At 40.6% G+C, this 144,179-nt stretch overlaps 1 long non-coding RNA gene and 1 pseudogene across 1 annotated transcript; one reads left to right on the top strand and one right to left on the bottom strand.

Moving 5' to 3' along the window:
* The first annotated feature begins 32,182 nt into the window (after nt 1-32,182).
* LOC122685593 lies at nt 32,183-78,329 on the top strand. Its single transcript, XR_006338458.1, has 3 exons — nt 32,183-32,516; nt 59,172-59,261; nt 78,172-78,329. It is a non-coding gene; the product is annotated as an uncharacterized LOC122685593 (long non-coding RNA).
* A 40,370-nt stretch (nt 78,330-118,699) lies between these two features.
* LOC122685617 lies at nt 118,700-119,253 on the bottom strand (annotated as a pseudogene).
* Nucleotides 119,254-144,179: the final 24,926 nt, after the last annotated feature.

Raw genomic sequence — 144,179 nt, forward strand, 5'->3', positions numbered from 1 at the left:
ATGTTACATATAGTTTTATATGTGTGTGTGTGTGTGTATATATATATATATGTAATGTTATATATAGTTGTAGAAATGTTGGCTTAAAACTCAACATTCAAAATACTAAGATCATGGCATCTGGTCCCATCACTTCATGGCAAATAGATGGGGAAACAATAGAAACAGTGACAGAGTTATTTTCTTGGACTCCAAAATCACTGCAGATGGTGACTGCAGCCATGAAATTAAAAGATGCTTGCTCGTGGAAGAAAAACTATGACCAACCTAGACAGCATATTAAAAAGCAGAGATATTACTTTTCAAACAAAGGTCCGTCTAGTCAAAGCTATGGTTTTTCCAGTAGTCATGTATGGATATGAGAGTTAGATTATAAAGAAAGCTGAGCACCAAAGAATTGATGCTTTTGAACTGTGGTGTTGGAGAAGACTCTTGAGAGTCCCTTGGACTGCAAGGAGATCAAACCAGTCAATTCTTAAGGGAAATCAGTCCTGAATATTCACTGGAAGGACTGATGTTGAAGCTGAAACTCCAGCACCAGCTTTGGCCACCTGATGCGACGAGCTGACTCATTTGAAAAGACCCTGATGCTGGGTAGGATTGAAGGGGACGACAGAGGATGAGATGCTTGGATGGCATCATCAACTCGATGGACATGAATTTGAGCAAGCTCGATGAGTTGGTGATGGACAGGGAAGCCTGGCGTGCTGCAGTCCATGGGATAGCAAAGAGTCAGACACAACTGAGCGACTGAACTGAACTGAATGCTATGGAGTAAGTCCTATAATTTAGCGCAACGGAAACTGGACTTGACAACTGGATAATCTGAAAAGGAATTTGAGGTAAGGATAAGAAGTAATTTACAGAATTGAAAGGTAAGCTGCAGAATTGGGCTTTTAAAGGGAGAGATCTAGATGGGTTTCAGTCCCAGAGTTGTTAGAACCAAGCAAGGAGCAGTCTTGTCAGGGCCCAGCCATTGAGCAAATCAGCAGCCAATCATTTCAGCAACTTGGTCAAGACTGAAATTCCAGAGAGTGAGCATCATATTGGTCTGGCTGGGACATGTGCCAATCCCACTAGTAGGGACGACAGGAAAAGAACATGGTGATTGGTGATCCAAACTTGGCTATATCCAAGGGGGAAAGGTTCACACCCCCAGGCAAAAGAAGAAACAATGAATAAGTGGATGCAAAATGACAAGTCTACTATCCTCCCAATCATTAACTTCAGCCCAGACCTCTCATCAGCTCCAAACCTAAATATTCAATGATTGACCGCCTCTACTTAAAGTCCTTAGCACGTTGGTGAGCACTTGCTTCTCTTTAATTGGGTGGAAGTCTGCCTTGCAGATCCCTCTCCTGCTGTGTTTCTCATTCTGGACCAAAAATATGCACCAATCTGTCTCTCCTTCTTGGAGCTATGAACTGCTTCACTACAGTGCATTCCGCTTTATACCCCTCAGCGCTGAGCACAGTGTCATGCATGCAGCTAGTAGTCAATAAATGCTTGCTGCCCAATGAATGAACCAAAACTAGAGTCAAGGGAAACTACAGTATCAGAAATTCACGTAACAGAAGAACTTGACCAAGAGAGTCCTGGATGTTTTAATTGAAAGTGGAAATCGCTCAGTCATGTCTGACTCTTTGCAACCCCATGGACTATACAGTCCATGGAATTCTCCAGGCCAGAATACTGGAAAGGGTAGCCTTTCTTGTCTCCAGGGGATCTTCCCAACCCAGGGATAGAACCCAGGTCTCCTGCATTGCAGGCAGATTCTTTACCAGCTGAGCCACAAGGGAAGCACATTTTAATTGAATGCAGGTAAAATATGAGCCTAATGTGTTTTACAAGCTGACAGAGTGAAGGTGATTTTATCTATGTCAATAAAAGTATGCCAAAAAAAAGTAAGTGAGCCTGACAGTACCTGTCAGTACCTGACACTGATCACACCACCTCTGGAGTAGTGGACTATTTCTGGTCACCATATTATAAAAAGGGTATTGAAAAACTTGAAATGTTTGGAAACTATCGAGTGAAAACAGTGAAACTATCAAGTGAAATAAACATCTAATAGGAAATATTTATAATGGAAAAGAAAAGAATTAGGAGGTTTGATCTCCATAATTATTCAAGAGGTCCATGTAAAACAGAAAATCAGATGTACTCTGAGTAACACAGAATCAAAATGAATAGGTAGAAATATAATCCTCAAATGATTGTTCATAAATGAAATAATTTGTAAGATAATAAGACCTAATGACTAAAAGTACAAAAGTTCTATTTAAAAAAAACTCAAGATATTAAGTGACAACTTCATAGTTTAGTACATAGACTACATTAGACATCAGAAACTCAACTGTTTTTAGGAAGAAGGCAAAAATTCATCTGCCTGAATGAGGTAAGTAGGTTGGTTATTGACAGTAGAAGGTGGTAGGGACTGTGATGTGGACTACAGAATGTGCCTGAAGACATTTAAATTTATACATTTTTATAACATGATGAAGGTCAAATAGAACCTGAGAGCTAAATTCTGTACTTGGACTGCCAATTAGTAATCCATGGTTAAAACCTTTGAGATAGTTTCCAACTTGATTACTCAACCCTAAAGGGATAATATGCTTCTAAAACAGATTATTACTGATGTTGATACTTGCAAAGAGTTGTGAGGAAGATAACACCATTAAGAAACTTAGTATTACAATGGAATACTATTCCACCATAAAAAAGAATAAAATGTTGCCATTTGCAACAACACAGATGGACCTGGAGGGCATTTTGCTAAGTAAAACAAGTCAGGCAGAGAAAGACAAATACTGTATGCTATCACTTAAATGTGGAATCTAAAAATAAAAACCAGTGAATATAACAAAAATGAAACTAGCTTACAGGTGCGGAGAACAAACTAGTGGTTACCAGTAAGGAGAGGGAAAGGAGAGGCAAGACATGGGTGGGGGAATAAAAGATTCAAACTACTATAGAAAATAAATAAACTACAAGGATGCATTGTGCAACACAGGGAATATAGCCAATATTTTATAATAACTATGAATGGAGTATGGGCTTCCCCAGTGCCTCAGTGATAAAGAATCCACCTATAATGCAGGAGCCACAGGAGACATGGGTTCAATCCCTGGGTCAGGAAGAGCCCCTGGAAGAGGGCATGGCAACGCATTGCAGCATTCTTTCCTGAAGAATCCCATGGACAGAGGAGCCCGGTGAGCTATACAGCCCATAGGGTGGCAAAGAGTCAGACATGACTAACGTGACTTAACATAAATGGAGCATATCCTTTACAAACTGTGAATCACTATGTTGTAGACCTAAAACTTATGTATTTATCAGTCAACTATACCTAAATTTGAAAAATTATTTTTTAAAAAAGAGAAGTAGTGAAAAAAAAGTTCTTAGGACCACTACTGATTCTAAGAAAATTGCTAAGAATTTGGTATATGTAATAATGGACTAAGATCATGGCATCTGGTCCCATCACTTCATGGCAAATAGATGGGGAAACAGTGGAAACAGTGTCAGACTTTATTTTTCTGAGCTCCAAAATCACTGCAGATGGTGACTGCAGCCATGAAATTAAAAGACGCTTACTCCTTGGGAGGAAAGTTATGACAGCATTAGGTTTAGACAGCATATTAAAAAGCAGAGACATTACTTTGTGAACAAAGGTCCATCTAGTCAAGACTATGGTTTTTCCAGTGGTCATGTATGGATGTGAGAGTTGGACTGTGAAGAAAGCTGAGCACCGAAGAATTGATGCTTTTGAACTGTGGTGTTGGGGAAGACTCTTGAGAGTCCCTTGGACTGGAAGGAGATCCAACCAGTCCACCCTAAAGGAGATCAATCCTGGGTGTTCAGAGGGGGGATCGGGATGGGGAATACGTGTAAATCTATGGCTGATTCATGTCAATGTATGACAAAACCCACTGAAAAAATAAATAAATTAAAAAGATAAAAAAAAAAAAAAGAAAGGACTGATGCTGAAGCTGAAACTCCAGTACTTTGGCCACCTCATGCGAAGAGTTGACTCATGTAAAAAGACCCTGATGCTGGGGGGGATTGGGGGCAGGAGGAGAAGGGGACGACAGAGGATGAGATGGCTGGATGGCATCACCGACTCGATGCACATGGGTTTGGGTAAACTCCAGGAGTTGGTGATGGACAGGGAGGCCTGGCGTGCTGCGATTCATGGGGTCACAGAGTCGGACACGACTGAGTGACTGAACTGAACTGAGGTGGAAAAATGGTGGAGTTTGTGAATATGTTGCTTTAGCTAGCAAAAAGAACTTTGCATGTGTGAATAATTTGCATCTGAAATAATTTGCATTTAATTAATTTAAGTGGCTGGAACTTGCCATAGATTATCTTGGACTTTCCAAGTCAGCCCAATATAATAACATGAGTCTTTTCCTTAAAATTTTTTTAATTTAATTCTTATCTTATATTGGAGTATAGTTGAGGAATTAAAGAGCCTCTTGATGAAGGTGAAGGAGGAGAGTGAAACAGCCGGCTTAAAACTGAATATTAAAAAAGCTAAGATCATGGCATCTGGTCGCACTACTTCATGGCAAATAGAGGGGGAACAGGTGAAAGTAGTAACAGATTTCCTCTTCTTGGGTTCTAAAATCACTGCCGATGGTGACTGCAGCTGTGAAATCAGAAGATGTTCGCTTCTTGGCAGGAAAGCCATGACAAACCTAGCCAGTGTGCTGAAAAGTACAGAATTACTCTACCAACAAAGGTTCATATAGTCAAGGCTGTGGTCTTCCCAGTGGTCATGTAGGGTTGTGAGAACTGAACTGTAAAGAAGGCAGAACACCAAGAATTGATGCCTTCAAACTGTGATGCTAGAGAAGACTCCTGAGAGTCCCTTGGACAACAAGGAGATCAAATCAATCAATCTCTAGGGAAATCAACCCTGAATATTCATTGGAAGGACTGATGCTGAAGTTGAAACTCCAGTATGTCAGTCATCTGATGCGAACAGCTGACTCATTGGAAAAGTCCCTAATGCTGGGAAAAATTGAGTGCAGAAGGAGAAGAGAGTGTCAGAGGATGAGATGGATGGATGGCATCACCAATGCAAAGGACATGAACTTGGGCAAACTTCTGGAGATGGTGAGGGACAAGAAGGCCTGGCATGCTGCAGTCCATGGGGTCTCAAAGAGTTGGACCAGAAACAACTGGGCAACTGAACAACAATAGTTGATTTACAATGTTGTGTTAGTTTTACATGTGTAGCAAAGTGATTCAGTTATGCATATATACACATCCCTTCTTTCTCAGATACTTTTCCCATATAGGTCATTACAGAATATTGGGTAGAGTTCCCTGTGCCCTGTACTAGGTCCTTGTTCGCTATCCTTTTTATATATAGTTGTGTGTATATGTTAATCCCAAACTCCTGATTTGTCCCTCATCCCCACCTTTCTCTTTGGTTACCATAGTTAGTTTTCTAGGTCCATGAGTCTGTTTCTGTTTTGTGAATAAATTGTCTGTATAATTTTTTTTAGATTCTACATGTAAGTAATATCACATATCTATCATCCTGTCTTGACTTACTTCACTTAGTAATGATCACAAGTTTTCTTAAATGGAAAAACTCACAGCTATGATAAGTAAGAGTTAGATGTGAGAAGAGAATAAGGATCAGAGAGATGCAACATTTCAGACTTTTAGATGGAGGTAGGGCCCACAAGCCGAGGAAGCGGGGGAAACCTAGAAGCTGGAAAAGCAAGTAAGAGGGTTCCCCCCAAGAGCCTCTGGAAATGAATGAACCCCTGTCAAAACCTTGATTTTTAGCTCTGTGAGACCTGTGTGGGACTCTGACCCACAGAACTCTAAGATAATAAATGTATGTTGCTTTCAGCCACTAACTTTGTAGTAATTTGTTATAGAAGCAATAGAAAACTAATAAAGATGCTTAAAGTTGAAAGGGTAACATGTGAGAAGAAGAATCATTTATTGTCCTGGACAAATGCCTGGAAAACAACGGATTTCATGTTATATTTAATATACTGTTTTTATATAATTTATTTGATGGATGAGACATACCCTGTGACTGGCATTATGCACCTAGTTGTCCAGAAAAAAATTAAAGAAGTGAAAAAGAATATAAGGCATGACCTCTGCTCTCCCAGAAAACACTTTTTTTTGACGATAGAAGGTCATAAAACAGAATATAGGCAAGGGCCAAATTATGTATCACAGCAAAAATGGAAGTATATGAGTGCGATTATTTCATATATCAGGCTTTCCAGACATAGCTAAATTTCATATATCCTCATGGGCTATGGCTTATAGCCATAAAAGGATTAGAAATCCCTCCATTTTAGATCTGAAAGTTATCTCATACTCTGGAAATGACAAGACATTTATCAGACAACATGTTCAGCATTTTAGCTTAGAAGCTGTAGTCATCATGATGATAGGAAAGAAAAAGTGAGTGAAGTTTAATAGGATTGGAGATGTAAGAAGAGTGAAGAGTGAGTGTGTGTGTGTGTGTGTGTGTAAAAGAATAGAACTTTGGTGCAATTGAATGTTCTGGAATAGAAAATACACCTCCCCGCCTGCCACAGGAAACAGTTTTAAATTGTGTAAACAGAAGATGAAACTGAAGTAAGAAGGACATGACTGTTACAGTTTAGCACACCAAGAAATAATAACTAAATAATAAATAATGTTTGTGATTTTGCAATAGATTATATTTTTACTTAGGAAATACTAACTTCCCTAGGTTGTGAGTCTATAGAACTGAGGTTTTGAAACAGCTGGTTTGGATTTTTGATAGGAGAATAGTGAGTTTGAACAACATGGAAGCACAAGAGTACATATTTGTAATAGAAGTCAATTGATATTAGACATTGTGGGTTTTTTGAAGAGGAGTTGAACTTCTTGGGTTTAAGTTTCCAATGCAACAGCCAAAAAGGAGGAAAGTAGCCCAAAGCTATGGAGAGGACCCCATAGACAGAGCTGATACTATTCTAAAGAGAGCAGAGAGTATACCTTAGGAGGGCATAATGGCCCAAATTTTGAGATGTGGATGGCATTTTTGGAGTCCTGTAATCTCTAAAAACTAACTTGAGAAGTGAGAAGATCAAGGCTGTTAAGATGAACAGGACAGAAGAGGATATTTTCACTCACTTTAAGGCTGGAGACTATTCAAGTACTAGCAATGACTTCAGAATCCTCTTCTTTTTGGTTCATTGGTCATTTATATCTGTTTAATGCCAACTACTGGCTTCCCAAGCAGTGCAGTAGTTTAAAAAATCTGCCTGCCAACTCAGGAGACACAAGAGACATGGGTTTGATCCCTGGGTTGAGAAGATCCCCTGGAGGAGGAAATGGCAACCCACTCCAGTATTCTTGCCTGGAGAATCCCATGGACAGAGGAGCCTGGTGGGCTATATTCCATGGGGGTCGCAAATAGGTGGACATGACTGAGTGACTGAATACACACACACACAATGCCAATTAAAGACAGGAGCATGATAGACACTCATTTTAGAGGATGACCAGCTAAGAACTACTTACCTTGGTTTTCCAATGTGTCTCTAGCTCTTATGTTTAGAAAGTCCAGCAATGATAACTTGGCCTTGATGGTCAGCTGGACATCCCTGAATCAAGACATCTAATATTTTTGGTGGCTGTTGATCTCTTCCTTCACCCTCATCAGTTACAACTGGTCCTCATCCAGGACCCTGTTACTGAATTACTCCGAGATTCCTCCTTACCCCCCTGCCATACTACTCTCAACTCCACTATTCATCTCAACAGCCTTGATCTGGATGAACCTTCTCCTCTAAAACTGGCCTGAAGATCATAGATCATAGGCCTGGAGAGAAAAAAGCTAGAAGTGAATGAAAATGTTCCAATTGACATGGCAAAAAATAGTACGAGCTTAGAATTAGAGAATTTCCTTGAATTAATCTAAATACAGTCAGAAAAGCTTTTTCAAAAGTGCCATCCTGTTCACCCTTCTTAAAGGATGCTTTTTTCTTTTGAATGGGAAATTCATATTTGATTGAAAAGATGGAACATGGCATTCTCAGTTTAATGTTTCCCAGAGAAGCTTGTCCTTCACCAAATCATAAACTTAATAAACTCAAACTTATAAACTCAAAACACAGTTTTGGGGATAATTTATTTCCAGAAAAGAATATAAATTTATATGAATCAAAGAACAAACTAATAATGGCAGCTTTCCTTTGCAGCACAATTTAAGGGGTTACTCGATATACATTTATTGAGCATTTCTAATGTGCAACATTCTGTCTTAGGAACTGAAAATACATACAAAGATGGTTATAATCGTGGCTTCTTCCTTTAAGGAGTATTCAGCCTAATAAGAAAGATGAACACATAAATATCTTGTGTTCTTTGCTGTAGCGAATGTCAAAAGAAATTAAAAGTTAGCATCAGTTGTTTATGTGAAACTGTCACAACATTGTTTTGTTCATTGGCTATGCCCCAAAATAAAATAAAATTTTTTTTTTAAATTAGCATTAGTAAATTGGAAAATGATGCAATCCCCTCTGGATGATAAAATCAAGAGCATGTAGTAGGAACATACATTTGGCTAAGTTTAAAGGATAAAATGATTAGGGATAGAGGCAGAGGGAGAGAGGTCATAGGGAAAAGAGCCATCTGGAAAGTAAAGACAAAGAAGAAAACACCACGGAGGCTGTTCATGAACTGGTGAGTAGGACCGTTTGGTTAAAGCATATGATCCCAAGCAGGAAAAATGGAGAACTTATGCTTCAAACACCCAATCACAAGAAGTCTGGAGTGCTAAGAGTTACTGAAGGTGTTTATATTTTTTTTAGTCTTCAAAGGTACTTTATTCTCTAAAGCCATAACAGAAAAGAACCCAAATGATCATCAGCAAAGTGGACAAGGAAACTGTTGTACATTATTATGGTGGAATTCTACCTAGCAAAACAAACAAAAAAACCCCACAAAGTTCTACAGCAGAACGCTGTAGAATGGATGCCAGACAGTAAAGAGAACAGGTCTTATGATGCCGTTTAATAATAAAGTCTCAAAAGTCCAAACAAATTTATAGCATTAGAAATCAGAATAGTGGTTACCTTGGGCTTGGGGATTGGGCAGAAGGTATTTTTTAAAGGACAGTGATAAGATTAGTGCTATCCTTCACCAAGACAAACCTGGAGTTATTGTACAGAACAGAGCTTGGAGGCGACCGAGATGGTTCAGGAGAGCTGACAAGGGCCTTAATTCTCAGGATCATCATGTCCTGTGTGTGTAACACCTCTTGATGCTCTGTACTAACTGAGCACCTGCCCTCTCTCTGTATACTGCGCTGTACCCGCCTGGCTGGACTTGTCTCCCTGGTTTCCTTCTGAGCCTGGTGCTCAGTGAGGATATTCCTTCTTGCTCAGTCATGTCTGACTCTTAGTGACCATTTGGACTGCAGCCTGCCAGGCTCCTCTTTCAGTGAGGGTGCATACTTCCAAGTCTCAGCTCTTCCCAGTCTTCATCTTTCAGCTGCAGTTACCAGAGCCAAGGCTAGAAAAAAGTAGCAAAAAGATCACATACAGAAGTGGAGGTTTTGAGGATCGACCTGCACACTACTTTATTTAAAATGGCTAACCAACAAGGACCCACCACATAGCACAGGGACCTCTGCTCAATGTTATGTGAGAGCCTGGAGGGGAGGGGCATTTGGGGGAGAGTAGATGCATGTGTATGGCTGAATCCCTTCTATCCACCTAAAACTATTGCAGCACTGTCAATCAGCTATACTCCAAAATAAAATAAAAAGTTTTTTAAAGAAAAAAAAGAAGTGGAGGCTATGTCTACATAGAAAGGGCAAAAACTGGTAGAGACGTTCAATTGCCAATAACAAAGGCAGAGAAGGAACACCACCGCCAGTTAAGAGCAAACCTAGACAGTGCAGTGCCATGGAATCTACAGGACAGTGTTTCAAGAACAAAGTATTCAGAACCATCTGTTCCTGTAGAAATGAATGAAAGGGCTATGACACATGGGAATTGCCACGTCTTGCACATCCCACCTCTGTTCTAATAGTTATCCTGAAGTGCAAATGTTCTCCAAAGGCATGGACTGGAAGCTTACCCCCAAACCTCTCAAAGAGCCTGCCATACAAAAGTAACCAGGTAATGTAATAAATAAGTGAATAAATCAATGGCTAGTCACTCAATGTCACCTTCAAAAGAAAACAATGCTAATCATGAGGTCAGGAAGGAAGTTAAAAAGGGAGTGGTAAGGGATGAGAGGCAAACAACATAGGCTGAAATATTCTGAAAGGGTTTTTTAAAACAATTTATTATAGTATAGTTGATTTACAATGTTGTGTTGGTTTTAGGTATACAGCAAAGTGGCAAACAGAATCAGTTATACATATGCATATACATATACCCACTGTTTTCTTTTTAGAAGTGAAATAATTTTATATCTAGAAGCCCCAATTGGGGCTTAGTAAACTCAGAAAGGTGGTAAATTGTAAGAATAAAATACCTATAAATCAACAGCTAGTTGTAGTGTTCCAGTCTCTTGAAGTCCAGTTAATGTGAGGCATTCTATGCACTGTATATCCACTTATTTTTACATTGCTTTCCCACATTAGAGGGTATTGAGTAGAGTTCCCTGTGCTATATAATAGGTACTTATTGTTGTCTATCTATTTCATATATATAGTAGTGTATATATGTCAATTCCAATCTCCCCGTTTGTGTCTACCCCCTCTTGCCACCTGGTAACCATAAGTTTATTTTCTACATCTGTGCTTTCTATTTTCTGTTCTGTAAATCAGTTCCTTTGTACCTTTTTTTATATATTCCACATATAAGCAATATTATATGATATTAGGCTTTCACTGTCTGTCTTACTTCACTCAGTATGATAATCTCTGGGCCCATCCATGTCACTGCAATGGCATTATTTCATTCTTTTTTATGATAGGGCTTTTTGTGTGTGTGTTAATGATTGCTGATGTTGCTATTGTTTGTTTCTGCCTCTTGTTTTTTAGTATGAAGGAGATTTGAGCCCCTGTATGGGCTGTAGAGAAAAAATCAATTAAAGGTTGATAAAAATCAGAGTTGGAGGTGAGGGGGGAGAGAAAAAGGTTTGTTTGAACAAATGTCCAAAGAAGATGAGAGGACATGAGCTGGAGAGAGCAAGTCTGCAGAGAGAAATGAGACTTATTCTAAGAGAAGGAGAAAGGACACATATTTTACAGAAGAATCAATAGATTTTTGAAACATAAATCTTCAGCTGGATACAGAAATCTTGAGCTGAAGAATTATGTTGGCTTTGACCTCTCATGAGAAAAGGGGGTGGAAGATTGTGCAGAGAGGAGTTTTCATGATTAAAGAGAGTGGGAAAGGTTTAGCAAAAGCTGCCTTGGAACTATAATACATTTAGGAGACCCAATACAGTGGTATTAACCCTGAAGGTCCCAAGGAATGGAAGAGGGTTATGTGAATTAGAGGAGGTTCAGTTACTGTGGTTTGTGACTTCCTTCAACCAACAGCAGAGGAATTTGTCAGACAGGTACCAGTAAAGGTCACAAAATAAGGGACTTCAGATCATCAGTGGGAAAAACCCAGTTGGTAACAAGCAAGTGCCAGATTTTCTTATAAGTTAACTTTCATAATCAGTTGCTTAGCAACTGTCTTTCCCTCTTAAGCATAAGCCCCACGAGGGCAGAGTACAGCGATCAATCAGTCAGAGGTGGCACTCAATAAATAATTGCTGAAGCATAAAATTGCTGAAGTTTTATTGACTATGCCAAAGCCTTTGACTGTGTGGATCACAATAAACTGTGGAAAATTCTGAAAGAGCTGGGAATACCAGACCACCTGACCTGCCTCTTGAGAAACCTGTATGCAGGTCGGGAAGCAACAGATAGAACTGGACATGGAACAACAGACTGGTTCCAAATAGGAAAAGGAGTACGTCAAGGCTGTATATTGTCACCCTGCTCATTTAACTTCTTTTTTTTTTTTTTTTTTTTATGTTTAAGTTAATTTTATTTATTTATTTATTTTTTATTTTTTTTTTTTTTTCCAGTGGGTTTTGTCATACATTGATATGAATCAGCCATGGATTTACATGTATTCCCAATCCCGATCCCCCCTCCCACCTCCCTCTCCACCCGATTTCTCTGGGTCTTCCCAGTGCACCAGGCCGGAGCACTTGACTCATGCATCCCACCTGGGCTGGTGATCTGTTTCACCATAGATAGTATACATGCTGTTCTTTTGAAATATCCCACCCTCACATTCTCCCACAAAGTTCAAAAGTCTGTTCTGTATTTCTGTGTCTCTTTTTCCGTTTTGCGTATAGGGTTATCGTTATCACCTTTCTAAATTCCATATATATGTGTTAGTATGCTGTAATGTTCTTTATCTTTCTGGCTTACTTCACTCTGTATAATGGGCTCCAGCTTCATCCATCTCATTAGGACTGGTTCAAATGAATTCTTTTTAATGGCTGAGTAATATTCCATGGTGTATATGTACCACAGCTTCCTTATCCATTCATCTGCTGATGGGCATCTAGGTTGCTTCCATGTCCTGGCTATTATAAACAGTGCTGCGATGAACATTGGGGTGCTCGTGTCTCTTTCAGATCTGGTTTCCTCAGTGTGTATGCCCAGAAGTGGGATTGCTGGGTCAGATGGCAGTTCTATTTCCAGTTTTTTAAGAAATCTCCACACTGTTTTCCATAGCGGCTGTACTAGTTTGCATTCCCACCAACAGTGTAAGAGGGTTCCCTTTTCTCCACACCCTCTCCAGCATTTATTGCTTGTAGACTTTTGGATAGCAGCCATCCTGACTGGCGAGTAATGGTACCTCATTGTGGTTTTGATTTGCATTTCTCTAATAATAAGTGATGTTGAGCATCTTTTCATGTGTTTGTTAGCCATCTGTATGTCTTCTTTGGAGAAATGTCTGTTTAGTTCTTTGGCCCATTTTTTGATTGGGTCATTTATTTTTCTGGAATTGAGCTTCAGGAGTTGCTTGTATATTTTTGAGATTAATCCTTTGTCTGTTTCTTCATTTGCTATTATTTTCTCCCAATCTGAGGGCTGTCTTTTCACCTTGCTTATAGTTTCCTTTGTAGTGCAAAAGCTTTTAAGTTTCATTAGGTCCCATTTGTTTAGTTTTGCTTTTATTTCCAATATTCTGGGAGGTGGGTCATAGAGGATCTTGCTGTGATTTATGTCGGAGAGTGTTTTGCCTATGTTCTCCTCTAGGAGTTTTATAGTTTCTGGTCTTACATTTAGATCTTTAATCCATTTTGAGTTTATTTTTGTGTATGGTGTTAGAAAGTGTTCTAGTTTCATTCTTTTACAAGTGGTTGACCAGTTTTCCCAGCACCACTTGTTAAAGAGGTTGTCTTTTTTCCATTGTATATCCTTGCCTCCTTTGTCAAAGATAAGGTGTCCATAGGTTCGTGGATTTATCTCTGGGCTTTCTATTCTGTTCCATTGATCTATATTTCTGTCTTTGTGCCAGTACCATACTGTCCTGATGACTGTGGCTTTGTAGTAGAGTCTGAAGTCAGGCAGGTTGATTCCTCCCGTTCCATTCTTCTTTCTCAAGATTATTTTGGCTATTCGAGGTTTTTTGTATTTCCATACAAATTGTGAAATTCTTTGGTCTAGTTCTGTGAAAAATACCGTTGGTAGCTTGATAGGGATTGCATTGAATCTATAGATTGCTTTGGGTAGAATAGCCATTTTGACAATATTGATTCTTCCAATCCAGGAACACGGTATGTTTCTCCATCTGTTTGTGTCCTCTTTGATTTCTTTCATCAGTGTTTCATAGTTTTCTATGTATAGGTCTTTTGTTTCTTTAGGTAGATATACTCCTAAGTATTTTATTCTTTTTGTTGCAATGGTGAATGGTATTGTTTCCTTAATTTCTCTTTCTGTTTTTTCATTGTTAGTATATAGGAATGCAAGGGATTTCTGTGTGTTAATTTTATATCCTGCAACTTTACTATATTCATTGATTAGCTCTAGTAATTTTCTGGTAGAGTCTTTAGGGTTTTCTATATAGAGGATCATGTCATCTGCAAACAGTGAGAGTTTTACTTCTTCTTTTCCTATCTGGATTCCTTTTACTTCTTTTTCTGCTCTGATTGCTGTGGCCAGAACTTCCAACACTATGTTGAATAGTAGTGGTGAGAGTGGGCACCCTTGTCTTGTTCCTGACTTCAGGGGAAATGCCTTCAATTTTTCACCATTGAGGGTGATGCTTGCTGTGGGTTTGTCATATATAGCTTTTATTATGTTGAGGTATGTTCCTTCTACTCCTGCTTTTTGGAGAGTTTTAATCATAAATGAGTGTTGAATTTTGTCAAAGGCTTTCTCTGCATCTATTGAGATAATCATATGGTTTTTATCTTTCAATTTGTTAATGTGGTGTATTACATTGATTGATTTGCGGATATTAAAGAATCCTTGCATTCCTGGGATAAAGCCCACTTGGTCATGGTGTATGATTTTTTTAATATGTTGTTGGATTCTGTTTGCTAGAATTTTGTTAAGGATTTTTGCATCTATGTTCATCAGTGATATTGGCCTGTAGTTTTCTTTTTTTGTGGCATCTTTGTCTGGTTTTGGAATTAGGGTGATGGTGGCCTCATAGAATGAGTTTGGAAGCTTACCTTCATCTGCAATTTTCTGGAAGAGTTTGAGTAAGATAGGTGTTAGCTCTTCTCTAAATTTTTGGTAGAATTCAGCTGTGAAGCCATCTGGTCCTGGGCTTTTGTTTGCTGGAAGATTTTTGATGACAGTTTCGATTTCCTTGCTTGTGATGGGTCTGTTAAGATCTTCTATTTCTTCCTGGTTCAGTTTTGGAAAGTTATACTTTTCTAAGAATTTGTCCATTTCATCCAAGTTGTCCATTTTATTGGCATAGAGCTGCTGGTAGTAGTCTCTTATGATCCTTTGTATTTCAGTGTTGTCTGTTGTGACCTCTCCATTTTCATTTCTAATTTTGTTAATTTGGTTTTTCTCTCTTTGTTTCTTAATGAGTCTTGCTAATGGTTTGTCAATTTTGTTTATTTTTTCAAAAAAACAGCTTTTAGCTTTGTTGATTTTTGCTATGGTCTCTTTAGTTTCTTTTGCATTTATTTCTGCCCTGATTTTTAAGATTTCTTTCCTTCTGCTAACTCTGGGGTTCTTCATTTCTTCCTTCTCTAATTGCTTTAGGTGTAGAGTTAGGTTATTTATTTGGTTTTTTTCTTGTTTCTTGATGTAAGCCTGTAATGCTATGAACCTTCCCCTTAGCACTGCTTTTACAGTGTCCCATAGGTTTTGGGTGGTTGTGTGTTCATTTTCATTCATTTCTATACATATTTTGATTTCTTTTTTGATTTCTTCTATGATTTGTTGGTTATTCAGAAGCGTGTTATTTAGCCTCCATATGTTTGAAGTTTTAACAATTTTTTTCCTGTAATTGAGATCTAATCTTACTACACTGTGGTCAGAAAAGATGACTGGAATGATTTCAATTTTTTTGAATTTTCCAAGACCAGATTTATGGCCCAGGATGTGATCTATTCTGGAGAAGGTTCCGTGTGCACTTGAGAAAAAGGTGAAGTTGATTGTTTTGGGGTGAAATGTCCTATAGATATCAATTAGGTCTAGCTGGTCCACTGTGTCATTTAAGGTTTGTGTTTCCTTGTTAATTTTCTGTTTAGTTGATCTATCCATAGTTGTGAGTGGGGTATTAAAGTCTCCCACTATTATTGTGTTACTATTAATTTCCTCTTTCATACTCGTTAGCGTTTGCCTTACATATTGCGGTGCTCCTATGTTGGGTGCATATATATTTATAATTTTTATATCTTCTTCTTTGATTGATCCTTTGATCATTATGTAGTGTCCTTCTTTGTCTCTTTTCACATCCCTTATTTGAAAGTCTATTTTATGTGATATGAGTATTGCGACTCCTGCTTTCTTTTGGTCTCCTTTTGCATGAAATATTTTTTTCCAGCCCTTCACTTTTAGTCTGTATGTGTCTCTTGTTTTGAGGTGGGTCTCTTGTAGACAGCATATATAGGGGTCTTGTTTTTGTATCCATTCAGCCAATCTTTGTCTTTTGGTTGGGGCATTCAACCCATTTACATTTAGGGTAATTATTGATAGTTGTGGTCCCGTTGCCATTTACTTTGTTGTTTTGGGTTCACGTTTATACAACCTTTCTGTGTTTCCTGTCTAGAGAAGATCCTTTAGCATTTGTTGAAGAGCTGGTTTGGTGGTGCTGAATTCTCTCAGCTTTTGCTTATCTGTAAAGCTTTTGAATTCTCCTTCATATCTGAATGAGATCCTTGCTGGGTACAGTAATCTAGGTTGTAGGTTATTCTCTTTCATTACTTTCAGTACGTCCTGCCATTCCCTTCTGGCCTGGAGGGTTTCTATTGATAGATCAGCTGTTATCCTTATGGGAATCCCTTTGTGTGTTATTTGTTGTTTCTCCCTTGCTGCTTTTAATATTTGTTCTTTGTGTTTGATCTTTGTTAATTTGATTAATATGTGTCTTGGGGTGTTTCGCCTTGGGTTTATCCTGTTTGGGATTCTCTGGGTTTCTTGGATTTGGGTGGCTATTTCCTTCCCCATTTTAGGGAAGTTTTCAGCTATTATCTCCTCGAGTATTTTCTCATGGCCTTTCTTTTTGTCTTCTTCTTCTGGAACTCCTATGATTCGAATGTTGGGGCGTTTCACATTGTCCCAGAGGTCCCTGAGGTTGTCCTCATTTCTTTTGATCCTTTTTTCTTTTTTCCTCTCTGCTTCATTTATTTCCACCATTTTATCTTCTACCTCACTTATCCTATCTTCTGCCTCCATTATTCTACTCTTGGTTCCCTCCAAAGTGTTTTTGATCTCATTCATTGCATTATTCATTTTTAATTGACTCTTTTTTATTTCTTCTAGGTCTTTATTAAACAGTTCTTGAATCTTTTCAATCTTTGTTTCCAGGCTATTTATCTGTAACTCCATTTTGTTTTCAAGATTTTGGATCATTTTTATTATCATTATTCTAAATTCTTTTTCAGGTAGATTCCCTATCTCCTCCTCTTTTGTTTGACTTGGTGGGCATTTTTCATGTTCCTTTACCTGTTGGGTATTTCTTTGCCTTTTCATCTTGTTTAGATTGCTGTATCTGGAGTGGGCTTTCTGTATTCTGGAGGTCTGTGGTTCCTTTTTATTGTGGAGGATTAACCCAGTGGGTGGGGTTAGACAATTGGCTTGTCAAGATTTCCTGGTTAGGGGAGCTTGCATCAGTGTTCTGGTGCGTGGAACTTGATTTCTTCTCTTTGGAGAGCAATGGAGTGCCCAGTAATGAGTTTTGAGATGGGTCTATGTGTTAGGTGTGTCCTTGGGCAGCCTGTATGTTGATGTTCAGGGCTATGTTCCTGCGTTGCTGGAGAATTTGCGTGGTATGTCTTGCTCTAAAACTTATTGGCTCTTGGGTGGTGGTTGGTTTCAGTGTAGGTATGGAGGCTTTTGGACGGTCACTTATTACTTAAAGTTCCATGTAGTCAGGAGTTTTCTGGTGTTCTCAGGTTTTGGGCTTAAGTCTCCTGCCTCTGGATTTCAGTTTTATTCTTCCTGTAGTCTCAGGACTTCTCCAACTATACAGCCCTGATAAGAAAACTTCTAGGTTAATGGCTAAAAGATTCTCCCCCGTTAGGGACACCCAGAGAGGTTCACAGAGTTACATGAAGAAGAGGAGAGGGAGGAGGGAGATAGAGATGAACAGGAGGAGAAAAAGGGGGACTCAAGAGGAGAGAGACAGATCGACGCAGCTGTCTGTTCCCAGAGTGTTCTCCGTAGCCCAGTCACCTACAAGGATTCACAGAATTGGATTAGGAAGAGAAGGGGAAAGGAGGAAATAGAGGTGTTCTGAGGTAGAAATCAGAGAGTCAAGATTGGGAGAGAATAATCTTCGGTTTAAAAATAGGGCTTCTCTTCTTTTTTTTTTTTTTTGTAAGGTTATAGTGTATTGAAAATGAAAATTAAGGAGTAGTAGAGGAGCACTAGAGGACTTTAAAAGAAATAAGAGAAAAAGAAAAATAGAAAATAGAAGAGAAAAAGGAAAGAAAAAAAAGAAAAAAAAAAAAAAAAAAAGGAAAAAAAAAATTTTTTTTTCCCCCTAATTAAAAAATCATAAAAGTCTGTGGAAATGAAAGTTAAGGAGTAATGGGGGAGTAATAGGGGATTTTAAAGGAAAATAAAAGAGAAGAAAGAAAAAAGAAAAAAAAGAAAAAAAGAAAAAAAATTAAAAAAAAAAAAGAGAGAAAAAAGTAAAATTATATCTAGGAGTTTCTCTGGAGCTGTTGCGGTCAGTGTGGGTTCGGCTCAGTTTCAGATAGCTCCTCGTTCCAGCTTACGCTTCTCGATATCTACAGGCCCCTCCGGTGTAGTCAGCGTTTCCTAGAGGGATTTTAATCTGTTGCACCAGTCCCTTCTGAAGCGGTTCCCTTTGTTTATTTGGCTTCTGTTTGCCGGTCTCTTCAGAGCCTCATTTCCGCCCTGACACAGGCGGGCGGAGGTGGACTCTCACCCTGGTAGCTAGCTCCATCGCTCTGCGGGGCAGGGAGGGGCTTGCGCTGCAGGGAGAGGCCTGCGCCGCGGGGATGGGCTGGGGCTGCCGGGAGGGGCTGACGCTGCTTTCTCCGTCTGCGCTGCTCAGGCTCCCGGCTGTTCTATATGGAGCACGACCCGCGCTGCGCGAGGTTCCAGCCCCCGGGTGTTCCACAAAAGCGCGGAAGGAAAAGCTGCGCCTGCTCTCTGTGCCTTCCCCGTCAGAGCGGTCCAGGCAGCCAGGGGCTTGGTGGGCGCACTCTCCCCAGGTGTGGCGCGCCCCCTCCCTTCCGCGGACCCAGTCTCAGTTTCCTCTGGCGCCAGTCGGGCGAGCGCGCCTTCCGCCCTCCGCGTCCCCAGCCCCAGTCCCCGCCCGCGCCGGTCGGGTGCCTGCGCCCTGTGTCTCGCCGCGACCTTCCCCTCCCCCCTGCCTCCTGCCTCCTGCCTCCGGCGGGGCTGGGCCGGTCCGCAGCCTGCGAGCTCCTCTCTGGACCCTCTCGGTCTCCTTGTTCTGCGAACGGCCGGCAGTGTGTTCGGCCGGTTAATTTACTCTCTCTCTTTTGGTCTCCCACAGTTCAAGTTGGCAACTCACAGAAGTTCCCTCCGATTGTCCTCAGGGCACTCGGGCCCGGACCCTACCCCAAGCAATGCCGCCTAAGAGCTCCCGGGACGGATCTCTGTCCTTAGCTCTTTTGTCTCACTTTTTATCTTTTATATTTTGTCCTACCTCCTTTCGAAGACAATGGGCTGCTTCTCTGGGCGCCCGATGACCTCAGCTAGCGATCCGAAGTTGTTTTGCGAAGTTTGCTCTGCGTTCAGTTATTCTTTTGATGAATTTGTAGGAGAGAAAGTGGTCTCCCCGTCCTACTCCTCCGCCATCTTGGCTCCTCCCCCTTCATTTAACTTCTATGCAGAGTACATCATGAGAAACGCTGGGCTGGTTGAAGCACAAGCTGGAATCAAGATTGCCAGGAGAAATATCAATAACGTCAGATGTGCAGATGACACCACCCTTATGGCAGAAACTGAAGAGGAACTAAAGAGCCTCTTGATGAAAGTGAAGGAGGAGAGTGAAAAAGTTGGCTTAAAGCTCAGCATTCAGAAAACTAAGATCATGGCATCTGGTCCCATCACTTCATGGCAAATAGATGGGGAGACAGTGAAAACAGTGTCAGACTTTATTTTTCTGGGCTCCAAAATCACTGCAGATGGTGACTGCAGCCATGAAATTAAAAGACGCTTACTCCTTGGAAGGAAAGTTATGACCAACCTACACAGCATATTAAAAAGCAGAGACATTACTTTACCAACAAAGGTCCATCTAGTCAAGGCTATGGTTTTTCCAGTAGGCATGTATGGATGTGAGAGTTGGACTGTGAAGAAAGCTGAGTGCAGAAGAATTGATGCTTTTGAACTGTGGTGTTGGAGAAGACTCTTGAGAGTCCCTTGGACTGCAAGGAGATCCAACCAGTCCATCCTAAAGGAGATCAGTCCTGGGAGTTCATTGGAAGGACTGATGTTGAAGCTGAAACTCTAATACTCTGGCCACCTGATGCAAAGAGCTGACTCAGTTGAAAAGACCCTGATGCTGGGAAAGATTGAGGACAGGAGGAGAAGGGAATGACAGAGGATAAGATGGTTGGATGGCATCACCAACTCAATGGACATGTGTTTGGGTGGACTCCGGGAGTTGGTGATGGACAGGGAGGCCTGGCATGCTGCGGTTCATGGGGTTCCAAAGAGTCAGACACAACTGAGTTACTGAACTGAACTGAACTGAACTGAAGCATAAAAAAAAAGAAAGGAGGGAGAAAAGAGGGGAAGGTGTAGGACTTTTAGAACTTTTGTTTAGAACCAAATAATGATGTTGTCCTTTGTGTTATTTGAAAGAGCATTCCCCTTTATCAAAGGATAAATACCCACCACACTCTGAGAATAGAAAGTAATGTACTGTGGACTGTTTTCCCATCTCTCCTTTGCTTTACAAGAAGTTAAAAGCATGTTGATTGTACATTAGCTAGAGAAAAGTCATATAAGGCAGTCAATAAAACATCCAGAGAGTTTTCAATCTTGAGAGGATGTGAAGTCTGTTTCTGGCAGCAACATCAGATTCATTACGAAGTCTGTTGGTGAAAATGATAAGAAAAATGGCACAGTTTGCTATCATGACCAAGATGTTCAAAAATAAATCTGTCTCACCAGATCTTTGAGAAATGTCTGATAGCTATACTAAAGCAATCTCAAGTCCTGGAGAAAATGTATCTCTGTCTATCAAATAGGGTCTCAGCTCATTCTTTAGAGGAAAATGGTGTTAGTTACTCAAATGACAGACCATCTGCATAAAGGGACAACTGAGTGAGTGATTTTTTAATGCTCTCTGGTCAAGTTTGTGACAAGGAAAGAGAAATTTGAAAAAAAAATCAGAAATTATATCAATATTCAAAGCCTTGTCCAGGCCAGAGGGATCCTGGTTAATAGGAAAGGGGTCTAGAGACTTCCCTGTGGTCCAAGTGGTAAAGACTCCTCCTTGCACTGCAGGGGATGTGGGTTGGATCCCTGGTTGGGGAACTAAGATCTCACATGCTGCAGAGCAACTAAACCCACGTGTTGCAACTGAGCTTGCACACTCTGGAGCCCAAAAGCCACAATTACTGCGCCTGCGACAGTCACAAGATACCACACGATGCAACTAAGACCCAATGCAGCCAAATAAATAAGTTTTTCAAAAAATAGGAAAAGGGTCTAGGAATAACTAGGATCATAGGAGCAGAGTCATCATGGGGGACCTCAGAATTTTATTGGGTGCCTACATTTCCCAAGGTTAACATCTTCCAGAATTTTCCGAGGGCCAAATATTATCTCTTTTGACTTATCCCCTAGTTCTAGAGTCTCTGTAAAAGGATCCCTGGGATATACAGCTCGAATAGATAGCTCTGAGCCGTCTCATCCACAATTTGATGCTAACAGATGTGACAGAAATAATGCAAGTAATCAGTGGTGACTTAGAAAACACCAACAGGTTCAGTCCTAGCCCGATTGCTAGTTACGGGAATATAGAAACAACCTGGGCCTCCCTCACTGTCTTGTCCCTTCCACCGTCCTGCATGCAGTCAGGCCAGAAATAAAATACAGATGCTCTGCCCAGCTCTCTAGTCATGGTCAAGCTTGCATTGTGGTCACAAAAGGCTGTCCCTAAGTGCCTGCTGTGCTGCATAAGTCACGTCCCTACTTACTCGGCAAAGAGCTCGTCTGCTAACACCCTGACTCTGAGCACTTCTTCCTGAGCTTTCTCCATGTGACCACTTCCCCGTTCATTCTGACACCTTCCTGGAATTCTAGCTCCCCTGAAATGCCTGTGGTCCTGCCTATGTGTCTTTCCAAGACTGCTTTCAGGGACTAAAGATCTGACGCTAAACACCAGCCAAGTGTCTGTCTTACCCATTGCCAACCTGGACTGCCCACACTTATCACAATGAAAGCAGGTACCTAGGATACGTTGATTGAATTAAAGCATGACTTGCTGTGGGTTCCCTGGCACCAACTCCAATCACATACCTGAAGAGTGTCTGAGAACTGTATCTTCCCAGCTACCCTCTGTGCTGTTCCTTGCTTGCCCAGCTGCAACTCCAGTGTGGAAGGCCAGGCGTGAGGTTTTAATCCATCTGGCTGTCACATTCTATGTTAAGTAACAGGTAGATCTGGGCAATAATTTCCAAAATGTGACAAGGACAATCAGCTCCTGGGTCTAATGCCTCTTACAGATACCTTTAGCATTGACAAAGCATGTATTGATTTCCTAAGTCAACTCAAATTTTATGTGATGCTCCTTAAACAGGTAAGCCCTGGGTATTTTGCCATATTATATACGGAATATGTGTGGTATGCTGTCTTTCAGACAATGTGTACAACAATGCATATAAGCTATTTTAGTATTGACCTACATACTATCCTCTTCAAAAATTATCTACTTGAAATGAACCAGACTGTTCTAGGACATTCTGAAACTTTATCAAGAAGACACAAATCTTTATTTATTGTCAAGAGAAATGGTAGTCAACCTTGAGAAAAGGGTGCTCAAAGAAAATATTCAGTGACTGATCCTTGTTATCAAGTAAAAAGTTGAGAACATATATGACAATTATAGCTGTCCACCTACAGACTGGAGTATGTACCAAAATGCTTTCATTATTTCAAAATGTAAGAAATTTAAGATGTAATTATTATCAGATGTTTATACATGTATTATAGGCATTGTATATGCATAAGAGTTCATTCAAACTTATGTGTTTCATCTTCCCTGTCAAAAACAATCTTCAGTCTGAAAAGGTCAGATGAAATAATGCTAAGAGTGAATCAAAAAACAAGATAAGCATAGAAATTATAAGAGTATAATTATAAAAAAAAAAACAACTTAAGTCTCATGATTGGGAAAAAATACATATGAATATTTGAAGAGGATTGGGGAGAGGCTTAGGGATGCAAATGTGTTCTCTGAGCTGAATCTTTAAAGAGCCAGAAAAAATAGAAGAGAATTATGGTTTACATTGTCAGAGCAAAGAGACAGATTCCACAAAAAGATTTGATAGATGTTTCAGTCAAGATTCTTGACTGAATTATTAAAAACTTGGTTTGAGTTGACTTAGAAAATCAAGTTCAAAAAGAAAAAGTAATTGGGATAATATGGAGTAAATCATCCCGGATTAATTGTTGATAGAGCTACTGAATTGGCAAGAAAGAATGATATAAAATGGCACATCATGATTGTAGCAAGATGTTAGACAGTGTCTTTCATAGTATTTTGTCTTGTATTCAAGACAGAAAGTTTTAAATTGGATCAAGGAAGTTGGCTGGGTTTAAAACAGGTTGAACGACCACAGCAAAGAAAGTCAGCATTGACCTAAAGGGGATTTCTGGAGCATCTATTGTATCTCGGTCAATGCTTTTCCCAGTGGTTTGAATAAGGACTCCAGGAACTCTAGGAGACTCTAAACTGAAACAGATAAAAATACCCACGTGATGGAAACAGGACATACAAGATCTCAATTGGCTTAGGTGATGAGCCAAATCAAACAGAAATGAAACTTTAAATAAAGAGCTTTTCACATGGATTGGAAAGACCAGGAACTATTCGAGAGAAGGGAAAAAGAGATTACAGAGTGGGGAATAATGGGCAGGGAGCTTTGGTGAAAGAACAGTGCATCCTCTTCCCAGGACCACTTCAATGATATACCGAGAACAGAGTGACTTCAAACAACAGAAATGTGTTGTCTCGCAGTCCTGGAAGCCAGAAATCTGGAGTCAAGGTGTTGACAGGGCCACGCACCCTCTGGTAGCCCCACGGGAGAAGTCTTCCTTGCCTCTTCTGGCTTCTGGTGTTTGCCAAACATCCTTGGCGCTCCTTGGCTTGTCCATGCATCCCTCCAGCTGTGTGGCTGTCCTCTCCCAGTGCCGTCACTTCATCCTCCCTCTGTGGGAGTCTGTCTCTGTGTCCTAATTTCCCCTTTTCATAAGGGTTGGACTCGGGCCTGCCCTAAAGACCTCATTTTACTTAGTTACTTCTGTAAAACCCTGTTTCCAAACAAGGCCACCTTCTGAGCTACTAAGGGTTAGGACTTAAGCCTATCTTTTGCGGAGGATGCAAGTCACCACATAACAAACCACTCCATGTGAGTTGGCAGAAAGATGCCTCGCGTGAAAAAGCATGATCGCACAGGTCAGAAATAAGAGGAGAGCTCAGCCTCTCTGGTCAGAGTCCACCTGGGGAGCTGCAGTCGTTTCTGGCCCTTTAGTAGGTCATCAGGATGAGGGGGAACTTAAAACCAAATTATTGGATCACGGTTTAGAGGAAATGGGAATGTTTAGCCAGAGGAAGAACAGGCGCAGGGGGAAATGAAAGCTGTTTTCAAATACAGGATTAGTTGGCTGAAAGTAGAACTCAAGTTGTTTTTTATGGCTCTGAACTCAGAATTATATTACTGAGAGAGAGCCTGACTCAACTGGATTAAAAAGAAGATTTTAAAAGGTAGTGTGTCCAGAGGCAGTTGGAATTTCATAGAAATACCGAGCTCCCTATCTTTGGATGTCTTCAAGCAAAGGTTTGACACAGAGGGAGGATGTTATAAAGGGAATGGAAGCAGTGGGAATCAGCCTGGAGCAGGAGTCTTCTGACCTTCTATGAAAAGAATCTTTCTTTTAATTGAAGAATATTAATATCCAAAGTAACCCATAATGTTTTATAAGGAAATGGTATGTGCTAACCAAAACTTAGGATTATTTTCTACTAAGGAAAATGTGAAAGAAAGAAAAATGAAAAGGATCACATATTTTAACCACATAAAGTATAGATGGTCTAAATAAACAAAATATACTCAGTAAGAATATTGGAAAACCATAAAATCAAATGAGGGAAAGCAAAAACCTTTCTCAAATAGGAAATGGAAAATTCAATAGGGACAAACTTTCCCCCTCCTCACCCCCAACCCTGATACCCAGAAGCATAGAAGGAACTGGAACTGTTGGGTAAGGTGAACTGATTTCCCTGAAAGAGGTTGGGAAGGAGAAAGAGATCAGTGAAGAAGCCAATGGAAGGAAACCACCTGGGCAGCAGACAGGGCACCAAGCTTGGAAGGAAGTCTCAGGACCAACTGGTCTTGGCTCAGCCACCAACCAGCTACACCAGTCACACAAAACATTTCTCTGCTCCTCAGTTTACCCTGTAACATAAAAGAAAAAAGAATCAGATGATGTGTTAACAATCCCATCCAACTGTAAAATTGTGAGTCTGATGAATGCTCACAGGTAGGGAGTGAGGAGACACTTTAACACGATGAAGGCATAGGACCTAGAGCCTGTTATACAGGGTGAAGTAAGTCAGAAAGAGGAAAGCATATCGTTTATTAACACATATATATGGAACCTAGAAAAATGATACTGGTGAATCTATTTGCCGGGCAGGAATAGAGACTCAGACATAGGGAACAGACTTATGGACACAGTGGGGGAAGGAGAGGGTGGGATGAACTGAAAGAGTAGCCCTGAAGCATATGCATGACCATATGTAAAACAGACAGCTGGCGGGAAGTTGTATATAACACAGGGAGCTCAGCCTGGTGCTCTGTGATGACCCAGAGGAGTGAGTGGGGTGGGGGGTGGAAGAGGGTTCAAGAGAGAGGGAACATACGTATACTTATGGCTGATTCACGCTGTTGTGCAGCAGAAACCAACACAACATGGGTGAAGCAATTATCCTGCAGTTAAAAGTAAATTTAAAAAAATACAAAAATACAAACGCAAAAAGATAATTAAGACTTTGTAAATATAATTTAAAAAATAAAGGCATAGGAACATTGAACTTATAAAATACTAAAAGTAAGAAACAACCAGTGTAATTGCTTAAAAGACTAGAACTAAAGTAATGGATGAAAACAATAATAATAGGTACTAAATTGAAATGTGCTAACAAGCCAGATGTCTACATACCAAGACTGAGTTCCATGAAAAATATAAGGAAAGTCATTTAGTTAGCATATTAATTATTACCCAACTTTGTATTACCAATGAAATTATGAACACCTGCTAGGCAAATTTTTACAAATATTTCTGTAAACTTACTCATACCCAATATATTACTTGGTATAGTCTCAGATGAAATATACCCCTAAGCTTGAGGCTACATGTTTGGCTTCCAAGTCCAATAATGTCACCTTCTGGGCAACATGATTGATAATTAAATTATCAGTTATTTTTTTTCCACAACAGCAATTACATTAAAATTCTTCACCATATTCAATCCAGTTACTATAAACCAGGCTGGATGATTTTCAAATCTAAAGAAAGAAGTACATAAATGAACCAACATTTATTTACAGTACAGAACAGTACACACCATAAAACAAGAATATTCAACATACAGAAAAAGGCTTAAAGAGACAGTGATATCTGAGTAGGATTTTGAAGGATGAGTAGAAGTTTGTTCAGCACAAAGAGAGCATTCAAAGGCACAAAAGCAAGAAACAGAATGAAAAATTTGGGAAATTACAGGAGGTTAAGTATTTCTGAAACACACTCCTTGGGGCAGACAATAACAGCAAGAGGTGAACAGAGAAGGAGACAATGAGCTCACGAATGGCTTTCTGTGTTATTCTGGTAGCAAAGGTCTTGTGGGCAATAAAAAGCTTCTGAGAGATTTTTGAGCCTTTAAATGTTACCCTCACATTGGCATTTCAGGGAGATGATTCCAGGTGTGGCATGGAAGGAGGGGATATGAGCTGGAGAAGTGAGATACAGATGGGGAAAGAGATGGGAAGGACAGTAATTGTACCTGTCACACCTGGGTCATCAAACTTTAAAGAATGGAAACGCAGAAGATACTCTTCATAGCAAATCTTCCAGGATTCAAAGACCCTTGAGGCACCTTAAATGTGCTCTTATGCAGCTCACTGAAAAACAAGCATACATGTGTGGGAACGTTCTCACTTTTGCTGGAGCCAAGTTAACCCTCCTGCTGTGTGTAATGGTCTGTACTTGGTTTGGACAGAAGGATCTGAAGGTGACACCATCAGTAAAAAGGAGGGGGAGAGTGGGCCAAGTTCGCATTCCCCTTTGGCAACGTAGGGCCAGACACATAGGAATGTGGTCAAGACAACATTAAGTTGAACTGATATTTAGCATGTTGTAGTTGGGAAAGCCATGGTATTGCTGCCGTGTGAGCCAGTAAGCCCTAAGAGAAAAACAGACCGTGCGAATGGCATTTCCAAAAGTCACACACTGGCAGGCTGACACGTTTGGACAGCAATGGCCAATCCAAAGTTTTCTTCCATAATTAGTAGATTCATACACTTGAGAAAGGACATTTTCCATGAAGAACTTGCTTTGAAGGCAGACTTTCACTGCCAGGTCTCCTGGGAGGATCATTTTTTCCAGCTCTTACTTTTGCTATCTCTGACTCATCTCAAATGGTTTAAGGGAAAACATTCTTATGAGGGGGGCCACGTGGGGGTCAAGATGAAACTTTGTGAGTGTCTCCAAATATCCCCTATGCTCAGAGCTTCACATAAGTTTGCCCATGTGATGCCCGTGTGATGTTGCCAGCTCTGGGTTCCATCCTGGAGATGGGGAAACCAGGTGAGCCATAGGGGCAGCTTAACATTCAAAGAAAGTGCTCCACCTGCCATGCCATGGGCCCTGAGGTCCAAAACCCTTTCTTCTTGGGAGGAAGTGATGATTTACTCTTGATGGAGGAAGTAGGGATAGAGTTCTGGAAAATGTGAGGTGGAGAGCCATGGCAAGAAGAAGGGAAGCTTATCCGGATGCTTTAAGAAATTACTAGAAAATAACAAACAAGCTTGGGTGGCCTTCCTAAGCCCCTATAAAAATAACCCCCACTAAACTGGCTAATGATGGAAGTATATGTCATCCAAAAGAATAGGCTTTGATTGGCCTGGCCTCTTGGATTTTCGAAGCATTTAGGGAAACAAATTGACCCTCTGATGCTGGAGACATAAACTATGGCCTCATCTTTGATTTTTTGCTGTGACTCATGAATCTTTCCTTCTCGTTTTGTATGGACACTTCAGGATTAAATTGATCAAAGCATGGGGGGTGGGGATGGGGGTTCAGACAGTGGCAGCTGGTTTTTGTCTGGTTTGTTAAATACTTCTAATACCCACGCTTCTAACCGGTGGACTCTGCTTCACACCCCGAGCAGTACGTTCTCAGGATCTCCAGAGTTGAGAACGGCTCCCTTCACGGAGTGCAGGGAGAGGATTAGCGCTATCTCCAGCAGCTGAGCTGTCGGAAGACTGCCCACATGCCCAGGCACTGACCAGCAGCCTGCCTCCACCTTTAGAGGCCCGTAAGCAGGGCATCTGCAGCTTTGCAACTGCATAAATTATACAGAAGTAAAATAATGGTTCCTCCTTTAGGGGTCGGGGGTCTGAGAACCTCTGATTTTTTTAACATTTTACTGTTCTGTAAACAGTCTCCTATGGCCCCGGTTTTATTTTAATTACATGTATCCATCTTTATTTTTTTCTTCCCCAAACCTGTATTGCAGTAATGTATTGCACATTTAAAAGAAACCACATACAGAAAGAAACCACATTCTTGGATTGAAATACCCTGAAAGAGCACTGACGTGTTTCTTTGGACTGATGTTGGCAGCTTCCATACACATGGGTTTAGAATTACTCTCAACAATCGGGGGCTTTGGGGGAGTGCCTGGCCCTCTTCTGTGGGGTCTGATAGGTTTCTGACCTGTGAGCAAGGCAGTCCCCAGAAAAATTTTCTTGGAATTCCAATTTAGTTTCTCCCAAAACATAACAGATTCAGACATTAAGTTTATAAGTCGTAAGAAGGTGCATTTTCTTATTGGAGACCAAGATTCCAATTATAGAAGGAAAGGCTCAGTTCTCTTGAGTTTGATTTTATGTATGAAAAAAAATTTTTTTTAAGTGAAAAAAATGTGTTAGTCGCTCAGTCATGTCCAACTCTGCGACTCCATAGACTGTAGCCCCCCAGGCTCCTCTGTCCGTGGAACTCTCTAGCAAAAATACTTGAGTGGGTTGCCATTTCCTTCTTCAGGGGCTCTCCCCAGGGATCAAACCTGGGTTTGATCCGTGTTTCAGGAGGGTTCTTTACCATCTAAGCCACCAGGGAAGCCCCCTATGTATGAAAATATATAAAAGCAAATACATATGAATACATACATACCTATACATGTCCATATATTTGCTTTTATGCTACTTTTTTTGTTAGATTTTAAAGTCTTAACTCCTCAAAGACAACTATAGAAACTATTTGATGAACAAATTGTCATTCAAATAAAAAATATAAATTTGTGATCAGAAGACTCTCTTAGTGTAACTCCTTTGGAAAGGAATACTGACTGCACAGAAATGGACTTCAGTGATATTTGGGGTAAAATCCTTGGAGAAGCACATCCCAGAGGGTTGCAGCAGGCAATCACCAGGAGCCCAGAGAAGTAAAACCCAACTTCCCTGGCAGTCCAGTGGTTAAGACACCACACTTCCAATGCAAGGGATGCAGTTTCAATCCCTGGTCAGGGAACTAAGATCTAACATGCCATGTGGCACAGCCAGAATATTTAAAAAAAAAAAAAATTAATTAAAAAAAAAGTAAAGCCCTCCAAGGAAAACACAGCATCCCTGGCCCAGGCTGGAGTAACCCTTTATTCTCCCACATCGCTCTGGAAGTACATTCAGCCTTGTGCTTGACACTGTTGCACCTCTGGAGACATGCCATTTCTAAGTGATGGCCACGGCCCTTCCACAGGAGACAGCCTGTGTCTCCCAGACCACCGCAATTATGCCTCTCCTCCCCTGGCCTCTGCCCGCAGCGTGGGTCAAGATGCCGCTGTCCACTTACAGCACTCGCTCGTTTAGAGTCCCAAGGGGATGGTCAATACCACATATGTGAATTCTGAAGAAACACGCTGGGGGTGGTAAAAACCCAGCAGGATTCAGAAATAGCACATCAGTAAAACCCAATGTATAGTCAGTGGTTTTCAAGAGTTCTATATATGTCGACGTTCCAGAAAAACAAAGCTAATTTTTTAAGTATCAAAATGCTTTTCAGAGGATTGATTCGATCAGTAATGAGGCTTGCTCAGCCCTGGGATGGTTGCCTTCTCTGTACCAGCAGACATGCTTTCTAAAGAACGGTGCAGGGGCCAGTTCTACTTGGAGCCGAACTGGAGCATGGAAACACCTCTTCACTGAAGAGTGACCTGAGCATTCATGTTCAGGTCAAACCCACCCGGCAGTAGTGGCTCCTACTAATGAAGAGCCAACTATTTTCCATTCCCCTTAAGAGAAAGTTAAACCTATACGGTGTCTCAAAAATTTGATCTTTTCTTTAATAAAAGCCACCGCAAAGAACATACTTCCCTTGAACCATCACATCGCTAAGCAAAATGACTTTGAAATTCATGGACTCTGAGAGGCATTTGTTTCCATGGTTGTGTTTTAAGTCAAGGGGGGAAAAAAAGAAAAAGAGAGAGGGGGGGGGAAATGCATGGATAGCAATAGAATAAGTACATCTAGAAATTTTCCTTTGGCAGCTGAAATCCTGCTTGGAGATCCTGCTTACGAAATCCGTTTAGTTGTAGGGCTATTCAGCCTCTCATCCATTCAACAAATATTTATTGACGACCAACATCCTGTCAAGAGTGGTCCTAGAGACAGAGAAATCACAAGGACCTAATAGATCGAAGGGCAGGGCGTTTGGAGGTAGAAATCACGGAGGCCTTCCCTAAGGTGACAAATAGTTGACCGCACGTGACCTGGGGTGGAGGACACTGCAGACAGAGGCAAGAGAGTAGTGTTCCAAGACAGAAAGCCACTCAGTAAGCCTGCAGGGCTGAGGGTGGGAAGAAGGTGCAATTACAAACCAGGCTGTAGGGAGAAGAAAGGCCATCTTAGGAGTTTCGCTTTATCTCAAAGGTGATGGGAATTATCAGAAATATCTAGAATGTGTTACATGAAGATTCATAGTTAGAAAATAGTCAATCTGCAATGGCTCTTTTTTAATATTTATGTATTTATTTATTTATTTATTGGGCTGTGCTGAGTCTTAGTTGCAGCATATGGGACCTAGCTCCCTGACCAGGGATCGAACTCAGGCCCCCTGTACTGACAGCATGGAGTCTCAGCCCCTGGACCACCAGGGAGGTCCCCTGCCATGGCTCTTAAACATAAGAAGAGATGCTCATTTAAAACTCAGAGAGGCTGCTTTTCACCTATCAGATAAACAAGAAGTTTAAGCAGGGTAGAGAAAGGGGTATTTGACCCGTTTTTCTGGCAGGAGTAATAACAACTTGGCAACATAGATTAAATTTACAAACACATCTGCCCTGAACCCAGCAATTCCAGTTCTCAGAAGCCATCTCGAAGTTACTCTTACAGCAGTATGGAGTGACATATTTGTATTCATTCACTGAAGCATTGTTTGTCATAGCAGAATATCAAACACTCCTAGTGTCCCTTAAAAACAGGCTGGCTAAATATATTTTATTACCTCAATATGATGGAAACCTGACCCTTTGAAACATTAAATGTCTTCCTTATACAGAAAGGTTACTAAGATACATTGCATATTTTAAAAGGAAGTACAAAACAGTGTTTCTTTTTTGTAAAAGTGGATATTAAAAGATACATTAAAATGTTCAATTGTATATGTATGCAGTATCTCTCGGAGAAGGCAATGGCACCCCACTCCAGTACTCTTGCCTGGAAAATCCCATGGATGGAAGAGTCTGGTAGGCTGCAGTCTATGGGGTCGCGAAGAGTCGGACACGACTGAGCAACTTCACTTTCACTTTTCATTTTCATGCATTGGAGAAGCAAATGGCAGCCCACTCCAGTGTTCTTGCCTGGAGAATCCCAGAGACGGCGGAGCCTGGTGGGCTGCCATCTATGGAGTCGCGCAGAGTCAGACACGACTGAAGCGACTTAGCAGCAGCAGCAGCAGCAGTATCTCTGGAATAACACAGAATACATTCCTCCCCATGACTGTGCAGAAGGGAACTGGGTTGCTGGAGGTGGGGCTAGCAGGGATCGTTTCCAGTGAAAGTCATCTTCCAGGACCTTGGCCCAAAGAGTTTCATGGAGTGTTGTGGGCAGAACCCAAAGTGTAGTTGACGACTGGATGAATGAGCAGTGACAGACAGGAGACCACTTTCAACAAGTCTGGTTGTGGAAGGGGACAGCAATAGGTCAGGATGGGGGTCAAGGAGCAGTGTCAGATCCAGAAAAGTCTCGCTTCAATGGGGAAACAGAGTTGAGCTTGTTTTCGAATACAGACATGGTAACAAAAGGATGAAAAATGTAAAGGAGGTATTGATGAAGTGAGACAAGGGTGGAAATGAAAACATTGCAAATTCCCAAAGAAGATTTAAAAGGTAAGTCCAAAGATTGTATCTTTTTCCTGTTTTGTTTCTTTTCCTTTCTCTCTCCCTTCTGTTGTTCTCAGAACAGCGGATTATACCAAGCAGGACTCACTAAATGTTTATTTCCCATCTGATGTCATGGTGCCTGAGCTCATGTTTTGAAGGATCTCCCTTCACTGATCATGCTGCAAGATCAAAGAGGCCCGCACCTACATTCGAAAGTGTGTGCAGGAATCCTACCAACCCTACGTCCCTCCCTGTGCCTGGAAGAGTCAAGAATGTGGCTTCTCCCTCCCCTCCCTGGCATTCTCCCTCAGTTCTGCCTAGAGTTCCTGGCTGCAGATGAATCCTGCACCAAAGGCTCTGCTTCCAGCGGGTCCAGACCCACACTTCGTGCAACAGCCAGGAAGGACACAGCCCCACAAATTCCTTCCTAACTTTTCAGTGTTTTCTCTGTCCCAGCATTCCAAACCATCGCCCCCGCCCCCACCCTGCCTCCCTTTCTGGCATTTTCCAAGTGAAACATTTGACTCACACTCCCCCTAGTGACAGCCGCAGGAATGCTTTTCACTGATGAAGCTGTACTTCCTGGAGAGCAGAGAGAAGCAGCCAGCCTTGGATGGGCACCTTGGCATCCTCAACTCCCACCCCCACCCTCGACACGTTTACTGGCATTGCTTTCTGTGATTAGAAAGCAATATCTGAGCAGCTGAATCTCTAGAAATTAGCAGATTAGAGGGAATGAGTTTCAGTCACAGTGGAATAAAAGCATCACCAGATCTTCTTTGTTTTGCGAAACAAAAAATATTAGAAGCAGGAAGACTCTGCACATTAGAAGGGAGTAAAGGGGAATGTAGAATATGCCTGACGTGTCCAGGGCTGCACGGGTGATCCCAGAGCCACAGCAGGATGACTCTGGCTCAGTTTAAGAAGACAGAAACTCAAAGGGTTAATGCATGAGGATGGGTTACTCTGTGGGAGAGATGGCTTTAAAGGACAGTGAACAGAGTGATTAAATATTTGCAGGGCTGACCAGTGGAAGAGTAAACTTCCTTGTTCAGAACAACTCCCCATTGGTGGTTCTGAATGATTTCACAGTCGGTTTGAGAACTGATGAATCTATAGACTTCCTCTCCAGAATAATATACTTTCACATTTCAGAGTTATGGTGGGGGGGGGGGGAATTCTTGCAATAAATGCAGACACAGATGTTTAACCTCACTTAAAAATTCAGGCCAAAGTAACAAGGATAAGAACAGGTTTGGAAAAGATTAATTTAGTAATGCAAATTAGAAAGACATGAGGAAACAGGCAGTCTTGCACAATTGATGCATTATAAGCCAGTGCCATCTTTTCTGGAAGAGGCCCCATACGTTAAGTGGTTCCCCAGGCCACAGCTTCACTTCCCATCTTCTGGCCTATGAGTCTCCAGTGTGTATCGTCCATCCAGCTCAGGCAGGCCTCTTTGAGCTTTAAACATGAGGAATCAACTGTCTTCACTTGACCGTCGCAAAGGTTCTGCAAATCTAACGTGTGCAATTCTTGCAGAACTCAAAGTGTTAGCCGCTCAGTCGTGTCTGACTCAGATAGCCCACCAGGCTCCTCTGTCCATGGAATTTTCCAGGCAAGAATACTGGAGTGGGTTGCCATCCCCTTCTCCAGGGGATTTTCCCAACCCAGGGATTGAACCTGGGTCTCCTGCCTTGCAGGCAGATTCTTTACCGTCTGAGCCATCAGGGAAACCCAGAACTCAAAAGCTCCAGAAACATGGTGATATTCCCTGTGGTGTAGAACACCCTATCCATCTAGCTGTGTTAGAAATCCCAGAGGCATCCTTGACATTTCCCTCTAAGTGCTTCTCCCCACTTCTGTGTCACCACAGCAGTTTAAGATATTATCCTGTCTCACCTGGATGACTGTAATAATCCCCTAACTTGTGTCCTAACAGTCTCTCTGATGGGTTCTCTCCATTGCAGTCAGAGTAACCCTTTCAAAGCTTAAAGCAAATCACAGCAGTCTTCCTGTTTAAGTCCTGCAAATGCTTTTAAGATAAAGACAAAAATCTTAAATGCAGCCAGCAGACTGGACACTATCTCACTTCTTATTGCCTTTCCAGGCCCCTCTATCCCATCCTCTCCTTCATTCCCACATGCCAGCCTCTGGCTTCTTTCTCTTTCCTTAAAGCCACTTTTCTCTCCTGCCTCGGGGATGGATATATACATCCATATTTCTCTTGTCTCAAATTACCTTCTTCCTCTCTTCACCTAGTTAAATCCTACTCAGGACATAATCGAGTACTGAAGGAAGGCATTCCTGTCATCTCGGTTCAGCTTAGTTTTCTTTTGTTTTTATGAAATCAGAGAGCCATCTCTTTCTTCTTTCTGGATTATAGCAATTTGTAATTATGCTCTAATCTCTGGGATTGTTTCAGTTCTATCTTTTCCTGCTACTAGACTATAATCTTCATGACAGCAGAGACTTTGTTTTCCCCAAAGTGTGCTGGTGTTTCTTAAATAGCAAGAAGTAGTTATGTATGTGTGTGTGTGTGTATTAGAAAATGTGAGGAAGAAAATACACAAAAATGTTTATCAGTGGTTATTTATAGATAATGACTTATGCATGACTTTTTCCTTCCTTTATTTTTCTGTAATTTATATATTTTATATACTAGGTATGCATTTATTTATAACTAGATAAAAATCAATGTGTTTTGATAACACCTAATAGGTTTTTGATAAAACCTAATCAATTGAATTTCAGAGGAAATGCATTTCAGCCATTTCTTGCAAATAAGAGCGGACTATAATAGCTTATCAGGAATGCTAAGGAAAACAAACAGCATTAAAATGAGAGTCTAAAATGAAATTATAAAATAGCCAAATGTGGGATAACAATAGAAGAGGTCTTTTCAAAAATCTGAATTAGCATCTTCAGAAACATTGGAGAATGTTATTTTCATCATAACAAACTGCTGTGTAAAAGACAGCAATTAGAGAACAAGAAAGATATTTATGTTAATTAAAAATATATTTGCAAAAAGGCAAGGAACTGCATGATAAAATACACACAACTGAAGTTGGTGAGCTGAAAGATAAATCAAGGCAGTCCCCCAAAAGAGAGGAAATTCAAAGCAATGGAAAATATGAAAGAAAAGTTAAAAGACACAGCACATGACCAAAAGGTGTTTGAGACAGAGATGGCAGGAACTATACAGAAGGAAGAGAATAAGGAAAGAAAAGAAAAGGCAGAAGAAAACTTCTCTGAGCTAGAGACGAAAAATGGTCATCAAATATGCCAAGTGGAAGAGAAGGGGATTTCAAGACATAAACCTAGATACATACTCTAAAATAATCAATTAACCAAGGATATAAAGAAAGTCAAATTGCCTCAACAAATAAGAATTTCCTGCAGCAATAAATAGAAAAGACATGGAGCCCATATTCTAGTAAGAGGGAAACAAAACAGATAAGGAACAAAATAAATAAGTGAAATATGTATTTTTTAAATTTTATTTACTATTTTTGGCTGCACTAGGTCTTTGATGCTATGCTTGGGCTTTCTCTAGCTGCAGAGGTTACTCTTCAATGTGGTGTGTGGGCTTCTCACTGCAGTGGCTTCTCTTGTGACTCCCAGGTTCTAGAGTATTCAGGCATCAGTAGTTGTGGTGCTCAGGCCCAGCCACTCTGCAATACATAGAGTCCTCCCAGACCAAGGATCGAACCCGTGTCCCCTGCACTGGCAGGTTTAAGTAGTGTTATCAGGGCAGCTTCACTGGGAAAGTCACATCTCAGTCAAGACCTGGAAAAGGTAAGGGATTAGCCTTTCAGATATCTGCAGTAGAACATGCCAGTGGGGGCATGGGGCAGTGTTCATCATGTGCAAAGGCCCTGAGGCAAGAACATGCTCGTCATGTTCCAGGAACACCGAGGAGGCCATTGTAGCTGAAGCAACAAGGAAGAGAGATAATAGGAGACAGACTACATAGGACCTGTTAGTCCACTGGTAAACATCAGCTTTTACTCAGAGTGAAATAGGAAGTTACTGAACAGTTTCAGGCAGAAGAGGAGACATGATCTATCCCTTGAGTTGATGTACTGGAAAGAAATGTGAAGGGGGTGAAGAAAAAATTCAAGGAAACTGGGTGAAAATAAATTCAGGCAAGAGATGTATGAGAGAAGGTCAGACCAGGATGGTACCAGAGGAGGGAGTGAACAGGGCTCATATTCTAGGTACATTGTGGGTGTAATGCTAACAGGACTCAGAGTCACTGCAACATTTGTGACTTGAGAAACTAGAAGATAGAACTGCCATTGCCTAAGATGAGGAAGGCTGAAAGAAGCAGACGTGGAGGGGAAGGTCAAGATTTCAGTTTTGGATATGTTGTGTTTGAAATTAGATATCCAGGCAGACTTACAGAAAAGGAAGTTGGATAAACAAGTCTGGCTTCAGGAAAGGATACGAGAGAGAGAGAGCTATTTGTATACTGTGTGTGAGTGTGTATGTTTGTGTATATGTATATATATGTATATATGCACACACATATACATATGTATATATGAGTCATCAAGGTGTGTGTGTATATGTATATATAGAGAGAGAGACATAAACATATACATATGTGTATATGAATCATCAAGGTAGAAGTGTTATTTTAAAGCATGAGGCTATAGAAAGCCAAAGCAAATAGAGATGGATAAAGGGACAAGATCTAAGAACTGGGTTGTAGGATGTACTAATGTTCAGAGGTCAGAAGGATGGCAAAAGGAGCAATAAAACTGAGAAGTCGCAACCACAGAAATAGGCAAAAACTCAAGGGAGTATCACATCCTGGAGGCCAAAAAAAGAACATGTTTCAGGGAAGAGAGTCATCAAAACTGCTGACAGGACAAGTAAAATGACCGCCGGATTTGGCAACATGAATGTAATTAGTGCTCTAGATTAGAGTGGTTCTGTGGAAACACGGGAAGATACTGATGACAGTATTAGTAAGCCTTTAGAGTTTTCTTACGATAAAAGTAAGGAAGGCATAGAGGGTGGCTGGAGGGGAAAGTGAGGTCAGAAAAGCATGTTTTGTTGATATGAAATAGAACATCCTCTTTGAAGGTTAATAGAACATCCTCTTTGAGAGGGGGAAATTAAGTTGATGAAACAGGAATGAAAAGGGGAATTGCTGGAGCAATGTGTTTACATCTGCAAAAGAGGACGGGATTGGAGGCAGAATGAGAGGAACTGGGCTTGGCTAGGCGCAGGGAGAGTTCAGCTGACATGTAGGGAGCAAAGTCTCCTTAAGTAAGTGGAAATGCAGAGAGTGAGCGGATGCAGTGAAGGGAGCTTGTGTAAGTCTTCAGACTGTGACCGTCGACTTGAGAATGAGGATGAAAGTTGAGGAAAAAAGGAAAGAATAGCATGCATGTAAGGCTAAGAAAAGACCAAAACTAGAAAGAAAATCAATTTAACCTTGGTGCTTAAATTAATCTTCTTTAAGGAACTCAATTGGGAAGATGTTATTTGTTCGCTTGTTTAAAAGCTTACATCTTTTTTCCTGTGGGTTTAATCACACAACACGCTTCCAAAGTGACATATATGGTGATATCATGATATATATCTTTGTGTGTGTAGTCACTCAGTTGTAGCCAACTCATTGTGACCCCATGGACTATAACCCACCAGGCTCCTCTGTCAGTGGAATTTTCCAGGCAAAAGCACTTCTTCAGAGGATCATCCTGACCCAGGGATTGATCCATGTCCCCCTGTCTCCAGCATCTTCTGCATTGGCAGATGGATTCTTTACCACTGTGACGCCTCAGAAGACCATAGTAATATATATACATATATATATATATGTGTGTATATATGTACATATATATGTGTGTATTTGTATGTAATGTATATGTAAATATATATTATATGTATTACTATATAAATAGTCTTCAGTTCAGATATATATATATATGCATACATATAGTCTTCAGTTTAGTCGCTCAGTCGTGTCTGACTCTTTGCCACTCGATGGACTGCAGCACGCCAGACCTCCCTGTCCATCACCAACTCCCAGAGTTTACTCAAACTCATGTCCATTGAGTCAGTGATGCCATCCAACCATCTCATCCTCTGTCATCCCCTTCGCCTCCCGCCTTGAATCTTTCCCAGCATCAGGGTCTTTTCAAATGAGTCAGTTCTTGGCATCAGGTGGCCAAAGTATTGGAGTTTCAGCTTCAGCATCAGTCTTTGCAATGAACACCCAGGACTGATCTCCTTTAGGATGGACTGGTTGGATCTCCTTGCAGTCCAAGGGACTCTCAAGAGTCTTCTCCAACACCACAGTTCAAAAGCATCAATTCTTCGGCACTCAGCTTTTTTTTATAGTCCAACTCTCACATCCATACATGACTGCTGGAAAAACCATAGCTTTGACTAGCTATACATATATATATATATGTATCTGTAACTAAGAAGTTTTATATATATATATATAAAGAAGTTTTATATATATATATATAAAGAAGTTTTATTTATATATATATATATATATATATGAAGTCTAGCTTCTTTCAGAAATACATATAATGGTTTTTCCACTAGTCATGTGTGAATGTAAGAGTTTTTCAAATTGTGGAGCTGGAGAAGACTCTTGAGAATCCCTTGGATAGCAAGGAGATCAAACCAGTCAATCCTAAAGGAAATCAACCCTGAATATTCATTGGAAGGACTGATGCTGAAGCTGAAACTTCAATACTTTGGCCACCTGATGCAAAGAGCTGACTCATTAGAAAAGACCCCGATGCTGGGAAGATTGAGGGCAGGAGGAGAAGGGGACGACAGAGGATGAAATGGTTGGATGGCATCACTGACTCAATGGACATGAGTATAAGCAAATTCAGGGAGACAGTGAAGGACAGAGATGCTTGGCATGCTGCAGTCCATGGGACCACAAAGAATCAGACAAGACTGAGCGACTGAACAACAATATATGTACACACATACATATAATTTAATATATACTAATCATTATTCATCAGTTTCAACATTTAGAAACCATATATAAAAAACTTAAGAAAAATATGATTAAAAAATAGTGAAAATATTCTAAAACTTGACAATGTAAAAACAATATAATAAATAGAATCAGGGGCAAGAGAATGAGATAGAATTGGAACTGTGCTAAAACTCCTTGGGTGTATTTAATAGCTGTTGTGTAGAATATATATACCAAAGTCCAGTCCTAAAGGCAAGAACCAGAATAAAACACAAAAATACAATAAACACATTTAGGAAACAGAAGGAAATAAAAACAAGTTAAAGTCTTTTTATTTCACATAAATCCCTGGGCTAATATAGTTTTAAAATTGATAAATCAGGAGATTAAAGCGTAATTTAAAATTAGAACCATCAGTTCCAAAAGAGGTAAAGAGCAATGTGACTGCTTCTGGGGAATAGTACTAACTGGAGAGGAGGTGTTGTGGGGAAGTTCTTTATACGTTTCAGGATTATTTGATTTGCCTGTGATTGTATATACATGTATTGTTGTCAAAGTGGTTGTTTTTTTTTTTTAGTGTTTTTTTCTTAAAGTAATATAAGAAGCTGTGAATACTATTTTTGAATCAAGTAGGATCTCCAAAAGATTATATAATGAAGCATTTGGTGAAGTCTAGGTCCTTTCAGAATGACTTCACCAAATGCTAACATTAATGTGGTAGCTTTTATCAAATGCTACTTAGAGGGGCTTTCCTGATGGTCTGGTGGCTGGGACTCCACTCTCTCAATACAGGGGACCTGAGTTCTGTCCCTGGTGGGGGACCTGAAACCCACATGCTACAACTAGGGTTCCAACACACAGCCACAAAGAGTGAAGATCCTGCATGCTGCCACCGGTGCAGCCAAATAAATGAGTATATATACTTAAAAAAAAAAAAAGGCTGCTTAGAGAAACAACCATAAAAAAAAAAAATTCCTTGTTTTCTCTAGAACTGTTGTTGAGGATACTGATTATGACATGACTCAGCCTTCACTATATAGAGTCCTTGAGTGAGTCTCTTCATCTTAGTATGAAACAAAGCTTTGCTTCTGCTGAAGAACTATTTTGCTTCCTCCTAAAAGAACCATCAATTGGTTATATTCACCCTTTTGAACCAAGGGTTAAACTCAAAGCCCTATCCTTGCAATTCTGTTACCTGTAAGAGTGGCTTATTTGTATTTTCCTTACCCTTGGCCCTGGGTTTCTGTTTCTATTTTTATTTTATCATTTACTTTTACCTCTTACTGGTGTAAATTCAATGATGTAAAATCATTTGTAAATTGAGGTGGGGCATAAATAAGTAAATCAAGTTGGTTACATAGCAAAATAAACTATTTATGACCATTTATAAAAGGTATAATCCTTCTATTTTCCCAAGCTATCAAATCTTATGCAAGATCTCCTTTTCCCACATCACCTTTGAGTTCTATCCACCAAACTGCAGACCAGGATGTCCTCAAAGTTTCTCAAATATACTGGACAAAAGTTTCAAGAAGACATGCCAAAGGAAAACTTGAATACAACAGATGCAAATATCAAGTGTAAGGAAATGTTTCCCAGTAGCTAGGGCAGTCCAAAGATGGGAAGGAGCTGCCCCAAACCCAAGAGTTGGTCATGTCATGGGACCCTAGATAGCTTTCTGATGGAGTCAAGGGAGACAGTCATGTGTTCACTTTTCCTCACCAGCACCACGGCCCAGTGTCCTCGCCTCTGACCATCTCAGTGTCAGAAAATGTCACTGGATGATACTGCAAATGCACAAAGTGGAGCACTTGATGCCTAAGTCTCTCTCATGCCTTCCCAACCCCCACATTGAAGGTAAGCACCAGTCTCATGGCTGGTAGCTCTGTCCATCTCAGCTACCATGGAGGAAGATCAGCAACAGCCTTAGTCTCTCAGGTAATAGTTTCTTGTTTGGTCTTCACTCATTACATAGAAGTCTGCAAAGGACTGATCAGCAGGCTTATATGTAAAAAAAAAAATCTTAGGAAGCTACAGAGAAAGTATGGGCAACATTAAGATTGACACATGGTTCTCTGTGAGATTGCCTCAGTGTCTGATTCAGCTGCAGATCAGAGATCTAATCCCAGTTCCAGCTATTTTGCAAGCAAGTCATGGTAATCATCTAAGAATTGTGACCACTGGAACAATTTATGTTCTTTTATCTTCATAAATTTCTGAATCATACACAGTACCCATTTTTTCTATTAGTTTGGGGATTATACTTAGTTAAGCAGACATGGTTACTCAGCATCCCAGACCAGAATCTCTTCTGAGGTTTTGAATGAATTGGGAAACACTCAAGGAAGAAATTTCAGAAGACTTGAATCATTTAAAGAAGCATGCAGAGCAATGCCATAAATGGTCATAGAACAGAACGCAACTAGACCACCAGGGACTTAAATTCTCCAAGGGTGGAAACTGTGGTGATTCATTCAGACCAAAAGGGGTTCCAGAGTCTGATGTCCATAATACCCACTCAGAACTTGAACAGCAACCCTGTCCTTGGGGAGGAGGATGGGGTAGCCAAGGGTGGAAGAGAGATGAGCTCTGAGATTGGGAACAGAGGGAAATTGAGGACTGGACGACTCATAAACTGACCACCAAACCCAGAAACATCTGGACCTATGATCAGACTGTATCAGAAAACTACCATTTGTAAAACTTCATCCTTTTCTATGATTTTGCTATTTTTCATTTTTCCTATGTAGAAATGTCATGATAATAAATATCATATGATAGCACTTATACATGGGATCTAAAAAAATGATACAAATGAACTTATTTACAAAACAGAAACAAATTCACAGACATCGAAAATAAACTTATGATTACCAAAGGGGAAAGAAGGTGTGGGACAAATTTGGAATTTGGGATTAATGGATACACATTACTATATATAAAATAGACAAACAACAAGGACCTACTGCATAGCACAGGTGACTATATTCAATATCTTATAATAACCTATAATGGAAAATAATCTGAAAAGAATATATATGTAAAACTGAACCAACTTTCTATACACCTAAAACATTGTAAATCAACTATACTTCAATAAAAAATAAAAATGAAGAAAGTCATGATAAACTCAAAAATTATAGATGTTATTTAAATGATAAATTAGAGAGTGACTTTCTATTTTACAAAAGGATTCTTGGCTTCACAAAAGAAAAAGTCATAGCATTTTAAAAATGACTACATCCCTTTTTACACCTAAAGTATGATATCATTTTGTATTAATCAAGCTCCCAAGAGGAAACACCACATTCAAATAATGTGTGTAATTTATTATGCAAAATCTCTGTAGTTCTCATTAGTTAGTTCTTCATTAACCATGGTCTTCACCTCAGATGCTGGGGGAGATTCAGGAAGAAAGTTATTCCTTTCTGGAAGCAGCTCAAAGTTTAACAAAGCTTAATGTTTTGTTAGAAAAAGAAGACACGCCTATGAAGCAGCCTCAATCACTAACCCAAAATTTGTTCTAAATTTTGGGGTGCATTCTACAAAATATTTAGGTGACTACAGGAGCAATGACAGCTGAAATGGTCCAGGGAGACCCCATGGGAAAAGTAGGGAGTGTAAAAGTAGGACTGAACAATTTCTCCATATGGAAAGAAGAAATGGAAAGTATGCAAACTGGGAACAGGTATAGAGACTAAGAAGGGAGTCTGCAGACAGAAAAAGTAATTTGCAGAATGCATGGCAAACCTCAACACTTAACGCCTCTTCTTAAATGATGAGGCTATTTTAGATCTTACCCATATTTTATATCGAAATAGAGGGAAGCATTTTGAGGTGACAATCCCTTCCACTATTGCTCACTCTCATGTACCTCCCTCCAACAGTTCTGAGGAGGGATGAAGATAGAAATTTAGAAAGAAGTTAACTGATAGTTACTGGTGGTAAAAGGACAAGATTTCACCTTTTGACTACACAGAGGCAGAAAGCATCCTCTCTTTTCACCAGTTACATTGTTGTTTTCCTTTTTTTTTTCTCCCACTGGCAACCAAATCAACTCTGACAACAGTTCACAAAGATTAACTTTAGAGGTTTTAAATTTGATTGTGTGTGGGTTGAAGAGACACTGTGTTTGAAGGTCCATAAAATTGTTTTTCCATTACCTATGACATCAATTTAATACTGATTACAATTTAATATCAGGGAATTTTTAAAAATCACAGCATCAAAGCCGCGTCATTAAAAAACCCTCTGAAATTTCCATGCCCTCGGTGCTCTCAGTAAAAATGTTAAGAGAACATTGTGACCTGGAAATCAGGAATACACAAGCCAAACCAAACAAGCTAACAAAGATAGGGTGATAATGTAACTTGGGCGCTGTCTTTCCTTTACCTTTCCTTGCCTCACTCATGCACCTATTTTTTTTTAAGTGGTTTTGCCATTGCCAGTAAATGGAAAGATGACCTCAAAATCATTTTGTGGTATTCCCAATGATGGACCTTTCTGAAAGGGAGTAGGTGGGAACACCGCAAAATGCTTAAAGGAGCATCTAATTCTAAAGGCATTTAGTCCTCCCTGAACCAGAAGTTCCCCTGACTCATGAGGGTAAAGATCAAACCTCTGTCTTCCTTTCCAGAACAGACGTAGTCACATAGCAAACTGGCTGGAACTAAACAGCCGGAGAGGGCAGACATTTTTATATTTTATGTACTGAGGTAAGACCTTGGATATAGATGAATTCTTGTGCTTTGTTTTCTATCCTGAAATCGCTATTGTTTTTGATTCCTGTAGTTCTCAACCTGGCTGCACAAAAGAATCACCTGGAAAGCTTTTTTTAAAAATGCTGACTCCCTCACCCCACCCCAGACCAATTAAATTGGGATATCTGAGGGAGGAGCTCAGACACTCTTGGGGCACAAGTTCTCCAAGTGATTCCAAAGTTAAATCAGAGGTCAGTACTAGTGTCATTGGAGGCACGCACTTGACTTAAATGAGAATCACTTGGTCGGGATTGGAGGGTGAAAATGAAAGTGTCCTTGTTTTATAGTTGGAGCAGAGAGCGAGCTGGAGTGTTGGTGGAAGGATACCTGAGGTTGTGATTGGTCCCAGCAGAAAGGTAGAGACTCAGGCTAGTTATAATCCTTGGACATCCGTACAATATGAGCCTGTCACGCCTTGCTGTTCTTTTTAATATGTACTAGTTCGCATTCTATTCTCGGGCTTCCCTAGGGGCTCATTGTAAAGAATCCTCCTGCCAATACCAGAGGCACGGGTTTGATCCCTAGGTCAGGAAGATCCCCTGGAGAAGGAAACAGCATCCGGTATCCTTGCCTGGGAAATCCCATGGACAGAGGAGCCTGGCAGGCTCACAAAAGAGTCAGGCACAATTTAGTGACTAAACAGCAATTTCTAGTCTCACTAAGAGTTTTCCCATCTACCATGTTTGCCTAATGAGCTGTTTGTTATCAGCATGACCTCAGAATGCTTATTCAATAGGTTATAATCCACTGGTGCTTAAATCGTCCCAAATTTAGTTCATACTGGCTCTGGTGTCTTGGGTTCATGACTGGATCACTTTATTCTGATTTTCTTACTTTCGGTCACCACAAGGTATTCCAGATTAATCTTGAACCCTCTATGTCCCAGACCTGGACTCAGCCATTCAGCCATTTCTCCAAACTGCCTAGATTCCTTTTGGTGGGAAATGATGTTTAGAAACCAGGACCTGTAATTAAGGTTTGTTCACTGCAACTGTGGTGTCATCACTTCTAAGGATAGATAGATAAGACAGACACACATTCGGATAGGCCACTCAAGATGACTGTTCTCTTGCTCTCTACATCCCCTGCTCAACCAGACCCAGCTTCAACCACATGACTATCCAGTGCTCTTAATTACAGGGCTTCCTCAGTAACCGCCTACAGTGCTTTCCCCCAGCCCCAGCCACTGGTTCCCCTGGTAACTGGTGAGCCAGTCAGATGTCAGTTTCCCCTATAAATGGTAGTCCCCTTCCTCCATTAGTAGGAGCAAGTTCTGCCTGCCTTTGGCCACTGCGCATAGTGGCCTATCGCTCCAGGACCTTTGCCTTTGACATATAACGTGCCCTGTTCACTGAATCATGGGTGTCTCTGTCACTGACTCCAAGTTCTTTCTTCCGTCTCAGGGCTGGGCAACTACAAGGCTTGCTAGCGACCTTGTGGGGGTGCAGTCCAACATATGTATATACCAGGAGTTTATATAAATTTCCTCTATTCTAATCCAACCTTACAGCTACTCCTATCTTGCCTCACCTTCCATATTTGTATCTCCCTTATTTCACAGAGAGATCTTGACTCCCAATAACCTCAATATGTTTGCTCACGTTCTGAGGCTACATGACAATCATGTGAGTCTCAAAATTGCCATATTCATACCATACTTTTAAAAATAGTTTTTCAAAGATAAAGACTTGTCCTCAATTCTTTTTTTCCCCTTAAGACTGAGGATAATGGGTTCATTGTGATTGCTATTTATTTGAAATGCGGGTGGGATCACTTGTTCCTGCTTACATTCATTGTTAGGATATTTTTCTTCCATGCTTATTGATTAAGTTTATTTGTTGAATATACAATATATTAGTATGAGTCCAAATGTCGAAACTCTCAGAATTTCCCTCCCTCTTGTATACCTTTTACCCCTTTCCCTTTGAAGGTAAGAATCCCATTTGTTTCTGGTTATACTCCCCGTGTTCTCTTTTGCAAAAGCAAATACATTTATTTCTTTAACTTTTTATCTTATATTGGGGTAGAGCCACTTAACAAAGTTGTGATAGTTGCAAGTGAAGAGCAAAGGGACTCAACCATACATATAAGCAAATATATGTATTTTTATTTCTCCTATTTTTAACTAAAAAGTAGCATACTGTATGTACAAGTTGGATGTACAACTGAAGCAAAGGTGGACGTAATTTTTATCTTTGTTCTTCTGTATATAAGATCTTTTTCACCTAGCTTCTTTGGAGTTATAATTTTCTCTATCTTTGACTTTCTGTAATTTGAAAATCATATGCCTAGATGTAATCTTTGTGGTGCTTATCATGTTAGGTGTTCTCTAAACTTCTTAGATCTATGGTTTGGTGTCTGACATTAACTTAAGGAACTTCCAGTCATTTGCTTAAAATAGTCTGTTTTTTCTTCTTCTAGTATTCCCATTACACGTTACCTATTTTGTAATTCTCCCACAGTTCTCAGATATTCTGTTTTCGCCTAGTCTTTATTCCCTTTTTCAACTGTTGTGGATTATATCATATATCCTCTAGTTCAGAGATTCTTTCCTCAGCTATGTCCAATGTACTATTAAGCCCATCAAAGGCGTTCTTCATTTCTGTTACAGTGGGGTTTTTTCTAGTATTTATTTTTGGCTCTTTCTTAGGATTTCCATCTCTCTGCTTCCAGAGTCCATCTGTTCTTGCATGCTATCCCCTTTATCCATTGAGACCTTAGCATATTAAATTTTTATTTAATTTAATTTAGAATTGTAAATTCCTGATCTGATCAATCCCACATCTCTGCTGTGTCTAGTGCCAACACTTGCTCTGTCTCTTCAAATTGTGTTTAGATTTCAATGTGCCTTGTACTTGTTTGACAGCTGGACAGTCTGTACCAGGTAAAAGGAATTGCTGTAAATAAACCTTTAGTAAAGTGATGATAGGGCTTCCCAGGTGGCTCAGTGACAGAAAATCCACCTGCCAATTCATGAGATGTGGGTTTGATCCCTGGTTGGGAAGATCCCCTGGAGAAGAAAATGGCACCCCCCTTCAGTATACTTGCCTGGGAAATCTCATGGTCAGAGGAGCCTGGTGGGCTACAGTCCATGGGGATCACTAAAAGTCAGACATGACTTGGTAGTTCAGTTCAGTTCAGTTGCTCAGTCCTGTCCAACTCTGTGACCCCATGGACTGCAGCACTCCAGGCCTCCTGTCCATCACCCACTCCCGGAGCTTACTCAAACTCATGTCCATTGGATCAGTGATGACATCCAACCATCTCATCCTCTATTGTCCCCTTCTCCTCCTGCCTTCAATCTTTCCAAGCATCAGGGTCTTTTCTAATGAGTCAGCTCTTTGCATCAGGTGGCCAAAGTATTGGAGTTTCAGCTTCAACATCAGTCCTTCCAATGAACACCCAGGACTGATTTCCTTTAGGATGGACTGGTTGGATCTTCTTGCGGTCCAAGGGACTCTCAAGAGTCTTCTCCAACACCAGAGTTCAAAAGCATCAATTCTTCTGTGCTCAGCTTTCTTTATAGGTCAACACATCCATACGTGACTCCTAGAAAAACGATAGCTTTGACTAGGTGGACCTTTCTGGGCAAAGTAATGTCTTTGCTTTTTAATATACTGTCTAGGTTGGTCATAGCTTTTCCTCCAAAGAGCAAATGTCTTTTAATTTCATGGCTGCAGTCACCATCTGCAGTGATTTTGGAGCCCCCCAAAATTAAGCCTCTCACTCTTTCCATTGTTTCTCCATGACTTAGTAACTAACAACAACAACAAAGTGATGATAAGATGTAGGGAAGAGAAGAGTTCTACAGTCCTATGGTTATATCTCAGTCTTACAGTGAGCCTGTGCCTCTGGATTGTGAATTTCAAGAGTTTCTCAGCTTCCCTTCTGATTAGGTAGGATATAATGGATAGAACTACTGGAGTTGGATATTTTCCCTTCTTCCTCCCCACCCCAGGTCAGTTCAGTTCAGTTCAGTTCAGTTGCTCAGTCGTGTCTGACTCTTTGCAACCCCATGAATCGCAGCACGCCAGGCCTCCCTGTCCATCACCAACTCCTGGAGTTTACTCAGACTCATGCCCATCGGGTCGATGATGCCATCCAGCCATCTCATCCTCTGTCGCCCCCTTCTCCTCCTGCCCCCAATCCCTCCCAGCATCAGGGTCTTTTCCAGTGAGTCAGTTAGGCTCTGATAACTCTGAGAAGCTAGACTCTGGTTAATTGATATCACCTGAGAGCAGAACCTTACATGGAACAACTGACTGGTTCAAAATTGGGAAAGGAGTACGTCAAGGCTGTATGCTGTCACCCTGCTTAATTAACTTACAAGAAGAGTACATCATGCAAAATGCCAGGCTGGATGAATCACAAGCTGGAATCAAGATTGCCAGGAGACATATCAAACAACTTCAGATATGCAGATGATAGCAGTCTAATGATGGTAAGTAAAGAGAAACTGAAGAACCTTTGAACGAGGGTTAAAGAGGAGAGAAAAAGCTGGCTTAACACTCAGTGTTCAAAAAGCTAAGATCATGGCATCTGGTCCCATCACTTCATGGCAAATAGAAGGGGAAAAGTGGAAGCAGTGACAGATTTTATTTTCTTTGGCTCCAAAATCACTGCAGAAAGTGACTGCCACCATGAAATTCAAAGACACTTGCTTCTTAGAAGGAAAGCTTTGACAAACCTAGACAGCAGTTTTGACAAACCTAGACAGTTAAAAAACAGAGGCATCACTTTGTCAACAAAGATTTGTATAATCAAAGCTGTGGTTTTCCAAGTAGTCATGTACAGATGTGAGTTGGACCATAAGGAAGGCTGAATGTCAAAGAATTGATGCTTTCAAATTGTGGTGCTGGAGAAGACTCTTGAGAGCCCCTTGGACAGCAAGGAGCTCAAACCAGTCAATCCTAAAGGAAATCAACCCTGAATATTCATCAGAAGGACTGATGCTGAAGCTGAAGCTCTAATACTTTGGCCACCTGTTGCAAAGTGCTGACTCATTGGAAAAGAACCTGATGCTGGGAAAGATTGAGGGCAGGAGGAGAAGGGAATGACAGAGGATGAGATGGTTAGATAGCTATCACTGACTCAATAAGTGTGAATTTGAGTAAACTCTGGGAAACGGTGATGAACAGGGGAGCCTGGCATGCTGCAGTTGATAGAAGAGCAGGCTAAAAGAGCAAAGTGCTCTGGTATATTTTTAAATGATTCCTTTTCTCTTACCCTGCAGGAGGCTCAAGGGGATTTTTTTCTCTAATACTTACTGTGGGAACCTGGTCAAGCTCCTGGGGGTGAATCTCACAGTATTGTGGGAGTCCCCCATGACTGGATCTCCCTGAGTTTTAACTCTGAATTATCCCACTGAGCCTCCAGCAATTCATCAATTATAGGTCAGGTTTTCTACCTCAGCATTGACTCCCTCATTGGTTTTCACACATGCCTGTCTGCACAGGGAAAGCTGTGATGCCTGTATTTACCTCTCTTTCCGAGTTTGGTGGCAGTACTTTGTCCTGTGTCCTCACGTCTCTTAGGGATTCAAGTAGAATTGTTGGCTTTTCAATCTACTCATGTTTATAACTTATCAAGATGGAATGGTGATTCCAAGCTCCTTGCATGCAGAACATGAAATCAGGAGTCTATTGACACTTTATTTTTTAATGTGATAATATATCTTGAAATATGTATAATACATATATATTAGAAAACTTATGAATTTTTGCCTAACTAAAAAATTTATGACACTTTGATTTACTTGACTTAGTATGAATAGAATGCTAGATTTCTAATCAAAAAATAGATATGCAACAAGCAACAAAAGTTTACTGTATAGCACAGGAAACTATAGTCAATATCTTGTAATAACCTATAATGGAAAATAATTTTAAAAGTAACATATATGTGTATGTATAACTGAGTCACCTTGTTATGCACATGAAAAATTGTAACTATACTTCAATAAGATACATATGTATTAAAAAATATATATACATATATATATAAATATCTTGGAAATCACTCTATATTATAGAGATCTTTCATTTTTCAAAACTGCACAGTATTCAATTATTCTTATGCACCATAGTTTGTTTAGCCTGTTTCCTACATTTGGGCATTTAGGGCATTTCCAATATTTTCCACCTTTACTCAACCATACCGACACCGTGATATTGGATGACCAGTCTTAAGAATTGTGAGAAAATAGACATAAATCTTTCTTCTTCATAAGCCACCCAGTCTGTGGTACTTTGTTATAGCAGCCTAAACAAATGAAGAGAGATACATTGCTAGAAATGAAAGTGCTAGATACATTGCTAGAAGTGGAAAGTGCTAGCTTAAAGGGTACATGCCTATGTACTTTTGCTAGATATTGCCAAATTCCTCACCATAACAATGTATAACTCACTGATTTCCTACATACTTTCTGTCAGAGTACAATATTAAGATTTTAAAGTGTTGCCAGTCTGATAAATGATAGAGCTCAGTGGAGTTTTAATTTCATTTCTTATTGTGAATGGTTAAACATCCCATCTTATGAATTGTCACATTTTGTGCCCATATTTTCATAGAATTTTGGTTTTCTTTTTCTTTTATTTGAGATTTACATATAGTTAAATGCACCGATGTTGGTGCATACCTCAAAGAGTTTTCAGAAATATGGTGGTGGTTTAGTTGCTAAGTTGTGTCCAACTCTTACAATCCCATGGAATGTACCCCACCAGGCTCCTCTGTCCATGGGATTTCCCAGGCAAGAATACTGGAGAGGGTTGCCATTTCCTTCTCCAAGGGGTCTTCCTGATCCAGAATCAAACCTGTGTCCCTAGTATGGCAGACGGATTCTTTACCACTGAGCCATCTGTATTATGACAACCTCAATCAAGACATGGAGAAACATTTCTATCAGAAAATGCTCCTTTCCAATCAATCCCCTCATCGCATCAGCATCCAGTTTTGACTTAAGTCATATGGTACAGCCACATCAAAAAGAATAAAATAACTAGGAATAAACCCTTTCTTAGGAGGCAAAAGAGCTGTACTCCAAAATCTATAAAATTATAATGAAAGAAAGTGAAGGCAACACAAACAGATGGATATACAATGTTCTTGAATACTGTCAAAGTTACTATAATACACAAGGCAATCTACAGACTCAATGCAATTCCTATCAAAAATAAACTCAAAATGGATTAAAGATCTAAATGTAAGACCAGAAACTATAAAACTCCTAGAGGAGAACATAGGCAAAACACTCTCCGACATAAATCACAGCAAGATCCTCTATGACCCACCTCCCAGAATATTGGAAATAAAAGCAAAACTAAACAAATGGGACCTAATGAAACTTAAAAGCTTTTGCACTACAAAGGAAACTATAAGTAAGGTGAAAAGACAGCCCTCAGATTGGGAGAAAATAATAGCAAATGAAGAAACAGACAAAGGATTAATCTCAAAAATATACAAGCAACTCCTGCAGCTCAATTCCAGAAAAATAAATGACCCAATCAAAAAATGGGCCAAAGAACTAAACAGACATTTCTCCAAAGAAGACATACAGATGGCTAACAAACACATGAAAAGATGCTCAACATCACTCATTATTAGAGAAATGCAAATCAAAACCACAATGAGGTACCATTACACGCCAGTCAGGATGGCTGCTATCCAAAAGTCTACAAGCAATAAATGCTGGAGAGGGTGTGGAGAAAAGGGAACCCTCTTACACTGCTGGTGGGAATGCAAACTAGTACAGCCGCTATGGAAAACAGTGTGGAGATTTCTTAAAAAACTGGAAATAGAACTGCCATCTGACCCAGCAATGCCACTTCTGGGCATACACACTGAGGAAACCAGATCTGAAAGAGACACGTGCACCCCAATGTTCATCGCAGCACTGTTTATAATAGCCAGGACATGGAAGCAACCTAGATGCCCATCAGCAGATGAATGGATAAGGAAGCTGTGGTACATATACACCATGGAATATTACTCAGCAGTTAAAAAGAATTCATTTGAATCAGTCCTAATGAGATGGATGAAACTGGAGCCCCTTATACAGAGTGAAGTAAGCCAGAAAGATAAAGAACATTACAGCATACTAACACATATATATGGAATTTAGAAAGATGGTAACGATAACCCTATATGCAAAACGGAAAAAGAGACACAGAAATACAGAACAGACTTTTGAACTCTGTGGGAGAATGTGAGGGTGGGATATTTCAAAAGAACAGCATGTATACTATTTATGGTGAAACAGATCACCAGCCCAGGTGGGATGCATGAGACAAGTGCTCTGGCCTGGTGCACTGGGAAGACCCAGAGGAATCGGGTGGAGAGGGAGGTGGGAGGGGGGATCGGGATGGGGAATACGTGTAAATCTATGGCTGATTCATATCAATGTATGACCAAAAAAATAAATAAATAAAATTTTAAAAAAAATGCCAATGGCATTATTCACAGAGCTAGAACAAATAATTTTTAAATCTATATGGAAACAAAAGATCTTAAATAGCTGAAACAATCTTGAGAAAGATGAGAACTGGAGGAATCAGGCTCCCTGACTTTAGACTATACTACAAAGCTACAGTAATCAAACCAGTGTGGTACTGGCATGAAAACAGGCCTATGGATCAATGGAACAGGATAAAAAGCCCAGAAATAAGCACATGAACTTATGGTCAATTAATCTATAACAAAGGAAATAAGAATATACAATGGAAAAATGAAAGTCTCTTCAAAAAGTGGAGCTGGGAAAACTGGACAGTTACATGTAAAAGAATGAAATTGGAACATTATCTAATTTCATATACAAGAATTCAAAATGCATTAAACCTAAATGTAAGGCCAGACACTGTGAAACTCCTAAAGGAAGACATAGGTAGAACACTTCTTTGACATAAATCATGGCAGTATTTTTTTTGGGGATCTGTCTCCTAAAGTAAGAGTCAAAAGCTAAAATAAGCAAATGGGATCTAATTAAAAATAAACAAATGGGACCTAAGTTTTGCACAGCAAAGGAAACTATAAATAAAACTAAAAAACAACCTACTGAATGGGAGAAAATATTGGAAAATAACCAAGAAGGATTAATATCCAACATATATAAGCAGCTTGTACAAGTCAATATCAAAAAAAAAGCTAACAACCTAAAATCTAAACGATCTAAAAATGGGCAGAAGAACTGAATAGACACATTTCCAAAGAGGAAATACACATGGCCAAAAGGCATATGATGTTCAACATGACTAGTCAGGGAAGTTCAAATCAAAACCACAATGAGACATCACACCTGTCAGAATGACTACCATCAGAAAGAATACAAATGTTGGCAAGAATGTAGAGACAAGAGCGCCTTCATACACTGTTGGTGGGAATGTAAATTTGTGTGGTCATTGTGGAGAACAGCATGGAGGGTTCTCAAAAAACTAAAAATAGAACTACCATACAAGCCAGTAATTCCACTCCTGGGTATATCAGTTCAGTTCAGTCCCTCAGTCATATCCGACTCTTTGCAACCCCATGAACCACAGCACACCAGGCCTTCCGGTCCATCACCAACTCCTAGGGTCCACCCAAACCCATGTCCATTGAGTCGGTGATGCCATTCCAACCATCTCATCCTCTGTCGTCCCCTTCTCCTCCTGTCCTCAATCTTTCCCAGCATCAGGGTCTTTTCAAATGAGTCAGCTCGTCACATCAGGTGGCCAAAGTATTGGAGTTTCAGCTTCAACATCAGTCCTTCCAATGAACACCCAGGACTGATCTCCTTTAGGATGGACTGGTTGGATCTCCTTGCAGTCCAAGGGACTCTCAAGAGTCTTCTCCAACACCACAGTTCAAAGGCATCAATTCTTCTGTGCTTAGCTTTCTTTATAGTCCAACTCTCACATCCATACATGACCACTGGAAAAGCCATAGCCTGGACCAGATGGACCTTTGTTGTCAAAGTAATGTCTCTGCTTTTTAATATGCTGTGTAGGTTGGTCATTACTTTCCTTCCAAGGAGTAAGCGTCTTTTAATTTCATGGCTGCAGTCACCATCTGCAGTGATTTTGGAGCCCAGAAAAGTATTCAGCCACTGTTTCCACTGTTTCCCATCTATTTGCCATGAAATGATGGGACCAGATGCCATGATCTTAGTTTTCTGAATGTTGAGCTTTAAGCCAACTTTTTCACTCTCCTCTCTCACTTTCATCAAGAGGCTCTTTAGTTCGTCTTCACTTTCTGCCATAAGGGTGGTGCCATCTGCATATCTGAGGTTATTGATATTTCTCCTGGCAATCTTGATTCCAGCTTGTGCTTCCTCCAGCCGAACATTTCTCATGATATACTCTGCATATAAGTTAAATAAGCAGGGTGACAATATACAGCCTTGACATACTCCTTTTCCTATTTGGAACCAGTCTGTTGTTCCATGTCCAGTTCTAACTGTTGCTTCCTGACCTGCATACAGGTTTCTCAAGAAGCAGCTCAGGTGGTCTGGTATTCCCCTCTCTTTCAGAATTTTCCACAGTTTATTGTGATCCACACAGTCAAAGGCTTTGGCATAGTCAATAAAGCAGAAATATATGTTTTTCTGGAACTCTCTTGCTTTTTGGTGATCCAGCGGATGTTGGCAATTTGATCTCTGGTTCCTCTGCTTTTCTAAAACCAGCTTGAACATCTGGGAGTTCTCGATTCATGTATTGCTGAAGCCTGGCTTAGGCAACTTTAAGCATTACTTTACTAGCGTGTGAGATGAGTGCAATTGTGCAGTAGTTTGAGCAATCTTTGGGATTGCCTTTCTTTGGGATTGGAATGAAAATTGACCTTTTCCAGTCCTGTGGCCACTGCTGAGTTTTCCAAATTTGCTGGCATATTGAGTGCAGCACTTTCATAGCATCATCTTTCAGTATTTGAAATAGCTCAACTGGAATTCCATCCCCTCCACTAGCTTTGTTCGTAGTGATGCTTCCTAAGGCCCACTTGACTTCACATTCCAGGAGGTCTAGCTGTAGGTGAGATAATCACCATCATGATTATCTGAGTCATGAAAATCTTTTTTGTACAGTTCTTCTGTGTATTCTTGCCACCTCTTCTCAATATCTTCTGCTTCTGTTAGGTCCCTACCATTTCTGTCTTTTATTGAGCCCATCTTTGCATGAAATGTTCCCTTGGTATCTCTAATTTTCATGAAGAGATCTCTAGTCTTTCCCATTCTATTGTTTTCCTCTATTTCTTTGCATTGATCACTAAGGAAGGCTTTCTTATCTCTCCTTGCCATTCTTTGGAACTCTGCATTCAAATGGGAATATCTTTCCTGTTCTCCTTTGCTTTTCACTTCCCTTCTTTTCACAGTTATTTGTAAGGCCTCCTCTGACAGCCATTTTGCTTTTTTGCATTTCTTTTTCTTGGGGATGGTCTTGATTCCTGTCTCCTGTACAATGTCATGAACCTCCATCCATAGTTCATCAGGCACTCTGTCTATCACATCTAGTCCTTTAAATCTATTTCTCACTTCCACAGTATAGTCATAAGGGATTTGATTTAGGTCATACCTGAATGGTCTAGTGGTTTTCTCCACTGGTATATATCCCCCTCCAAAAAAAAAAAAAAAAACCCACTAATTGGAAAATAGATGCTTGCCAATGTTCAAATAACATTATTTCCAATTTCCAAGATGAGGAAGCAACTTAAATATACAGTGATGTGTGAACTGATAAAGAATTTATGATACATATAAACAATGGAATACTACTCAGCCATAAAGAGAATGAAATATTTCTATGTGCAGCAATATAGTTGGACTTGGAGGACATTATGCTAAGTGAAATAAATCAAAGAAAGACAAATTCCATGTGATAATATATATGTGGAATCTAAAAAATATCAAAAATAGTAAATTTTTAAAAACAGATACATAAATATATAGAACAAACTAGTGGTCACCAGTTGGGGGTGGGGGCACAAGACAATGAGTATAAGACAGGCTCAAGAATGTATTTTATGATGTGGGAAATATGGCCAGTATTTGGTCATTACTGTAAATAGAAAATAACCTTTAAAAATTATATACAAATTTTAAAAAAAACTTTAAATTGTATGGTGCATGTTTCACATGTGATTGCTTTTGTTCCAAACATTTTTGAGATTCATTCACATTGGTACTTATATAAGCAACACAGGGAGTTAGGGATGCAGATCCTCTGTGCAGTTGAAAATCCACTACAACTAAAAGCCTGCACTCCATGTATGGGGTTCCTCCACTTCTGTGGGCCTGTGATCCTGTAGTATTGTTTACTAGCACAGAGAATCCACAGATAAGGGGACCTACACAGTTCACACCCATGTGGTTCAAGGGTCAACTGTATGTTATTAATTTCTTTTAATTTTTAGTGCAAAATTCAGTAGCATTTATTGCATTCACCTAATTATGCAACTACCATTTCTTTTTTTTTTCCATTTATTTTTATTAGTTGGAGGCTAATTACTTTACAATATTGTAGTGGTTTTTGTTATACATTGACATGACTCAGCCATGGATTTACATGTGTTCCCCATCCCGATCCCCCCTCCTACCTCCCTCTCCATCCGATCCCTCTGGGTCTTCCCAGTGCACCAGGCCTGAGCACTTGTCTCATGCATCCAACCTGGGCTGGTGATCTGTTTCACCCTAGATAGTATACATGTTTCAATGCTATTCTCTCGAAACATGCCTCCCTCACCTTCTCCACATCCATTTATGATTAAAACTCTCCAGAAAGCAGGAATAGAAGGAACATACCTCAACATAATAAAAGCTATATATGACAAACCCACAGTAAGCATTACCCTCAACGGTGAAAAATTGAAAGCATTTCCCCTAAAATCAGGAACAAGACAAGGGTGCGCACTCTCACCACTACTATTCAACATAGTTTTGGAAGTTTTGGCCACAGCAATCAGAGCAGAAAAAGAAGTAAAAGGAATCCAAATAGGAAAAAAAAGAAGCGAAACTCTCACTGTTTGCAGATGACATGATCCTCTACATAGAAAACCCTAAAGACTCTACCAGAAAATTACTAGAGCTAATCAATGAATATAACAAAGTTGCAGGATATAAAATTAACACACAGAAATCTCTTGCATTCCTATACACTAACAATGAGAAAACAGAAAGAGAAATTAAGGAAACAATACCATTCACCAATGCAACAAAAAGAATAAAATACTTAGGAGTTTATCTACCTAAAGAAACAAAAGGCCTATACATAGAAAACTATAAAACACTGATGAAATAAATCAAAGAGGACACAAACTGATGGAGAAATATGCCGTGTTCATGGATTGGAAGAATCAATATTGTCAAAATGACTATACTACCCAAAGCAATCTATAGATTCAATACATTCCCTATCAAGCTACCAATGGTATTTTTCACAGAACTAGAACAAATAATTTCACAATTTGTATGGAAATACAAAAATACCTCAAATAGCCAAAGTAATCTTGAGAAAGAAGAATGGAACTGGAGGAATCAACCTGCCTGACTTCAGACTCTACTACAAAGCCACAGCCATCAAGACAGTATGGTACTGGCACAAAGACAGAAATATAGATCAGTGGAACAGAATAGAAAGCCCAGAGATAAATCCATAAACCTATGGACACCTTATCTTCGACAAAGGAGGCAAGAATATACAATGGAAAAAAGACAATGTCTTTAACAAGTGGTGCTGGGAAAACTGGTCAACCAGTTGTAAAAGATTGAAAATAGAACATTTTCCAACACCATACGCAACTACCATTTCTATGCATTCTAAAACGTCTTTATCATCCTAGAACTCCATATCCATTAAATAGTCATTGCCTATTCTTTCCTATCCCCAGCCCTTGACGACCACTAAGATGCATTCTATCTCTGTGAATTTACCTATTCTGGACACCTCATATAAATGAAATCATATAATATATGCCCTTCTGTGGCTGATTTCATTAGCATGACTTTTGAGAATCATCTGCATTGTAGCATGTAGCATGTAGTACTTCATTCCTTTGTGTCTGACTAATATTCCACTTCATAGACATATCATATTTTGCTTATCTGTTCATTGGTTGATGGACATTTGTTTCCACCTTTTGACTCTTGTGAATAGTGCTGCTACAAATCTTTGGGTACAGGTATTTGAGTACCTGTTTCTAGTTCTTCTGGGAATATACCTAGGAGGCAAATTGGTAGGGTAATTCTGTGTTTAACTTTTTGAGGAATCAACAAACTGCTTTCCACAGAGGCTGCAATTATTTTATGTTTACAGTAGCAATGTACAATAATCCAATTTTCCACATCCTTACTAACAAGTATTCATTCCTACTACTTCTATTAGCATCCCAGTACATATGTATTACACAATTTGTGTATTCATTTTTTGTTAATGGACATTTGGGATATTTGAATATTATTAAGACGTCCTGGACATCGTTGTACAAGTTTTTTTCTGTGGACATGTTTTCATTTCTCTTTGATAAATACCTAAGAGCAGAAGTGCTGAGTCACAGGATATAGGTATGTTTAACTTTATTAAAAAAAAATGCCAAAGTTCTCTGAAGTGGTTGTAGCATTTTACAGACCTACTGGGAATGTATGATAGCTCTCAAGGCTTTATACCATAGCCAACATTTAGCACTGTTAGTATTTTTTATTTTGTTGGTTTGGAATGTTACCTTTGGTATCCTATTGTGGGTTTAAAATCTCTTTCCCCAAAGACAAATAATACAAAGCACCTAGTTTTCTGCATATTGGTCATTTGTATATCTTTTTTAGTGTCAGTTCAGGCTTCGTCCATTTTTAACTGGTTATTTGACTTTGTTACTGATTTGTTAAAGTTCTTTAAGTATTTCTTGAATATACATATTGCAAAAATATTTTCCTGTTCTGTGGACTGCCTTTTCATTTGCTTTCTTGTTTCTTTTTAGGTTACAAGTTGTTTTATTTGGGGATCTTAATTAAGGACTGTAGCCTGGGAGAGAGCCTCTCAGATAGCTCTGAAGAACTACTCTGAAGAGGTAAGAAGAGGAGCAAAGATACAAAGGAAATTTTTTACTGGGAAAAAAAAGCAAACATGTAATCAAACATCAAAAGATTACTGCTAATCACAAAGAACAGATATCTCAAGTTAATGATTTTAAGTACTTTTCTATGTAAGGGAAAATATGAGTCTGGGCTTGTTGAAATTATCCCTTATATATGGATCTAGGGCCAGCATCCAAAGCACAGAATGCTTTGTTCTGCTTCATCCTGAATTCCCCTTAGGGCACACTGTCAGTGGGCAGCTGCAGTGGCTAATGGTTTGATCCTTGTAGAACTGGGATGATGGGAAACATCATTGGTTTACTAAAATAGCAGGCAGTATTCCCCATCCACATTCCCACTTGGTTATAAATTCAACCAAGGTTTGAGAGGGATTGCGTGACCAAATTGTCCTATTGTGCTAGGAGGTTTTGTTTCTAAGTCAGATAAGGATTCCATTGATATGCTACTCATGTGCTATTTTTGGACAAACCTCTGTTGATGACCTAAAATTCTCTGGATTGTCTGCCTTACTAGTCTATTATGATCCAGGAAATGTTTTCCCCGATTGCTTCTTTCCACATCTGAGGGCTTCCCTGATGGCTCAAATGGTAAAGAATCTGTCTGCAATTCTGGAGACCTGGGTTTGATCCCTGGGTTGGAAAGATCCCCTGGAGGAGGAAACAGGTATCCACTCCAGGATTCTGGCCTGGAGAATTCCATGGACAGAGGAGCCTGGCAGGCTATGGTCCATGGGGTCACCTCACTAGTCTGTTATGATCCAGGAAATGTTTTCCCTTGTTGATTCTTTCCATATCTAGAGTTGCTCTATTACAATATTATATAGAGTTATATATAGGAACAATTGCCTCAAGACATTCAACCATCATTAGTTTTGTCAAAAGCCTGGTTATACATTGAGTAATGCAAGAGATAATAATCTTATAAAATAAACAGAATATAAATAATATAGCTAGTAACATTAATAAGGTTATAGTACAGCTGAGAGACACAAAGCATAAACAGTTTGAAAACAACAAAGAACAAATTAAATGAATGGTTAGTATAATTAGTCATGATCTGTGTCACAACAAGCCATCAAATCTAGAGGGGAGCCAACTGATGAACCAAATTCTAGAGGAATCAGATAGAAAGAAAAAAAATGAATGTTTAACCTTTGTTTACAAAGGAATATTTTAGCAATGTTGTAGGTCATAGTGTAAGGGGAAACGTTTCCTGGAAAACAAAAATTAAAAGCCAGTAATGTTTCTGACAAAAAAAAATCATAGAAATATGAATCATATTTACCAATTCATTTAGCCCCATGTAATTAATTCCTGTTGATCTGGACAAAGCTCTAAGGTTTTCCACTAGAATTTTGTTGCTTTTTACCCAGTTCAGTGGTGTGATCTAAGAGTCATCAGAAACCTTGTTTATAAAGCCCTTTTTAAGAATCTCTTTAAAGATCTTCATTTTGTAAAAGAATCAGAGTAAAACAATGTCTGTGAATGACCAAAAAAATTGTTAATAAAATGGCATAGTTTAAGATCTTAGGACAACACAATCGGGCCTTAGGAAGTATTACTATGAACAAAGCTAGTGGAGGTGATGGAATTCCAGCTGAGATATTTCAAACCCTAAGAGTGCTGCACTCATTATACCAGCAAATTTGGAAAAGAGCAGTGGCTACAAGACTGGAAAAGGTCAGTTTTCATTCCAATCCCAGAGAAAGGCAATGCTAACGATTGTTCAAACAATTGCACTCATTTCACATGCTAGCAAGAATATATGCAAAATCCTTCAAACTAGGCTTTGGCAGTATGTGAACCAAGAACTTCTAGGTGTACAAACTGGATTTAGAAAAGACAGAAGAACCAGAGATCAAATTGCCAACATCCATTGGGTCATAGAAAAAACTAGAGAATTCCAGAAAAACATCTGCTTCTTTGACTACGCGAAAGCCTTTGGCTGTGTGGATCACAACAAACTGGAATATTCTTAAAGAGATGGGAATACCAGACCACATTACCTGCCTCCTGAGAAATCTGTATTCGGGATAAGAAGCAACATGGACGTGGAACAACAGACTGGTTCAAAATTGAGAAAGGAATACATCAAAGCTGTATATTGCCACCTACTTATTTAATTTATATGCAGAGTACATCATACGAAATGCTGGGCTGGATGACTCACAAGCTGGAATCAAGACTGCCAGGAGAAATATCAATGATCTCAGAAAAGCAGATGATACCACCTTAATGGCAGAAAGTGAAGTGGAATTAAAGAGCCTCTTGATGAAGGTGAAACAGGAGAGTGAAAAAGCTGGCTTAAAACTCAGCATTCAAAAAAACGAAGATTATGGCATCTAGTCCCATCACTTCATGGCAAATAGATGGGGAAGAAGTGGAAACAGTTTCAGATTTCATTTTCATGGGCTCCAAAATCACTGCAATGGTGACTGCAGCCACGAAATTAAAAGATGCTTGCTCCTTGGGAAAAAAGCTGTGACATCCCTGCCAGTGTATTAAAAAGCAGAGACATTGCTTTGCCCACAAAGGTCCATATAGTCAAAGCGATGGCTTTCCTAGTAGTCATGTATGGATGTGAAAGTTGTACCACTCAGTTTTGCTGAGTGCCAAAGAATCGATGCTTTCAAACTGTGGTGCTGGAGAAGATTCTTGAGAGTCCTTTGGACTGTAAGGAGATTGACCAGTTCATGTTAAAGGAACTCAGTCCTGAATATTCAGCTGAAGCTGAAGCTCCAGTACTCTGACCACCTGATACAAAGAGCCACTTTATTGGAAAAGACCCTGATGCTGGGAAAGACTGAGAGCAAAAGGAGAAGGGGGCAACAGAGGATAAGATGGTTGGGTGATATCACTGACTCAATGGACACGAGTATGAGCAAACTTGGGGAGATAGTGAAGGGCAGGGAAGCCTGGCATGCTGCAGTTCATGGGGTTGCAAAGAGTCGGACATGACTTAAGTGACTGAACAACAACACAATTTACAAGAAATTTAGTTATTTCTGTGACATACAACATTTTTAGATAACTAGAAATATGATTACATTATACCAGAACATACCAGATCTTTAGGCATTCCATATACTTTTTGGAACATTTAATGACATTTACCTACACCATAATGGACATTTCTTTATAATAATAAACAGTAATGACAGTTATCCATATAATACAACCAAAGAAGTTTTATCATTACTTGTTTGACAAAGTTTCCTATGTAATTTCACATACCAAATAAACCTAAGTTTAATATATCTCTTTAGAATCTTTCAGAGGTCCTCTGAAACATCCCAAAGTTAGCTAGAGGTCAAAATAGCTTTATTTAGAATTTGGAAATTCGTCAAGAATATAAAAAGGTTTCAAAACACTTGGCCAAATAGGATCATTGGTTACTGTGAAATAATACTTAATATTCAACCAAAGTTACAATTAAAGATTTTAAATACAGAAGCTTGTAACAGGTTACTTTTCCCAGGTGCCTCAGTGGTAAACAATCTGCCTGCCAAGAAGGAGACACAAGTTCAATCCCAGGGTTGGGAAGACCCTCTGGAGAAGGAAATGGCAGCCCACTCCAGTATGGGAAACCCCATGGACAGAGAGGCCTGGTGGACTACCATCCATGGGGTCACAAAAAGTCGGACACAACTCAGTGACTAAACAAACAGCTGCAAAGAAACCTTACAATCAGTTATCAAAAGCAAATTAATATTCCAAAAAAACCTTTCTTCTCTTAACACAGAGAACATAAACCAGAGAGAATGAACATTTTATTTTTGTACCAGCTTACTCTTAATATTAAAATTGACTTACCTAATTATATTTCATTTTTAATCTTAGCCAGTTCTGACCATGCACAAAACTCTTCTCAGGACTCCTTTCCCCAAAAGCTTATATAACTTTCTTACTTTCAGATTTTGTCCTATGCTTTCTCTTTCTCCTTCCAGGATAAAATTACTTCCTTAGCCTTAACAAAGTATTTCCATTTCTTGCATCTTTTTTCCCCTTCATACAAAGATGTTTTCCATGTTAGTCTTGTCAGGCGAGTATAATCTCCTCAGTTCTGTCTCGTCTCAACAAAAATTTGAAGCAACGGACATGAAAGCCCTCGGCGCATCACAGCTCTTGGACAGACCATGTTATAGCTCTTAGACAGATCAGTGTTACAGCTCTGATTTACAGCCCAGTTTTATTTAGAAAATAGCAGGAAAATACATCCTCGAGGCATGAGGGCATGCCAACCCAAAGACACAAAGAGAAGAGAGAGCCCTGGCCCTTTGGCTCCTCTTTTTATATGTTTTTTCCTCCCCCCTGGGCCTGCCCTATGTAAACTGGGCTAGCCAGGAGTGCTATTTGTTCTACCTGAGGTCCTCACTCCGGTCCTCAGACCTTCCTTTGTTCTATTTTCAGGGGCTTTTCCCTTCCTTGTCTTTTAGCCACTGCCATTTTGGACTCCTGTTTCCTATTCTACTTACCTAACAGTCTTAATTATATATATATTAATTAGAATTCTTTTTAAGCTTAATTCTGGTGAAAACTAAGAAGCAAGCAATTATAAACTGGCCTTTACATTAATTAGCATTCTGTAGATTGGCAAAACTGTAAATTCAACATATAGTTTTTGAAAACATGTGCTTTTTATAGAAAAATTTTCAGTGTGGCATGAAACATTTTTACTAATAGTCCTAAATATCTTTAGTTTCTCTGTAAAAGGAAGCCTGTGTTCAGTGTTAATGTTTCAGTATTTTGTTTGGGAATGATCTGGGTATTTAATGAACTTTCATCATTTAACTTAGCAGAACTCTAAAATTCCAAGTTACCAAAAATCTGGAGAAACTATGTTTAAGCAGACATACCACAAAACAGAATTATTTTTAAAGATTCACCTAAAAACCCTTACCCAATTTATATCTATTTAACTCACTTGTTCCTAACAATTATGTTCAGATTGCCCATGAAAACTTAGAGCTGTTAGACTAAATCAGACATCATCCCTAGCTACTTTCCTTACTGATAAATTTTATAAGAGATGATAGGGGCTTATTCAACTTTTGTAAACCTAGGTGCAATAAGAGTAAGACATGGCTGTATTAATTAAACCGGCAAATTTAAACTTTAGTTCTCAGTATTAATTAATACTGAATATTTCCCAGATCATATGAATTTGGAGTTCATTTGAGTTAGTTTCTATTACATTTAGAAATATTTAATTTATAAGTGCTTACTTTTAAGTCAATTAAATAGAGCTCTTATGTAAATTTAATTCTGATAATTCTATCTGGAGGTAGAGACATGTATGTATAATGTACATACAGCATATAAACAGACATAACTAGAGGTGTTATGGCTTCATTTTAAAACTTAGTCATGAATCCAGATACTACAGTATAAACTTACTAGTTTATAAATAACAGTTGGACTAAGTTAAATCTATTTACTTAGCTGACGAAGTCTTTTTACTATTTGTGGAAATGACTTAAGATTTGTATTTATCCTTGGTAAATCTTTAAGGAGGCTATGAATTCGAGTTGGGGTGAAGGAACATTTTTAGCAGTTTGAGTATTAAAGGGCTTCTTTCCCCCCCTTTTTTTTTTCAGTTTCAAGTTCTATCTGATTGAACTAATTGGGCTAAACCTTAGGTCACTGTGGGATGTATTTACACTTCGATTCTAGAAATTTGCAAGACAAAGACAGTTGCTTCTAATTTCCGAATGATCTGGTTTGCCACCTAAATGATATCAAATGACCAACTAGCCCAATTGCAATTTCTTTAATTTGCTTTTATTAGTCCCTGAATATTAGCCCCCAGTTTTTACTTTATATTGTGTGGGCTAAGGTAACCCTATTAGTTTCCTTTAGTATATTTGATTAATATTGTCTGAGAGTCAGATTTCTGTGCCCTGTCTTATAATACCATGCAGGGAAGCATTCCCCAGTGAGACATGTCTATCCCATAATATAATTATAAACTCATTTAAATACATCAATTTTTATAAACATTCATTTCAGTTCTATCAAGTATTTTACCTTTAACTTTAGCTTCCATTAGAACCCTATCGAGAAGTCTTGGTCTTAACAAGGAGTCCCAGAAAGTTTCTGTTGGATCCTCTGGCCATTTATCTATTTTTGTATAAAGGTTTTGCGATCCCCAGTAAGGAGTTGAGCCTATGGACTTAGGTCCTTTTTGTCAATCTTTCAGCTTGATAAATTGGCCTAACTCTTGCCCCATGCAATTGATGATCAAGTATCCCAGTGTAATTTTCTTCCAGCCTTTAGAAACTTTTTTCAAATGGGGTAAACAGAGTGGACTTGGTTTGGGGTCCTTTAAGGTAAGGGGGACCAATAGGGAGTCCTTTGGCCCATTCAACTTTAGGTAGCATGTTATCAAAACCTGTGTTTAATCCCATTATTGCCCAGTTTATTTATTTCACTTCTTAATAAACATCAAAAGATTTCTGTTCTACTGGGACAGGTCCCTTTAAAATTTGTACCTTACTGGGGAGAAGTCTTTTGACTTTCCCCTCAGCTTCTTCAAATTTCCCTGTTAACCAATTTTACTTAATGTAACATTTTTATTAGCATCTGTAAAATTCACTGAAGAAACTTGGAGACAACAAATAAGGTTTCCCAAACAAGTATTTTTTTCTTTTAAAATTTATTTTTATACAGTTTTCATAGGTTACTTTCCATTTACACTTATTACAAAGTATTGGCTATGTTCCCCATGTTGTACATACATCCTTGAACCTATCTTACACCCAATAGTTTGTGCCTCCCCCTTCCTCACCCCTATACTGCCCCCTACTAGTAACCACTATTTTATTCTATCTGTGAGTCTGCTGCTTTTTGTTATATTTACTAATTTTCTGTATTTTTTTAGATCCCCATATAAGCAATATCATACAACATTTATCTTCCTCTGTCTAATTTATTTCACTTAGCATAATGCCCTCCAAATTCATCCATGTTGCTGCAAACGGCAAATATGCATTCTTTTTTATGGCTGAGTAGTATTCCATTATATATATGCACCTCTGCTGCTTTATCCACTCATCCATCAGTGGATTGCTTCCATATCTTGACAATTGTAAATAATGCAGCTATGGATGTTGACATGCATTTGGCTTTTCCAATGAGTGTTTTTTTCAGGTATATACCCAGAGTGAAACTGCTGGGTTATACAAATTGTTCTATTTTTAGTTCTTTGAGAAACATCTATACTCTTTCCAAACTGACTGCACCAACTTACATTCCCACCAGCAATATAGGAGTGTTCCTTCTTCTCCATAATCTCTCCAACATTTATTATCTGTAGACTTTTTAATGATGGCCATTCTGACTGATGTGAGGTGATACCTCATTGTAGTTTTTATTTGCATTTCTCTAAATGGGTAGTATCTTAATAACGAACCAAACCAGTAAGACCCAAGAGATGTCCCCATAAAAAAGTGCAAAGAATGCAGCCTTCATAATATTGAGAGTTTACTTCCAAAATTAGTTTGAGAAAGTAAAGACTTTTATCATAGACATGACATAATTAAAATTGAGATGACAAAGGACCCTTACAGCCTGGAATCCTTTATGGCAATTCTGCTTGAGAGTTGGCACAGCCAGGCACAAAGATTGCTTGGAATTTCAGTTTATTTGACTAGTTGCCAAATGTACACTATTTACGTATCTTGCAGTTGGCAGAGAACAAACTCAAACAGACACACACACACACACACACACGTCCCTGAGATCAGGTGGAAGATTTGCATCTCAAAGACACGACATGGGGAGAGAAATGCAAATGTTCCTCCTAGAAGGGGTTTTGTTTTTTAGGGTCAGAATTCTGAAAAGATGTTTTTTCAAATCAGATTTTTCTAGCTGCACAGGCAAAAAATTTTAAATGTAAAAAGAACCCCAATTTGACCATTTTGAGGATGAGATTTCCTTTAATTTCCAGTTAAACAAGTACTTGTCTGTATAAATTCTGTCTGTACATAATAAAATCTTCCTGGGTTCTCTCAACTTGGGCAAGACAGTCAGTATCTTCCAACTGAGCAAAACCTTCCCAGGGTTTTGCAGCTGGGGTAACCCAGGTACCTCATTTTGAAACTAAGTTCAGGGGAAATATACTCTTCACAGAGAGGAGTTTATCCACCACCAAATAAACCTCAAGGCTATCCAAGACCCAGAAGAGATCCAAATTCATCTGGACTCTCCAAGGAGGTAGACAGGCACAAGAGGTTTCTGCTGTTGCCAAGGCCCTGGATCCTTACAGAGCTCAGAAAAAGGAGAGAAATCTGATCTGGGTCCCCAAAACTGATTGAATAAACATGCACCAACCTTTCCATTTTCCTAAAGGTGTCTTTTGATAATTAGAAGTTTTCAGCTTTAAAGTTCAAGTTTTTATTTTTTTTGTGACTATCCAATTGAAAAGTTTTTACCTGTATCAATTTTGTGAAGATTTGCTTACATTTTGTAGAAGCTTTTTAAATTTTAACTTTTTAAAATATGTTCATTTCAATTTTATTTTGAGTAGAGTGTGAGGTAGTGTTGATATACTTTTTTATAAAATTATACATTAATTCCAGCACCATTTGTCGAAAAGACTTTCCTTTCCCCTATAAGTTGCCTTCGGGCCTTTGGGAGAAATAAACTGATCACATAAATATGGGTCTATTTATGGACTCTGTTCTGTTCTATTGATCTTTGTCTATCTACCTATCAACCTAGCTGTGCCGAGTACTGCAGCCTAATACTATCTTGAAATTAGATAAAGCTTCTAGCCAGACTATTCTAGATTCTTTGATTTCCCTAACAAATTTTGGTTATTTCTTAATTTTTACATTTAAAAGAGCTCTTGGTATTTTGGTTGATATTACATTCAATCTATTCTTAAATTGGAGGAGAATTCATAATACTTAATACTGAATTTTCAGTTCATGAATACTGAATGACACAAACCGGAACAGACAGCCTTGACAATGAGAAGCTGCTGATACACTCATCTGTGCTAACAACATCTGAAGTTAATCGTTACATGTGAGAGGAGCCATTGCGAGTAATTATTGCCATTTCTGTCATTGAACACCACAATTCTAGCAAGAGTAGAAACAGGGGGAAATGGGCTGAGAACAAACTCAAACAGACACACACATACATTCGCTACAGCGAATGTAGCTTTGCATTGCTATGCCTCCTTCAGAGTACAGCTCAGTGAATAAGTATAACCAGGTATTTGCTGAAAGCTAGATGTTATATTGTTAAGATGTTACAGTGAGACTCATTTCCATAAATAGCTAAGGATAAATACGTGAATAAAGGGAAGAAGATTAAACATAGTCTTGAAGGTCAAGACTAAAACATTAACTGTTAAGATTTTCCTCTTCACCCAAGTATAAGCACTCTGATTCTTATTTTGGGAGTTTCATTTTATTCTCCAAATTAATATTCCAAGGCCATGCCAGGGAAACATTCAAAAATGATCTTTTACACTCTCTCTTCTTTGGTACCCTTATCACCCACTCCACCCTAATTTGATGGGAAAAGAAGGTTTGAAAGTGATGTAGGATTAAGATTAGATTATAGTATGAAAATCACTCAGTCATGTCCAACTCTGCGACCCCACGGACTGTAGCCCGCCAGGCTTCTCTGTCCATAGAATTCTTCAGGCCAGAATACTGGAGTGGGTAGCCATTCCCTTCTCCAGGGGATCTTCCCAACCCAGGGATCAAACCCAGGTCTCCCACATTGCAGGCAGACTCTTTATCAGCTGAGCCACCTTCCTTCTCCAGCAGATCTTCCCGACCGGGGAATCAAACCAGGGTGTCCTGCATTGCAGGTAGATTCTTTACCAGCTGAGCTACCAAGGAAACCCACATTAGATTGTAATGTGAGGAAATGCCTTCATCGTTCTTTTTATTTTTTCAAGTGGCCCACCTTTAAACCTGCTTCAAGTGTAAGTTAAAGTGAAGCATAATTTAAGAACCTTATTGTCTTATTACCAAAGTTTTCTTAAGTTTTATGCTAAAAAGCTAAGAAGACAAAGTTTTTAAAAAAGCAACAAAGAACTCTTATGTATTTCCACTAGTCAATGATAATTACTGTGAACATTTTGGAGTACATCCTTCTAGCAGGTGTGTGTTTGTGTGTGTGTGTTTGCACACACAGATATCCTAGCCAGTGTTGGTGTCTATAAGCTCCTGGCTTCTCAGTCCTGCCCCAGACCATAAGGAGCCTGAGCACCGAAGAACTGATGCTTTCGAACTGTGGTGCTGGAGAAGACTCTTGAGAGTCCTTTGGACAGCAAAGAGATCAAACCAGTCAATGCTAAAGAAAATCAATTCTGCATATTCTTTGGAAGGACTGATGCTGAAGCTTAGGCTTCAATACTTTGGCCACCTGATGCAAAGAGTTTACTCATTGGAAAAGATCCCTGATGCTGGGAGAGATTGAGGGCAGAAGGAGAAGGGGGCAACAGAGGATGAGATGGTTGGATGGCATCACCGACTCTATGTATATGAATTTGAGCAAACTCAGGGAGATGCTGAAGAACAGGGAAGCCTGGCGTGCTGCAGTCCATGGGGGTCACAAAGAGTCGGACATGACTGAGCGACTGAACAGCAACTGTGGTTGTGTGATGGCCAAGACCAGCCTTGGGTTCCTGGGGGAATCTGCGGCTACAGCCTTCCCAGCCCACATTACGTGTGTGCAACTCAGAGGACTGGGCTGCTGGGCTGCCTCAGTTTCCTGATTTGTGATTTTTTTTCCCACTGAACACCTAGAACCCTTTTCTACCCAAACTCCTCAGCTAGTGCCTCACACTCAGGGGTCCCCTTTTTCAGAACCACTGAACTCTAGGGGCTGTTGGGTCCAGATATCTGCCCAGGTCGCTTCCTGGAGATTTCAAGTGTAACAACCCACCCAACCAGATCAGATTCCTCCTGGGTGCTGAAATCTTACCAGGCATCTTCGACACTGGGTTTGGACCACTTTCATCAGGGATCAGCCCTAAGATGGTTTCTCTTCACTGCACCCTGGACCTAATGGCCCCTCTGTCCCCACCAGCCTATTGCATACACCCCAGCATCTGGCTCACTGCCCATTGCATACTGCTTATTTTCAAATGATTTGAGCTGTATGTTTTCATAGTTTACTTAAAACTGGTTACCCTTTACTGAGCGCAGGGTTATTTAAACTGCTAGAGGGGTATCAGTGACAACATTCTAATTGTTTAGCACTGTTTCAAAGCAATGAAAATCTACACTTATACCTATGCTCTCCTATAGATGGCTTGGTGCCACCTGACATGAAGTAGCCTTTCCATCCTTGTCAGCAGGAAGAATAGGAAAGAAAAAGAAAAGAATAGAAGAATGACCAAAGGAGATTTCTTCACATGTTTCCTCCTTTCAGGGTGGAGAGGCTAGATGAGCAGTTCTCTTTGATCCAATGACATTAAGATGTCTGCTTCTTTTGATGTGTTTTCATTTGGATGTATACAAGTATGCTGGACTGCATCTTGCTGCGTTCCCACATGAAATGAAACCCCTCCGTCATAAACAGAGTGGCAAGCCTATGATGCTATTTTGCCCAAAGTGACCAAGATGGGAGATTATTATAGAAGTAAAAAAGGCACACTTGCCTAATAGACACACTCAGACCAGCTTAAGTGGCAGGATTGCCTTTTCCAGAAAGGAAAACCTCCAGGAAGAAGTTTTACAGCATGCTGAGCCATTATCCCAAATGTTCTGCTTTTCCTCCAAGACAAGTAAGACTGTTTCTGACATTGTATTGTTAATGAGCATATTGTATTGAAGGACAGTGAGGAATTGCAAATCTGTCTCCATCCCAGCTGTCGGCTCCCAGAAGGAAGCTGATGACAAGACACCTCTCCTATGCCAAGAGGGCGAGTTGGGTCCAAAGAAGGGGAAGAGACGGAGCCCTAATTATCTTGGGTTTAATTTTTATTATTATCATTATTATGTGACTTAATAATTATGGTGGAGGAAGACTTAAAAAGACATAATGGTTTGAAGAGACATTTTAGCCACTGTCAGTCAGAGCTAAGTATTTGTTTGAAGCATCTACACTCATTTTCTGAAATAAGTTTTCATTTATACATAGACAGTCCCTAGATGTAAAAAGTATATGTACTTCCAATCAGTGTGAATTGAGCCTTATTATCTGTTCTCATCTTTTGGGAAGCTTGCTGTAATATGGCAGGTGTTGGGGGTGGGGGGCAGTCTTATATCAGGGGCTGTAAACTCAGCCCCTCTAAGGCCAGGCACAGGGTGAGTGGGTGTGATGAGCCCCTTGGCGACACTGGCCACCAGGAAAGCACATCTGCCCAGCCAGTGGCGGCTCCAGCCCAGCCCCACAAGGCCACGTGGGAATGCCAGCCCCATGTCGACAGATACTGAGGCTTTGCAACGGAAGGCGGAAATCAGGATGTTTATGAGAATTCCCCAGAGTTTTAAGTGTTAGAAATTGACTTAAAGAATTTTCAACCCCCCGGCAATCCCCACAATACACATGTGCAGGCCAGATGCTACTCTGAGACTTGTAGTTTGTGAGCTGTGTTCTAGAGCACGGGAGAGAGGGTGCGCAGGGCATGTGGCAGGCCGGGTGGAGCCCTGGGAGGTGACCTGCACCCAGAGCGTGCCGTACTTTCAGTGGGGAGACACAGGCAGCAAAGACGCCTGGATCAGGTCAAATATGGGTCAAGCTGGGCATAGCTCTTTATGTTTTATACCCACACATAAATAACTTGCAATATTGAATATTTAAAATTGTGATATATATGTACATGTATAGATCTATAAATTCTTTGTATCAATGAAAATATCCATATACATTCACAGAAATAGTCCTTGGTTCATTATCCCTATATACAAGATCACTCACTGCCTTGCACATAGAAGAGAGTCAATAAATGTTTATTTCAAATATATTTAGTGAGCATGAATACACTCTAAGGATTGTTCTAGGATCCTGAGATAATGTAGTGAACAAAGTAGGCAAAGCCTCTGGTCCTCAAGGGATAGAGTTCCAAAGTGGGCAGTCAGATAATCAATAAGGATCTTAAGAAGTAAATTGAATTTCATGGCACGGGGTAGGAAGTTCTGCAAAAAGGAGAAGTAGGGCAAAGGGGTTTGGTATTACTGGGAGTGGTACAGCTCACAATATTAATTGGTTAATATTAACCAATGTTAATTATTGGCTAAAATTTTTACTTTAAAAAGCTAAGTAGATATGTTTTTATATAATCTAAAGGTGTGGCCAGGATGGGAAGCATGCATTAAATATATTGATAACTTTGAAAGTATTTTTTAGTGATTATGCCTAATTTTTCCTCCAAAGAAATTTTTTTTTACCAAGTATTGTGTATAACTGTAAAATAGATTTCTTTTTTAAAATATTTACTTATTTGGCTACATCGGATCTTGGTTGCAGCATGTGAACTCTTAGCTGTGGCATGTGGGATCCAGTTCTCTGACCAGGGGTCAAATCTGGGCCCCCTGCATTGGGAGCCTGGAGTCAGCCACTGGACCACCAGGGAAGTCCCTGTAAAATAGATTTCTAATTTCACATTTTTAAAATTTTGGTGCTCATATACATGCTAGTCATGTGTCTATTCATTCAGTTATTATTTAATAGAACACCTACTAAGTACAGAGCCCCAAGTCAGGCATCTGGTAGAGAAAGAAGGACAGTAAGACTTCGGTGACATGGCTTCAAGGACAAAACCTTCTATACAGAGAAGTTGATTTTTCTCTTCCCAGTGGCCCAGGAATGAGATGACTTTAAGGGCAAGGTTAGCTTCAATCATTCCTGAAAACAGCTCCATCTCCAAGGCAACCACAGGGACAGCTGTCTGTCTCCGTGGATGTGGGTGGGGTCCTGTTTGATTCTCACCATCTCCATCACGTCCTCTTCTTGGCAGGCACAAAGTCATGGTGAGAGTTGAGTCGGTGTGGGCTCCCAGAGTGATCTCAGGGGCCAATGCTCTGACATCTCTGTGATACTCATACACATTCCTGTCTTATATCTTGACTGAAACCCTTTACCGTCCATGAAACACGTACGAGAGATCTTAAATCACAGGACGAGATCAGCCCACACACAAGAGAGCAGGACCAAGCTCTGGTATAGGTTCTCAGGAACAGAGGGGTTGTGGGGGTTATTAGACGGCTAGGACTGAAACCTTCTCTCCCCAGTGGCTACTTCTGGGGTGTCCTTTGGAGACAGAGGCAGACAGCCCCTTTTCTCAGCGCCCTGTTTTAAAGTTAGATTGATATCACAGCTCCCCCAGTGATGTCAAGGGTTAGCACATACGAACAGTTTTCCACTAAGAGGGGTGAGGGGAAGGAGTAGGAAGCCACCCACAAATACATGCTCACCTCATAATTCATGCACACCTCCCCTGCTCTCCCCACGCACTCTGCTCCCCCCACGCACTCTGCTCCGAGGTATCTTGGGGCTTTTGCTATTCTTTGTGAGGAGCAAACAGATGCTGACTGGAGGTCTTCAGGGATTCATTTAAAATTCATTCCCCGTAAAATAATCAAGAACTCATTTTTTTTAAATTTTGTTAAAGCACCAGTGCATTTATTTCATTACTTGGTTCTATTTTATTTCTCAACATCCTCAATCAAAGTGCTCTTATGGTTGGTCTCCTTCAGCAACCTGACTCCTTCCACAATCCAAATTTATTAAAAATGCGAACCCTAATGTTCTCATTATCTACATATCTATAATAAGGAATTTGAAAAAAAAAAAAACTAATCTTTAATTCCATAGACTTTTGAGAACGCACCACATTAGGAAGTGGTTAGAAAGAAGGCTGTAATGCGAGTTATACAACTCAGATTTGGATTTTAAAGAGGCACTGTGGGGACGCCCCCAGGGTCTCTTCCCACTTAGGACTCTTTTAGAAAAGCCAAGTATGAAAATAGAGCAAGAAAACCTATAACCCTCGGATCACTCTGATTCCTAGTTTCTTACTCAAACTGTGTAGAGGTCATTTAACTTCTGCCTTCTTGATCTGAAGGCTTAGGGGGAAAAAAGTCTCTTTTAACAGAAACAAATTCAGACTAACCTCTCAAGGCAAACATGAAATGAACCTCCCAAATCTTTGGCAGAGGAGGGAGGCAGTCATTATAGATAAAGAACAGGTAATGAACAGGGCAAACCAATTGCAGTGATCCAGAGGAAAGGGGGATTGTCCCAAGTGACAGGTAGCAAGTCCCAGAGAGGATGCTTTCATCCTGGAAGGCATTTAGCTCCACCTGGTCCAATCTCAGGTTTCCCTGATAGCTCAGTTGGTAAAGAATCCGTCTGCAATGCAGGAGACCTGGGTTCCATCCCTGGGTTGGGAAGATCCCCTGGAGAAGGAAAAGGCTACCCATCCCAGTATTCTGGCCTAGAAAATGCCATAGACTCTACAGTCCATGGGGTTGCAAAGAGGTCCAAACTCATAGGAATCAGAAGGGCTAATTGAATCGGTGAGGATTTCAGTGCATTTTAGCCAGGGTAGTTCACCCATTTCATTTAAAAGTCTCATTAAGGTTTTTAGCTATTCTTTTTATATAGAACTCTCACACATCTTATGCCTAACTCTTATCATCAAAAATCCCCTAAAAGCCAAAAGCACATGACAGCTTCTGAGGACTCTCTTATAACTCACAAATAATTTTTTTTTCCTATCTAAACCCAAATCCTTATTCAAAGGAATCACATTACCCTGCCCAAGTATTTTCTGATTTGCCCAAAATATTCTGATCCAATTGTCTTATATGAGGGGCAAAAAAAAAAGAGACACATCATATCTGCTAAGTCTATCCTTGCAGCAAAACACTAGCTTCATCAGGCCAGGGGAGATTGACAGGGAAAACCATTTTATCTGGTGTTCAAGAATATTTGACATTCAACAAAAGAACCCCTGAGCACCAGAAGGCAATTGCCCTGACCTCACTGTTTACCAGAAATGTCAACAGATGAAAATGGGGAGTAAGTTATGTTGACTTTTGCTAAAATAGGTACACCTGCCAAGAGCTGAAGTCACACATTCCCTCTTTGGCTCTTAGTTCCTGTCTTAAAATCCCTCGTGTTATCCCGTTTGTGAAGTTGCATCCTCCACAATCCTGTAAGAGGTTCTGTCTTGGGGGTGGGGCACAGGCAGAGAGGGGTGGCATGCTGGAATGGATGAAGTCTGTCATTGCAGATAACCTGATGTTTCTGAAATCAGACACACGAGAGAGAAAAAGCAGCCCTGTTAGCTCACCCTAAAAAAAAGTGACAAGATTTAAAGTGACTGATTATGCAGCCAGAAAATTCATCTCTTCATATTCATTGCTTAGTCAGTCATTTGCTTAATTACATTTGATTAGCCAAGTGGAAGGTGTTTTTTCTTTGGTATTACTTTATTGTTGGTACTGACTCCCAATTACTGAACGATGTCATGGGTAAGAGAATATCTTCATCACTGCAACCTAGGCAAAGAGCTATTAATCAGAAAAAAAAGCACTATAGAAGAAATAATAAATTGGAGTATATTGAAATAAGGGAGAAGTTAATAAAAGTGTACAAGTTTTCAGCTATAAAAAAGGTAAGGTCTGAGCATATAACATGTAACATGGTGACTGTAGTTGGTTATGCTATATAGTATACTTGAAATTCATTGAGGGTAGAACTTAAAAATGTTCTTTTTTAAAAAGGGTAAATGTGTGAGGTGATGGTGATGGAGGTGCTATTTAACTTCACAGTGGGGAGAGGGGAGGGAATCCTTTCAGACCCACCATGGGTACCAAAGTCTGTGGATGCTCAAATATATAGTCAGCCCTCTGTATCCATAGATTCTGCAACTGAGGATTCAATCATCCATGGCTGATAAACATAGTACCTGATCTGCCTGCCGTTGGTTGAATCTGCAGTTGCAGAACCTATGGCCCTAGGGAGCCAAATATGTACCAAAAAAGAAGAATTTGTGTTCATCAAAAGGCATGATAGGCGAGTGAACAGGAAAACTAAAGCACAAGTGGAAAAGATATTAGCAATTCATGAAAATTTTCTACAAATCATCACACAAAAGAAAATCCAATAGAAAAATGAACAGTGATTGAAAAAATAGAATATCCAAATGTGCAACTAATAAACAAAAAATCCTCAATCTCACTAAGCATCAGGGAAATGCCAAATTAAACTATGAGGCGATATGACTAGACATAAACAAGAATAAGTAAAAATAAGTGACTAAAAAACCCAGAAGGGAAATAACAAGTGTTGATGAAAGGGCAGTATCACAAGAACTCACATATCGTATTGGTAGAAATGTTCCTTGGCTGGAAAACTGGCAGGATCTGTTAACCTGAACACAAGCATGTCTTACCATCAACAGAAATGTGTGCAAACATTTACAAAAGGCAGTACCAGAATGTCCATAGGAGCCCTAAGGAAAATAGCCCTGAACTGGAAACTACTCAAATGCCCATTGGCAATAGAATGAATACACAAACTGTGGTGTATTCACACAAAAAGTACTACACAGCCATGAGAATAATCACTTGATAACTGTGTATAATAGAGTGATGACTCTCACAAATATAATGTTGTATGAAACAGACCGGCCACATAGGAACACTGCATTATTGTATTACTCCAGTTATATGAAATATAAAATAGGCAAAACTAATGTAAACTATTAGAAGTGGTTTGTCTCAGGAGGGAAGGAGCAGGCAAGTAAGAGGGCTTCTGGGTGCCAGTAACATTCTGATTTTTAATCTGGGTGTCACAAGAGGTGTTCATTTGGTAGGTGAAGCTATTAAGCTGTATATTTCTAAGTGTGTGTGTGTGTGTGTGTGTGTGTGTGTGTGTGTGTGTTCTCAGTCATGTCTGACTCTGTGAGACATCATGGATTGTAGCCCACTAGACTCCTCGGTCCATGGGGATTCTCCAGGCAAGATACTAGAGTGGGTTGCCATTTCCTACTCCAGGGGGTCTTCCCGACCCAGGGACTGAGCCTGCATCTCCTGCTTTGGCAGGCAGATTTTTACCACTGAGCAACCTAAACACCACTCTTCAAAAAAGATGTAAAGAACAAGCAAATTGGACATGACTAACTTGCATTCTCATGAAAACACTTTCAGTCCACAGAGAACACTGTACTTTTTAATGGATAAAATTTGCATTTCTTTTTTCATTGATCTCTTTGAAACTGAGAAAGCATATTCTTTGAAACAAGAAAACAGGTACCCTAAATTTACAACAGTACATTTTGTGCTTTTCTTGAAGAGGTGTAATAACTCCTTTTACTAAGCTAGACAATAAACTGAGAAGTATTTTTGTGCTGATAATTATAATGTTTTGGTATACCAGATGCTTTATGTTTAGAAAAACACTCTACTTTCACACACAGTATCCCTCCCTAAGCCAACTCTATTAAGTAAAACAAGAATTGTTGTTATTATCCCCATTGTCTGCATAAGGAAAATGAAGCTCAGAGAGGCTGGATGTGTCCATGATCACAAAATATAGTAACTTAACATGGCTTGGATTCAAACTTGATAGAGGATTAGTGCACATATGTTTATGAAATCAGAACATCCTGTCATTAATTTGTACTTATATTACTACTCAGCAAATCCTCTTATTTTCATTTTTCCTGTACTCCTAATAATCTTCCTGGAATGAAATGGTTCCTCTTGTAATTCTATTTCCTTTCTCTTTCATTTACCAAAAGTTGAAATGTTTCTTAATGCTGATAGCATAAAAGAGTCACTGGAAAATGTTTTTTGTAGTTGGAGTCAATTTTTCTTTGCTTTTAATCTGGAAAAGCCTACTGGAACCCTTCAGTGGGTTTAAAGTGAATCCACTCATGGCTGCTTATTTCTTTTCCCAGGTAATTAACACAACGCTGCTACAATACTTGGATCATACTATCCATGGGGACTTTATTTTCTTAGGCTCAATCTCTGCAGATGGTGACTGCAGCCATGAAATTAAAAGACACTTGCTACTTGGAAGAAAAGCTATGACCAACCTAGACAGCATATTAAAAAGCAGAGACATTACTTTGTCAGCAAAGGTCTGTCAAGTCAAAGCTATGGCTTTTCCAGTAGTCATGTATGGACATGAGAGTTGGACTATAAAGAAAGCTGAGTGCCAAAGAATTGATGCTTTTGAACTGTGGTGTTGGAGAAGACTCTCAAGAGTCCTTGGACTGCAAGGAGATCCAACCAGTCCATCCTAAAGGAAATCAATCCTGAATATTCATTGGAAGGACTGATGCTGAAGCTGAAGCTCCAGTACTTTGGCCACCTGATGCAAAGAATGGACTCTTTAGAAAAGACCCTGATGCTGGGAAAGACTGAAGGCAGGAGGAGAAGGGGATGACAGAGGATGAGATGGTTGGATGGCATCACTGACTCAATGGACATGAGTTTGAGCAAGCTCCAGCTGTTGGTGATGGACAGGGAGGCCTGGCGTGCTGCAGTCCATGGGGTCGCAAATAGTTGGACACAGCTGAGCAGCTGAACTGACAATACCTGGATCACCTTTGAGGTGGGGCTTGGTGCCTTCGTCCTGAAAGTCAGAGATGTAAGAAAGGGCCACATGATAGAGATGAGTCCTCAATGATGTTTTGTGAGCTTTCTGTGAAGTATAAAACTAGAAAAGGCAAAAATCAAACTTTTAATCTGTTTAGGGTCTACCTTGAATATCCCCTTTCTGACCAAATTTCTTGGAAAGACATAGAAGTAGAAAAATAAAAACTTACAAACATTAAAAAAAAAAAAAAAAAACTTACAAACATACCACCAAGATAATAGAGGAGATTGACTGATATATGATAAGCAGAATATGTAAGAGAAAAAAAAAAACTAAAACGATGAATGTCACAAAGCAGAGAAGCTAAGCAGCAACCTGGTTAGTTTTTCAAGATGATACGTCTTCCCAATCTCCCAATTCATCCTTCTGTGCCCCCCTACCCTTTACCTACACGTCTTGCTTTACACTTGTGTCTCTATTCCTGCCCTGCAAATAGGTTCATCCATACATTTTTCTAGAGTCCACATATATGCATGAATAAATATTTATCTCTTTCTGACTTAGTTCACTCTGCATGATAGAATCTAGGTCCACCCATATTTCTACAAATGACCCAGTTTCGTTCCTTTTAATGGTTGGGTAATGTTCCATTTTGTATATGTGCCACATCTTCTTTATCCATTCCTCTGTTGGAATTTAGGTTGCTCCCATGTCCTGGCTATTGTAAATAGTACTCAGCTTGATGCCCTATGGTGACCTAGATGGATGGAATGGGGATGGGGGGGTGGGGGGAGGGAATTCTAAGAAGGGAGGATATATGTATACATATAGCTGATTCACTTCATTGTATAGCAGAAACTAGCACAATATTGTAAAGCGACTATACTCCAATAAAAATAAATAAATAAAAGATGATACATTTTCCTAGTCAGAGGATGTAAGGCAAGAAAGGGAGTGAAGTAAATTTATCAGATGGTGGCTTCATTCATGGATGCTAGACTGACTTATGAGCCACTGAAGGCAGCTCTATAATTTAATACATTTAAATTATACATTTTTCCTTATTCTGTAGCTGGACTCAGTTGTCATTAAAGGTCCCAGCACCCTTTTGAAAAATAGTACTTTAAGAATGAAAGAATGAAAATTACTTTTATTATTATCATTATTACTATTATTTTTGAAATAGACTTTAATGAGTTTTTATAATGATCATACTTTATTTGTAGTTTTGACCTTTCAGTGATAGAAGCAGTGCAACTTTATGAAAAATATTAACAAATAAGACTATCATAAGGAATGTATGCTTTACATAGACATGGCTGGTAAAATAAATAGATGATTCCTTTGCTATTGTTACTTAAAATTTCAATAAACTTTTCTCTGTACTTAAAATATCCCTTCTTCCCTCCACTGAATAATCATAAATGAAAAGGCTTTAATTTGAAATGTGGCAAGAAATTTTACTATGTTAAAATATCTTAATACCACCGAGGCTACTAATTTAGTCATTGTCAAGTCTGATCATTAAATAAGAAGGCAGGATGCCTCAAAGGTATTGGGTCCTTACCATGATCTCCACTGCAATTGAATTCATAGGACTGTGGGACTTCAAGTTTCTTTCATACACTGGTGGAAAAAAACATAGCACTTCAGATGTCTCTCACCCCTGCAGACAAGCATACGGCCTGATGGAGTTTGAAAACAAAGGTCGTGCGCCTCTTTTTGTCGTAGCTCTAAAAGCCAGCCACCACTGTCTTTTTAAAACATTTTTAATTATTGACAGTCTTGTGTTAGTTTCAGGTGTACACCATTGTCTCTAATAATAAACATTACCACACAACTATGAGACTGAGTCTCTGCCATAACTTCTGAATTTTCCAGATGCCCCCACCAACTTGTAACCTTGGTTATTGAACATGACCTACCTACTCTCCCAATCTAGCCATTTTATCTGTCCAAGTCTCTTCTGACTCACACAGGAATACGCAAAATCCATAGTTCACCAAAATGTTCTAATTGCTTTTAAAGAATGGAGTGCTACCATGATTCTGAAAATGTTTATGAAGATTCTAGAAGAGCTGCTAAAATGAAGGTCATTGATTCTCTTTGATTAGAGGTGAAGAATCCTTCCACATTTGGTAACGTTTAGAATTTGGAGACTGCGAGCTTTAATTCATAACCAAATGTACTGGTTTTCTATAGCTGCCATAATTACCACACTTAGTGGCTTAAGATGGGCTTCCCTTGTGGCTCAGCTGGTAAAGAATCTGCCTGCAGTGCACGAGACCTGAGTTCGATCCCTGGCTTAAGACAACACAAACAGTGTCTTAGAGTTCTGTAGGCCAGAAACCCAACAGGGTCTCAGTGGACTGACATTAAGGTGCTTGTCTGAAGTCTCCAGGGAGAATCAGTTGGCATAATTTATTCCTCGTAGCTATAGGTTCAAGGCTGAGGTCCCTGTTTCTTTGTTGGCTGTCAGTTCGGGGCAATTCCTAGCTTCTAGGGGCCCGCTTTCTATATCTCCAAAGGCAGCCAGAGCAGACTGAGTCCTTCTAATGTGACTTCTCTTTGACTCGCTCTTCTATCCTCTTCCACTTTTAAAGATTCATGTGATTATATTCAGACCATCTGGATAATCTAGGATAATTTTCTCATCTCAATGTCTGTGCCCTTAATCACATTTGCAAAGTGCTTTGTGCCCTGGAAGAAAATCTATTCATAAATTCCAGCTGTTATGACTTGGGTATTTTTGGGGAGGCTATTGTTTTGTCTATGATGCCAACCTTATATATCCCTGGTTGAACAATAATATCCTCTATTGAAGAGAATAAGCTTACTAAAAAGGATTTCAATGAATAAAATTTGTTGATGGACAAAGTGTTCTTTGCTTCATTCGTCTGTTCTATTCTTATCTGCTACCAGTAGAGTCTAGATAGAGAGATGAGAATAAATGAGTCAATGCTATAGGCAATTAATATGCTGAAGCCCTAAACCGCAATGTGGTGATATGTGGAGATGGAGCTTTGGGGAGCTCCTTAGACTCTGATGAAGTCATGAAGGCTCATGATGTGGTTACTGCCCTTAGGAGAAGAGACACCAGAGAGTTTGTCTTCTCTCTTCTCTGCCAAATGAACACACAGTGAGAAGGTGGCCATTTGCAAGACAAGGAGAGGACTTTCATCAGAACCAGACCAAGCCATCATCCTGATCTCTAACTTCCAGATTCCAGAGCTGGACTTCCTACTAAAATTTCTACTAAAGTACCCAATCCTGGTTGATTTATTTGTTTTAATGGCAGTTTGAGCTGTCTAAAGCAGAGAAGTTTTACATATAAGCAAAAAAAGATTCATCCCCCTATTTTCAATCTAAAGAAATGTAGCTTCATAGTTGAGGTGACATAATCTCTTCAAAAAGAGTAAACTATAGATCTCATTAGATATGGTCTTATTTAATCACAACTTCATCAGCAAAGAGCAAAAACATCTTAACCCAACTCTACGGGGATATTCTAAAATACAACTCTCACTGGAATAGTTTGAGACCTTCAAAATACTATTTATAATAATATCGCTCCTTCTATATGATTATAGATCAGCTTTCTATTAACTAACAGTAAAAATGTTAAGAAGTAATTTTTAAAAAAATTTTGGCTGTACCACACAGCATGTGGGATCTTAGTTACCCAACCAGGGATCAAACCCTCACACCCTGCATTGTAAGGTGGAGTCTTAACCACTGGACCACCAGGGAAGTCCCAAGGAGTAATTTTTTGACTGTTAAAATTGGCAAACTATATAAAACTTTAACCAGTTATTAAGGATTAACAGTGGATTTCTTTCTCACTGCATACAGGGTAAGCTTAAATGTAAACAACATTGAGGATTGCTAATGAACTGATTTAACTATATGTTTCAGATTTTTAAATCTTGAAATATTTCTCCTATATCTTCATTTTTTAAGATCATAGAAATTCCTCAATAATGCAGTGATGGGATACAAAAATAAAGTTATCTGTTTCAGTGGGCAGACATGCCATGGTATATCAAGTCCCCAGAAAGGTCTTTTTGGTAAATAATCTCCAAAGATGTCTTCTTCTCTTCCTGTATAAACATGTCACTCCCCTAACTGGGAGTTGGAGTTTATTTTTCCTCCACTTGAATCTAGACTGCCCTTGCAACTACTCTGTCTAAAATAATACAGAAGTAATACTCTGACACGTTGGAGCACACTAAAAGATGCAGAAGTAATTCTCTGATACTTCAGAGCACACACCTTAAGAAAATGACAGCTTCTGCTTCCTTCCTTTTAGAATGCTGTTTATTGGAACTCAGCCTCCAATCAACAAGGAAGCCAAGGCAACTACATAGGGAGGTCATGTGGAAGTGAACCAGGGTCCCTGGCCACCAACTCCAACTAAACTCCCATCTGGAAGCCAGAAATGACTTCCAGCCATATGTCTGAGGCCACTTGGACCTTTGCGCCACCCTAGTACTCCAGCCAGTAACACATGAAGCAGAATTGCTCATTCAACCAAAATGGGAGAAAAATGGAAAATACCACCAGCGGAAGAAGGAAGGTGAGCTCTACAATTTCAAAAGGAGTAACCAGGGTGACCTCGTGACACGGTTACATGAGGAAGTGACCCATGATCCTGTCTGGAGGAAGACTATCCCGGAGGGCTTGCCAGTGAAAATGCCCCAATCCGTGGGTGCATGGTATGTTTGAGAAAAGTTAAGGAATCCAGTACAATTGCAACAAGGTGACTAAAGGGAAGAGTGGTAGAAAAAGAGATCCAAGAGGTAACGGTGGTCCATAATACACTGGATTCTCTAATGGTACCCTAAAAATTGAATGATGGTACACTAAAAATATGCCCACATTCCAACTTCTGGACCCTGTAAATGTGACTTTATTTGGAAAAAAGAGTCTTGCCAATGCAAATAAATTCATGATCTGAAATGAGAACATCCTGGATTATCCGTATCATCTTAAATATAATACTAACAAGTATTATTATAAGAGAAAGAAGAGAATATGGTCATGCGAAGACAGAGGCAGCAATGGGAATGATGCAGCCCCAGTCAAGGAGCACCTAGAGTCATCACAAGTTTGAAGAGACAAAGAAGGATTCTCCCTTCAAGTGTCTGGAGAGAGTTTTGAAAACTTGGTTTCATTCTTCTGGCCTCCAGAACTGTGAAAGGATTAATTTCTGTTGTTTTAGGCCACTGAGTTTGTTACAGCAGCCCTGGGAACCTAATACAGTCTTTCTAGAACATTGTAAGGATTTTGTACTTTAATTGTGGGAGAAATTGGAGCAAGGTTAGAGCAGAGAAGTAATATGATCTGACTTACATTTTTAAAAGTTGATGAACTGCTAGGTTGAAAATAATTAATAAGGGCTCAAGAGTAGAAGTCAGGAAACCAGTTGGCAGGCTAATACAAGCAAGAGAAAAAGACAGCACTGGCCAATATTACAGAAGTGTTGGAGACAAGGAGTGGTTAGATTCTGGATGCATTTTCAAGGTAGAAAGAACAGAATGTCTTCAAAGATTGGACCTAGAGTACGAGAGAAAATGCAGTGCCAAAGATGACTCCAAGGTTCTGGATGTAAGCAAATGGAAAAATAGAGTTGTCACTGACTGAAATGGGAAAGGTTGAAGGTAGAACAGATTTGGGGGGGAAAGAGCAAGGAAAATCCATTTGGACATGTTGAAATTTGAAGTTGCTGTTAAATATCCAAGTGGAGATGTCAGGCACACAGTTATACATAAAAATCGAAAGCTTGGGAGAAAGTATCGGCTGGAGATATTAATTAGGGTATGTCAGCATACAGGTGATAGTCAACACTATGGAACTAGGGGAGATCCACAAGAGAGTCAGTGTGGACAAAGAAGGAGACCCCAGACAGAACTTCGAGCACTCTGATATCAGGAGAAATGGGAAGCAGAGAAACAAGCAAAGGAAACCAAGGAGAGTAATCAATAACATGGGAAGAATTTTTTTAAAACCTTTGCTGAAGTATAGTTGATTTACAATGTTGTGTTAGCTTAAGGTATACAGCAAAGTGATTTGGTTATACATATACATGTATTCATTCCTTTTGAGATTCTTTTCTCATACTGGTTATCACAGAATATTGAGTTGAGGTCCCTATACTACAATAGGTCCTTGTTTGTTATCTATCTTCTGTATAGTAGTGTGTGTGTTAACCCCAAATTTCTAATTTATCCCTCCTCCAATTGTTTCCTTTACTAACCATGAGTTTGTTTTCTAAATCTGTGAGTCTGTTTCTGATTTGTAAATAAGTTCATTTGTATCAGTTTAAAAATGAGATATGAGTGACATTGTATGATATTTATCTCTCTCTGACTTCACTTAGTATGATAAAATTAAAACGTGGTATCCTGGAAGACAAAGGAAGGGTGTTAAGGAGAAAAGAGTGACCAAACAGTGTCAAGAACATGACTGGGGACAAGTAAGATGAGACCTGAGGATGATTCAGCGGATCTAGGCACGTGGAGGTCAGCGGTAACTTGAGAAGAGCAGTTCTAATGAAACATTTGAGGCAGAAGCTGGGCTGAAGTGGGCTTAAGAGGAAGTAAGGAAGGAGGACTTGGAGACCACATGACAAGTCCTTAGGAGAGTTTAAACTCAAAGAGGAGCAAAGAAATGAGATGGTAGTTGGCAAGGGAAGAAGGCACAACGAAAGAGTTTCTGAAATTGAAAGGAAAAGCATCATGTGTGTATGCTGATTGTAGCCATTGGGAAGAGGGGGGAAAGACAATGGAGAAGAATGGGAAGTAGGACAGGTGACTCTCATCTGATGCACAGCACAATTTCCCTTCAAGTTAAAGTCTGTACGAGCAGAGACCTCTTTCTCACATCGCAGAGTGTGTTCTCTAACTCTCCTTCCTATCCTACTTATAATCTTTACTTTCATTCTTTGATTCTGCCTTATTACTCATCTCTCTAAAACTACAATGCTTAAGCCTAAGTATGATACAAAAACCTCACCAATGCCAGGAATAGTGGAAGGACCGTCATGCGATCCTTGTACTTCATTTACTTTCCCAGTGTCGTGTCTGTGTTGGATTCCGTGTTTGTCAGCAAGTAGACACCCACCTTCTAACTGAGTCAGTGCCAGGGCAAAAACACCATCTCCCTGAGCCATTTGCACCTGGAGAGATCTCCTGTGGATTATATGCAAAGATAAACAGCAGCCCAGAGCAGCTAGGCCAGATTATATTTTTATTAACATAGTAACTCTTTTACCCCAGAAATAGCCCAAATTGGATAATTACCTCCCACAGTTGCTGTTCCATTGACTTGGGAGCTAAACACCAGGCTCTTTCTCAATTAGTGTTCTGAGCTTTGAGTCAAATTCCTTATGCGCTATTACCGACCTGCTACACAACTACCCAGATGTTGCCTGAAGCCCGGCCTAGATATAGCCCTTTAGTACATTCAGAATTCTCCAGGAAAAAAATAAATAACATGATGAAATCAATATCCACCACCACTTAAAAGGTCTTTTAGAAAGCCAATTAAAAGTCAAATGAGCAAAATTTTATTCTGACTGCTAAATTTCAAAGTACTGACCTGATCAGGCTAAGAAGATAATCAGGTAATAAAATCTGATCCAAGTTCATTAAGCAGCACCTTTATCCAAGTAATATGTTACTTGTGAGTAAAGGTAATTCAGAATGATAAGTATGAAATTGAAGGCAAAAGGGAAAGGGGGCAGCAGAGAGGATGAGACGGTTAGATACTATTACCGACTCAATGCACATGAATTTGAGCAAACTCTGGGAGATAGTGAAGGACAGGGAAGTCTGGTGTGCTGCAGTCCATGAGGTCACAAAAAGTCAGACACCACTGAGCGACTGAACAACAAGTATGAAGGAAGGTAGCTTGAGGGAAAAAAAATCTGCTTGTGTTTTGCATTTAAGTGGTTTAGTTTTTAAATGGAAACCAAAAAAGCAGAAATATTCTGAAGTAAAAGCAGAACTGGAATTTCCATTTCCCATCCACACCATAAATGAGATCATCCCACGGCGCTGACTCCCTGCGCGCCACTTTGAAATGAGGGCACTCAGACACAATCTATGGCCCAGGACCCAAGGCACAGAAAACCTGTCCTATGCCGGCCTCTGAAGGATGTATCTCTCTGTCTTTGTCTCTCTCTCTGTTTCTCTCTCTCTCTCACACACAGAGTGGATTTACGGTTCTACCAGAAGTCGCATAACCTATGGCTGAGTTTTTAAAGTTTGTGAATAAACTACCAAGTAGCCCCCAGCAGAAGTAGCAACAACAACAGAAAAAAACAGCGTCCCTGGAGAATCCCATGGACAGAGGAGCCTGGCAGGCTACAGTCCATGGGGTCGCAAGGTGTCGGACACAACTGAGTGACTAGCACTTTCATTTTTCCTTCTTTTACGTAATTTTATCATTATAAAAATAATTTGATATAAAAAAGAATGATTGCATCTGAAGAAACTGAGGCACAAATAGCCAGGGTATTTCACTCAGTTCAGTTCAGTTCAGTCGCTCAGTCGTGTCCGACTCTTTGCGACCCCATGAATCACAGCACGCCAGGCCTCCCTGTCCATCACCAACTATCGGAGCTTACTCAAACTCATGTCCATCGAGTCGGTGATGCCATCCAGCCAGCTCATCCTCTGTCGTCCCCTTCTCCTCCTGCCCCCAATCCCTCCCAGCATCAGGGTCTTTTCCAATGAGTCAATTTTTCTTCACATGAGGTGACCAAAGTATTGGAGTTTCAGCTTCAGCATCAGTCCTTCCAGTGAACACCCAGGACTGATCTCCTTTAGGATGGACTGGTTGGATCTCCTTGCACTTAATAAATGGTAGTCTATGTGCACTAGAGAAAAAAAAAAGCAGCATCCCTTTCATATCTCTTTGGAAACAAAGTCCATTCATTGGGAAAGAAAGCAACATACGGTGTTTGGACATCAAAAATAATGCTTAAGAAATTTAAGATAATATTTAAGAATTTAGAAATCCTTTGGCCTATGATTCCATACCCTCCAAAGGATGGATGTCTGTACCCAGTTCCTTAAATCCAAGGTCAGAAGGCCACTCAAGCTGCCCATGTGGCATCTGTCCAGCAGTGGAGCTCACATCTGTGCAGCTCTGAGCAAGTCACCCACTCACTATAGCTGCCCTTCTCACTGACCTGCCACTTACAGGGGATGTGTTATCAATGCTCCATATCAGGTATGTTATGTAGCACTTTTCTCCCTCAGGACAGAGTGGAAACTTGCAAAGGAATTAGCAGATGGGGAGGCAGCCTAGAGGATGGAGGTGGATGGTGCTGTGTGTCATAAAGGGAACTCACAACTCAAAAGAGAAATCGAGTCGAAATCACAATGCAGCATAGTGAATAAGGAGCACGTGCGGGCGCGCTAAGTCTCTTCAGTCCTGTTTGGCTCTTTGCCACCCCACGGACTGTAGCCCGCCAGGCTCCTCTGTCCGGGAGATTCTCCAGGCAAGAATACAGGAGTGGGTTGCCATGCGCTTTTCCAGGGGATCTTCCTGACCAGGAATCTTCCTGCCGATTGAACCAGCATCTCTTATGTCTCCTGCATTGGCTTGTGGGTTCTTTACCACTAATACCACCTGGGAAGGCTGAATAAGGAGCACAGTTCGCAGCAAAGACTGGGCCCTGTGGGGGTGAGTGCACACTCCAGAGGCAGCCAGAGACGGCACCAAGGTCATGGGTGTCTATTAAAGAAACTTGGGTCCCTGGGCTCCTGGTGATGACCAGCCTGTCTTCCACTGGCCTTCACATTATTAGAGCTACAAATATCCTGTGGCCCCAGCACTCACTCTCAAAGCCATCCAAGGTTTGAAACAGGAGAAATATGGCCGTGTTATACATACCACAGAGAGCACATTTTTGTTTCATTTGAAATGGGGCAGGAGGAGGATGGGGCAGGAGGAGGACGTGGGGAGGGAGGCTCCAGAGGGAGGAGATATATGGATATTCACATTGTCATACGGCAGAAACCAACACAACATTATAAAGCAATTATCCTCCAATTAGAAAAAAAAAAAAGAACTGAAAGTCTAGAAATTTAAAAAAGAAAAAAAATGCCACAGAAATAAGATATTCAGGATAAACTAGGAGGATGGGTCTGATGATGACTGAAGAAGTAGAAAAGGAATCCCCCATCTGTCTTAAATTGAGGGGAACAGGGGAGGGAGAGAGAAAAAGAAAATAGTTCTTAAGAGATTTTTTAAAAAAATAAAAAAATCTGAATCAAAGGAAAGGAATGCTAGGTAACTTTGGAGATGATTCCTTCAAATTCTTAGGTTTCCTTCTAGCATTTCCTGTCAGCTGTCTGGCTATCTCCCAGAGAAAAGAAAAACCTCCTCTTACTGTTCCTGTGGGAATGAGAATTGTTAAGGATGAAAAATACAATGGTCCACAGGCCAGAGAAGGAAATGGTAAAATTCCTAAATGACTTAAGTTGAAAGATCCAGAAGAATGTAATGTCTTGTGTTTTTCCACTTCTCTGTGTGGTTATGCACAAGATAAATCGATCAGTCACAAAGTCCTGGTGATGAATTGATATGAAGCAGCAACCCATTCTGGCAAGATTACTCATCTGTCAAGTATTTTGCTAAATCACCGACACTATGCATTCAGCTACCTGTGGGAGTTTAGGATTTGGGTTCTCCAACCAACCAGGCTACATTTAAATCCTCTCCTCTCTATCTGGGTGACCCTGGCCAGTGATTCAGGCACCTTGTGCCTTATTTTCCTCATCTTAGCAAACAGAATTTTTCTGTTTTCTAGCATCACTTCTCTTAGAAAACCACCTTTATATATTAATTAAGACACTAAAGTATTTGGAATAGTTCCTGGCACATACTAGGTACACAATGTGTGTGTGTGTGCTATTGTTACTACTATAATATCAGGAATAGTTATGTTACTTCCTGATGTATTAGGAATATTTTCTGTTTTTAAGTATATTTTCAAAAGCTTTGGGGGGGAATTAGTCATTCAGACACTCATGAGAGGACACAGGTATCTTCATGAAAATAATCAGATGTACTTTTCTTTTTATTTCTCAATAAGCATATATAATTTGGGGCTTCCCTGGTGGCTCAGCTGGTAAAGAATCCGCCTGCGATGCATGAGATCTGGGTTCAATCCCTGGGTTGGGAAGATCTCCTGGAGAAGGGAAAGGCTACCCACTCCAGTATTCTGGCCTGGAGAATTCCATGGACTGTATAGTCCGTGGGGTCACAAAGAGTCGGACACAACTGAGCGACTTTTACACACATATATAATTTTAACTATTTACTAGGTAATTCCATATGTATATATAATAAATAAATAAATTTTATATTTTTTATATTTAATTATACATGTAGTTTTGAGCTTATATTGTAAACCTTAGTGCAGTTGGCTAAAAAAAAGAAATGTACTATGGCTGAGAAATAGCAATAAACTAGTTGTAGAGCTGAGGTTAAGTACAGCTCTAGCTTCTTGCCATTTCATTAAAAAGTAAGAAAAGAGGCTAGTAGGATCTGTGACTTTGCCTGGCAAACATCGGACAGTCTCATGGGTGAATGAGTGAATGAATGAAAATTAGTTTTCTCAGGTTTTTCAGGCTACCCTTCTACTAATAGTATTTCCTTCTATTCTGTCAAAATTCTTTTCAAATCTTGGCTCACATGTGAAAAGCCTTTGAACTGAACATGACAAACATTATATGAGAAAAAAAAAATGTATTCACATACCACCCACTCTGCTCATCCTAAGCCTGTCCCATGCCTCTCTCCTCAAAACTCACCTCAGTTCCCTTACAGGATTTACCTCGAAGAAGTTGAAAGCAAAAATATTGTCCCCCCTACTATAAGGTATACTCAGTATACCTTCCCCATCCTGCAACAGAAGATGAAATAAATGTGAAGAGACCATGTCATAGTCACTTTGTTTCCTTAGGATTTAGGCACCAGTAGATCTGAGACCTTGTCTTCTGAAAATTGTGGATGCCCAACAGGCATGATTTGAAACCATTTTGCTGGGAGAACTAAGGCTCTCTCTGTGACTGTCCTCATTCCCGGTTGCCATGGTCTGAATGATGCTTATTCCTCATTATATTTCCACTTGCTTCAGTTTCTGCCTTCTTCCAGACCACAGTCGAGGCCAGAAAGCTCCTCAGTCTACCCTTTACTCAACTAAGGGTGTCTCCTCCCTTCTTCATCTTCCCTGCTATTAAACAGAGTTTTTTAAAGTATCCAGACTAGGTCAGCCCTCTCAGATGAATTACTTTTTCTTAAAGAATAAAAAAGGAAATGAAATGATTCATGATCTTGACCCTTGGGGCTGGAAAGTAATGTCTCATTGAGTGAAAAGGCAGTATAACACTTCAGAGAAGCTGCAGTTTATATTTCAGCTCATACCTGCTAAGCTTCCAGCAGTTGGTGGAAACTATTGTGAAGAGACAAGAAAGAATTTGGCCATGTGGTATGGAAATAGCAATAAAAAATTATTCTGTGTATAAAAAGTTGAGGAAAGCTATTATTACTAGTCCAGCTACTAGTAGGGATCAGTCACTGGTTCATTTAGTCATTCAGGATATAATAATCTCTTTGGGAAAAGTTGATTCCAAAACATTACTCCTAATAACTCTTTTGTCATCTTCTTTATGTGAAATAGACTTACTAATCCTAGCACCAAGTGACAAAAGTGTGAAGGTAAAATAGATTGAATCAGAGTGTAGGAGTGAAACCAAATTAGTTTACCAATTCAAATATCAAAATTCTTAAAGCTTAATTAAATAGGGAATCAAAGGAACTGAAAAGACTAGGCCCAGTCATTCTTTATATTTTTTGCATTTTTGAAAAGTTTCTTATGTTATTTTGATTAGAGAAAAAGTTATAGCTATTATTTTAAAGGTACATGGAGTTTCTCCATTTTGTGTCTTTAGACTCTTACTCCTTTGTCCATTTACAAACAGTTATTAAATATACAGTTTATACAATGCAATAATATAAATAAAACACAATTACTGTCCACATTGGGCTCACATTTTTAGAAGGCAAACAAGTGAACAAAAATAACAATAAAGAGGATTTTTCTGGTGATCCAGTGGTTAAGACTCCATGCCCCCAGTGCAGGGGGGTCACCAGTTCAATCCCTGGTCAGGAAACTAAGATCCCACATATTACGTGCTGAGGAAAAAATGATAATAATACAATTGATTAATTAAAAATAGCCATAAAATATGTAGAGTGTAAGAATACAGCTTTCACAAGGTCAGAGATGGCTCAAGGGAGGAGTGGGCAGTTCTCTCAAGGGAGTCAGTAGGTGAAAATGGATAGAATATATCAGACAGATAAGGTGATAAAGAACATTCTAGAAAGAAAAATGAACTATATGCATGAAGACATGAACTAACGTGAAGCATCTTAGGAACTGCAAGCCAAGTGTTTATGGCTGGAGTGTGTGGGAAGAGGTAGAGGCTGAGGCTGCGGAGTTTGTCAGGGCTGTGGTCACAGAGGTTTTGAATGTAGTGTTAAGAAGCAGAGTCAGTTCCATGTACATGCAAACTGTGCAGCCACCCAGGGCCACACACTCCAAGGGGCTCCAGATCTGGTTTCATGTTCTGCTGTCACCATCTTGAAATTTAAAATTTTTGAACAAGAGGCCCTGCATTTCATTTACCACTGGGCCCTACAAACTATGGCCCTACCCTTGTTGAAGTGTTGAAACAATCTATTTCTAGAAAAAAAAATTTTTTTAAACACTCAAATCTGTTACTTGTCCTTAAAAGGTGTCAATCAGTGTACACAAATGCCAACAACTCTCAAAAGAAGGAAGAGAAGTTTCTGAAAAAAATGCTCCTAACCAAACTGCTAACAAAGGAAATCAGTTCAGTGACTGTAATTCTTGCCCTTTTCTGCTGATTCCTGCTCACTGTCTACAAAATTCTAAATATTCCCTGAGATCATCTTTATAAAACGAACACTTTAAACAGCACAGGTAAAATCATTTGACAGTCCCTTTGCCAGAACATACAGTGTTTTAGTCTCAGCCTCAAACTTGACCTACTTTCCACTTAGAATCTTAAATCACAATATAAAAGGTTATAGATGAGCTTTCGTTTATGTTCTAGTTGCACAGTGGTTTACATTATTGCTTATCTATGGAACAACAAACTAAGTTATGTTGCCAAAATGATTCATAATTCATTCACCTATCTCTAAAATGAAAGTTCTTGGCCCAAGAAAAAATGTTTAATTCAGCTCCAGAAGGCATTTTAAAATGAATTCATTTCCAATCTTCCTTTTATTTGAAGCATCTCATTTATTCAACTCACCATCTGTTTCGGTAAGAATATGTAATTCCTCCATATGTATTATTCACAGCAGTTTTCCTTCACAATCTTACATCAAAACAGACAATGTGGTTTAGGTTTTCATTTTGTTTTTCTTGAAATACAATATATATGAAGTGCACAGATCTTAAGTTTACGTATCAGTAAATATAAATATACATGTATGTGCATATAAATACAAACACACATACACATATAAATATAACCATGTATTTATATGTTATATAACCACATGTACACATATAAATGTAACCACCATTCAGATCAAGATAATATATTTCCAATACCCCAGAAAGATGCTGTATATCCCTTCTTAGTAAGTACTTCCCAGAGTTAATTAACCTGATTTCTACCATCATAGATTAATCTTGCCTATTCTTCAATTCAGTTCAGTCACTCAGTCGTCTCCAGCTCTTTGCGACCCCATGGACTGCAGCACGCCAGGCTTCCCTGTCCTTCACCATCTCCCAGAGTTTGCTCAAATTCATGTGCATTGAGTCTGTGATGCCATCCAATTCTTAAACTTCATATAAATGGAATTTGGAGTGTATTTCACTCATCATTATGTTTATAGAATTTATCCCTATTGTTGTAACAATAGCTTATTCTTTTTTATTCCTGTATTAATATACACAATATATCTATTGCACTGTTAATGAACATTTATTATTGAGCCTCACTCATGAGTCTTTCATCAGTTTTGAAAAACGTTTGGCCATTACCTCCTCAAAACTCCTCCCCATCCTGGGATTCCAATTATATGTTTATTACTTTTTTATATTAATTTTTTGATTGGGCCCCACATGTCTGTTTCACTCTGTCCTGTGTATTCCATTATTTTTGCTCTCTGTACTTCAGTTGGACATTCTCTATGGACTTATCTTTAATTTCATTTATTCTTTTGTCTTCTGTGTCCAGTGTACTATTAATTCCATACAATGAATTATTAATTCTTCTAAGATTAATACTGTATAAAGCACATTTTTTCTGCTTCTTTAGAGCTTAGTTATTGTATATGATACAGTCAGTGTGAAAGTATTGCAGATGATGCTATTTTTCCCCAGCGAGGATTTACTCTTTGCTCTATTAGAAAAGGAATTGTTGATTTTTTTTTAAAGTCTTCATTGAATTTGTTACAATATTCCTTACATTTTATGTTTTGGGGGTTTTTTTGGCCATGAGGCATATGGATCTCAGTTCCTCCACTAGAGATTGAACCAGCACCCCCTGCATTGGAAAGCAAAGTCTTAACCACTGGGCCACTAGGGATGTCCCAGGAGTTTTAAAATACTTGTGGCTTCGCCAAAGGCTCAGCAGTAAAGAATCTGCCTACAATGCAAGAGACACAGGAGACACAGGTTCGATCCCTGAGTCGGGAAGATCCCCTAGAGGAGGAAATGGCAACCCACACCAGTATTCTTGCCTGGAGAGTCCCATGGACAGAGGAGCCTGGCGGGCTACAGTTTATGAGGGGTCACAAAGTGTCAGACATGACTGAGCACGCATGTACCTTGGATACACTGAAATAGAATTAGTTTTTCCGCTTTATTGTCATTGAGGTATGGCAAGTAAAACAGATCAGATGATCAGCATGGAAAAGGTACTCTGTTATACACAGGGATCCCAAGAGAAGGGAGACACATCACAGCACTGGGGGCCACACAAGCAAGTTCCAGGTTATTCAGGAGGCAGAGGGGAGGGGACACTGTGGGCAGGGGCCCTTTATCGAGGTTTCTACAAGCAAGAGCAGGTGAGGGAGAGTAAACTGGCTTTAGATTGGCTAATCTGAGTAATTTTAGCAGACTCTGGGGCATAGTGGTTGTCCCCAGTTGTTGGTACCTGGTCCTGGGGTGATCAGGACAGGTGGTGGTGGCCCAGAGTACAAGAGTCCATTGGAGAAGGTGACTGGGGGAGTGGGACTGGTTAGTTTACATTTGAAAGGTGTACTCTCCTGGGTGAATTTTCATTATCTTAAGAACTGGCTGCACTCTGGAAGGGGTGGTCCTTTCAGGGTCTCAGCAAGGCTACAAGATGTCAAAGCATCAGAATACAGGAAATAAAAGACATGGTTACTACAGTAAGAGACTGATAACTTCAGTTCAGGCAGAGATTGTGCTAACTTGACAGCAGGTTGAAGTTTTAGAAAGACCCAGTTCAGCTCTGGTTTGTCCCTATTCCCAATGTTCTTCTAGGCTTCCCTTTGGAAGTTTAAGATGAGCTCAACAGTCTCCCATCCCACACGGGTTCAGAGTTTGGCCATTGTCTTAAGGAAGAGGACATTCTTGCGTGTGTAATAGACTATGTCCATCTAGCAGGACTTGATCTCCTCCATACTATGAAAGTGAAAGTCGCTCAGTCATGTCCAACTCTTCATGAGCCCATGGTCTATACAGTTCATGGAATTCTCCAGGCCAGAATACTGGAGTGGGCAGCCATCCCCTTCTCCAGGGGATCTTCCCAACCCAGGGATCGAGCCCAGGTCTCCTGCATTGCAGGTGGATTCTTTACCATCTGAGCCACCCGCAAAGTCCCCTCAGCACTAAAAGACAACGGAATACTTTGTTCTACCTTTCCAGCCATTGTTCCACTCTTTCATCACAACCAGAATTTTCCAAATGGTCTCTAGGGGAAACGAAGCTTGAATTCTGGCCTCCTCTCCTTTCCCACGTTACACCAGTCCCATGTCGGCTCCTCTTTTCCCCAGTAAACCTTCTCTGCTAGGAAAAGCTTGGTCCTCAGTCCACCATGCAAGTTGTTGATGCTCCCTGGAACAAAGCTGCTAGCAGAAGAGCTTTTTGCTCTCTGGAATTTTATTTAACTAGTCCTCATTACTTTCACAGCTTTTCGGTGTCATTAACAGTAGTATTTTTGCAACTTACTTCATTTATATTAGTTTCAATGAGAGAGTAGCCTGCTACAGCCTACAGTATCTCACTCAGAAGCAGAAATAGGTGTAGGTTATGTGTTTTTAAGGCTTCTATTTCAAAGAAAGAATAAAAACAAACAAAGCAAAAAGAATAGATGAAAGTAAAGATGCAATGCATTATAAGGTACATGAATCACTATCCAGAGTTATTGAGGAAAAACATACATGTTAACTGAATTTTTATTTTTAATCAAATATATGTATAGCCTTTTCAAATAAGCATTCCTGGCTGGCTTTGTTGGTTGAGTTACTCATGACCAACACTCTGATTTACATTCTTATCATCCTTACTTAATTCCCATCAATGAGATAAAAGAGAAAGACCATGAAGGACTACCAGCTTACTCCTAAGAGAGAAGCACAAAACTATTATCCATCTTTTCTTGGATATCATGTGGACTGTAGCAGCCATCTTACCATGAACCAGAGGAGGAGGTCTTCAGGAGGCATAGCAGAGTGGAGATATAAAAAGAACCCAAGTCATGGGAAACTCATGGGCCACTAAGCCAAACTTGGTGTCTAACCCACCTCAGGACTTCCTGTTATATAAAGTATTAAATGCACTCATTAAACCACTATGAAGCCCCATACTACAGTGAGTTCTAGTTAGTGGGTTCTCTGTAAATATTTCTTATAGGGATTTAAAAAAAAATTCTGTAGAAGGGTGTTAGCTAAGGTGAGATGATAATTCGTACCCCATATATCCATTGAATAAATTATTTTTAAGGCAGCACCGAGAGGACAAGAATTCAAGGTTATTGTCAGATTCAGATTTCACAACCTATATTGCAATCAATGCCATTTAAGTGACTAAAGCATCGAAACTCTGTTACTTTAACAAGTAACTGTAACTCTTCCGTATAAAAGAGTTGTGGACTTGAAATAAAAACTCTCGGGGTCCAATGAATGAGAAGAATAACAAAAAGCAATAACATTTACCACATTTATCAAATGCTTATCATGTAATAGATAATAAGCTAAGCTTTGTGCATACATTATGTCATTTAATTCTTACAAGGGCCTTATAAAGTAGATATTATATCATGCCCATTATATCATGCCATTAAGAAGCTGGATTTTAGCCCCATATTAAGGAACAAGCTGGATTTTAGGTAATGGAATCATAAAGAATTTGAGCAATTCCTTCTGAAGATAACAATTATTTAAACTGAGGACTGTTATTAAAAATAACTAGTTCAGGGTTTGGAAAATTACCAAAGACAGACAGAAGCTTAAAAAGAATTTACTGTTGAAAAGTGTTATGGCACCAGGTAATAACTGAATTTGTGGCATTCTTACCTGGAGGGTGCTCCCCAATGACACATCCTCAACCCTGGACACAGAAAACTACACCCTGGCTAGAGTTGGCAGATGACAGAGTTAAGAGCAACAGAGTCTCTATACGTTTAAAAGTGTTAGTCGCTTAGTCGTTTCTGATTCTTTGTGACCCCCATGGACTCTAACCCACCTGGCTCCTCTGTCTATGGAAGTCTCCAGGCAAGAATACTGGAGTGGGTAGCCATTTCCTTCTCCAGGGGATCCTGACCCAGGGGTTGAACCTGGGTCTCCTGTATTACAGGCGGATTCTTTACCATCTGAGCCACCAAGGAAGACCTCTATTTATTTCAGGGGTCTATACATTTAAAGGGTCAATTTTGAAAGCAGGAGAAAAGCTATAGAAATGCTCCTATCTGCTTAAATTCATCTCTGGCTGGTAAATTATACTGCTGCAGAAGAGACATCTATGAAGACCATTCTAGACACACTTCTCCTCTGGCAACAAAATACAAAGAAACTATATGAGACAAAATATAACTGCCTCCATGGTGCAGTTGGGGCAAACTCTGGACACAAAAAGATACAAAGAGACCAAAAAACCCAGTTGCCATTTTTGAGGCACCTGGAGTAAATGCACATGCCCCCTGCATACAACACCACCTAAGAGGTGAGCAAAACACCCAAGCCGCCCCTCCTTCCGGGACACCTGGACACACTCCTACCCTCACCCCACAGAAGGAACAAGCTTGCCACTCCTTAGGGAGTGAGCAAAGAAGGGATCCTGTTGTTTGTTCTCAGCCTCTCCCTCCCCAATAAAGTCTTGCCTGAATTTCTTGTCTGGCGTCTAGTCAATTTCGATTCATTGGCCAAGGTCAAGAATCCTGGGTAACATCAGTGCCCTCCTTTCAATATTATCTTTTAAAAAGATGATTGAGTTTGAGCTTCCTGAAAAGGATGGCTTTGAAAGAGACACTGCGAGGGGAGCTTTGGTGTGTTTCCCGAAGAAGTAACCCAGGGACCTCACACAGAACCTGCAGGCAAGAGCCTCCTGGGCCTGTGTCCTCAGCAAGAGTCCCTGGGGGCTGGATCTGCAGGCAGCTCTCTTTGCTGCCTGTTTCCCTCTCATGTCTAGACTCTTCAAAACCACATCCAGGAATCTGTACAATGTCAATGTCAAGTTCTGTATGCTATGGCTTTGGTCTTTATTGCAGTATCAAGACAGCTGCATGTTATGAATGATTTAACCAATAAAGTCATGTTCGGTTAAGTGGGCGGGTGGGCGGGGGGGGGACCCACATGCTGAAAACTTGGGTTGAAAAATCTCAGGTTCGGGGGAAGGAGCCGATGGTTCATTGGCTTCCATTCCTTGCACGTGCTGATCCCGATCACCATCTCGCTACCTAGGGACCAGCTTCAGAGAGTCGGCCTCTTCCCAGATGATGAGCCGCCTCTCCCGCCCTGCCTTCCGCGTGGTACCCGTGTCTGGATGTTGCGGGATCGTTCACACGTGTGCAAACCAGGCCGCCCCACCTGCCCCAGCACAGACAGCAAATAGCCCCCTGGCTCCGAGGCTCGGCCAGGTTTTATTAACTGAACCTGAGCTCTCTCGAGAGGATTTGCTGGTTCCAGCATCCCGCGGAAGGCTGGCCCGGGACAGCCTCCCTGGGAATCCGGAGATGAGCGCCTCGGAGGAGACCCCACAACCCGGCGGCAGCGACCTTCGGCACCCTGTCTTCCCCTGCGCAGCGCCACCGGCCCGGGAGGTACGTGTTTTTCTGTTTCCTTAGTCTCGGCGACCGGACATGAGGGGGCCCAGGGCTGATGGTTTGCCCTCCGAGAGGACCTGCCAGAGAGAACCCAGAAGTGGGCGGCTCAGGTCTGGGGTGAGGCAACCTCGGGTTTGTGGGGACCCTGCCCAGCTGGAGACAGCAGGTCGTTTGTATTCCTCGTGGGTTCGAGAAGGAGGCTGGCGTTTTTGGAAACACTTGCTGGGAATGTGTCCTTGAATTAAGTGCTGTCGATTGCGTGCTGGGCTTTTCTACCTTACCTCCTGGCCAGCGGAGAAGTTCTCCTTCAAGAGTGTGTGTGTTCAGTGAGAGGTTTTTGGATGGGCCTTCCACCTTGGTGGCTCAGACTATAAAGCGTCTGCCTGGAATGAGGGAGACCCGGGTTCAATGCCTGGGTCGGGAAGATCCCCTAGAGAAGGAAATGGCAACCCACTCCAGTATTCTTGCCTTGAAAATGAGGAGCCTGGTGGGCTACAGTGCATGGGGTCGCCAAGAGTCGGCCCGGACTGAGCGACTTCACTTTCACTTTCAAATTCAGTCGGTCCATTGTGATAGGTACCAGCACCATTCCTTTGGCTGAGAGAGTAGCCCTTGCTCCCACAGCCTCAGATGACCTGCCCTTGGGCAGAAAGTTGTGCTCCTCAGAGAAAAGAAACTGGAAACGGAAGGTTGTTTGGGTGTTTGTGATCCTTATTTATGAGGCTAAGTTTTGGCTGGAGTCCAAATGGCTACAGTCCATCAGTCCTGTAACATGGTGTCAACAACCTTCCGTCTTGGGAACCGTCTTAAAACCATCTTGAGAATGTCAGTTGGGAGATGAGGCGTGTCCTACAGTCTTTCATCCTTTCATTTAGTTGGAGTGGAATAGAATATAACAGAATTATTGACTTGACTGGGTTCTTATTACCTGGAGCTTGCAGAATCAAGGAAAGAGCCTTGAATGATTTTGTATTCCCGTAGCTGTGCAAAGAAATACCCCACGACCTGCAAGCAGCTCGCAAAGTTGCCCGTGGCTGGTGAAGCTCTGTTCATAGCCCTCAGCTGTTCTTGTAGGAACCAGGTGTTAAGGCTTCTTGTGTGGGAAATGCTCCTTATAAGAAGGAAGCTTGATCGCTGCTGTCAAGTACTGTAGCGCTCAGCTTGTCTGGGGCTTTCTTATAAGAAGCGTGTGTGAGGAACTCTGTCCTAGCATTTTCGCCCCACTGGTATTCCTGGTGAGCTGTTACTGCAGCCTGTAGGTCCACAGGTAAGCCGCCCTGAGCTGGCAGAAGCTCGTCTGCCCACTCTGCACGGACCCCCATCTTCAGTACAACAGTCAGAATGCAGCAAAATTGACTTGGCCCTCCTGACTCTGCTCTGGGCCCCACGAATATCCCGGGATGTTGGTTCACCGTGACCCGCGAGGGCAGGTGAGGCAATCCATGGAAGAGTAGCGTAGGGGGTGGTGCTGGATCCTTTCAGGGGAGGCATGGTTTGCAGTGAGTCTGTGAATGGGGCCAGGAGCACTGAAAGATGCTCACAGTGCTCATCTGTCATGCTCTGTTCTTCCTGGGCAGCTCAGGGGCACCCTTCTGGGTGGTGAGTGATTGGTGTCTAAGGGAAGCTTGCCCTGCTCCAGGCTACCACATTTGCTCTTACTTTGGGGGGCAGATGAAGTGAACTCAGGACTGGAAAACTGGTGACATGCAGGGAATGGGTCACTGGAGCAACAAGCCCCAGTGGTCCCTGTGACCCAGTGATTGTTGGGCCTAAGGTGCTGGCTTGAGAGCGAGGGTGGGATATGGAGGCTCCACTTCACCCGTCTTCTATTCTGTCTTGCTGATTAAACAGACCGAATTTTCAGTGAAGAATCAGCCTTGGTTCGGCATGCCACTCCTGGAGGATCCCAGGCTCTGGGATTTAGCAGGATGGCAAGAAGGGCTGGGCTGTGTGAACCTTGGCCGGGCGAGGCAGCCGTGGCCATGCTGGCTGTGGCTGGAGGAGCTGCAGGAGAAACACCAGGACCTGCTGGGGACCTTGGGGGACTTCTCTGCACATGGATGGTCGCTCCCTACCCCTACGCCCTAAGGGACTGTGGCAGGCACTGGGGGGCCATGTCCTGGGTGCCTCAGCCTGGCCAAGTGGGCATAGGTAAAAGGGGCCAGTGGATGTGGCCAGGGCCACCATGTGTGTTTAGGGAGAGAGTTGGCTGTGAGTTGAAAAGGCTTGGCCTGTGTTTTCATCCCCATAGTCTCCTCTTGACTTAAAGTTCTCCATGTGTGAAAGAGATGAGTTGGTGGTTATTGATTTTCCTGGCTAAGATTAGCCTTGTTTGCCTGTGGGCCTGCCTCTCAGGTGCAGTCAACTCCTGGGGTCAGGCAGGTAGCACCAGAGATGGTTGGCCATCTGTCTGTCTGTCGTGTCTCACCTCCAGGGACCCGAAGTGCAGCACCCCTGTGTTTTATCCCCAAGTCAGTGGCTCACTTGTCCCTGCTATCATCTTTCAGAAAAGTCCACCAGAGACTGCTGACGCTAATTGTGCTGAAACATTTTCTGTATGTATGGAGTTCTGTAAATGTGATGGGGTCACATATAAAAAAGTGATTTTGATTTGGAGATGATATTGATTTGCTACACATGAGATGGGAATTCAGAAAAATCCAAGGACTCTGTAATGAATCATAAAGATGTAATGATTCATACTGTATAGCGAGATAAACCACTGTAGTTTTGTACCGTATATGCCTTTCCATCATATGACCAGTAGCTTCTGAATAAAACCAGATGATTTCTTGCCTAAAAGAAGAGAGATCGTGAGCTCTGAGAATTACAACTGAATTCATATAAACGATCTTTGTGTATGTTCATATGAAAGCTGTCAACATCAATGACAGCTGAACATCACAGGTGAGCTGAACACTGGTCTGGAGCCTGAGCAGGTAAGAGTGTAAGGCAAGGTTTTTGATGTCAGGACCTCATGATCTCGGTCTGCCATAATGAAGATACATATGAAAATCCAACTACAGATGAAGGTCTATAGACTGTGCTGTCCTTAGTGTCTTACATCTTCATCTTGAACACATGCACTTATCTGGTCTAAAATATTCCAGTTTATTTGAAAAAATATTTGCCAGCTTCTACATCAATGAAATATGCCTGCTTTCTATCCACCCTCCTCCTCTTCCTGCAATGTTCCTTTCTGGCTCAGGGAATTTTAATTGTCTGATTTCTTGACTAGATCTTTGTCTGCTGTCTTTTTTTTTTCTCCAACCACTTCCCCCTCTACTCCCTGCCCACACATGTGTCAGAAGATAAAATATACTTCGAAATAATAACACCTTCTCTTCAGAGAAGAGCATAGTAGGTTCTTCAAAATATACTCTGGTGTCCCAGGTTTGGTGTTGATTTTTAAATGCAGGATCATCAGCCAGCTTTCCAAAAGACCATTAGATGCTTCCATGCTTTCTTTTTTAAATAAAACATAAATACCATTGTGAATTTGATAGTGTAGGAGTTGTACATGGAAATTAGCAGAACTCTAGAAGCTTGCAAGTTTAGACAAAAAGCACGCAGAGCATATCATTTCTAAATAGGCAGTTTTCAACATGAATAATTTAAACACTTCAGCATTTGAAATGTGACATAGAGAATTACTTAGGCTAAACTGAAACCCAAATGCCTATCTATATCATATAACACACTGGTGTTCTGACCCAGAAGCCCATAATCCATTTCTCCGTATCCCAGTCAACAACCAGTGCTTTATAAATTTGCATATGCATCAGAAATGGCTTTCTGTAAATGAAAATAGTAGTCTGTTGACTAGCAGGATGAAAGAAATTTACTTCCTTGACGAAACTTTAAAATTGTGACTTGGCCAAAAATTATTTTTTTTTCCATTTATTTTTATTAGTTGGAGGCTAATTACTTTACAATATTGTAGTGGTTTTTGTCATACATATTTTAAAAGTGTTCTCTACCCTTAAATGACTCAGGTAAGAGAACCCAGGGAGACCTGTGCCCTTTAGCCTTAGCGATGAAAGTACTGCTGTGTCCAGCTGTGAATGCTGGAGAATTCTGTTTCCTGGTAGGCTGCAATGGTCACAGGGATCATTGGCCAAGTTTTGAGTAAGCAGGTGATCTGTAAGGGTGGCAGAATCTTGCCTCTGGAATCTGGGCCTGCATCTTGAATGACCCTCCTTGATCTTTTAAGTGTCCAAGCACCTTTAAAAGGACTGAGAACTGGGATTCTCATAAGCCCACAAATCGGGCTGGATGAAGTGTTCCACTGACACTTGGGTCTTTCTTCTCGGCTTTAGTAATTGAGTCACCAAGAGTGAAAGTGTAGATTAGTATGACATAATACAGTGTGGTAAATATTAATAATAGCTTGTACTCTGAAAGCATTCACTGTGTGCCAGGCACTGTTCTATGCTGGGGTCAGCAAACCTTTTTATTTTTTAAAAAAGGTCAGATACTAAGTATCGTAGGCTTTATGGACCAACAGACAAAATTGAGGATATTGTGTAGGCACTTATACAGCATTTTGCAATGTAATTATATGTAGGTAGTTATATAGTCTTTTCCAATGCAATCATTTAAAAAATGTAAAAAAAAAAAAAGTCTTAGCTCATGGATCATAAAAACAAACAAAAACACAAACAAAATAGGCTACTGGCTAGATTTGGCCCATGAACTATAGTTCACTGATCACTGTTCTAAGCACTTTACATATATTAGCTCATTTAATCTTTTCAGTCACCTCTGAAATAGGTACTCTCATATCCCCATTTTAGGGATAAATAAATAGAAGCAAAGAGAAGTTCAGTTTACTTTTTGGGGTCAGACAGTTACATTCTGTTAGTATAGTGTAAATAACGGAGTCTAGTATAATGATTATTTTTCTCTATGTACATATTCTTCTTTGGAAAGCCCAAACACACTACAGAAAAAGACATTGATTGGGATGTCCCTCTAATGAAATAATCTGTTTCTGACATCAAAATGCCCGGTCACTGGCAAGCATGCCGGCGGGGGGAGGGTCCGTTACAGGATGAAAGTTTGGGGACAGAAGTCAAGCGTTTTCTCTACCTGTGCCCAGCCTTATGAACTCTCTCAGCCTCCTTACCTTCCCTAATCTTCTCAGCTATACAAAGTGCCAAGGTCAGGCATTTGGTGACAATCAAGCCACAGAAAACAAAGAGTGAAGAGCACGGTATTCCCTGTAGCTGGTAGGCAGGAACTCTTATTCCCTCTGTAAAATAATGAAGCTTTTATCAAGGGCCTCCTAACACAAATAACAACTGAACATTTATGTCCCCAGATGGCACATTGCAGTCATTCATCTCTGCGTAACCTGCTGATTCACGCAGAGCAGTAGTTGAAGCTAAATTATCAGTTTGTCTTTCAACCTTGCTGATAATATCCGCCAGATACTTCGGACAACCGATGACATGAACTTATGCATGGAAGAGAAGTTGAAGCTTTACTGTCTCTAAAAGGAAATGTCACAGACAGAAAATGCAAAGATTGCTTTGGTCCTGAGCCTCTGGCACCAAAGAAGGGCTCTTGCTGGCTAATGTTCTGAAAATGGTGGATGCTTTTACTGGCTAATGGGGCAATGCTTCTCTGATACGGGTGTCATTTTTCCTGGCTCTTTAATTTGTAGCAAAGTCAAGTGGAAATAGTTTTGTTGTGTGTAGCCTCGAGTCATAGGGCCCTTAGTTGAGTAATCATCACTCTGGGAACATTTCAAAATGTTAATAGCTTAGAACTTTCCAATTTTCTGAGCATCCCTTATTTGGCAAGGCGAGGCAGTGAGGATTCTGGCCAGATTATAAGCGGCATTCTGGATATAAAAGGGAGTTACCACTTATTCCATATGAGGATTTCAAACTGTAAACCATTTCAATTACTCAACGACTAGTGGGACTTGAATGCCTCCTCTGAGCAAAAAGTATTAGGTATTGTAACATAGCCAAAAATTCAATGTCATGTTTCTTGTCTATGAACATAATACTAAAATTATACTAAAATCATGGTTACCATCTGGGTTCAGCTGATCTACAAGATTAGCAAAAACAAAGTGTTACGTGGTAAAAGTATGTGAGTGCTAGAATCATGTTGTTGTTCAGTTGCCCAGTCAAGTCTGACTCTCTGCGACCCCATGAGCTGCAGCACGCCAGGCCTCCCTGTTAGAATCATACGAATCTGTAACTTTCTAGGTCAGAAACAGTTGAATCTTGTTCAACCCACTATAAAGTAATAGATTTCTGGTTTAACATATGGAATGTTTACTATTATTAAAATTAGTTTTGGGAGGCTTTCTTGCATACTACTATTCTTTGAATTCCTTTTCTTTTTTGATTGATGTATAGTTGATTTACACTATTATATAAGTTTCAAGTGTACAACATAGTGATTAACAATTTTTAAAGGTTTTATTCCATTTATAGTTATTGTAAAATACTGTCTGTATTCCCTGTGTTGTATAATATATCCTTGTAGTTTATTTTATATCTAATAGTTTGCACCTCTTAATCCCTTATCCCCACCTGCCTCTCCCCACTGGTAACCACTAGTGTGTTCTCTATATCTGGGAGTCAGCTTCTTTCCATTATATTCACAAGTTTGTTGTATTTTTTTAGATTCACATGTAAGTGATATCATATACTATTTGCCTTTCTCTAACTTATTTCACTTAGCGTAATACCCTCAAAGTCCATCTGTATTGCTGCATATGACAAAATCAGATTCATTTTTATGGCTGAGTAGTATCCCACTGTGTGTGTGCATGGGTATTAGTTGCTCAGTCATGTCCAGCTCTTTGCAACTCCATGGATTGTAGCCCACTAGGCTTCTCCGTCCATGGGATTCCTTAGGCAAGAATACTGGAGTGGGTTGCCGTGCCCTCCTCCAGGGCATCTTCCTGACCCATGTCTCTTATGTCTCATGCACTGGCAGGAAGATTCTTTACCACTAGCACCACCTGTGTATATATATACATATATGTATATATATACATACACACACACACATGTATATGTGGTAGCTCAGTTGGTAAAGAATTGGCCTGCAATACAGGAGACCCCAGTTCAATTGCTGGGGGGGGAAGATCCCCTAGACAAGGGATAGGCTACCCAGCCCAGTATTCTTGGGCTTCATTGGTGGCTCTGATGAATCCACCTGGATGCAGAAGACCTGGGTTCAATCCCTGGATTGGGAAGATCCCCTGGAGGAGGGGATACCAGCTTCTTCATCTGTTGATGGACACTAAGGTTGCTTCCATACTTGGCAATTTTAACTTGAGTACTTTGACTGTATATAGCACTCTACTGCCTAAAACACTTAAGACCTGAAACCCCTAACACTTCTAAAAGAAACTGTGCTCACTTTCTCGGTTCTGTGATATCCCTGATGTCCAGTGGCCGTTTACACTGGGTTTACATAGCCTCTGCTTGCTGCTGAGTGAGAGGGCATGAATCACAGCTAGTGAAGCGGTAGGAATGTCTTTGCTGAGCACCCCTGGGAGCCACAGAGACCCCACAGTCACATGGCTTCCGGAGGGAGAGTCTCTTGGACCCACAGCAGATGGAAACTTCCAGGTGGGAAGTCCACTCTACACTGTCCTGCCTGAGACATCCTTACAGAGGATGACAAAATGGGCACTAACATCTCACAATGCTGCATGCAGTTAAATGAGCTCAAATATACTCTCATCCTAAATATAATATTGTTCAAATTATAAAGTTACATCGCTTCTTCCCTTCTGGTTGATAATAAGAACTTAAGTGAGAGCTTTAACCTACAAGTGATTTTCATACCCTTTCACAACAAACAATTATTAGCTATTACCTCCTGTGTCCTGGACTCTGCCAGGCTCTCATATGTCATCTTTTCCTCTCCACAACTCAGTGTAAATAACAGGGCAGGGGTTAGAACCCAGGTTTTCTGAACTAGATCCAGGGGGACTCAGGTGCCACAGTGGCTTTCTGACCTTCTTTGGATGTCTTTCTCAGGGCCATTTAGTAGACATTAGCTAATATGTTTTGTAAGAGGAAGCGATTTGGTAACACAGAGAATGAGAACAGCTTGCTTTTAATTTCTTTGGGAGAGATTGTGTGAAATTAAAAGCTTCTACACCAGGCTCAAGGACACTTTTCACTTGGGCAGTTAGTGTAAGCAACCCTGAATGGGACTGTCCAGAGCGATTATTTTCTTAAGGAGGAGGAAACGAGCCAAAGTTCATGATAACCCTCTCTTGACAGGTCAAAATCAGCCACCCAGCTTGACTTCCCTGGGGAGAACCTGCGTCAAATTGAACACAAATATTTACTTACTCAGACTTAAAGAGGAACCAGAGCCTCCTTCCTGCAGGAATTGCCACCCTGCTCCGGAGAACTGGGCAATCACAACTCCAAAGCAGTGACCACAGCAGCAGTGCTGTTCATTGGAATGGCAATTAGATGTTCTGATTTAGTACATTCTGGTTTAGTACTATGCTGTAGTTTATTTGGGCTCCCCAGGTGGTACAGTGGTCAAGAATCTACCTGCCAGTGCCAGAGATGCAAGAGACCCGGAGTCAATCCCTGGGTCAGGAAGATCCCCTGGAGTAGGAAATGGCAACCCACTCCAGTATTCTTCCCTGGGAAATTCCATGGACAGAGGAGCCTGACAGGCTATAGTCCAAGAGGTTGCAAAGAGTTGGATGTGACTGAGCGCCCCCCTCCCCCAACACACACACTATAGTTTATTTAAGTATATCACAAACAATATGTGGAAAATAAGTCTAGAAACAGGACAGCAAATATTGCATTGATTTTTAAAACTTGGAGTATAGTTGCTTTACAATGTTGTGTTATTTTCTGCTGTATAGCAAAGTGAATCAGCTATATGTATACATTGATGTTGTTTTAGTCACCAAGTCATGTCTGATTCTTTTGCGACCCTGCTGGGGACTGTAGCCCACCAGGCTCCTTCTATCCATAGGATTTCTCAGGCAAGAATACTGGAGTGTGCTGCCATGCCCCCCCACCCCCCCCACCCCCCGCCTTCCAAGGGATCTTCCTGACCCAGGGATCGAACCCAGGTCTCCTGCATTGCAGGCAGATTCTTTACCTTCTGAGCCACCATTTGCTATTTAACATAGTACTCCCTCAGTCATGAGTCAATGACGGCACCAGTGCAGACCTTCACCATGATGGACTCCCAGTCCCGCCCCCTCCCTGCAGCTCAGCATGTGGCGTTGCCTCCGACTGTCCTGGAACCTGCACCCAGCCCCACTGGAGACCAGAAGAGGACAGCAGTCCCTGGACCAAGGCAGGGGCATGGGCAATGAAGAAGCTGTCCTAGGGAACCAGCAGGCTTCAAGACACCATCACATCCTCTGATCCCATTGGACTTCACTTGCAAAACACAAATTCAAAGATAAGATGATGAAGGATTTCAAGACTGTGACGACAGAACATTACACCCCAAGCCTGGAGCCCTTCTGAGCAGATAGAAAGTGCAGGGGAAACAGTGATGCCCAGGAGGTGGGTCCCAAGGGTCTGGCTGGCCCTCCAAGGAGCCTCCATATAGTGAGCAACCCTGCTATCCAAGAAGAGATTCCCAAAGCAGAAATGACAGCCAGAGAGCCACCGTGCTGCCAAGAGGTAGCTCTCCTAAATTTGAATTTAGCAGGAGACAAAATGACCATAATTATGGTGGCTCAGACAGAAAAGAGTCTGCCTGCAATGTAGGAGACCCAGGTTCAATCCCTGGGTCAGGAAGATGCCCTGGAGAAGGGAATGGCAGCCCACTCTAGTATTCTTGCCTGGAGAATTCCATGGACGGAAGAGCCTGGCAGGCTACAGTCCATGGGGTCAGAAAGTCAGACTTGATTGAGTAACACTGACTAACACTGAAGAGGAAAATGAGTTCAGGGATCTAAAATCTTTGCCTCAGGCTCAAGAAAGTCCAACTAATTATTCCAATGATTTTGTAAGTGGAAAAACTTGTTTGTTGACAAGCTAAAGGGAAGGTACTTAATGAGAGCTCTAATCAGATAATCAGCACAGAAGCCACCAAATCATGAAATCCAAACAAGCAAACAAGAAAGCATTATCTTATCAGCTGGGCCAAAAAACCAGATGGTCAGAGAAGCAGCTCTGGGAGCCTGGAAAATAAGATGTTAGGAGAGAAAAAAGAAAAGCGCCATTGACACTCCTGAGATAGAAATAAACCAAAATTCAGATAAGCTTGAAAAGAACAACCGTGGGTCTTGCGGACTCTATGGACGTGAATTTGAGCAAACTCTGGGGGATAGTGAAGGACAGGGGAGCCTGACACGCTGCAGTCCCTGGGGTCACAAAGAGTCAGATACAACTTGGTGACTGAACACCAACAGTGGGTCTTGCATTTTCCAAAACAGAGTACACATGTCACCCTCACTGGGTTATAAGCCTCAAATAGAATTATTTTGACACACACAACTAGGGCATTAGGTCAAGTGTTTTGTGTGGGCTGTCATGCCTAATTTACAAAATCCCTTCATTTTTAAAAACCTTTTAAATTTAAATATAGTTGATTTACAATGTCATGTTAATTTCTGCTCTAGAGCAAAGTGATTGAGTTATGCATAACTATACATTATTTTTATATATTATTTTCTCTTATGGTTTATCACAGGATATTAAAAATAGTTGTGCTATACAGTAAGACCTTGTTTATCCTATATGTAATAGTTTGCATCTGCTAATCCCAAACTCCCTCCTCCTTGGCAACCACAAATCTGTTCTCTATGTCTGTGAGTCTGTTTCGTAGATAAGATCATGTGTGTCGTACTTTAGATGCCACATGTGAGCGATATCATATAATATTTGTCTTTCTCTTTCTGACTTACTTCACTTTTTAGTATGATAGTCTCTAGGACCACCCATGTTGCTGCAGTTGGTGTTATTTCATTCTTTTTTGTGGCTAAGTAGTATTCCATTGTATATAGGTACCACATCTTCTTTATTCATTCATCTGCTGATGGACATTTAGGTTGTTTCCATGCCTTGGCTGTTATGAAGAGCGTTGCTATGAACATTGGGGTGCATGTATCTTTTTGAATTACCATTTTGTCTGTATACGTGCCCAGGAGCGGGCTTGTTGGATCCTGTGGCAACTCTAGCTTTTTGAGGAATCATTGTCCTATTTTCCATGGTGGCTGCACCAATTTACATTCCCACCAATAGTGCAGGAGAAAAACCACCCTTCATCAACCTCAGTTTTCAGGAGGGAAACCAGGTGATGAGAGATAGGGGTCTTTGTCTGGAGTCTCCCAGGTGGTACCCAGTCACATAGATGAAGTGGGACAGCAGCACCTGCCTCCACACTTCCTCAGATGCACAGTACTGGCTGCCTCTGTTTCCCTCCAATGGCACAGAAAGCACTGCTTAAAGCCCTGTGTCCTGATTTTTTACTTGAAAACTGTAATCACTAGATCAAAAGAACTTGGGTGTGACAGCTATATGAAGAGCAGCAAAAGGACAGAAGAGAAATCTCACAGCTCCTCCTGTTTTCTCTCTTCTGGTATTAATCATTTCTCCCAGACATCCTATGCCTCTGTGTCCTATTTGTAAAATAAAAATCATAACAAGATCTTCCTAGTGGGGCTTCCCTGGTGGCTCAGCTGGTAAGGAATCCACCTGCAATGTGGGAGACCTGGGTTCAATCCCTGGGTTGGGAAGATCCCCTGGAGAAGGAAAAGGCTACTCACTGCAATATTCTGGCCTGGAGAATTCCATGGATTGTATAGTCCATGCTGTCACGAGGAGTTGGACACAACTGCACAACTTTCACTTTCATCATAGTAGTCCATTAGTAGTCCACTACTACTATTAGTAGTCCAAAACTACTAATTTTGGTGATATGTGTACATGGCTTAGCCCTTCCCTCAATGCAGTGTGTGTTATCAGTATCTGTTTGTGTTAGTCTTAATATTAGAGTCTGTGTTGGCATGGAAAACATCAGAGTGTGGAAAGGCAGAGGCTTTGGCAGAGATCAAGGGTTGATCTCTGTTATTTTTGTTTAGTTGCTTGGTTGTCTAACTCTTTGCAACCCCATGCACTGTAGCCCACCAGACCCCTCTGTCCATGGGATTTTCCAGACAAGAACACTGGAGTGGGCTGCCATTTCTTCCTCCAGGGGATCTTCCCGACCCAGGGATTGAACTGCGTCTCTTGTATCTCCTGCATTGGCAGGTGGATTCTTTACCACTGAGCCACCAGGGAAGCCCTGCTCTCTCCTTAGTAAGACTAAAGTAGGGAAAAAAGCAGAGCTGTGCATTAAGGTGGGTCAGAAAGAATTACAAATGTAGGGCCTGATGGTAATTAAATCTTGGGTTGTGTTGCAAATATCAAGAAACATACCTAATATGCTTGATTTCCCAGTCTTACTCTCCTAGCTCTCAGAAAATTCTCTGAGGCCCCCCAGACCCCACATGTGGCCACCTAAGTCAACCAGTAAGGGTCTAAGGGAAGAACTAATCCCCAACTTCCTGGCTTCAAATGTTGCTGATTTATCCTCTCTGAAATTTATTTCTAAGATATTTCTCAGTACTCCTGATCACTTCATTGATTTATTTTCTATTTAGCAGTTTACTACTAAAAGTGATTTAGGAATTGGGTCTCATTATTCATATACTCTACTTGTCATTTCAGTGCAGAGTAAAAAATCTGTCTTTACCCAACACTGTGATACAGAGCAGAAGATGTATAGCAAAGTCTTCATTGATTTACTTTTCAGGCTAAACACTTTCCAACATTCTCTTAGGGAATTCATTCTCCAGTCCCTGTAAGTTGACTTCTGTGAGTTGAGACTTTGGATCCTCCCATCCAAGTACTAACCAGACCCAACCCTGCTTAGCTTCCAAGATCATTTGAGATCCAGCATGTTCAGGGCGGTATGGCCATAGACTAGACCTTGGATCCTAAAGAGGGATTTGGTGCACCAGGGGGCCTTGTGAGAATCCCACCATTCTCTAAGCTACACCTGCCACCCAACCACTTCAGGAAACTCATGTCAAAGGCCTTGCAGGGGTAATCTGCTTGATCATCAGTCATGAGGAAGACCTGCCATTACCCAGACTGGGCAGAGGGGTTTATGTTTGGCACACAAGTAGTCCATTTGGGCTGCTCTTAGTATTTTGTCACCAAAAGTATGGTACTCATCAACATGTACCCATCATAGATGGTGTAGCCACAGCCTAAGAAATGGGACTGAACCCCCTTAATGGTGAGAGTCTGAATTTCTGGTCAAGGAAACCCCAAAGACCAGCTGAGCCACTAGCCAAGGATGAAGGGAATTTTGAATGATTAGCCAAGGAGGGGGAGAGTGAATATCATGTCTGGCCTCCAGGCTAACTGCAGTGGTGGGAGTGTTGTTTGTCTCACTTGCTGTCCCCCTGTAATTTCCCCTCAGAGGCTCACCTGAATCCTAGAGGAGCTGGCCCCAGACTTCATGCAAAGTTAGCAGACTGCACCAGGAAAGGGATGTCTGTCATGTATGTAGTGGCATGGCCAGATCCTCCCTTCAAGATGGAAAGATTTATGCCCCAACAACTGACCAGCAACGTTGTAGATGGTTTGCTGTTTTGGGGAATTATCTCAACTGAAGAGGGCCCCCTGGTCAAGGTCACATGCCCCTCTGGGCAGATTGCATATAGTCTGAAGGGCCTTTCCAGCTTCAAAGTGCCCCGCAGTGTAAGGAGAGTTCTTATTGTGACTGTTCCTCAGTTCAGCTTCTCCTTCTGCCCAGCTTTTCTTCATCTTTAACCCCCAACCTTAATAAACTTTCTGTACACTGAGCTCCATCTCAGAATTTACTTCCCAGGGAACCTAACTCAGGGCACTCATGATTACTTAGACTAACTAACTCTAAGGATAAACTAACTCTTTATCCTTACACCATATTTCTTTATCTTTGAACTGAAAGTCTGTCACTAGGTCATGTCCGACTCTGCAGCCCAGTCCTATCTGGTGGGTCAGATGGACATCCAAGAAGATGGCAGGCTTGATCTATTGTGTTCTACAAACAGGGACTATCCACTGGCCAAAGGAACTAGTAGCAAGAAGTGGAGAGGTCTTCTATGGGCCAAAATTAAGAAGGTGGATCAAAAACTTCCCACATGAGGAGCTGGAATAATAGCAGGTCTCATTTGTTGTAGTTGTTGTTCAGTTGCTAAGTAGTGTCTGACTCTTTGTGACCCCCTGAATTGCATCATGTCAGGCTTCCCTTTCCTTCACTATCTCCTGGAGTTTGCTCAAATTCATGTCCATTGAGTTAGTGATGCTATCTAACCATCTCATCCTCTGTCGCCCCCTTCTCCTCCTGCCCTCAATCTTTCCCAGCATTAGGGTCTCACTGGACACCTTCAAAAAAACTCATACAAAGCTAACATTTTCCTGCCTCCCCCAGAGAAGGCATCATGCACTAGCCAGGATGGACCAAAGATGACCTATATATTAATACATGTAACAGGATTCCAAGTTAACAACCAGCTTAATCCACAGGGGAAAGTCACTAATTTCTAATGTTTTGCTCATTTCCATGGTATAAAGATTCCCACCATGGCTGATTCTAAGCTACTGATGTGACATTACTCACTGATTGTGAGGTTGAAAAGAATTAGCACAGTAGCACATGGCTCCATGGCATCTCCACCAGACATGTGCAAGACATGTCAGTAACCTTAAAGACATGATAGATGATAGCAAAATAAGATAGGAAGGCAGCTATGCTCACCACTACATCACCAACACTCAAAATAAGATAGGAGATGGCAAGTTTTGAGTATTTATTGCCTCTTTTTTAATATAATTTATTTCATTATCATTTTATGTAACTTAATTTTTAATGGTGGCATTTGTAACATTTGGTCCATAAAATTCCTAAAAATTTAACAGTTGGCTCAAACAATCTGGTCCAGGCCAGCTCCAGCATATCACCTGGTGTGGGAGCAGTTAAGAGCAAAGACTGTCCCTATTTTCACCCCTCTTAGCAGTCCCCTACACAGAAAGCTAGAAACAGAAGAGGAAGGTGAAGAGAAAAGTCATGTCCCTCTCCCCAGCCAGAAAGATATGGGCATAAGAAATGTTCCAGTTCTCCATTGCTGTGTAACAAACCATCCCAGGATATAGTGGCTTTCCTGTCTTGCATCTGAGGGTCAATGGGTGGTTCTTCTGCTCCATGAGCAGGTCACCGGAGCTACAGTCACCTGCGGCCTTGACTAGGCTTTCATGCCCATGGTGTCCTATTTACACATCTGGCCCCTCAGCAGAGACACCTAGAAAACTGGGCTCAGCTAGGACTGTGGGTTGTCTGGGCTCGGGACTTTTCCCTCTCCACATGGTTTCTCCACGTGACAGGCTAACATACCAGATTTCCTACTTGATGGCTCAGGGCTTCCAAATATGCAAAGAAAGAAGTTGCCAGGCCCTCTTTTGACTTAGACTCAGAACTGGCATAGCAGCCTTTTCTGCTGATTTAGTTCAGTTACTCAGTTGTGTCCGACTCTTTGCGACCCTATGAATCGCAGCACGCCAGGCCTCCCTGTCCATCACCAACTCCTGCTGATTAATAGGAGTCAAAGGCCCAGCTCAGGGCTTCCCTGATGGATCAGTGGTAAAGAATCCACCTGCCAATGCAGGGGACACGGGTTTGATCCCTGGTCGGGGAAGATCCCACATACCTTGGGGCAGCTCTGTGCTGTAAAGCCCACATGCTGGACATACTGAAGCCCACACACCCTAGAGTCCATGTTCTGCAACAAGAGGAGCCACAGCAAGGAGAAGCCCACACACTGCAACCAGAGAACAACCCTTACTTGCCCCAACTAGAGAAAGCCAGTACAGCAACAAAGACCCAGCAAAGACAGCCAAGGATAAATTTTAAAAAATACATAAAAAAAGAAAAGGCCCAGCTTGGATCCAGTATAGGGGGGACAATGAAGGGTGTGGTGCTTTAAGGCCATCTTTGGAGATCGGCTACCATGGGATTGGGAATGTCCCCAGGAGGTAAGAAGGGACAGATGGTTTAAATCAGATGTGAAATTGGAGGTTTACACGTAAGATTGGATCCGATTGAGATTTTTTTAAAAATTTATTGAGTATAGTTGATTTATAATGTTGTCTTAATTTCTGCTGTACAGAAAAGTGATTCAGTTATATGTGTGTGTGTATACATTCTTTTTAATATTCTCCTTGTGGCTTATCTCAGGATATTTTTGTTTTGTTTTGGGTTTTGGTATTTATTTACTTTTAAGAAAAGTAATTTTGACTTTCTGTTTCAAGACTATGGCAATAATCATCCACTTGAATGCCCTGCAGTAAAAAAAATAATCACATGAAAATTCAAAATGAACTATCTAATCCAATAGCATGCTTAAGGGAAATCTATATAGCTTGCCAACTCTAGGAAGCAAAAGAATGTCTTATTAATAACTAAAGTTAGGTATTCTAGAAGGTTTCTGACTTGGTGAATTTTCAAACTTGTAGCACCTCATATTTGGGGGTGTGTGCTCTTTTTGAGGGGGTACTGGCTCAGCCGTAAAGAATCTGCCTGCCAATATAGGAGCTGCAGGAGACTCAGGTTTGATCCTGGGGTCAGAAAAACCTCCTGGAGAAGGAAATGGCAACCCACTCCAATATTCATGCTTGAATAATCCCAGGGACAGAGGAGCCTGGAGAGCTACAGCATGGGGTCGCAAAGAGTTGAACATAACTGAGTGATTAAACATGCACACACTCTTTTAAAAATAGAATTTATTTTTTAGAGCAGTTTTAGATTCACAACAAAACTGAGTGGAAAGTACATGATACCCTTTGTTCCCACATATGCACAACTTCCCCCATTATCAACATTCCCCACCAGAATGGTACACTTGTTATAATCACTGAACCGACATTGATAACATCATTATCACTGTCAACATCCCCCACCAGAGTGGTACATTTATTATAATTGATGAGCCTATGTTGATATATCATTATCACCCCAAATCCATAGTTAACACTAGGGTTCACTCTTGGTGTTGTACATTCTATAGGTTTGGAAAGATGTGTAATGGCATGTATCTATCATTACAGTATACAGAATAATTCTACCCTAAGAATCTTCTGTGCTCCATTTGTTCATCCCTCCTTGCCTAATCCTTGGCAACAATTGATCTTTTCACTGTCTCCATAGTTTTTCCTTTTCCAGAATGTCATATTGTTGAATTGTACAACATGTAGCCTTTTCAGATTGTCTTCTTTTGCTTATTAATATGTATTTACGATTCTTCCATGTTTTTTTCACGGCTTGATAACTTTTTTTTTTTTTAGTGCCAAATAACATTCCATTGTCTGAATGTACCACAGTTTATTTATCCTCTCTCTTACTGAAGGCCATCTTGGTTGTTTCCCAGTTTGGGCTATTATCAATAAAACTGTTATACACATCCATGTGCAGGTTTTTTGTGTGGACATAAGTTTTTAATTCATTTGGATAAATACCTAGGAACATGACTTCTGGATGATATATGGTAGGAGTAGGTTTATAAGAAACTACCAAAATGCCTTCCCAAGTGGCTGTGGTGGTGGTGGTTTAGTCACTTCAGTCATGTCTAACTCTTTGTGACCCCATGGACTATAACCCATCAGGCTCCTCTGTCCATGGGATTCTCCAGGCAAGAATACCGGGGTGGGTTGCCATACTCTCCTCCAGGGGATCTTCCTGACCCAGGGATCGAACCCACGTCTCTTGTCTCCTGCATTGGCAGGTGGGTTCTTTACCACTGGCATCACCTGGGACGCCCACAGAGTGGCTGTACCACTTGAGAGTTCCTGTTGCCCCACATCCTTGTCAGCACTTGGCACTAAAAGTGCCTTGGACTTTGGTCACTCTGATAGGTGTATTGATAGCTCATTGTTTCAATAAATCTAATCTTTAAATTGGAAATAATAACACCTAATTCACAGTCCTATGTATTAAATGAAATAACGTGTAAAATATGTAGCACAATGCCTACCATTTTAAAAGATGCTTAATAAATATTAGTTTCCTTGTTCTCTCTCTCCTTAGTTAAACCTTATAACTTGTGACTTCTTTTAACTTTTTATTTTATATTGGAGTATAGTTGACTAACAATATTGTGATATAGCAAAGTATCACAGGATAGTGAATGTCTATATACTACATATACCTTACTATACTATATACTTACCATATATACTATAATATATATACACCATATACTTACTATATACTATATATACCCTTTGCTATACCTTAAGACCTTGTTGTTTATTCTCTACATAATAATTTGCATCAGCTAATCCCAAACTCCCAATCCATCCCTCCCCAACCCGATTTTGAGGGTTTTTTTTTTTTAAGTTTTTATTTTTGGTTGCTCTGTCTTCCTTGCTGCATGCGGGCTTTCTCTAGTTGTGGTGAGGGGAGGGCTATTCTGTATCGCAGTGCACAGGCTTCTCATTGTTGTGGCTTCTCTTGTTGTGGAGCACCGGCTCTAGGCATGCCGGCTTCAGTAGTTGTGGCTGGAGGGCTCCAAAGTGCAGGCTCAGGAGCTGTAACACACAGGCTTAGCTGCCCCTTGGCATGGGGAATTTTCCCAGACTAGGGATGGAACCCACATCCCCTTCATTGACATGTGGATTCTTTACCGCTGGACCACCAGGAAAGCCTGAGATTGAGTTTTAATATAACTGAAAAGTGTCAGGAAATCATAGACTCTAAAAAAAAAAAAAAATGCTGTGGGTGGGAAATGAATATTTGACATAAAAGTTTCAGGGGGTATTTGTAATATAAGATAACTTTGTACATATATCTCTACTGTTTAAACTTTTTTTTTTTGCCTTTCATACTTTCTTTGTATTTCTCAATAGTTTTTGACCCAGCCTCTTTCTGTCTGCTCAATACAATGAAAATACAAACCAAATGAGAATAGAAAAAAAAAAAAAAAGCATTAAATTGTACAAATTACAAATCTGCTCCCAAATATACTTACAGTAAATAAAATATGCATTTCAATAAGAGATCTGCGGTGAATGCATTCTGGGAAGCGTCAGGAAACCTAGAAGGGGCCGACATTCATGGGCGGAGCTAAGAAGCTTCGCACCAATCACAGTTTGCAGCGGCTTTCTGCTGGCCAATCTGCGAGCTACATGGAGTACGTCATGAGCGTCGCCTGTACGGGACTGACTGGGGGAGGGGAGAAGTGGCTCTAGCCTCAATGCTGAGTTCATTCCCATCAACAGCCTATACAGAACGGTTTCAAAAAAAGTAAACACATTAAGGTAAATAGTAGAACCCCAGACACATTTTCTGGCTGCATATATGTGGAACTCTCTGGCTACAGTGGGCGGTCGTGAAGAGGTTCTTCCTCAGGACGATGTGGTCACGGGACTCGGACGACCCAGCGGGATTGAGGGGAGATGAGAACTGGGGAGAGGCTCCCTCTGGTTTTAGGTGGAGACAATCTTCTCAGGCTCAGCCCAGGGTCTCCTTGTATCATCTGGCAGAGCGCTTATTGTAGTCTTCCAGTTGATGCCAGAAGTCCTCCTTGACCTGCAAATGATGTCCCGCAGCTTGGATATTCAGTGGATCATCAAAATTCCACAGATCAGTAAAGAGTTTAATCCCCAAACAACAGCCTTCAGTGTCCTCATGGGGGCCCAGCCGGTGCTATCGGTCGAATGTTCTCTCAGTCAACTGAGACATATCTTCGGCCGTCTCTGTGATGTTGGGGTGCCAGGTCCTGGACAAGCATTTCCACTTTGGGAGGCACCATGTTGCATGCATCAGGAGCTTTCGTTTCAAACTGAAGTTTTCCACCCTGGTAGTAACCCTCACCTGGGGTGACAGTTGGCTGAAAACAATGAAGCTTGTTTGGATCAGGAACATGCACTTTACACGTTCAAGGTAAATTAGCTTCAAGTTCTACGACCTCTTTCACAAGCAGCCTGTACCTCACGGACACCTGCCGAGTGCAGTCAGGCTGTGGCTGACGCCTGGGACTCTTTGAAACCGTCATCCCGCTTCAGCTTCCTTGCCAGCAGCAGCATCACTGCCTCCTTTTTCCTGGGCACCCCGAGACAGGCGAGGCAGGCCAGGCACCCAACACCATGCCCCAGCCCGGGAGCAGCAGCCAGACGCGGCCCCTCACACCTGTACCGGCTCCAGGTGGCAGGACCGGGAGTCCAGTTTAAACTATTAAATAAACCAACTACATAAGACACCGCAAATAATTAGTGCTTATGAACTATTAAGAAAATGTTTCAACTTCCAAGTAGGATTGAGGTAAATATATAGAGCTGTTGTCTTGAGTCAGTGTTCACTCTCGCTTTGAAGAAGGAACATCTTAATTTCTGTTTGAACAGCGCAACCTGACAACTGGCTTACATTTATTTTGTTTTTTGTCAGATATTTTAGTTTAAAACTCAGCATGTGAGCCCCTCCAGCTTTCCATAACTTTTGCAGTTTTTCCAAATGTGGAAATTGTGGAAAAATAAAGTGTTCTCTAGAACACACCCACATCCTGCTCAAGTTTGAACAGATTAAGAAGCAATTGTCAAGAATTCACAATATCTGTTCCTTTCCTAGAATGGAACAACATGTTGGAGTACATTTGTAAAGTATCATTGGGAATAATATACCAATAAAGTTTTTTATCTGCAGTGGTAATGTATTTGCTTAGCTCTTTAAAGTTTAAAAAAACACCTTCAGGTATATTATTTCATTCCACCCTTGAGCCACATTGAGAAGGAGACTTTTATTGCTTCTTCATTGCAGAAAAAGAAGCCAATACCTAGATAATCTAAGTGATTTGCTCTAGGTCTGAATACCTAAACCCAGTCTTCGGGCTTCAAATTAAATAGGTTTGGTTTTCTAATTTAATAACCTGTTAGCATCTTTCTTCCTAAGAGATAAATCTTCCTTTCTCCAGACAGATCTAGTTTGAAAGAAAAGTGTTATAGAATATGGGAAAACATTAGATCCTAACTCCTAGAGAAGGGTTATCCTAACATGGACAGTATTTCCAATGACTCTTAGTAAGTAAAGTTGCTCAGTTGTGTCCAACTCTTTGCAACCACACGGACTGTAGCCTACCAGGCTCCTCTGTCCATGGGATTATTATTGTCAAAACCCTGGATTTTTCTCTTGCTTCTGTGGGACAAGATCACTTTTTTCCCAGAGACAAGTTGGTTGAGAGAGAGTGTCTCTTACTGAGGAAGGCAGATCATACAAAACAGGAAAAACTCTGACAAAGAAGGTACTTTGGGCAGGATCCAGAGAGCCCTGGTCTGTTAGCAGCCAGGTTGAGTAAGTGTCTAATTCAAGTGTGGGCTTCCGTGGTGGTTCATGTGGTAAGGAATCTGTCTGCACTGCAGGAGACTGGGGTTCGATCCCTGGATTGGGAAGATCCCCTGGAGAAGGGAATAGCTACCCATTCCAATGTGTTCTTGCCTAGGAAGTCCCATGGACAGAGGAGCCTGGTAGACTACATTCCGTGGGGTTGCAAAGAGTGGGACATGACAGAGCAACTAATGATTCAAGCATAGCTTCTTGAGCTGAGGCATGGCTGGCAGTGCACATTTCTGTACGAAAGAGTCATTTCAGAAAAGTGCTATGAATTACAGACTGTTGTAAGAATTGACTTTTAGGCCAGATTTTTAATTAGCATCAAAGTTTCTTAATGGGAGATTGTGTAGTAATTAAAACCATGAGATTTGAAGTGAAACGTCTAAAGCTGAAGCTGAAACACTAAACTTTTCTTAAAATTTTATGTATTTTTTGGCCACGCCATATTGCACATGGGATCTTAGTTTTCTGACCAGGGATTAGACTTTGCAATGAAGTAGAGTCTTAATGGCCGCCAGGGAAGTCTCCCCTGATTTTTTAATTTATTGTATGTGTGGTCAGTCAAAAGTCACATAACTAAACTCAGATGTGTTCCTACTAACACAAAATTATAAGGGCCCATTGGTTGAATTAAGACAATTGTAAATATTAAGATGGATAATCAGTTCAGTCGCTCAGTAGTGTCCGACTCTTTGTGACCCCATGGACTGCAGCACATCAGGCTTCCCTGTCCATCACAAACTCCCAGAGTTTACTCAAACTCATCTACATTGAGTCGGTGATGCTATCCAACCATCTCATCCTCTGTCGTCCCCTTCTCCTGCCCTCGATCTTTCCCAGCATCAGGGTCTTTTCAAATGAGTCAGCTCTTTGTATCAGATGGCCAGAGTATTGAAGTTTCAGCTTCAACATCAGTCCTTCCAATGAACATTCAGGACTAATTTCCTTTAGGATGGACTGGTTGGATCTCATTGCAGTCCAAGGGACTCTCAAGAGTCTTCTCCAACACCACAGTTCAAAAGCATCAATTCTTCAGCACTCAGCTTTCTTTATAGTCCAACTCTCACATCCATACAGGACTACTGGAAAAACCATATCCTTGACTAGACGGACCTTTGTTGGCAAAGTAATGTCTCTGCTTTTTAATATGCTCTCTAGGTTGGTCATAACTTTTCTTCCGAAGAGTAAGCGTCTTTTTATTTCATGGCTGCAGTCACCATCTGCAGTGATTTTGGAGCCCCAAAAAATAAAATCTGCCACTGTTTCCACTGTTTCTCCTTCTATTTGCCACGAAGTGATGGGACTGGATGCCACGATCTTTGTTTTCTGAATGTTGAGCTTTAAGTCAACTTTTTCATTCTTCTCTTTCACTTTCATCTTGAGAAACCTGTATGCAGGTCAGGAAGCAACAGTTAGAACTGGACATGGAAGAACAGGCTGGTTCCGAATAGGAAAAGGAGTACGTCAAGGCTGTATATTGTCACCCTGATTATTTAACTTATATGCAGAGTACATCATGAGAAATGCTGGGCTGGATGAAGCACAACCTGGAATCAAGATTGCCGGCAGAAATATCAATAACCGCAGATATGCCGATGACACCACCCTTATGGCAGAAAGTGAAGAAGAACTAAAGAGCCTCTTGATGAAAGTGAAAGAGGAGAATGAAAAAGTTGGCTTAAAGCTCAACATTCAGAAAACAAAGATCATGGCATCCGGTCCCATCACTTCATGGCAAATAGATGGGGAAACAGTGGCAGACTTTATTTTTTTGGGCTCCAAAATCATTGCAGATGGTGACTACAGCCATGAAATTAAAAGACGCTTACTCCTTGGAAGGAAAGTAATGACCAAAGTAGATAGCATATTAAAAAGCAGAGACATTACTTTGCCAAGAAAGTTCCATCTAGTCAAGGATATGGTTTTTCCAGTAGTCCTGTATGGATGTGAGAGTTGGACTATAAAGAAAGCTGAGCGCCGAAGAATTGATGCTTCTGAACTGTGGTGCTGGAAAGACTCTTGAGAGTCCCTTGGACTGCAAGGAGATCCAACCAGTCCATCCAAAAGGAGATTAGCCCTGAGTGTTCATTGGAAGGACTGATGTTGAAGCTGAAACTCCAATACTTCGGCCACCTGATGCAAAGAGCAGACTCATTTGAAATGACCCTGATGCTGGGAAAGATCGAGGGCAGGAGGAGAAGGGGATGACAGAGGATGAGATGGTTGGATGGCATTACCGACTCAATGGACATGGGTTTGGGTGGACTCCGGGAGTTGGTGATCGACAGGGAGGCCTAGTGTGCTGTGGTTCATGGGGTCACAAAGAGTCAGACACGACTGAGCTACTGAACTAAACTGAACTGATGGGACCAGATGCCATGATCTTTGTTTTCTGAATGTTGAGCTTTAAGCCAACTTTTTCATTCCCCTCTTTCACTTTCATCAAGAGGCTCTTTAGTTCTTCTTCACTTTCTGCCATAAGGGTGGTGTCATCTGCATATCTGAGGTTATTGATATTTCTGCCAGCAATCTTGATTCCAGCTTGTGCTTCAACCAGCCCAGCGTTTCTGATGGATACAATGTGGATGGATATTACAATGTGGTTTATAATAAATGTAAATGATAGGTTCCATTCAAAGTTGTAACTCTATATCCAAAAAGTTTTTTTCACTTGTCCATCAATTAACTTTTCGAGCCTGTCTTCAGGCAATGTACTTACCCTTGACTGTGTGCATAGATGTCCCAAGGTCTAAACACAGCCTTTTGCAAAAACACAGGAAGCAGTTACCTGCATGATACGAAAATCACTCCAGGTTTACTTACTACTCTTGTTTGCTTTTGTTAGGAAAAGGAGCTTTGGTTTTATCATCTGCAACAAGGTTAAAAATGAAAATGCTGTCTCTTCTCACCTAGTCTCAAAAGGTAAAACAAATGACTAACAGTAAGGTATAAAACATTGATATAAAATGTTGTGAGGATAGATTTCACGAGATACTGGAGATCAAAGAGAAACACAGGATCTATAAAAACTTGAAATCATGGATTCTTTATAGGGAGAGAGAAGAATGACTTACTACATTTATTTCTGTGGGTTTTTAAAAATTATTTATTGATCTACCTACCTACCTATCTGTGCCAGGTCTTAGTTGCAGTTGGATCTTTGATCTTTGCTACAGCATTCAAACTCTTAGTTGTGGCATATGGGATCTAGTTCCCTGACCAGGGATCGAACCCAGGCACCTGGCATTGAGAGCACAGAGTTAGCCACTAAAGGAGCAGGGAAGTCCAATGTGTGTGTTTTAATGTGAAGTGAATCCATCAAAGTTATTGCAATAAATAACACTGATGGGAACATGATGTCAAAAAATTTCTCCACTTATTAAACCCTCGGTGCCAGGGACTGTTCTTGTTGCAGGGAAAACAACAATAAAGAATACAGAGTTCCTGACCTCAAAGGCTTTTCCTCTAGAGGAAAGGATGAGTTATCCAACAAGTAATCACTCTAAGTAGAGGGAAACCCGGAAATAAATGTTATTTTGTGTGTTTTGAAGCATTAGCTTTAAACTTTGATTTTTCATCTTTTCAAATTAGGGCAAATAATAATTCAGTATTTTTTACTATGTTCTTTGATCCCATTTTATTAAGTGTTTGAGACAATTATGTTTTTTAAATGAGACTTTATCTCAAGTCAAGCACTAAATTTGCTGAACCTTTTCCTGAAAATTGGCTTCATTTCCCCTTCATTTTCCACTAAGGGTTTACGTAACTACAAGAGGAGTAATTTCCCTTACAGAGGAGCCATAAGTATACACAGATACAAATCAACCCTCCTTTTTTTTTTTTTTTTAACTCTTTATCCATCCAGAAGCAGTAATGTCTTCTACAAAAACAGAATAATCAGAAACTACTATAGAAATGTTAGGTTTTCATTACTAAAGAATAACTAGAAACACAAGCAACTATAGTACACATTTTCTAGGTGAAATTGATGTTGAAATCTATGTTCCAGTGAGGGGGATGCTCTAGATTTTAAAAAAGATTTTAAAAAATGAAAGAAATCAATAACAACAACACATAACTAGATGTTGTTAGAAAATGTTGTGAACCATGATCTCTGGTTCACCTTTGTGGATCACTTTATTCATGCTGTGTCGGTGAGTCATTCATTTTCTATGAATCATGTTTGTTGTACTGGTTCCATATTTACTGATCGCTTATTACACAGAGCACCATCCCTGAGGGTGTGAGAATCTCACCGTCTCTCTACCTTTGTAAACTTACAGCACAAACTCCAGGAGGCTGGGAGGTGAGGCCAGATAATCCAGTATTAGTGTGAGAGTAACCTTGACCTTGACCACTTTACTGGCTGAGATGAACTCTGGAGTGAATTATGTAGGAGAGGAAAAAGTGGCCAACACATGAGAAAAGATGCTTACCTTAGCAGAAGAGATTAAGGGTAGACATCATAGGGTTAATCAAAGAGATTTAATGTTAATGGGGAGGGAGTGGTGGTCAGCTTTAAAAGGGAGCCCAGACTCCCCCTTCCTGATACAACGTGACTTTACCCAGTAGGTTACAGGGTTAGGCATTAACAGAGCCCCCTGCAGAGGGTAGAGAACTCGCCACTACCAACGAAGCACATGAGGCCCTACACTCTGCCCACAGAGGGTCTGTTCTCATTTTGACTGTTCCACTCCTGAGATTGACAGTCACTTCTCTTTTACATTTTAAAATTAGTTTGATTCTTCTTATTGAAGCATAGTGGATTTACAATGGTGTGTTAGTTTTTACTATACAGCTAAGTGACTTACTTATATATACAAATATATATTTATATATGCTTCTATATATATATGTATGTTTATATATACATATTTATGTACAAAAAAGATCTTAATGACTCAGATAACCACAGTGGTGTGACCACTCACTTAGAGCCAGACATCCTGAAGTATGAAGTCAAGTGGGCCTTAGGAAGCATCACTGGAAACAAAGTTAGTCAAGGTGATAGAATCCCAGCTGAGCTATTTCAAATCCTAAAAGGTGATACTGTGAAATTGCTGCACTCAGTATGCCAGCAAATTTGGAAAATTCAGCAGTGGCCACAGGATTGGAAAAGGTCAGTTTTCATTCTGATCCCAAAGAAGGACAATGCCAAAGAATGTTCAAATTACCACCACACAACTGCACTCATTTCACATGCTGCTGCTGCTGCTAAGTCGCTTCAGTTGTGTCTGACTCTGTGCAACCCCATAGACAGAAGCCTACCAGGCTCCCCCGTCCCTGGGATTCTCCAGGCAAGAACACTGGAGTGGGTTGCCATTTCCTTCTCCAATGCATGAAACTGAAAAGTGAAAGGGAAGTCGCTCAGTCATGTATGACTCTTAGCGACCCCATGGACCACAGCCTATCAGGCTCCTCCGTCCGTGGGATTTTCCAGGCAAGAGTACTGGAGTGGGGTGCCATTGCCTTCTCCGGATGCTAGCAAGGCTCAAAATCCTTCAAGCTAGGCTTCAACAGTTTGTGAACCAAGAATTTCCAATGTACAAGCTGGATTTAGAAAAGGCAGAGAAACCAGAGAACAACTTGCCAACATCTGTTGGACCATAGTAAAAGCAAGGGAATCCCAGGAAAACATCTGCTTCATTGCCTACGCTGAAGCCTTTGACTGTGGATCACAACAAACTGGAAAATTCTTAGAGATGGAAATACAAGACCACCTTACCTACCTCCTGAGAAACCTGTATGCAAGTCAAGAAGCAACAGTTAGAAACAGACATGGAAAAATGGACTGGTTGGAAATTGGGAAAGGAGTATGTCATGGCTATATATTGTCACCCTGCTTACTTAACTTATATGCAGAATACAATCATGCAAAATGCTGGACTGGATGAAGAACAAGCTGGAATCAAGATTGCCAAGAGAAATATCAATAACCTCAGATACACAGATGACACCACCCTTATGGAAGAAAGTGAAGAGGAACTAAAAAGCCTCTTGAGGAAGGTGGAAGAAGAGCGTGAAAAAGCCAGCTTAGAACTCAACATTTGAAAAACTAAGATCATGGCATCCAGTTCCATTACTTCATGGCAAATTGATGGGGAAAGAATGGAAACAGTGACAGACTTGATTTTCTTGGGCTCCAAAATCACCAGATGGTGACTGCAGCCGTGAAATTGAAAGATGCTTGCTTCTTGGAAGAAAAGCTATGACAAAACTAGACAATCTGTTAAAAAGCAGAGACATTACTTTGCTGACAAAGGTTTATATAGTCTAGTCAAAGCTATGGTTTTTCCAGTAGTCATATATGGATGTGAAAGTTGGACTTCATAAAGAAGGCTGAGTGCTGGAGAATTGATGCTTTTGAACTGTGATGCTGGAGGAGACTCTTGAGAGTCCCTTGGATTGCAAGAATATCAAACAAGTCAATCCTAAAGGAGATCAATCCTGAATATTCATTGGAACGACTGATGCTGAAGCTCCAGTACTTTGGCCAGCTGATGCAAAGAGCCTACTCATTGGAAAAGACCCTGATGCTGGGAAAGATTGAAGGCAGGAGGTGAATGGGATGACAGAGGATGACATGGAGAGATGAAAATCATTGACTCAATGAACATGAGTTTGAGCAATCTCCGAGAGATGGTGAAGGACAGGGAAGACTTCCCAGGTCATGAAGCCAAGGAACTTCAGGACAGAGCTAGAGGAAAGGCACCATAACTGTACTGGGCTGACTCTTGAGGCAGGCCATGGGCCAAGCTGGAGGACTGGTTCCCCAGTTGCTGAGAGGGCTGACAGAAGAGGATCTTGAGTCATCATCGTCATCGCTCTTCAAGGATTGCCTTAGCTAAGAAAGCTGTCCTGCTCAAAGTTGTACCACCTTCTGAGGTCAGCTCACATTCACAGCAACATATCCCAGCTCAAAGAAAACTCAGTCATCCCTGCAGAAGATAGTATTAATAGAGTTCAGTTTTTCCCTCTGCCCAGTCCTGCTTCCTTCCTATTCCTTTGGTAGCATAATGGTGACGTGAGTGAAGTCGCTCAGTCATGTCCGACTCTTTGTGACCCCATGGATTGCAGCCCACCAGGCTCCTCTGCCCATGGGATTTTCCAGGCAAGAGTACTGGAGTGGGTTGCCATTTCCTTCTCCAGGGGATCTTCCCAACCCAGGGATCGAACCCGGGTCTCCCGCATTGCAGGCAGATGCTTTACCCTCTGAGCCACCAGGGAAGCCCTTGGTAGCACAATAACAATCCTTAAATGAAGGTCCTGCTCATTTTTATGAAGTACAAACCTGTCTTGGCTTATAAGCTATGCAGAAACAGGCAACAGACTAGATTTGGCCCACGGCTATCATTTGTCAATCTTTGTTCTATAGCCATTTTCATAAATTAAGTCAGTTTGGGTATGAGTTTATATCACGTGATGCTCATTTCCCAAAGTTAAAATAATTAAGCTAAAATGGTTACATTTAGTCATGGATGGAGAAATCAATAATGCCACCAACTCAAAAACAATAAGCAAAACCATTTCCAAGAAAAAAAAAACAAACACTCCTACTCTGTCCATGCTGTATTTTCCCATGAAACAAAAGGAAGCCTTTGTCAGTTTGAGCACCAGACATTCTTGAAATGACGTGTATGTCTCTTGACAAAGGAAAACATTGTTGACACTTAAATGTGAAAATTTGGTGCTGTGATAAAGAGTGGTTTTCTACAATTTTCTCACTTTGAGCTTCATGGACTCTAGCAGCCATAAAGACAGAAAGGCGACACAATGTCACATTCACTTGGGATTGACATTGGAAAGAAGCTCTCTGGCAACGATTCACTGGACCCATTCATCAAGAGACCTAGAATCTGCTCGGGGCAATTGTGACCTCAGGCCGGCCATGCCAGCCACCACCCTGTTCTTCAGCCACTCTAGCAACTAAAGTGGCCATTATGCCCTGGAGGGCTTCCATGTTCCATCTCTGAGCTGCAGAAGAAACCAGCATCAGGGATTGTCCCCTTAAAGGCTAGGTACTCAAGAATGGTCATGATATCAACTGTGAGTCAGTGAACACATGAGCTCAGAACAGATCCTCCGGTGGACTATACTTCTCTTTAATTTTGTTGTTTCAACTCCTGTGCAGGCTTCAGTGTCAAACTGTGAACAGGACATATTTTCCTGATGGTTTATTTGACGTTAGTACCTAGTGAGATGTGACCTTGTATGAAAATAGACTCTTCAGTTTTCACATTTTAATTAACTTCATATTAAAAACTGATTTTTTCCCATAGAATACAGGAGTCAGACTCCTGCATTCTAAATGAGAATTAAAATTTCCCAGAGGAGAGTGTCTCAAATAGGCCCCTGATGTGATTCATGATTTCCTTTTGTTGCCTTCTCTCTTGTAGGTGTAATCTTTTTAGAGGCATTCTCTGTTAATCCCATAATGATATCTGAAAGAAAATCAGTGAGGATAGAGGAGGTCTGACTTTTCCAACCATAAACTCTCTCAGTTAGAGCTAGAAATAACTTCGGGAAACCATCGCCTCAAAGACTATGGTTAAACTAAAAATAACATGATACAATTTGAAGGGGGTGGATGACTGTGGTTCAGACAAGAGTTTTGCCTTTATTGCAGGTTCTCAGGCAGAGGTCACTATGAAGTCAAGCATTGTGGTTTCTGTGACAAGCCTTCTCCAACTCTGCAGAGATCCTGGGCATGATCCCTCTTCAAGCCTCCTTTGACTTCCTGTCCTTCTAAAACATCCTCAGAAAAAAACAAAAAAGCATCCTCAGATTTTCTGGGGTGCCTGATCTGGCCCCTTCTTTATTCAAGGCTAAAAGATGGATCATCAGGGTAGAAGGGGGGAACCAGAAAGGATGATGAGTAATAATGGTACCTAAACTACTTTCTCTGCATCCCAGGTGGCTCAGTGCTAAAGAATCCACCTGTCAATGCAGGAGACACAGGTTCAATCTCTAGGTCAGGAAGATCCCCTGGAGAAGGTAATAGCAACCCACTCCAGTATTCTTGCTTGGAAAATCCAATGATCAGAGGAGCCTGGTGGGCTACTGTCCATGGGGTCTCAGAAGAGTCAGACACGACTTAGTGACTAAACAACAACAAAAAGCTACTTTCTCACCAGGGCTCGTGACCTCCCACAGCTGGCGCAGAAGGAAGAGGTGGTGGAATTCATCCTCTTCCGCGCTAATCTGTCAGTGGAGAATTGGAGTCTGAGAGCCATGTCACCTCAGCCCAGGCTGAATGTGAACACTACAGCTGAGCAGTAGTTTCATCTGCTTGGGGATTTAGTTATTTCCTTATTATTTAACACAAACTCATTTTTTAAAAAAGAGAAAAACAAATCTGTAAAAATAACACAAAAGCTTCATGGTCATAACGGTCCTTGATACTGCCCTAACACACTTCACTTGGAGAATCTCAAACAAGTATTGAGTCACCAACCTTTAGGGGGAAGGGGATATGATTTGAAATTGTGATATGACCTGGTCATTCAATGTGTAAAGTCAAGATATAGAGGTAATGGTGAAACACAGGAGAAAATTGAGTTAGAGTAATCCAGAAGGCTGAGGAGCGCAGGTCAGAGGCATCTGGGTTCTGCTGTCTTGCTCTGTGTCCTCACGGGAGCACGGTTGCTCTTGCGAGACCCTGCTGTGCAGTGCTGTTTTCAGGCTTTCTCGTAGCTCAGGGTGTCCATGTGATGGTATACTTGTATTCAGTGGAATGTAGGGGGTGGTTGATAGTTCCTGCGAAACCCTGTTTATATTCAACAGCCTGAGCCTTTTCCCCTGTGTCTTCCCCCTTCTTTCTTAAAGGCACCATGTTTGGAGGCATGTGTATGTTTGTGTGCACGCATGCACACGCGCTCAGTCATGTCTAACTCTTTGTGACCCCGTGGACTGTAGGCCTCTAGGCTCCTCTGTCTGTGGGATTTTCCAAGCAAAACTACTAGAGTGGGTTGCCATTTTCTCCTCTAATTTTTGGAGGTCGAGGAGCCGAGTTAGCATCTTGAGGAAGAGAGGCCCAGCTAAGGGTGGCAAGGCAGAGAGACAGAATCCCTGGACCGGCTGCTTCCTCTGACCTCTATTTCAGCAACTGTTGTTTTGATCATTTAAGCCAAACAGCATCCCTCACGGACGCACTTATCAGGTCAGGGGCCCTGAGGACCCCTTAACTGAGCAAAGTCACACAGCCAAGCCACGGTTCAAGCTCGTATCTGCTTCAGGAGACCACTCTTGCTCCACTTTTTTGTCTTTGCTTCTGCTTCCTCAGTGGAGTCCTGGAACGTGGGGTGTTTTCCTGTGGCTGAAGTTCCTAAAAGTGATTCCCTTCACTGTGTTAAGTGACAGACTTATTCAGGTGTATAGCAAAGTGATTCAGTGAATATATATATAAAATTTGTATATTATGTATATTTATATATATAATTAAACACATACACATACTGCTATATAGTAGGTCCTTGTTATCTATTTTATATATAGTAGTCTGTATCTGTTAATCCCGAACTCCTAATTTATCCCTCCTGCCCTTTCCCCTTTGTTAATCATATGTTGTTCTATCTGTGAGTCTATTTCTGTTTTGTAAATAAGTTTATTGTATAATTTTTTTAGACTCCACATATAAATGATACTATATGGTGTTTGTCTTTATCTGACTTCACTGAGCATGATAATCTCTAGGTCCATCCATGTTACTGCAAATAGCGTTATTTCATTCCTTTTAGTGGATGAGTTAATACTCCATTGTGTTTTATGGATGAGTAATATATATGTATATACTCCACATATACATATACATACACACACCACATCTTGTTTATCCATTTATCTGTCAGTAGACACTTAAGTTGCTTCCACATTTCGCAATTGCAAATAATGCTGCCATGAATATTGGGGTGAATGTATCTTTTCAAATTAGAGGGTTTTTTTTTCTGGATATATGTCCAGGAGTGGAATTGCTAGATTATATGGTATCTCTGTTTTTAGTTTTTTAAGAAACCTCCATATGGTTCTCCAAAGTGGCAGCTATACCAGTTGACATTCCCACCAAGAATGTAGGAGGCTTCTCTTTACTCCAAACCCTCTCCAGCATTTATTATTTGAAGACTTCTTGATGATAACCATTTTCATTGGTATGAAGTGATACCTCATTATAGTTTTGATTGGCATTTTTCTAATAATTAGCAGTGTGGAGCATCTCTTTATGTGCCTATTGACCATTCTGTATATCTTCTTTGGAGAAATGTCTATTTAGGTCTTATGCCTATTTCTTGCTTGTGATGTTTGTTTTGTTGTTGTTGAGCTGAGCTCTTTGTATATTTTGGAAATCAAGCCCTTGTCAGTTGTGTAGTTTGCAAATATTTCCTCCCATTCTGTAGGTTGTCTTTTCATGTTGGCTATGGCTTACTTTGCTGTGCAAAAGCTTGATTAGGTCCCATTTGTTTATTTTGCTTTTATTTCTTTTGCCTTGGAAGACTGACCAAAGAAAACATTGGTACAATTTATGTCAGAGAATGTTTTGCCTGTGTTCTCTTCTAAGACTTGTATGGAGTCATGTCTTCTATTTAAGTCTTTAAGCCATTTTGAGTTTACTTTTGTGTATGGCATGTTCTTACCATACACATACACAAAGTCATTGATTTACATGCAATTTACTGTTTTTTAAAGATTTTTTTTTCTTTTAAAATGAGGTTATGTTTTATTTATTTGGGAAGATTTTTCTTATCAAGGGGAAAATCTATTTTCAGTATGATATCAAAAGCTCAGTGCCATTTGGCAAATAGAATTAAATATCAAAAAGGCAGTATCAACAGTTATTAGCCCTAGTGGACTTAGATTTCCCTATTTTCTCTCATAATTAGTTGCAAAGGAGTAATATTTTATACAAGTTACTTTACATTACACTAATAGTCCATATTCACAGATCTTATTGTATTTGTGTTGAAAATACTTATATGTTACGTTCCTGAACAGTATTGAAGATGAGTTGAGTACCCATTTGACACTAAATTTTCTATTATATTTTATCCAATCATAGAAAGTACACATGGTTTATTTATTTGTTTTACAGTTTTGTTTCATTTGAACTCTGTATTGCTTGTTATTTTTATGTTTCTCTAATACAATGTATCATAGAAACATGGATTTGAAGTGAGATTTTTAGAAAAGTGTAACATCTTCCTTTAGAATAATATAAAATACTTCTCAAGTGATCATACCTCACCTCAACACCATTAGGTTGTTAGAAGTAGTGACCATTTAAATTCAGCCATTAATAGATTTTTTGAAAGATATTAATTATAGGTTCCTTTATCAGCTATGCTACTGTGCTAAAAATCTTATAGCATCTATCTAATGTTGCTGTTGTTTAGTCACTAAGTCATGTCCAACTCTTTGTGACCCCATGGGCTGTAGCCCACCAGGTTCCTCTGTCCATGGGATTTCTCAGGCAAGAATACTGGAGTGGGTTGCCATTTCTTTCTCTAGGGGATCTTCCCGACCCAGGAATCGAACCTGTGTCTCCAATATTTGCATATGGGTTCTTTATCACTGAGCCACCAGGCAGGCCCATCTAATGTTACTACACTCTTAAAAACAGATACAGCATCTAACCACAGTGGCCTTGTGAATACTGAGTGTAGGTACCTGGGATTTGACACAACTTCTTTGAAAAAGTTGTGTTTAACCCTAGCTCAGTGCCTTTCATCAGTCATCCACTTCTAATACTGGTATCTATTAACATGCAGACAATTTATCCCAGAATATGCCTTCAGTTCAGTTCAGTTCAGTCGCTCAGTCGTATGTGACTCTTTGAGACCCCATGAACTGCAGCACGCCCAGCCTCCCTGTCTATCACCAACTCCCGGAGTCCACCCAAACCCACGTCCATTGAGTCGGTGATGCCATCCAACCATCTCATCCTTTATCTTCCCCTTCTCCTCCTGCCCTCAATCTTTCCCAGCATCAGGGTCTTTTCCAATGAGTCAGCTCAACGCATCAGGTGGCCAAATTATTGGAGCTTCAGCTTCAGCATCAGTCCTTCCAATGAACACCCAGGACTGATCTCCTTTAGGATGGACTGGTTGGATCTCCTTGCAGTCCAAGGGACTCTCAGGAGTCTTCTCCAACACCACAGTTCAAAAGCATCAATTCTTCGGCACTCAACTTTCTTTTTAGTCCAACTCTCACATCCATACCTGACCACTGGAAAAACCATAGCCTTGACTAGACACATGAGTGTTTCTTCACATGATTTACTAATCAAAAAGAATTGAAATATTCAGTTTGACTGAATATTCAATACTTCTTTCCAAGTAATAAGTAGAGACTCCAACCAACTAACTCCTTGGAACTTTTCCTCTTCTACAATTTGCACATGTTCAGGGGACCCATGCTTCTGAAGTAACATGTTGAAGTGTTTTTAGTTGGATTAGCTTCTTCATTTCTATGCGTTTTGTTCTAAGATTCTTTATTGTGACAATGTTGAGTGTGCCTGTCTTGTATCACAAAGCTTGTTATGTAAATGTAGATATATTTCCTTTAAAAAAATTATTTATGCACTTGTTCAGTCACTAAGTCATGTCAACTCTTTGCAACTGCATGGACTATAACATGCCAGGCTTTGCTGTCCTTCACTATTTCCTGGAGTTTGCTCAAATTCGTGTCCATTGAATTGATGATGCCATCTAATCATCTTATCCTCTGTCACCCCTTTCTCCTTTTGCCTTCAATCTTTCCCAGCATCAGGGTCTTTCTAAGGAGTTGGTTCTTCACATTAGGTGGTCAAAGTATTGGAGCTTCAGCATCAGTCCTTCCAGTGATTATTCAGGGTTGATTTCCTTTAGGATTGATTAGTTTGATCTCCATGGGACTCTCAAGTGTCTTCTCCAGCACCCACAATTTGAATATTTCTAAAATCATTCTTATGGTGACATACAGTGAAAACTGAAGAAGAGATAAAAACCACAAAATCAAAACAAAATATTCACAAGTACTTGACCACTTAGACTCAGGCCAATGACACTGTCCAGGAGGGCAAGCTCCAGGGGAGAAAAAACAACTATTTGCTATTTTTTGAAGACAAGCCAACCACAGGTCTTTGATTCCAAGCTTTCCTTGTGGTTTAGTTATGGGTTTGCTGTATTACCAAGACTGATCACTTTTGAAATGGTGACTTTTAAGTCCTTTTAGATATTAGGAATCTCTTTGAGGAGAGAGGACCTGAGCATTCTGTTACAGTAGTCCCAAGGAAAATAATAAGGAATTACAGTCATGCAACAAAACAGCTGAGAAAGAGAATAGAGGATATTAGTGGATTTGGTGTTGGAAAGAATCCTAGTGAGAAAATGCCGAAGAATTCCTAGGTTCCTGACATGTATACCAAATGAGATAATATTATTAATAATAATTCAATAGGATAAAGACGTAATGGACACGTGTTGGTATATTATCCATAAGGAGAAATTTACAAATAACCAAAATGTTCAATAATAGGGAAACGAGGAAGTAAACTGTGGTTGAGAATGAGAAGTATCATTTCATAATCTGACTACATATGAGAACTTAGGGAGACCAACAAAATTCTGTTGTGGAACGGAGATCAGCTTTCTTCTGAGTTCACCAGATTCTTTCACCTGCCTGTCATTAATATTGTCGAAATGAGGGTTGCCGGACCTGGCAGAGTTCCTAGGCCTCTGTGAAGGATGCCCAGGTGAGGCATGATTTACCTAAGGTTAGACAGCTCAAGTGAACAGTCATTGAAAAGCAGTCTATTCAAGCCAAAGCATCACTCCAGGAAGTCCGGGCATGGACATGGAGGCACAGCCCAAGGAAGTCCGATCAGCTGAGCTCAGAAGGGATAGGAGGCAGCTGTAAAGAGATTCCCTGCGGACTCAGAACTGGTATGAACCGGCTTCTCAGTGGAGAAAGGGGGATAGGGAATTCACCAAGCACCCACATGCTGTTTTCATACTTCTGTACAACCCATTTCCTGTGGGCACAACCCCACCAGCAGAGTTGTGGGAGTGGCATGTTGCGGAAGAAAGCATAGCTTTCTCTCAACCCTGTGCCAGCCCTGAGATTCCACTTTCCATGGCACTGAAAGAAAGAGATTAGCAAGGACCCAGAGAAACTGAAGTTACTGGTTCTTTATGTAACCACATTCTTTTTATACTGTATTCCACCCAATAAGCATGTACAAAGAGCACATTTAGCAACAAAATAAGGACTTCTAGGATGGTGACGTGTGTGCCAAGAGCACTGTGGTATAATCTTCATGTGGCTATTGTACCTTTGGGTTTTAAAGCTCTTAAGAAATCCACATTTGCCTGCTGCAGGAAGCAGGATGTGGTGAGCGGTGCTGGCCTTCTCTTCAACAAGAGAGGCCCTGGGGAGCTCAGAAAGAGTCCTGGATTCACAGGCCAGAGACCCGTCAATTGACTAGCTAAGTGACCTCAGGAAAGGCATTCAATCTGAGCCTCGGCTTCCTCCTCTGTCATATGAGATGGATGGTGGCTTTCTCATCTTTCGGAATTGTTGTGACCACCGTGAGATACTTAGGTTCAGTTCAGTCGCTCAGTTGTGTCCAACTCTTCGCGGCCCCATGAATCACAGCACACCAGGCCTCCCTGTCCATCACCAACTCCCGGACTTTACCCAAACTCATGTCCATTAAGTCAGTGATGCCATCAAGCCATCACATCCTCTGTCATCCCCTTTTCCTCTCACCTTCAATCTTTCCCAGCATCAGGGTCTTTTCAAATGAGTCAGCTCGTCGCATCAGGTGGCCAAAGTACTGGAGTTTTAGCTTCAACATCAGTCCTTCCAATGAACATTCAGGACTGATTTCCTTTATCATGGACTGGTTGGATCTCCTTGCAGTCCAAGGGACTCTCAAGAGTCTTTCCAACACCACAGTTCAGAAGCATCAATTCTTCAGTGCTCAGCTTTCTTTATAGTCCAACTCTCACATCCATACATGACTACTGGAAAAACCATATACTTGACTAGATGAACCTTTGTGGGCAAAGTAATGTCTCTGCTTTTTAATATGCTATCTAGGTTGGTCATAACTTTTCTTCCAAAGAGTAAGTGTCTTTTCATTTCATGGCTGCAGTCACCATCTGCAGTGATTTTGGAGCCCCCCAAAAATAAGGTCTGCCACTGTTTCTGCTGTTTCCCCATCTATTTGCCATGAAGTGATGGGACCGGATGCCATGATCTTTGTTTTCTGAATGTTGAGCTTTAAGCCAACTTTTTCATTCTCCTCTTTCACTTTCATCAAGAGGCTCTTTAGTTCTTCTTCACTTTCTGCCATAAGGGTGGTGTCATCTGCATATCTGAGGTTATTGATATTTCTGCCAGCAATCTTGATTCCAGGTTGTGCTTCATCCAGCCCAGCATTTCTCTTGATGTACTCTGCATATAAGTTAAATAAGCAGGGTGACAATATACAGCCGTGACATACTCCTTTTCCTATTTGGAACCAGCCTGTTCTTCCATGTCCAGTTCTAACTGTTGCTTCCTGACCTGCATACAGATTTCTCAAGAGGCAGGTCAGGTGGTCTGGTATTTCCATCTCTTTCAGAATTTTCCACGGTTTATTATGATCCACATAGTCAAAGGCTTTGTCATAGTCAATAAAGCAGAAATAGATGTTTTTCTGGAACTCTCTTGCTTTTTCAATGATCCAGCAGATGTTAGCAACTTAATCTCTGGTTCCTCTGCCTTTTCTAAAACCAGCTTGAACATCTGGAAGTTCACGGTTCACATACTGTTGAAGCCTGGCTTGGAGAATTTTGAACATTACTTTGCTGGTGTGTGAGATGAGTACAATTGTGTGGTAGTTTGAGCATTCTTTGGCATTGCCTTTTTGGTATTGGAATGAAAACTGACCTTTTCCAGTACTGTGACCACTGCTGAGTTTTCCAGATTTGCTGGCATATTGAGTGCAGCATTTTCACAGCATCAAATTTTAGGATTTGAAATAGCTCAACTGGAATTCCATCACCTCCACTAGCTTGTTTGTAGTGATGCTTCCTAAGGCCCACTTGACTTCACATTTCAGGATGTCTGGCTCTAGGTGGGTGATCACACCATCATGATTATCTGGGTCATGAAGATCTTTTTTGTACAGTTCTTCTGTGTATTCTTGCCACCTCTTCTTAATATCTTCTGCTTCTGTTAGGTTCTTACCATTTCTGTCCTTTATTGAGCCCATCTTTGCATGAAATATTCCCTTGGTATCTCTAATTTTCTTGAAGAGATCTCTAGTCTTTCCCATTCTATTGTTTTCCTCTATTTCTTTGCACTGATCACTGAGGAAGGCTTTCTTATCTCTCCTGGCTATTCTTTGGAACTCTGCATTCAAATGGGTATATCTTTCCTTTTCTCCTTTGCCTTTCACTTCTCTTCTAAGCTTTTTGTAAGGCCTCCTCAGAGAGCCATTTTGCTTTTTTGCATTTCTTTTTCTTGGGGATCGTCTTGCTCCCTGTCTTCTATACTATGTCATGAACCTCCATCCGTAGTTCATCAGACACTCTGTCTATCAGACCTAGTCCCTTAAATCTATTTCTGTCTTCCACTGTATAATCATTAGGGACTTGATTTAGGTTATACCTGAATGGTCTAGTGGTTTTCCCTACTTTCTTCAACTGAAGTCTGAATTTGGCAATAAGGAGTTCATGATCTGAGCCACAATCAGCTCCTAGTTTTGTTTTTGCTGACTGTATAGAGCTTCTCCATCTTTGGCTGCAAAGAATATAATCAGTCTGATTTTGGTGTTGACCATCTGGTGATGTCCATATGTAGAGTCTTCCCTTGTGTGAGATACTTAAAATCTTTAATTTTTTATAAAAAATGGGTATGAGTATCTGTAAAGTGCTACCTAAGCTAGTGTTGAAATAATGTACTGAAACCTGTTCCTACCTGTTACAGAAACTCCTAACCACCCCCCCCCCCCCGATGCATCCTTGAGTCTCTTTAAATATAACATTGAAACACTGAGGATTTTTAAACCTATCAGTATAGCTAACCTCTCTTCTGAGTTTGAGGCATCTGAATGTCATTTAAGCCTCAGACTCAGAATAGCAAAACTTAGAGTCTGTCCCTGCTCCTGTTTTCTCTTGCTTAACGAATGACATCACCATCCACCCAATGACACAAACCTGAAACTGTCATGCCACCCCACTAGCCGCATCGCACCCCGTTTACTCCTAAATTCTGTTGACAGACATGTCTCTATCTGCTTTTGTCACCTTTACCGTAGTTCTTTTCTCAATTCCTGGAACTTATCATCTTACTTCTGTTTATGCCTCCTGTGGCCATTTACCTTTGCTGTTGCCAACAGCATCTTTCTGAAGGTTAAGTCCAGTTACAGCGTGCTATGTGTGTGCTGAGTCACTTCAGTTGTGTCTGACTCTATGACCCCATGGACTGTAGTCCGCCGGGCTCCCCTATCCTTGGGGGCTCTCCAAGCAAGACTACTGGAGTGAGTTGCCATGCCCTCCTCCAGGGGATCTTCCCGACCCAGAGATTAAACCCCCATCTCTTACATCTCCTGCACTGGCAGGTGGGTTCTTTACCACTCGCACCACGTGGGAAGCCCCCCAGTTACAACACGCCTAAAATTCTTCAACGTCTTGCCATGCTTCTGATACACACCCAACCTGTTAGCAAAGTTCACTAAGCTTTTCATGATTGGCTCGATCTCATCTCCAGAATTCTGTTTATGTTCTGTGCACTCATGCCCACACCTGCAAATACACATATTCACGCACTCTGCTCCAAAATACAGACACAGTGCCCTGTGTCTCTCCATGGGTGCAGCCATTGCCCCATCTCTGTGTTGTCCATGTTGTTTCTGGAATAATTTCCCTGTTGAGCTTATTCTTAAGGATCTTCAAGGCTCGATTTAAATACTGTGTCTTCCAACATACCTGAAGTGATTTCCACGTCACACCACACACACACCCCATCCCAGCCACCCACCCCTTCCATCTCTGTGGCCATAGTCTCCCAAGGGCTTATCCATTTATAATGGTTTCTTTTTCTGATTTTGTTACCACATGTGCTCCTTGAGGGGAAGTGCTAAAATTTCCCTTGTTTTCTCTCCAACAACTTGTTTGGTGCCTGGCATTCTCCTGACCCTGACAGATATGAGGAGTTGAAGAGATTCACCCAGAAGGAATATTCTTTGGGATCCCTGCCCAGACAGAAAGAGCATCTCTTTAATCAGGGACAACCCTGACATTGTCCAGCAGGTGGAAAACAAGAGCTCAATGGTCAAGTCATAGGTTCTAAGAATGTTCTACACCAGTGGTACTTTGAAGGAGAGTTCACGGCTATCTGATTATTCTTCAGATATGACATGGCACAGAAAGCAGAAAAGGGCTCCTTTTATTAATAGTAAGATACGGACCAGAAGAGAATCAATGGGATAGTATTCCCAAGGCTCAGGGCCAAGTGAACACTTCAAGTAGGAATGGAAAGTCCACGGGAGTCAACAGGGCCAGAGAGAGACCGCAGCCCTATGGAGTCAGGCCCTCAACCCCTCTACTTGTCCCAGGGAGAACTTCTCCCAGCACCTGGATCTCACACATGCAAATACACATATTCACACACTCTGCTCCAGAATACAGACAAGGATATTCCCTTGACACACCCTTACCCTTGATGCATCCTTGGGGGGGGCAGAGGATGAGAGTGGCACCTTCCCTAGATATCTACTCCTCGATCACTGTTCATTCCTTCTTCAGAAGTCACACACTTCATTAAAATAGTGTTTAATTACTGTTGCTATCTTGATGTGCCCAAGCACTATCCAGGAAGCCCAGGAGAGGTGCTCCTCCTCATTAGGTCTTGTGTCTTAGGGCCATCCTTACCCTTCAAGCGTTCTCTGCTTGCCCCTCCATACATGCCCCAGGCCCACGCGTGCACTCCCGCTCACCTACTTACACGCATACCCACACATGCAAACACATACACACGCACAATCCTCCACTCACATGAGAGTCCTGGTATCAGAAACAGCTTTAAAATCCTTTGAAAAAAAAAAAATCCTTTGGAAAGTCGATGGCCATTCTCCCATATTATCCTAGCAAAATGCATAGATAACAACAAACGTATATCAAACAACAACAAAAAGGAGGAAGTCAGGGGAATTTGCTCAAATGTGGGGGCTGTGGTATGTTTTCCATTCATTCTGTCAGTTATAATCAGACGGATAGAAGCATGGAGATGCATACCACCACACGTCTTTCAGTAGTGAGGGTCGCCCTTGCCACTCTCTGGCTGCCAAAGATGGAATAATATGTTATCTGTAACCTGAGTTTTCTTTGTCAATATTTTAGCAGATTCTTAACAGTCTGGCCAGTGATATTTCTGGCTTTACTCCAGCATGCATCCATCTTCATTTTCTTAACAAGATGACTCCAGAAGAAGGGAAAGTCAAAGGGGGTTAACGATGCTGACATTACTTGTTGAAAATACATAATTTTAAAAATATTTTAATTTATAATAATTTGGTTGGGAAGCACCCAAATTAGTTCCAATTGTATTAAGGGATTAGGAAAAGAATCAAGAATGCGAGAATCCTGGTGATTATGTTTCTTTGTTTTTGTGTTTATATAAAGCATGAACGTAGGATTGCCAGATTTAGCAAATAAAAGTAGAGAATGTCCAGTTAAATTTGAATTTCAGATAAACAATGAGTAATTTTTTAATGCGTGTCCCAAAGATTGCGTGGGACATAATTTATAGCAAAAATTCTTCATTATTTATCTGAAATTCAAATTTAACCAGATATCTTCATTTTATCTGGCAACCTTATGTGTATTACGTGTGATAATAAATAGTTACAAGAAAAAAACTATTGACATTTTAAAATATTTTATTTGATCAAAGTGTAGTTGGTTTACAATGTTGTAATAAATTCTACTTATATAGCCAAGTGATTTGGTTGCAATGTTGCAATAAGTTCTGCTTAACAGTCGGGTGATTCAGTTGTATGTGTGTATCTGATTATATCTGATTCAGTTATATGTGTGTATATACACACATTCTTTTTCATAGTCTTTCCCATTGTGGTTTGTCACAAGATATAGAGCATAGCTGCTCATGCTATACTGTAGGACCTTGTTTTTTATCCAGTGTATATCTACTAGTTTGCATCTGCTACCCCCAAACTCCCCATCTCTCCCTCCCTCACCTCACCTCCCCTTGGGAACCACAAATCTGTTCTCCATCTCTGAGTCTGTTTCTGTTTTGTATAATAGATCATTTGTGTCATATTTTAGACTCTACATGTAAGTGATTCCATATGGTATTTGCATTTCTCTGACTTAGTTCATTTAGTATAATCTCTAGGTCCATCTATCCATGTTGCTGCAAATGGCATTTTTTCACTCTTTTTTATGACTGAGTAGTAGTCCAGTGTGTGTGTGTGCGTGTGTATGTGTGTGTATTTTTGTGTGTGTATGTGTGTATATGTGTGTGTATGTGTGTGTGTATTTTTGTGTGTGTGTGTGTATGTGTGTCTGTGTGTGTGCGTGCATATACATCATCTCATCTTCTTTGTCCACTCATCTGTGGATGGACATTTAGGTTGTTTCCGTGTCTTGGCTTTTGTCAGTAGTTTTGCTGTGACCATAGGGGTGCATGTATCTTCTTGAATTGGTTTTGGCTGGATATATGCCCAGGAGTGGGATTACTGGATCATATGATAACTCTATTTTTAGGTTTTTGAGGAACCTAAATACTGTTCTTCATGGTGACTTCACCAATTTACATCCCCACCAACAATGCAGGATGATTCCCTTTCTTCCAGGCTCTCTCCATCATTCGTTATGTGTAGATTTTTTAATGATGGCCATTATGACTGCTATGAGGTATTACCTCTTTGTAGTTTTGATTGCATTTCTCTGATAATTAACAATGTTGAGCATCTTTTCATGCGACTATTGGCCATCTGTATATCTTCTTTGGAGAAATATACATTTAGTTCTTCTGCCCATTTTTCAATTGGGTTATTTGATTTTTTTGTTGTTGTTGAGTTGTATGAACTGTTTATACATTTTTGAAATTAAGCCCTTGTCAGTAACATTGTTTGCAAATATTTTCTCCCAATTCATTGGTTGTCTTTTCATTTTGTTAACAGTTTCCTTTGCTGTGAAAGAGCTTATAAGTTTGATTAGGTCCCTTTTGTTTGTTTTTCCTTTTATTTCTTTTGCCTTGGGAGACTGACCAAAGAAAACGTTGGTGCAGTTTATGTCAGAGAAGGTGTTGCCTATGTTTTCTTCTAGGGGTTTTATGGAGTCATGTCTTCTAAGTCTTTTAGCCATTTTGAGTTTATTTTTGTGTATGGTGTGAGGGTGTGTTCTAACTTACATGCAGCTGTCCAACTTCCCCAACACTCCTTGCTGAAGAAAATCTTTTCTCTATTGTATATTCTTGCCTCTTTTGTTGACAATTAGTTGACTGTAGGTGTCTGGATTTACTTCTAGGTTCGCTATGCTGTTCCATTTATCCAAATGTCTGGTTTTGAGCCTGTACCACACTGTTTTTTGGGTTTTTTCCCCACATTGTTTTGGTTACTGTAGCTTTGTAGTATAGTCTGAAGTTTTCGAGGGTTATGCCTCTTGCTTTTTTCTTTTTATCAGGATTACATTGGCAATTCTGGGTCTTCTATGGTTCCATGTAAATTTTAGGATTATTTTCCCTAATTCTGTGAAAAATGTCATGGGTAATTTGATAGAGATTACATTAAATCTGTAGTAGTATGGGTGGTGTGGCCATTTTAACAGGATTAATTCTTCCAATCCAAGAGCGTGGGATATCTATCACTTTCCTTGAATCATCTTCAATTTCCTTTATTAATTTTTATAGTCCTCAGCATATAAGTCTTTCACCTTCTTGTTCAGGTTTACTCCTAAGTATTTTATTTATTTAGTTAGTTCAAGGTGTGGGTGGGAACTCTTCCCTTAATAAGAATATTCGGTAGCTCTACACATACAACTCTATATTTATAACCATACCTATTCATCATGGAACACTCCTACGATGTTCCTTGAGCTAGGTGGGTGCAGGAGAGCAGGAGGGTGACATTCAAAGTGAAAAAGAATAGCAAGGGTTTTTCTTAATCAACAAAGCTTGCAAATTAGAAAAAGTATAAATTTAAATTTCCTAGAATATGATCCAACAGTTCTTGTGTGTGAACTTGCATTTATTCCACCTTTTCTTTAAATTCAATCACTGTCCTACTGCATAGGTGGACATCAAAGAAACAAAATTCACACCCATAGAGAATTCTCTTCTGACTTCAGTATCACAGACCACAGATCCATTGAGGCTTTGCTATCCTTTCAGAATTGTGACTGAGTAAACTTATTGTTAATAATCAAAACCTAAAGTTATTTTTTTCATGACTTAACAAATATCATCAAGAAACTTGCATTAACATCCCATTGAAGTCACATTCATATACCAAATTTGTTTTGATTATATTCCTTTTTAAATTACCTTCACTTCAAGGAATGATTTGTCGAAATTTGATAGTCTCTGTGGTTTTATAAATCATCCTAGGAAATGGTTCCTCACAAATTTGCTGTGATTCTTAATAAGT

Source organism: Cervus elaphus, chromosome 28 (assembly GCF_910594005.1).
Source record: "Cervus elaphus chromosome 28, mCerEla1.1, whole genome shotgun sequence".
Lineage (NCBI taxonomy): Eukaryota > Metazoa > Chordata > Mammalia > Artiodactyla > Cervidae > Cervus > Cervus elaphus.